The 144,179-nt window shown below is 36.2% G+C and overlaps 12 protein-coding genes across 15 annotated transcripts in view; 5 read left to right on the top strand and 7 right to left on the bottom strand.

The window, feature by feature from the left end:
- LOC128214860 (putative ferric-chelate reductase 1) overlaps nt 1-1,944 on the bottom strand; it is a 3,122-nt gene extending 1,178 nt beyond the window's left edge. The window contains exons 1-4 of one of the 2 annotated variants that reach the window (XM_052921546.1): nt 1,566-1,944; nt 1,154-1,225; nt 777-876; nt 306-446 (exon numbers count right to left, since the gene is read on the bottom strand). In XM_052921546.1, coding sequence (XP_052777506.1) covers nt 306-446; nt 777-876; nt 1,154-1,225; nt 1,566-1,769 — 517 coding nt within the window. In that variant the 5' untranslated portion in view covers nt 1,770-1,944. The remainder of the gene's footprint in view (nt 1-305; nt 447-776; nt 877-1,153; nt 1,226-1,565) is intronic. The other variant, XM_052921547.1, reaches the window with a different exon arrangement.
- A 6,053-nt stretch (nt 1,945-7,997) lies between these two features.
- LOC128215194 (rho GTPase-activating protein gacF-like) lies at nt 7,998-9,776 on the bottom strand. The gene is made up of 4 exons (XM_052921902.1): nt 9,678-9,776; nt 8,971-9,062; nt 8,403-8,705; nt 7,998-8,094 (listed from the first exon to the last, which is right to left on the bottom strand). Exons 1-4 carry the CDS (start codon nt 9,774-9,776, stop codon nt 7,998-8,000), a joined length of 591 nt encoding a protein of 196 aa, XP_052777862.1.
- A 7,350-nt stretch (nt 9,777-17,126) lies between these two features.
- LOC128215193 (perlucin-like) lies at nt 17,127-19,191 on the bottom strand. Its single transcript, XM_052921901.1, has 2 exons — nt 18,853-19,191; nt 17,127-17,519 (listed from the first exon to the last, which is right to left on the bottom strand). Exons 1-2 carry the CDS (start codon nt 19,183-19,185, stop codon nt 17,127-17,129), a joined length of 726 nt encoding a protein of 241 aa, XP_052777861.1. The 5' UTR covers nt 19,186-19,191.
- Nucleotides 19,192-19,926: 735 nt separating this feature from the next.
- Nucleotides 19,927-27,267, bottom strand: LOC128214078 (pancreatic triacylglycerol lipase-like). Its single transcript, XM_052920329.1, has 11 exons — nt 26,771-27,267; nt 25,446-25,596; nt 24,944-25,115; nt 24,581-24,809; nt 24,164-24,283; nt 23,909-24,034; nt 23,118-23,224; nt 22,559-22,691; nt 21,718-21,829; nt 20,924-21,121; nt 19,927-20,302 (listed from the first exon to the last, which is right to left on the bottom strand). The coding sequence occupies exons 1-11, from the start codon at nt 26,823-26,825 to the stop codon at nt 20,155-20,157; spliced, it is 1,551 nt and encodes a 516-aa protein (XP_052776289.1). The 5' UTR covers nt 26,826-27,267; the 3' UTR covers nt 19,927-20,154.
- Nucleotides 27,268-27,650: 383 nt separating this feature from the next.
- Nucleotides 27,651-33,712, bottom strand: LOC128214080 (uncharacterized). Its single transcript, XM_052920331.1, has 11 exons — nt 33,615-33,712; nt 32,629-32,711; nt 32,200-32,271; nt 31,786-31,924; nt 30,674-30,774; nt 30,429-30,503; nt 30,188-30,282; nt 29,137-29,200; nt 28,873-28,932; nt 28,488-28,679; nt 27,651-27,771 (listed from the first exon to the last, which is right to left on the bottom strand). The coding sequence occupies exons 1-10, from the start codon at nt 33,652-33,654 to the stop codon at nt 28,548-28,550; spliced, it is 861 nt and encodes a 286-aa protein (XP_052776291.1). The 5' UTR covers nt 33,655-33,712; the 3' UTR covers nt 27,651-27,771; nt 28,488-28,547.
- Nucleotides 33,713-34,233: 521 nt separating this feature from the next.
- Nucleotides 34,234-43,406, top strand: LOC128214079 (poly(U)-specific endoribonuclease-A-like). The gene is made up of 8 exons (XM_052920330.1): nt 34,234-34,358; nt 37,403-37,503; nt 38,140-38,247; nt 38,539-38,671; nt 39,214-39,315; nt 40,532-40,676; nt 40,957-41,112; nt 41,631-43,406. Exons 1-8 carry the CDS (start codon nt 34,312-34,314, stop codon nt 41,733-41,735), a joined length of 897 nt encoding a protein of 298 aa, XP_052776290.1. The 5' UTR covers nt 34,234-34,311; the 3' UTR covers nt 41,736-43,406.
- A 9,466-nt stretch (nt 43,407-52,872) lies between these two features.
- Nucleotides 52,873-58,353, bottom strand: LOC128212908 (uncharacterized). The gene is made up of 5 exons (XM_052918298.1): nt 58,157-58,353; nt 57,719-57,769; nt 56,967-57,055; nt 54,908-55,019; nt 52,873-53,544 (listed from the first exon to the last, which is right to left on the bottom strand). Exons 1-5 carry the CDS (start codon nt 58,323-58,325, stop codon nt 53,429-53,431), a joined length of 537 nt encoding a protein of 178 aa, XP_052774258.1. The 5' UTR covers nt 58,326-58,353; the 3' UTR covers nt 52,873-53,428.
- A 2,747-nt stretch (nt 58,354-61,100) lies between these two features.
- LOC128214082 (RB1-inducible coiled-coil protein 1-like) lies at nt 61,101-100,491 on the bottom strand. 2 transcript variants are annotated; one of them, XM_052920333.1, is made up of 27 exons: nt 100,316-100,491; nt 98,716-98,796; nt 97,628-97,754; nt 97,098-97,179; nt 94,085-94,170; nt 93,537-93,652; nt 93,099-93,185; nt 92,553-92,700; nt 90,363-90,419; nt 87,642-87,812; nt 86,360-86,544; nt 76,301-76,487; nt 75,300-75,381; nt 74,769-74,827; nt 74,314-74,414; nt 73,642-73,773; nt 72,794-73,041; nt 70,259-71,916; nt 69,855-69,980; nt 69,144-69,252; nt 68,069-68,297; nt 67,036-67,084; nt 66,285-66,332; nt 64,850-64,911; nt 64,037-64,164; nt 63,656-63,726; nt 61,101-63,424 (listed from the first exon to the last, which is right to left on the bottom strand). In XM_052920333.1, the coding sequence occupies exons 2-27, from the start codon at nt 98,781-98,783 to the stop codon at nt 63,299-63,301; spliced, it is 4,542 nt and encodes a 1,513-aa protein (XP_052776293.1). In that variant the 5' UTR covers nt 98,784-98,796; nt 100,316-100,491; the 3' UTR covers nt 61,101-63,298. The 2 variants fall into 2 exon arrangements, with proteins under 2 accessions (XP_052776293.1, XP_052776294.1); XM_052920334.1 differs by lacking the exons at nt 61,101-63,424; nt 63,656-63,726; nt 64,037-64,164; nt 64,850-64,911; nt 66,285-66,332 and adding an exon at nt 66,366-66,549.
- A 2,689-nt stretch (nt 100,492-103,180) lies between these two features.
- On the top strand, nt 103,181-109,450 carry LOC128215192 (uncharacterized). The gene is made up of 10 exons (XM_052921900.1): nt 103,181-103,275; nt 104,398-104,668; nt 104,889-105,181; nt 105,290-105,820; nt 106,042-106,197; nt 106,553-106,762; nt 106,985-107,094; nt 107,336-108,429; nt 108,820-108,919; nt 109,213-109,450. The coding sequence occupies exons 1-10, from the start codon at nt 103,207-103,209 to the stop codon at nt 109,448-109,450; spliced, it is 3,072 nt and encodes a 1,023-aa protein (XP_052777860.1). The 5' UTR covers nt 103,181-103,206.
- Nucleotides 109,282-111,876, top strand: LOC128214542 (uncharacterized). The gene is made up of 4 exons (XM_052921056.1): nt 109,282-109,458; nt 109,724-109,750; nt 110,170-110,232; nt 110,529-111,876. The coding sequence occupies exons 1-4, from the start codon at nt 109,450-109,452 to the stop codon at nt 110,769-110,771; spliced, it is 342 nt and encodes a 113-aa protein (XP_052777016.1). The 5' UTR covers nt 109,282-109,449; the 3' UTR covers nt 110,772-111,876.
- Nucleotides 111,877-113,059: 1,183 nt separating this feature from the next.
- Nucleotides 113,060-123,989, top strand: LOC128214198 (very-long-chain enoyl-CoA reductase-like). The gene is made up of 11 exons (XM_052920537.1): nt 113,060-113,149; nt 116,710-116,757; nt 117,989-118,040; nt 118,429-118,473; nt 119,459-119,562; nt 119,878-119,987; nt 120,589-120,694; nt 121,228-121,344; nt 121,754-121,811; nt 122,363-122,497; nt 123,206-123,989. The coding sequence occupies exons 1-11, from the start codon at nt 113,144-113,146 to the stop codon at nt 123,331-123,333; spliced, it is 909 nt and encodes a 302-aa protein (XP_052776497.1). The 5' UTR covers nt 113,060-113,143; the 3' UTR covers nt 123,334-123,989.
- Nucleotides 123,990-141,859: 17,870 nt separating this feature from the next.
- Nucleotides 141,860-144,179, top strand: part of LOC128212934 (Rieske domain-containing protein-like) — a 4,566-nt gene continuing 2,246 nt past the window's right edge. Inside the window, exons 1-4 of one of the 2 annotated variants that reach the window (XM_052918339.1) lie at nt 141,860-142,146; nt 142,677-142,809; nt 143,585-143,622; nt 143,759-143,839. In XM_052918339.1, coding sequence (XP_052774299.1) covers nt 142,132-142,146; nt 142,677-142,809; nt 143,585-143,622; nt 143,759-143,839 — 267 coding nt within the window. In that variant the 5' untranslated portion in view covers nt 141,860-142,131. The remainder of the gene's footprint in view (nt 142,147-142,676; nt 142,810-143,584; nt 143,623-143,758; nt 143,840-144,179) is intronic. The other variant, XM_052918340.1, reaches the window with a different exon arrangement.

Genomic DNA, 144,179 nt, shown 5'->3' with positions numbered 1-144,179 from the left:
GCTACGTCGTGCTTTTTTCACCGGAAGATAACGACGCACTGTTTTGTAATCACGTGGTTGCTTTGCAATCTTATTGTATGAGGCAATACGTCTGTTTTACAAGGATATATTAAGTATTATGCTTGCCATTTTTTTTGAAAGCCACTAAGATACTTCTTAAAAGTCTTAAGCTTAACAAGAAAATGTAACATTGACATATTCCGGTGGATATTAAAACATATAGTTCCATTTCGTTTCTGATACTGGGCGACGTTTACAATTCTTAGCTGCGATGCTGCAAGTTTACTGTAATTCATGTAGCTTACTTTTTTTGGCGTCGTAGCTCTTGAGCGCCTCCATGAAAAGCAGGACCAGGATCTGGTAGACGGTGAAGCCGATGAGGAGAAATGTGAAGAAAGATGGAATGAGGAAGCTTGCCAACCCGAAGCCCGCGTAGATAGTCACCACTGGGGAAGAATAGTGAGACAGATATATTATTGTCACCGTAAAATTCACAATAGCTATCAGAATATGATCGTTTAAAACCAATTTGCTGATAAACGCGAACGGATGCTAAACTCGATGCATTACAATTTCTTTGACCTATGGCATAACGTTTGAATATAATCGTGCACGACAAATATAAACCCGTAAAACAAAAAAGCGTATGCTATGATTTCAGTTTTCAGTGTGTAAATAAAGGTAAATATGTACTGTTTTAATCTTGTAAATATGATGGGCTAATGCCACCCATGTTAACTTGAACATATAACATTAACGGTGGTACATGCACTTACCAGCGAGGACATGCGCACCAATCTCCACGATCCAGTAGAGACAGTTGAAGAAGGCTCGGCCGGAGGAATCCTCGGACGGACGTAAACACAGCAGAAGAGGCTGTAGAAGATATGATGTTGAAGATAATTAGAAAGTAAGGAAAAGGACAGTAGTATCGTTTGATGTACTTGATAATAAAATTGATTGAGGAATTGTGACTTTGGGTATGGGCACCGTCTATGGAAGATGAGTTACCCGTTAACAGTTGAACAATATGGTCACAGAGGTAATGCATACCAATGAAGGAAAATGATTCAAGCATGCTGTACATTTGATTTCGTTTTAAATACCCGGCAATGTGTTTCAAAATGAATCGGTGAAACAAAAAAAAACTTACATTTAACAAAGCCAGAAGCGCAACAACTAGCCCCATTATAGGATGTGCTCCAGTGAAGCTGGCGACTGGATTCTGAAAACAATTTATCACCAACATTTTAATAAAAGGAAATACAATTGACATATTAGACAAAAGGCTCTGGTGCCTGGATTTTAAAAGCAATTTATCAACAAAGTTTGAATGAAAAGGCATTGAAATTGTAATAGGTTTCGACGAAAGGTTCTGGCTACTGAATTCTGAAAACAATTCATCACCAACATTTGAATAAATTAATTGACCGTGATATTTTTAGACGAAAGGTACCGAGTTGACTTCCTACATGTCCATGCTGTCATAGTCTTACATGCAGAAAAACGAATCAGTTAAAATAATTTAGTTTATGTAAACGAACACTTATTTTGTAGTGACTTACCTCATACAATTGACTGATCCCATCAACACCCACGAATATGACAGCAAAGGCCCCAATAACGGTGGCGGTCGTGAGGAGGACGAACAGCCAGTTGACTTTCACCCAGAGCTTGCTACCGAACATTTTCTCGCCCCACCAGTACGGCTGAAAGTAACGTCCTATCACAGAGGCGACGGAGGCACACAGGATCCATGCAAAGATCATAAGGCACGCTGAAATTTGAAAAGTGTTTAAGATGTTTATAGTGAATTATTCACTGACCATCATCTCACTGAAGTAACGCCCAAACAAGAGCCGAAAAGGCTAACATGATCCTTGTAAATTCCATAAGGCCCCTAAAGTATGCATAATTTGCTTAATGTAAATTCCTCACACACAGATTTCTTGCTGAAAGTAACGCCCTGACAAGAGGCACGCGGGATCCATGCACAAACCGTAAGATAAGGGCCAGTCGGAATATGAATATAGTTTGAGTAAGTCTTCAGCATGCCACCCCTATCGATATGCTTAGAAGTAACACTTTGAAAATTAAAAATATGTTAGTAATTTAGTAAAGTTCTTTACCCAATGTTTTATGCCATGCATTTCCCCGTCCCGCTGCTTTTCTCTTAACTGCATATTTTGCTCTAGAAGTCTTTATTGCAACCGATTTGTTTTTTCGTGTCAGCACTGATATTGATGTGTTCAGGCAAATAAAATGTTCAGATAAACTTGAATGTAAACTTGAGACTAACCGTGTACTTTGATAAAGAGTGTCGGGGCGGTGATGAGGGAGGGGACAGCGCGGGAAAAGTCCACTGCGTTGTCCGACACGTGGGGGCGTTCCTCAAGCGTATGTGGCAACATGATTCCTGTATAAAAGGAATGAATCAAGAGTTTTATCAAGCAAGTAATGATTTGGTTCTTACTAGGTTGAAAAATATCCAAAGCTCGCAGGTTAAGCGTCACTTGGTAAAATTATGTAATTACATTTTAACATTAAACATATACTTTCAACTTTTAAAACTAAGTTTTAACTGGCATGTAATATTTACAAAATATTTGGTGTTATTCAACGAAATGTTCGTTAGGACTTTGTTCTATAAAAATATGTTAATATGTTAACACTAGCTAGTAGTCCGTTACCTTTCTTGGACTTCCCATGAGCAAACAGTATGGTCCAGTCCTTGTCCAGGTCAAACACCTTGGCATCGTCCAGCACGAACCGCTGTCGACTGAAGGAACACTTGAACACACCGTCTATGAACCCAGCAGACGTGTTCGACAGGCCAACTTCAGGCTGCAACGAGCGAAATATAGATGAGTTGTTTTTTCAGATATAGAAATAACCTTATCCGAAATGTTGATGACATAACCTATTCATACATTTTGGGAATGACGTCGTTAAAACTGCTTCCCAACACTGTGCTCGCTGACGTTTGATTTGGAAATGAGAGCAGGCAAAAAATTTGTTTTATTTCACTAATAAAATTTTATTAACCCTAAAGCAAAACGATTTATTCACATATCGGTGTATAAAACTTAAAACATTTACAGAAACTAATGGAAAAACGTATTGTGTTGTTTTATATGGAGAAAAGAATATCGAAATTTTGTTTCAAATTATTCTGTATTATTTTGGCAAATTATTCAAAAGAAATGTTGCCGGTTATGCACGCACCTGTTTAACGCGGACGTTGTTCTTGCCGTCGTTGAACGAGTGCTCCACGCCTACCGTTCCGTCCTCCTTGGCGACGCACTGTATCACACTGTCGTCACCCTGTGAAATATAAACATTGTCACATAGTAAACTAGCTTTGATTTGCTTATGTTTATTCAAATTATTTTTGTACATCTTGACTCGTTCATTGACTTGACATAGCTCCTTGGCTCCTTTAAAAACAGTTGTGGCGAGTTACACATTTTTAAATTGTAAAATTGAAATACAATTGAAGTCTAATTTTCAATCAAACATGCGTTAATGTATACTTTCTTCCATTGAATGCTAGATCGAATATTACAGTATATACAGTTCTACCAGGTTGTTGTACAGCTGTTACTAGTTCAGTTGAATCAAGTACCATTTTGTTATCCTCGGAAAACGCAATGGCAATCCATTGGTTTGCCACACCATTGAGGACCGCCTTCATGTCGAATGTCACGTGATCCCGGGAGTTAAGCCACGAGACGATGAATCGGCACCCATCGGCAGTACAATCCTGGAAACACGACTTCCGGGAGCCGCACTCGCCGTCCATGGGAATCCGCTTCAACTATGAAAACATTTTTAGTGTAAAGTAAAGTTAAAATACTTCATATGGTTTTAAATGGATATGTTCCAATTAAGTAAGAAGGAAACCACGTAACCTTAACACGTTTACGTGTAGGCTCTCTGATACTCGTAGTATCGCCTAAACGTGTACAATGTACGCATATGTGGATGACGTAGTGCGCAGACGTAGCCCACACGTACACGTACCCCTACGTAGTGTTACGCGACCTCTGTTTTGTTAATGATATGTGAACAATTCCCAACCTCCCTTTCCGTTTGTGTGACTAGATTTAGCAAATAAGAAAAGATATATGAGGATAAAATTTGAACCTTACATATTAAACTCTATGTTCTGTAATACCTTTTCACCCAGTGTTGGCTGAGCGACTGCCTCGACGACCTTGGAACGCTCCCGCCAGGCGGCGCTGTGGTCATACGTCTCGTGCACGGGCGGGTAACGTTGCAGGTCCACGCGCCCCGCGGACACCGGGGGAACGCGGTCATAACGGTGAGGAATCTTTATACCTAGTTAACACAAATATGGGTTTGTTTGTTTTTATTTTAAAACAGGCAATGTATGGGGCTGTCGTATTAATGAACAGACGACAAATTAATGAGTATTCGATGGAAAATTAATACTTCCGGCCCCAATTTCTCGGACAATCTCGAGTCCATTTTATCAGAATCAAGCTACTCACACTACAGTCGAACCCCGTTGGCTTAAAGTCCCTGGGGCGAAGGTAAATACCTCGAGCCTCGGGGAGTTCGAGCCAAGCAGGAATGCTTATCTTCGGTCGTAAGAAATCGGCCCTTTAAATCCAGTTCGAGCCAATGGGTTCGACTGTATATTGTTTTTGGTTTTGTTTGTGATATATTCTCACTTCAAAGTGTTTTGAGATATTTAAAGAAGTTATATTTAAGATAATCACGATAAACTTATTTTTATGTTGACGAATTTACTTAATAAGTAAACAATTCGCGTCAATGAAATACTGTATTTGAGCTTGTTATGCTTAAAATTCTAAAAATTGAGGCCCAACTTATTAAATCTCAATAACGGTTCCTTCGTTTATGTCTCTGAAGACATTGAAAACGGATCGTATGAACAATGAGTATCATCTTAGTACGTTGATTTCTTAATAATAAGTACAATGCTACCAATGTAATGTCATCTTATAAAACGCGGAGTATAAACTAAGCATACGAAAAGCCCATTGTTTTGATGATGAGATCAGTGTTGATAGTTACCATTGACTGCACGTCCCTCTGCAAACATTATGTACCAGTCCTTGTTCAGGTCAAAGACATCCTTCTCGCCGGCAGCGAAGTTGGCCCGCGTGAACGAACACCGGAACAGGCCGTCAGTGGTGCCGCCTGACTCCTCTAGGATTCCAAGCTTTGGCTGTAATATTACGAAACAAAAGTTAATATAATAAATAAAAAGTCCGAACCGGAATGTAACGATACCAACCAGTAACAGACAGTATCATTCGCTCACATTAACTAACGTAAGCAAACTGTTTTGTTTGGTATCCCTGCTGCATAGCAGCGTTTACATTACGAGTGGGGAACCAAATCGAAAACATTAGCCGCTAACTCATTTTCTGAACGTATAGCTGTAGTAGTCAACATTGATGACTTCGAACCATTCAAAATATGTTTAAGACATGTCATCAACACATAGCATTAGTACAACAGACATCTGAACCAGAGAACACTATGTTACCGTAAGTAGTCGCATGTTCCTGTAATAATCTAGGTTGTATGACTGGAACACCTCAACCTTCTGTCCGTCCGTCAGACACTCTGTCACACTGTCCAGGCCCTGAAACGTTCAACGCTTTATTTATTTATTTATTTATTTATTTATTTATTTATTTATTTATTTATTTATTTATTTATTTATTTATTTGTTCATTTATTTATTCATTTATGTATTTATTTATTTATTTATTTATTTAATTATTTATTTATTTATTTATTTATTTATTTATTTATTTATTTATTTATTTATTTATTTATTTATTTATTTATTTATTTATTTATTTATTTTCATGAGCCATTAAAACTGCACTCTCACAGATATACATTTTACAAATAAAAAAAGTTGTCAAACAGTTCAATCTGTGAGAGTGCAGCTTTAAGGGTCATTAGGAAGACCGTTGAAATTTGAGGGACATTAAGAAGTCTTTGCAAAAGAATGAACCTTTATGAACAAGGTAAGGGTCATAAGGAAGCCATTGAAAATATGAAGGCCATTCAGAAACTATTTGTAAGACTAGAGCCATAAAGACAATTTCAGAAAGCTTAAGACCGTTAGGAACAGTTTATTAAGGTGATGGCCATGAGGAAGATATCGGAAAAGTGAGGGACGTTTAGAAGTTATTAGAAAAGTAAGGGCCATAAAGGAAACATTGAAAAGTAACGGAGATTTACGGTTATGTACGTGAAACCATATTTAGTATGTACTAACCATCATTTTGTCATCACTGAAGCCAATAGCCGCCCAGTGGGACCCATCTGCGAGGGGCTTGGTGCGGATTTCAAACTTGGTGTTGTCCCCCTCCGGTGTCCACGAAACAATGAACGTGCATCGCCCGCCGACGCAGTCGTCAAAGCATCCGTGCGTAACGCCACATTTAGGGTCAGGTGTCAGACGGAGCATGGGTCGCCGGGTTGTCGTTGTCGGCTTTCTTATGTTGGTGTGCTGTGGGTTCGTTGGTTGCATTGTTGGCGGGAATGTCGTCAGGTACATAAGGATGTCCTGAGTCACGTTTGGCTGTTTTGGAAGGTACAGTTCAGGTGGATACGTAACGAAGCGGCTGTCTGGTATCCGGTCAGATAGTATCAAGCGTTCATCTGGGTAAAGTGTTCTGTCAGACGTCGTGCGGGCTGCTGTATCAGAAAGCACCAGATTTTCCTCGGGGTAATGTGTTCGATCGACAGACTGGTGAGACACATGGCCAGATATCACGAGTTGACCTTCGGGATTAGGCGTTCTGTCAGCAGTACGGTGGACCGTTTGGTCAGATAGCACTGCCTTGTTTTCTGGGTAGCGTGTTATATCAGAGGTTTGGTGTATTGTCTGATCAGATATCACTAGTTTATTATCTGGGTAGTGCGTTCTATCAGCGGTTTGGTGTATTGTCTGGTCAGATATTGGTTTGTTTTCTGGGTAATTTGTTCTGTCAGAGCTTTGCTGAGCTACACCCTGGTTGGATATAACAAGTTGGCCATCGGGGTAGCGCGTTCTATCAGCGGTCTGGTGTACCTCCGGGAAGGTATGTGTTCTCTCGGTCTGTGTGAAGCTCGGATAAGGCTGTGTGGGTGGAAATGTTGGGTAAAAACGGGACGCCCTCTCCGTAGCCGGGTACTGAGCGCGGGTTTCCTGTCCCTGAATAGGGGTATCAGTTGGATAACGTTCGCGCTGAAGGTATGGGTACTCTGTCTGGCTTAATATTGCAGACCTTGTCGTCGGCACCTGCGGCCTTCGAGTTGTCGCCTCAATGTTGTAAAGGTATGCTTCCATTTCCTTTATACCCTGCATATCAGGTCTTATCACAGCTTGAGTTATATTTTCCACAAAGCGGCTAGTGGATTGCGGAATTGCTTCTACTCTCGTCGTTTGTTCCTGGGCAAATGCTACTGTGGGGACAAGGTATTGAGTAGTTGTCCTAAATTGCCGTGCTGTTGTGGTTGTACGTGGTACTGTTGTTCTTTTCTCGGTTGATGGCACCAGTCTGGTGGTTATCTCCGGGACGCTCGTGGTTGTTTCCCAAACGTATACGGTCGTTGGAACAAACATTGTAGTTGTTGTTGGTCGCTCTGTCTGGACTTGTGTAGTTTCGGGGAGTGTTGTTGTTGTGATTTGTTCGGTAGTGGTAGTTGTAGGTCTCGTTGTTGGTCGCACTGTTGTAGTTGATGTTGTTGGTACTGCGGTCGTTGTCGTTGTTGCTGCTTCAGTTGTGGTTGTTGGTGGTGGCAGCGTGGTGGTTGTTGTCGGGGGCAGCGTGGTGGTTGTGGTCGGGGGCAGCGTGGTGGAAGTTGTCGGGGGCAGCGTGGTGGTTGTTGTCGTTTCTGGTGGCAGTACTGTTGTTGTAGTAGGGATGTAAAAGTCCTCCGTTGTTGTGGTAGGAGGTAATGTTGTTGTCGTTGTTCTCATAGTGGTTGTTGTAGTAGGTCTAGTGGTTGGCGTTGTCATTATCGTCGTTGTTGTTGTCGGCTGCGGAGTAGTTGTCGTGGTCATTATTCTTGTCGTTGTAATGCGTGGTGTTGTTGCTGCTTTTGTCGTTGTTGATTGGGTGGAGGAAGTCTCAGAAACGCCTTCCCAGTAATAATCGTAGAAGCCTGTTGTTCGCGGTGGCGCCAATGTCGTGACTGTCGTCGTTATTGGATTTCGCGTAGTTGTCGGTGGGAGCGTTGTCGTCGTCGTTGTTGTTGTTGTTGTTGGCCTTCTCGTCGTTGTTGTTGTTGGCCTTCTCGTCGTAGGCCGCCTAGTTGTCGTAGTTCTTCTTGTTGTTATCGTTGTTGGCCGTCTGGTAGTTGTTGTCGTTGTTGTTCTTCGAGTGGTGGTCGTCGGGCTTAACGTTGTAGTTTCAAAGAATCCCTTGAAGCCTTGAGTGGCTGGGAAGGCAGTTGTGGTTTGCAATATCCGGCGGGGAGGTAGTATTGTCGCAGTTCTTCTTCTTGTTGTTGGTGCTGCTGTTGACGTTGTTGTTGGCGGTGCCGATGTAGTTGTTTCTGCCCTCCTAGTGGGTAGACAGGACTGATCGGTGGCGGATTGAAGGCTGAACGCTTGCATCATCGTCAGATCACGTGACGTACCGTCATAGACCACAGGCGAGTTGATGCCCACCCAGTAGTTTGTGTACGACTGGACGAAAGTTACTCTGAAATGAGAAAGAAAGTAAAGCAATGATCGGTATGAAAGTATTGTGTATACTTTTGTTAAATCGGAATGATCCATAGCTGTTTTAAATCCGTCTGTTACGTCGGCGTCCCTCCTAAATGAATCGTTTTAACATTTTATCCAGATAAAGATATTGGATACAGAATCAAGATTGATCCCACCTTGAAGTCGGTTAGTTTGAGGCTAGATAAATGATGAATATGCTCATGTGTTTCCAACCTTCTAAATATTTTATTTCAGCTCACCTAAACACGACGTGACCAGCAGGTCCAGGCGGGGCTATCCAGGTCAAGGTCACAGACTGCTTCTCGTCACTACTGCTGTGTGTTAACACCGCCTGGAATATGAGGAATGATCCAAAATAAACAAGATTGTTCTCATATAACCAATATGGTTTAATATTTATACATCAAAATATACATTAACAAGACGCGGATAGTATCCGCTACAAACACAGACAATTTCATGGAAATGGTATGTATGTTGAAAAAACATTTGTTCTAAATGACGGAAAAGAGGAGTATGTTATATACATTGGTGAGCGTGTTTTAAGGGACAAGATGACATATTACTTCTTTCGGTTCTTTGACCAACACTTCCTAAAATACACAGCAAAGATATTGGTATTACTGTCGATTAAGTTCAAGGTCATATAGGCCTAACTATATGTACCAACACCGCCTGGAAAAAGAACCTAAGAAAAATATGTTTCATCTGGAGTGAAAACAAAGACTTCTGAACCAAACCTATTAATTATTCCATGAGTATTACAGAAAAGTGAACGAATATTAAATTTGCTTTTGATAAATTGACATGCTGGCATTGACAGACAGTGGTGATACGACAAATTGACACTGCCATTATATGGTGTGAGCTGTTTGAGCATGTTCTTCGGCAGTGAGTTTTATTAAAAGGTAGCAAAGGTTTAATTTGTGTGTAATGAAATTCATACCCCAGTACGGACACACTCGTATCTGGTTCCACGGACTCTCAGGAAGGCTCCTAGAAATGCGGGTCTGTCTGGGTAGACAGCGGACCTAGGCTGAATCATAAACCCCTTAAACCGCGCCATTCCGCAACCTCGAATACGCACTGAAACACATAATATGGGCGGCATGAGTAACTGAGAGTGGCTTAGATGTTTAGTGGTATAGGTGTCCGCCCCTCAAGCAAGAGGCATGGCCTCTTTAAATGGACACCAGTTCAACCCAGGATACGTACTCGGTGGTAATTTCTTAAGCTATCAGCTTTCGAAACAATCAAGCAAAAACATTAAAGAATAAACAAAACTTGACGTCATTTAATAGGAATACAGTATTGACAAATATGGGAGATGTGCACTTTATTTCTTCAAGTTAAGACTAAAGAAATAAAACCATATCCAATCGTCAGAGATGTGGGACCACTCTAGATGTCATTCATCGTAGGGCCCGCGGCATTTGGGTTACCAAATTACTCGTTTGGTGAATATCCCACAAAACGGTGGGAGTAAAACTCCCCCTTTGGCCTCAAAAGTATGTGTCAGTCACACATGGGGATGTGAGGGGGTCAAACCATACTGTAATGCAGCCACTATAGGGCGCGGGCAGACCTTTAAAACCCCAACAACAATAGCTGTTCAGTCATTAGGGGCTCTCAATAGAGAGTTTCAAGAGGAGTTTAGAATCCAACGGGTCGGGAATTAACCCCCATTATTGAACGAGATATAAAGACAATATTAATTTAATTAATTAATAATTAATTTAGCCCCCCCCCCCCCACCCCTGCTTAAAAAAGAAAAAAAGGTAATATTAAGAATTAAACATGTAATAATAAAATAAATAAATAAAAAAGTAAATAAAACAAATGTGCACATAAACGACGTTGAATGACATCTAATGGGTTACATAATCGAGGTAATAGACGAAAGTGCCGGTTAAATTAATTGGGACCGACCGCTTCGATGGCATTGTGTCATCCCCCGACGGCATGGACGGAGGCTGTGATTAGCAATCAGCATCCGTTATCCGATGAAAATATTAGCTGGTGCATTCGGAGAATATATGGCTGTAGTCGATAAGAGGGGGGAGAAACTTATTCCGTAAATGTGGATTCCAGTACAATTTAGCAGGTATAAAACATTATCAACAGTTTAAAGCTATCTAAAACATTAAGTTTGGCGACGGTTTATTTAAGCATGCACGTTTAATGGGCAAATATATCTCGTTGTCAGAATTGTCAGAACATATGTTCAAATAGAAGCGTTTAATTTAGCTTGTCAAAGACCGTTTTAAACATAAAACATGCATTTGATATTTTTGAACAGTTTATATTAATATAGTAATATGTATCCACATAGTTTCAACAATATCCTAAATAATTAATGTTAAGTTTCTCAGCCCTTCAAATTTAAATAATAGTATTCCTCTCTCTATTTTTATACAAAATATGATGATTTGAGGAAGACGTTATTTTGAAAACAATCACATACATTCCTTTTGAATCATGTAAAAAATACGTATAATATTTTGTTCAACATCTTAGAATAAATCAGCATTTTCATTTTTATAGTACGTAAAAGTTCAATTCTTATTTGAAAATCATCTTTGATATAAAAAAAATCCCACCGCTCTCTCTCCATATTGTTTTAAAACATTAGCCTGAAAAACCATTTTTAAATAAAAGATTATTTTTTCTTTGCCTAAACTATTGTTGTTTCCGCTATTCCTTTTAACTGTTTATTAGTCATAATAGTGTTAGTAATATAGATATAATTTTCTTGACAAGCTTCATGAAACTGTCTGTTTATTGTGTTATTCACCAAAGGGACATGTTAAGTTTTACGAGGGGTCATTACTGACATGAGAAATCACAGGTTCGATGACGATCGAAACAATTAGTGTACTAGTGGTATACACGTATTCAATAAAACAATGACTAGTGAAATATACAGTAAAACAATGACTAGTGAAATATACAGTAACACAATGACTAGTGAAATATACAGTAAAACAATGACTAGTGAAATATACAGTAAAACAATGACTAGTGAAATATACAGTAAAACAATGACGCCGTCTGTTGTCTATTTCATTGTGTATGTCGAAAAAATGTCATTTTTGCATTATAAATAAAATATGTTCAGTCACAACTTAACGTCCATTTACCATATGCTATACAGACATTTCTGTCTGTCTGCTATGCAACCAAAACAATGGTTTGCTAGAAATAGTTTTCTTCAAACGTTGGCTGATATATGTACGCAATCTGATAAATCTTCCTACGGCAAAAATACGAATTCATTTATTATTTAAAACAATACATTAAGACAAAAAAAATGAATTTATTTGTTGTTTGAAATGAGAAAGACCCAAAGATTCAAATGATATTGCGTTATAATTATTATTATTACATTTATATTGAAAATTCCTGGTTACAGTCGACCCTGTAGGATCGAACTCCTAGGGACCAGAGGAAATACCTCGAGCCTAGGAAAATTCGAGCCAAGCGGGAATGCATACATTTAGTATAAATAAATTGGTCCTTTACATCCAGTTTGAGCCTTTAAGGAATTCGAGCCAAGCGAATTCGAGCCAACGGGGTTCGACTGTATTTATTTATTTTGCAAAAGTGTTTATATTGTAAAGAAATAAAATCCTCTAGTCAACGAACGCATATAAGTAAAAATATACTTACCATAAATCCGTTCATTAGGCGAGTACTGCGTTTTTGAAACTTCCACCAGAAAGGGAGCGGGGTCAGTGTTGATTGGGCTCCCGTGGCCCGGGGTCATATCCCCGCATGAGCGGGTTGGGGCTCCCGTCCGATAGCCGTATACCACGCCCACCGAAAGCCCAACACACACCCACACACATAGGAACATCGCAGTGGGCTCCTGGAACAAAGTTTGGGTTAAATATAATATGTATAAACAGCAACCAACTTAAGAAAATGACTACTACTACTGCTACTGCTACTGCTACTGCTACTGCTACTGCTACTACTACTACTACTACTACTACTTCTACTACTACTACTACTATTACTACTAACTACTACTGCTACTACTACTACTACTGCTACTACAACTGCTGCTGCTGCTGCTGCTGCTGCTGCTGCTGCTACTACTACTACTACTACTACTACTACTACTACTACTACTACTACTACTACTACTACTACTACTACTACTACTACTACTACTACTACTACTACTACTACTACTACTACTACTACTACGACTACTACTACTAATAATAATAATAATAATAATAATAATAATAATAATAATAATAATAATAATAATAATAATAATAAATAATGATAATATGAACTCTTTGAATGTCAATATTAACAAAAAATGGAAAACACCAGAATGGTTCATTTAAAAAAGAGTAAAATAACAGGTGGGTTAGGACCCCCAACTGATAACCTTACCACGTGCATACAATATATTCTAGGTTTTGGGGGAGGGGGGGGGGGGGCTCGTCCAAAGTTGCACACCCGAAAGTGTGATCCCTCTAATGTCAAATCATTGAATCGCCCCTTGGCTAAGCCAATTTACTCAAAAAATCATCTGCGTACTTGTTATTTTTGAAATGTTAGACTTATATGGACCTTAATGCGGCTAGCAAAGATGTACTAGTCATCTGTACATGACACTATGACATGCGATCTACCATTGTACCTATCCAAACATGACGTAAGATATATACGTGTTGTCACAAACTAATAAATTCACAATTACACCCGCGCTTTATTTATATTTTATCTACTTAGTTGTTTCTTTTATGAAGGGAAAATAAGTATGTAATAAATGTGTTGTGATAACTGTGAGTTCAGTATCATCCAAAGTATTTAGTTACGTACATTGTACTAAACGATTATTACGAAGAATTTGTCGCTAATTATTGAATGATATATTTTACTGTTTAATTAAAGCATGTATAAAACTTGAACCAATCAAAGTTTTATATACACTTGTTTACACAGCAATAAGGCCAAACCAAATTGGCTTTACGTTTAGCGTCAACTCTTAGTTCGAAAACTTTTCTACGTATTCTGAAATCTAAACAAACGAACCCCGATAAAATACGAATACTAAATGAGTGAAATCCAAAGTAGAATATAGACACCAGAGCCTCCTTTGTACATTCTAGACCAATTTAAATACTTAAATAGATTTCAAATGCAAAATGAGTTCAAATAGAAATTTAAGTGTGTTGTTCATTTGAACCACACAGAACATATCAATTCCTGATATAAATTGCCAAAAATACTTTTTCAAAGTATGAGCATGCACTTTTACACTTGTGTTCTGTAGTCGAACTTTATTTAAAAAAAAAGATTTGTCAAGATCGTTGATCATACAAAATTGTTTTGTCTTTTTTTTCGATCGGGAAGCCCAGAACCTATTTGGCATTTAGATATAAATATCTAAATGCTAGTTTTTCCTCCTCAACCATAATGTGATCATTTATAGAAATTTTAAAATATGTTGTTGTTGTTGTTGTTGTTATTGTTGTTGTTGTTGTTTTTCCTCCATTATTTTCAAATCGGTATCCGTACGAGTTTCAATTCAATCAACTTTATTGGTCAAGTATTTTCGGTAGAGATGATAAAAAGGGGCACAGCTATAAAATATGCCAATGAATGTTTGTTGGCCAAAGTGGTGTTCTTTTAGTGAAGTGAAGTAGGACTATTATATAAACGACAACATTTCTTCCTTGATTTACCAGAATAGCTGTACTCAAGAAACAAGTATATGTATTATAGAAGACGACGCCTTAATAAGAAAACAGTCACGAATGCATTCCAGCCTATTCGATCCATCACAAACGCCATATCATATGACATTTATGGAATAATTTCGGCAAACCCATTTGTAATACAGGCTATTGTGTGAAAAGTGACCAATCGCTGATGCGAAATCAGTGGGCACGCCTGTAATATACGACTTACATTTAAGCGTATTTGATTTGTATATTGTTATGGTAGTGTATAAAGTATAATTTATTATTCGGATATGTAGATATTTTTTATGTTTCTTGGAAAATCAACTTTCTTAAATAGGGTTTTAGCCAAAGAGTTATGGAAGGTTGCTGCACCCTGCCCTTTTTGGTAGCATCCTTCTGTCCCCATTGAGACCAGCATGGACACCCTTCTGCTTGCTTCAGCTCATCAAACATTTTTTTCTTTGATTGAAACTTCATATATGATTTTGAATTCATACAACATTGACATATTTTGCAAATACAAGCTAATATTCCTTCAATAAAGCACTTTTCCAGACATTTTCTGTGAAATTCATAATGCTCTTTTTTTTAAAGCCTGACACAATATGCCCTATTCTCCCTTAGTACCCTGTCCCTTCTTTGCAGCACCCACAGTTGAATCCCGTTGGCTCGAAGTCCAAGGGAGCGGCGGAAATACCTCGAGCCTTGGAGAGTTCAAGCCAAGCGGGAATGATTATCCTAAGAAATCGGTCCTTATCAACCTGTTTTAGCCAACGAGGTAAATGAGCGAAGCGAGTTTGAGTCAATGGGGTTCGACTGTATACCAAAGCATCACGTTATACACAATTTTGAGGGAAAACATCAGCTACGTTTTTGTGCGAATTCCGGCTGAATATTGTTCAATGTCATTCCGCTTTTCTTAAATTACAGTACCTAAAAATTAATACAAACACAAGCTTTGAAAGAAAACAAAAAGAACGTCCCAGGGCGATGATCTTAATGATTCCCTCGGAATAAAAATATCTCATAATTCCGAAAAAAATACTTATATAGAATTTTTTAACAATCAAAAAAATAATTAACGCATATTACTTACTTTTTTTAGGTCCCCTGCTAATTAAAATAAACGCTTGAGAATCTAGTTGAAATTAAGTCCAAAAAACAACGCAAAGCCGTAAACGCAGTCCGCACTAAAAAAACTAAACTCACAGTCCCCTATTCCAGCTCGTGGTCTACACTGTCAAAGCAAACAATGCTATTAATCATCAATTAGTAGTAATAATCACCGAACACCTTGTAATGGCGAGCGAGATTTTCAGTGACATGCACAAGCCCGAGGGCATCCGAATTTTAGTACCGTTCGAACAACTGTACCGATATAAAACAATTGCATTGCGCGTAAATGGAACGTATATAAAAATATGGGTTGAATACTCCCTTTTGTCATTATTTACGTAAGGCTTTATCACCATCGTCGTCGTCATTGCCATCCCCATTACATTCTGTAGAAAGTTTTATCTCCCCCCCCCTCCCACCGATGCCCCCCCCCCCCCCAATCTTACCGATGCCGATGCCCCCCCCCCCCAAATCATCATCATCATCATCGTCATCATCATCATCATCATCATCATCATCATCATCATCATCATCATCATCATCATCATCTTATTCGTCGTATTCATCGTCGTCGTATTCGTCGTCGTCTTATTCGCCGTCGTCGTCGTCATCGTATAAGAATGTTAACCAGCATGTGAATGTTTTGTTTGTGGCTGTGCCCTACAGTGTGATGACCCCATAACGAAAAATAGGCATAAAGAGTTTGGAATGTATTGTAACACTCATAACTCTTCACATAATTGTTAGTCTGCGTGTGAACTTGTCCATCAATCGTCAAGGGCGAGGTCACTGTTACTAAAAGTAGAAGAGTTTTACTTCATAAATTCAGATCGAAATTAATAATAGTGATAAAATATAGTAAGTAGTTGTATTTTGTAGTGGAGTGTTAGGTATTGTCTTTCTATGCCCCCACCAAAACTTTCGTTGATCAACTGGTAATTTTGATACACATTCATCGACTCTATGCGATATAATGGCCTGTGCTTTTGGACCAAAGGCGAAAGTGGGGGCATCTGTGTCCTATGGAGACATTTATAGTTTTACAATGCTTTTCTTTAATTTCATGAGAAAACCAAACTCTTATCAAATGCATGCTGTTTTAGGCCTATCAATACATTAGTATCCATTGTTTGGCCCTGTAATATATATGATTTATATCTAGACATAATGCTCCCAGGATTTATCCTTGAAATTGCTTTATTCGTGTACACCTTGTCAAATGCTTACAATAAGAAGTTTGAATGGATTCATTTAAGAAGCCTTTGTGTTCGAACTTATATTTTATCAAATGGTATGGCAGTAGATTTCTGCAGTAAATTCATTTTTGTAAATAAGCAGTCAAATTCAAACAGAGGCTTAGTCAGTAAAAACAAAATATAATTTCGAACACTAAACTGCATTCACCAAAACAAAATGTAAAAGCGACTGCGTCTTCTATTCAACCCTTTAACAATTACTTAAGACGGTAAGTTGAATGAAACAATATACATGTACTGTTTCCTGTCATGATTAAAATAACATCGACCTTAATAATCATCATACGCACACAATAATATTATAAAACCAGAAAACTAATTCAACTCCTTTTCGCAGACGTAGTTCAACGCTGCCTCGCACTTGACGTCGTTCCAGACGATTAAGGGAGAAATAAAAGTCAGACAGTTGGCGTCACCGCCGGCATTCGGCTGGTTGACGCCAAAGTTTCGGTAGGTGGCAACCTCTCCCGTGACCCATTCCCAGCGCGCCTCCTCTTCCGCGTCTGAGCCGCCAATCCAGTAGTGGACGCTTGGATGTTTGCCAACACTCATCATCTTTTCTAGGAACTTAGTTTCGGAACTTCCGGTGATGGTTGCCAGGTGTGCGCCCAACGCCTCGCACGAGGATTTGGCGTCACTCCAGTTGAGTGGAGTAGTATACACCTGGTAACAGGAGCCACAGTTGAATGTCCAACCCGGATCACAAGTCTGATAAAGAAATAAAGAAATTTACGTATTTATGTATAATTATAAATGACATGACCTATTTTTGCGTTCATCTGTTTGTTATTGTTAAGACTAACTCAATGTGTTTGCGTCTAACGTTTACGAGTTAATATAATTATATAGTAAAACGATTCCTTAAACAAAACAAACGAACTACCACAAATACTTCATCTTGGAATTTTGCATATTTTTTTTCACTCGGCTACGCCTCTCCTTTCGAGTCAATTACAACCTTCCGGATCAAAACGCAGTGCTAATACTCCTATCATATGCACTGTGATAAGATGCTTATTATTGTTAAAGTTGCACTCTCACAGATTAACCGTTTTGAATTTTTTTTTTTGTTTTGTCTTGGAACGAGCAAATTTTTGCGTAAATATCTGCAAACCAGTGATATAAGACTGCTGACAAAAGATCATATCGAAGATTTTCATATTTCCGTTCGAAAATGTATGTTTTATGGCTAAAAGCGTTACTAACGGTTTAAGAAAAATGCATAAAACATCAATTTTTGAACTTAAATATGAAAATCTTCGATCTGATTTTTTGTCAGCAGCCTTATATCATTGGTTTCCATGCATGTTATCATAAATTAGCTCGTTCCAAGACAAAAAAGTAAAAAAGTATTGTCAAAACGTTCAATCTGTGAGAGTGCAGCTTTAAAGAAACATTGCAAGCTCTCACTTTCAGGGAATTGTTACAACGTTGGTTATTAAGTTCAAGGGTGAATGATTCGGCCAGCCATGATGATTTTGCTAGTGTTATATGCGCATGCATATACTTGAAAAAAGCATGAACTTTTATACCATTTCATTCCATGAAAACAAAAATAACAATAAGAATATCAATGTAATATTTAACGCAAAAACATTCGAAAAAACATGCAACGGGATTGGCCCACGAGTTTTACCAACTTCAGACGAAAGTCCCATTTTGAACCACAAACATTTGATAGCTTTGGTATCATATGACATGAAATACATTTATTGACATATAACCTAAAAATATTTATTTATTTCTTAAGATTTATCTAAGGGGTCACTCCTACCAACTATCTAGCATAAAAGAACCATGCATTACTGCAGTTTAAAGATGTCAGGGAATCTCGAAACAGCTTCCCAGTCATTTGAATATGCCTATTCGTTGATAGGAGTGACCCCTTTGCTAAATCTGAAGAAAAAAAATCAATAATTTAAGGTTAAATGTCACTAAATGCATTTTAGGTTATATGGCACCAAAGAAGGAGTTCATTCCTATGAAATGACAGTGCTTTGAGCTGATGATACAGTTATTTTGTAATAATATTTCCATTTACCTGCACAAATGGTTTAATTTTCCAGAACGTTCCTGACGTCACGCTCACGCTTGCGTCACATGACGTCATCATTAGATCACATGTGTCACTGAAATGTGCTGTGTTGCAAGCATACACCCCTAACGTTGCACACAAATAGACGCACGATTTGGCCGAGGCAGCGTTCCGTTGAATCAGACTTCCGTCGATGACGTCAGTAGGAACTGTTTGGAGTTCATACTGCTTAAATCGTGTTGCGCAATAAGAGCCGATCATAGAAAATAAACATATACTAGCAAAGAATACTTTCAAGTCCATTTTGATAATCGAACAGAAATTTTCATATAAACGCATGTTGAAATGAACGGAGTTTTCGCATTCGAGATACTGAAAACCGTCCCGGCCCGTATGAAGATTTTCGTGAAAGCCGGTTGAAAATTCAAGGATTGAAAAAGTCTAAATATAAAGATAAAAGAATTATTTTTGATTAAAAATAATTGTTAAATCTGGAAAATCCAAACAATGAAATGCATTAGGAATTGCATTATGCAATGGGCGCCTTTGTTCCAATATTTTATTTTGTCTTTACAATACGAAGCTAGGGGACTTTTGGACAAAAAAGACCGGACATGAATGCATTTCATGAGTAAACGACGAAGTTTGCATTTTAAATGGGTCCTTTCAGAAACACACAAGTAGTGTTAAAAACTATAGTTGTCCAATAAAAGTTCCATTCAGTGTCATTTTCCCATAATTTATTTTATCTGGCAGAAGATAAATGGTCTTGCATATATTTCATCGAACACACAATTCCACTAACCGATGTTTTAAAAAATGAAATTGATCCCTAAGGATTCTATTTTTCCTGAAAAAAACCCACTCTACTTTCACAGTTTTGTTCACAAATGTCAGTCTTAAACGACATTCAAGAGGTACTGCGTCATTTCTTTGACTAAATGCATTTCCGTACAGATCCGAATCAGTTTAAAACTTTACAGTGTTCATTATTACATTCCGAGGTATTTGATATAAATGCATTTTCCTTTGACAGTTTGACATTAAAAAACATGCCTAGAAAATGGTTGGAAGCGTATGTCTTCAAAAACATTTTATTAAACTCATATATAAGTACATTTGTATATTTATTTTCACTTTTTGGGGGCTAAGCGCAAAACAGACTAGCTCCTGATAGTTCAAATCATTTGGAGTTCAGACTGTTTTGTACGTAGTCTTCTATTTAGAAGTTGACGTAGTGACTGGGTGTAATATGATGTTGTATTGTTATTTTAGACATATATGTAACAGCCGCAGGTTTGTATTCGTCTAGACGATTTGGTGCCTGGCGACAAGTGGATCTGCGCGGTGAACGTTCGACTGGGGCACGAGACAGGCGTTAGGGTCCGTGGTCCCGCGGCTCAACGTAATCGTGTTACCATTGGTGACCGTCCGGTAGTCGCCACAGAAATGGACGCTGAAAAAAGAGGAGCTTTAATTGTAGTAGGCTATGTTTTATGATGTTTATATAAAAGCTGCACTCTCACAGATTGTCCGTTTTGACAACTTTTTAGTTGTTTATCTTGGAATGAGCCATTATTTGCGTAAATGTGTAGAAATCAGTGAGATAAGACTAGATCAGATCGCAATTTATCATATTTACGTTCGAAAGATGATGTTTTATGGCGAAAAGCGTTAATAACGCTTTAAAAAATGAATTTGTCATCAGTTTCCAAACAAATGAGATCTGTTCTATTGTGGGTTATCTATCGTGACTGGATTAAAGGCAATACAGCCAAAATAAGATGATTCCGAGTTATAAATAAATAAATAAATAAATGTCAAAACTGTCAATCGGTGAGCGTGCAGCTTTAAAGGAACATGTGAATAACGTAACCAGTGCTTTAATCAATTAATGAGGCTTTGTTGAATTTGTTGGCACAAGAACAGTTAATAAAGTTGTAGATCAAGTTGCACAAAAACGCCGTTTATAGAATGCAGCTTATGAAATGCATGCAAATGTGTATGACATTTCTCCATTTTCGAAAAAAACACTGTAATTACACGAAAGAAGTAAATGCTCTAAATAGTTCCTAACCTGAGTCCGTCTTCCGCGTTGGTGACCGTTACCGAGAAAATAGAGACGGAGTAGGTGGTGACGCTGCCGTGCCACCACCACCACGACTGGCTAGAGGGACGTGCATACGTCACGCGCACCTGTGTGACGTCACTCACACGCTCTCGGTCCACGACAAGGACGTGACGACGATCGCCGGATTTGAATGGATCATTGTTGCTGTATAAAATAAAAAATGTTCTGTAATACCGAGATAGACTCTATTTCTGCGCATTTAATGATATATCTGTAATAACATTTTGTCTCAGTATATATCGTAAATTCATGCATAAGTACATCTTGTGTGATATAAAAACTGTTTTGATTTATCTATCTTTCCATAAAAAAACAACCCTGAAACTTAAATGAACTAGCCAAAATAACTATACATAGTTAACACCCGCCACGTCGAATTCGTTGGGACCCCCGTAAATACTTCGAGATAATGTCAACTCGGTATAACCGAAATACTTAACCCACTGCATTCGAAAAAATGTTAAACACAACCAGAACATCGAAATAACAGATTTCGACGTATCGAATTTCGACTGTATTGTGAGTTTTGTTAGTTTTGTTTGCGTTCAAATGAATATTTCAGAACTATACTTATATTATGGATATAAACACCAATTTACATTTTCTCCTGTCGTTTTCTTTTAAATTTATCTGATTAAAATCATAGTTTAAATACGCTTTGCAGGATCCGAAGTCGAGACATAGATATGACACTCTAAAAATAAATACAAGCGTCGACAATTTTCTTTCTAAAGTCCTACCTGTTGATGTGTACGGCGTCAGAGGAAAGGTCCTCGCCCACGAGCTCCACGCGCACCTGGCCGGAAGTTGTATCCATGCTCCCGAACTCCACCGTCACGTGCTGACTCTCGCCTGGAAACCATACAAAATAGGTAAAGGTCGTAGCTAAAAACGTATTATTTTCAATTTATTCTGTCAGAATAACATCGTATTAAAAACCTTTTGTTTGACCCAAAACAACCATGGTAATAAATAAAATGCATCATTGTCGATAGATCGGTCTACATTGTCAATGATTGTCAATAATTTTATTTACATATAAGACCTTTCCGTCGATCATTTAGGAGATATTTTTTTTCATATTTAACATCATTCTACTCGATATTTATAAGGCAATGAGCATGAACCTTACACACATGCCGTTTAAAGGGACTAGACACCAGATGATACAAATGCAAGAAAAAAATGCCAAAACTAACATAAAATTGACATCGTTGCGTACAACGCATTCAATCTTACTTTCTGAAGTATCACATCGTATACGACACATGTATCTTTAGCAGATTTTGCGGTTTTTCCAATGGGTTTTTCTACCACGTAAAATCCAGTAATTTCAAAAATAGCTCCGGTATATGTATTTGTGACTTATACACACTACACACTGGTAAACCATATGCGCTATATTTAAACTGGTCATCTCTACAAAGACAGCGACAATTTTTTTTAATAAAGTAAAAGGATGAATTATCAGCCACATACTAGCTCGTATTGACAACTCTAATCTTGTTTTGAGGGAATACTGTATTTGCCGATTTTGGAACCATATTGTGTCTAGTCCCTCTAAAGGCATAATATGCTTACCGCAAAACGGGGCGCTCCCTCGGGTCCGCAGGTAGAACTTTCCACTGAGTCCTGTCTTATCAGCATCGTATCCCATTTGTGGACAGTTTCCCCGGGGGCACCGTAGGCAGCTCTCCGCGTTCTTGTCCAGGGCCTGTAGATTCATAAAGAATTTGGATTATAATAATTTAAAGTTAGTCGGGATTTTCTTTCCCGTTCTTGCTTTGTCTGCATCGTAAGCGATGTGAACACAGAAGTCCCTTTCCACACCAGACGCGTCTCTCGGCGATTTTGTCCTGCGCGAAAGTCAAGTGGAGTAACATTTAAATGTGAAGCTGTTGCCTGGTAATGTCTTAATGCTGCCGGATACCCGCTTTGTTCAATCTGATCACCGAGTGGGTCTAATTTGAAAGCGACTGTTCACCCTGTACAAATTAACTTTGCTTGACATTTACCTTAAACACTTGCCATGGTTGCCGACAAGTCCGTTCGTAAAATAAAGTACAAACAGAAGGTTATCTTATACTGGATCATGATTCTTTTACCAAAAAACTGTTACAAAAACCTTGAATGTTAATACCTCTAGACTTGAGCAAGGGTGGCCGAAGAAGGGGCAGGTTGAGAGGATGGACTCAGTGAACAGGTAGATGGAGCGGCTGTGGCTGCAGGACAGGGTGTCCTCCGCGTCTGAAAGTACATAATTTTATATAGTCGTGCGAGTATCAGTGTGTGTATACCACGTGATAAATTACGCCATAAGTGCTTCTTCGGAAGGCAACATTTTGCTTCGAATAATGTCTTAAAACAAAGATAACTTCTTTTTTTCTTCACCATTTCAAATGAAACAAACTAACAAAGGGCAGTCTATGCCTCTCATAGAGCCCCGCCTTCATTTGGTAACCGAAGTTTGATTAGGTGATTAGTTTCCTCAAACACTTCGACAAACCTGTTTCCAAACTAATGGTTTAACAATGCTCCATCAGGCGGCGGTTTTGTGAGAAGGTCTGTGGAATTGTTTTAAGAAACTAAACTCTCAATCAAACTCTAATAAAAGACCAAAGGCGGAGCTCTGTCAGAGGCGAAACTGCGTTTTGTTTCATGAAATGATGGAATAATGGTTAAGTTATATTTTTTTAAATTGTTAAAATAACTGCTCCTCCCAGGAACAGAAACTATTTCCCGTTATACAGAGGCGACCAACTCGAGGCGGGGTACCAACACTATATTCTACTGTTCAAAATCAACGTTGTGTAGGTGTTTATAACTACGTTCGCAAATACAAAGTGGGGATGCGTTCAATGGAAAATCAAGTATTAGCCCTTTAGACGAGGAATCACTCATGTAAATTACAAGAATACGCAAGATCACTACCTTCGATGCCGTGGTTATAGGCGGCGGACATGATGTTGGAAACGCTCTCTTGCGGACAGCCCGGCTGGTTCATGCCACCGTTCGGGTAGAAGTCGATATGGCCGACAGCTGCGATCCACCCAAAACCTGCAAATAAATACACCCGGATAAATGATGGCTTAAGACAAATTGACAAAAGATGAGTTAATTACTCGTACAGTGTGGCGTCGTATTGCAAATGTCTATTTTATGAGTTTATTCCTAAACATATTATACCTGTGACGTAGTCGAACTCTGCGCCGTCGGAGTGGATGATATCAACAAACAGCGCGTCCGTCTTATCGAGGTGGACGGCCAGGTCTGTGTCCGAAAAGTCGGGCTCCGCGGGGTCAAGTCCTGTGGTATAAGCGGGGAGATTGATAACTTGTTAATCGTATATAAAACAATTGAAAGTAGAAACAATCCATGATGCCAATGTCAGCTGTTATTCGGTGTGCATTATACGTGCTCCTGTGCTATTTTAAAGACACGAAGATTGCACTCATATCGGAGATCGAGCCCAGAGCCATCTTTAAAAGTATTATTACGGCATTACACTCTCAAACTTAAAATTAACTGCTACTTTACTAAACATATTAAGAAAATGCCGTTTTTATAAAGGTACAGAACAGGGACACACAGTCGTCGACTGACCCGTGATTCTGGCGATGCCCGGGCTTACGTTCCCAGCGTAGCCAGCGATGTGCGCGCCCAGACTGTGACCTATAATATGGATCTTGTCGGCACGTACCCCCCGCTCGGACCGCAAGGTGGAGATGAGGGTTCCCAGTTCTGTCCCGACCACGCGCGTGTTGGCGGCCGCCTGCGAGTAAGGGAAACCAGAACCTGAGCCCCAGTCCACCGTCACAACGGACATCGGTTCCTGAAGAATACAGGGTTACTGTGAGTTCTTGTATGGTCTTAACTTGTAGACATTTTATAACATATCAAAAGCAATTCGTAAAGAAACAAACATCATCTGCGCCATCTAAACTAGTATAACGCTGTAGTAAAGACCTTTCGAAGGAGTGCATTCGTCATGTCGCGGACCCAGGCCACCTGTCCGTGCTGCAGGAACCCGTGCACGATAAACTTCACCGGAAGTGTAGGGTCGAACCCGCAGTCCGTGTACGGGGAGGCGTCACCTTGCGTCAGGACCCGGGGGCGCTTGCATGTAGTTGTGAACAACCTAAATTTGATCAAATGGAAGAAGTCAGAAACGCACTCCTTTGGTATAGACTAACTGAAACATATACCGACGTTAGCGGAATGCGTACTCATGACATTAGGGCAAACTGCGTTTAAATTTCTTGAGTTCTATGGATAATTACAGACGTATCACAGCTGGCGCCAATATCGAGGGCATATTTGTATGCATATGTACTTAGGTCTTCTATTTTCAGTTAGGCAGTTAGACGTATATCATCATATCTTACGTAGATTGATAAATTGAATTAAGTTAATATAGCGTGATTGTACACGATGGCCTGGTTCATATCTCTAATTCTATCAGTCTTACCTGAACGTGGTCTGTATGGTGTCCGGGCTCTGAGGCAACAGACCGTCTGTGTTGTTGAATGGCGGCAGGTTGGCAAAGCAGCCCAGCTCTCCGAAGCACGTTCGGGACCGCTTCTGTCGCTCAGCGCCTGGAGCCGCCCACACGCTAGTGGCTACCGGACAGAGAAGAACCGGATTTATTGTATATTATTATTATCTGATGTTTTCTCAGCACCACTGTGATTGGTTGCGGGTTCGAACTTAAAGTTATCCCGTGCCGCTGCAAAACCGAAAGTAGGGTGTTTTTATGAATTTACCACATATTTTAGACTGTTAATTGCCATTTGTATGAACATGATATATAAATGAATACATGTAATATGTATGGGGTGTACATAATCAAACCAGTGGTTCATTTGAGCCCGCAGAACATGCAGAGGCGGTGGGCGAGGCAAGACATATCAATATTGTGTAGCTTATTGTGGAGTTGCAGTAATTGAAAAATGGGCACATTAATAAAACAGACATAGCTATAACATTCTAATGTTCCGTGGTATACTTATTTTGCACATGACATACCTCCTTTCATAAGTTGAATGCGCATTTACTGGCTTGTTGTCCATCGCCAATTTGTTTTCAGCAGAGAATGACCGGGGCATGTGCAAAGAGGGTACCTTTTCAGTAGATTTCGCAAAGAGGTTACCGATATGGATATGCACCGTGTAATTCCTTAATTTGGAACGGAAATATGAAAATCTGCGATCTGATCTTTTGTCACCAGTCTCTTATCATTGGTTTGCAGATATTTACGCAAAAATTTGTTCATTCCAAGACAAAAAATAAAAAAGTTGTAAAAACGGTAAACAAAAAAAGGGCCGTGAGAGTGCAGCTTTAAACAAAGTTCTGAAAAGTCGGACCAATGTGTTATAAGTGATTGAACCAGTAATGTCTATAATAAAAGGGCTATTACTAATAACCCTATCATACCCATTGTTTCAAACTACTTTTAACATATTTCTTTAATTACAGAACAACAATAAATCAAGTTAACACCATTTACGACTTTGACGTTCAATTTGGATGGAATAAGACTGTACCAGGACTAGACATAAATTAAATTTTCGATGAATATGATTTTGTGTATATAATATGAAATATACTCATCATCTCATATCAATTTATCAGTAAAATATTTTCCGATATATGCCATTTAAGATCATGCGTATTTCATGCAATAACAGTTTGAACATATTCCACAAATATAGAAATAAACTATATATTGTGCAGGTTAATGATCTAATTGAAATAAAAACAAAACGTTAGCATATATAAGATAAATCATCCTACCTAGAAAAACACAGAACCAAAGTCTTATTCCGATTTGTTCCAACATGGTTCTCATGAATTGCGGTCGAAAATAAACTAAATCAAAGAAGTTCTAGCAGTTAATTGAATGTAAACTTGGCTTCCCTCTATAACCTAGCGGGCATCTGGTTTGTTCTCTATTTCTCAGAACATGTTTGTTTATATAATTCCTAGCATGTCGGTGAGTTCAGTACATTTGAGCTAATTCAGCTGTGGATACGCCCGGAACTCGGCGCTTTGTTAGAATGTTTACCGGGTTTATACAATTCTGGAAATAAATGCGAGAAAAAAATGGTATATTTTGGCAATAATGAAATTCCTCCCGTTGATCGAAGTTGGTTAACCATCTTGATTTCACATCGCAAATAAGTCCGTTTGATTAATTGCATGTATACAGATGCACTTGTTCCGTTCCTGGTTGTTTTTGTTTCATTTATCCAATATTATAAAGACGTTTAGTTTAGTTTAAACATATTTATTTTACAACGATTGTGAAACAAGTTATTACAACATTATATTAATCACTCTCGTTGGCACGATTTTACGCGAGAGTGTGGTCTTGTGTTGTGGAGGAAACCGGAGAAACCGGAGAAAACCCACTTGTCCGGCTTGGTGACCACAAACCAAACTCACAAGACATATAGTACGATGTAATACAAAACAAATCACGTAAATATAAATGACAATATCTAAATGTTATAAGTTATATAACTGTATTCGCTATATCACATTTTTCTCACAAATGAAATACGAATGGATTGTACAGTTCAGGTCATTCAATTTCACGAAACCGTCAATGCGATTAAAGTTGGCGGCGGCACAGTTCTCGTGGAGGCCGTCCGGGTACCCGGCATCGTTCGGCTCCCCGGGCCACCAAACGTCTGTACCCGACGCCACAGGTGTTCCGTCCACCCAGGACCATTGGCCCTCATGCCCGCGGTCCGTGGCTCCCACCCAGTACCGGATGTCGACCGGGCTCTGCGCTGTTAGACGGAAATAAGGTTTCGAATGCTAGGACACGAATATGGCTTCCTTAAGTTGAGCTGGTATTTTTCGAAGACTGGCATTCGGTAGACATTAATGTTGAACACCGAGACAGTCGAATTACTATCTTATAAAGTTGTAACTTGTATGATAAGGTAAAAGGTCAAATAAAATGAAATAAAATCATAGACTAAAGTCAGTCTTTACTTGCTTCTTTTAGGAGATATGCATACATATGAACAAAGATATACTATAACATAATTTTGAAGAATTTCAAGAAAATATATCAAACAGTTGTAACTTTACAGGTCAGCCTGTTGAGATCTTTGAAATTGCTGAAACTTAATTACATAGGGATGTGATCTGTATGCGAATTCGCGAATCCTATGCCCCCACCCCCATCCACCCACAATAAATATAAATAAAAATATAAAAAATATTTTATTGTTTTTAGCTCATAAAAAATGTTATTTGGTTGCTTTGGTTGTGATTGTTGATATTCCAATTTGCTTCAAATTTGAAGTCAGGAAAGCCCTCAAAAGAGCATCTTAAAGGCCAGTTTTTCATCTACGGCAGTGTGCTTTTGACCCGAAGAGCGCCCCAAGAACCAATGGCCGAAATGGTTTCAGCCCTCCAGCTGCCAGATCAATCACATCCCTGTTACAGGAGTGCTAATAATTCCATCAATGTGATAAAGTTAATCTCGCTAACGTACCATGAATATCTTTAAGCCAAGTATCAAACAGCGCTTCTTCGTTTTTGTTATGGAATACTATCAGGTCGCCCGCCGCCTGCCTGCAGCTTGCTCGGGCTGCGTCCCAATTGAGTTTTTCGTCCGTATGTATGCGCACACAGTAGCCCCATTCACTAAGGTATTTATACCCTCCGCTCGATTCACACGCACTTTCTGAAATTATGAGATCCTCAAAATTGTATTAATTATTTGTGCGCCGGTCACCATCCAATCTATCTGTACAGGTACATAAAAGTATGTTCTTAAGTTTTACGTAAAGCTCATTTTCTAGATATTGGCTTCTAAATACTCTAAATTTTACCGAAAACGGCAAATATATTCTAAAAATGAAAGAAATACCCCGTACCTGCGGTTTGTGGTGCTGGTGTGGTCGAAGGAGGTGTTGTTTCCTGGGGGAAATAATAGTCTGAACAGAAATATATAAAATGCAAAATGAAGGATTATCAGCTGTCAACATGCTAAAACCCATGAATATATTAAAAACTGATGTTTAATGAATACGTGTATATTGAGCTTTCTAATCTTGTCCGAAAATTTGCGAGTAATGATGAAGATTTGAATACAAAAGCCGCGCCCTAAAACGCACTGACTGAAATGAATGCAAACTTACAGTGGTGGGTTTACGTGAAGTATGTGAATCGCCAGTGCCGACCATCAGTACATTCGAACAGTTGCTAAAAAGTTGCATATCGTGTAGAAAATAGAATAATTATTATCCCTGTCAACGAAAATCAAAGCATTCGGAACTCCTCGGCCATTTTTATCGAAACAACCTCACATCAGTTGAAGTAGTTCGTACATTTTTTAATTATATCATTTATTAAATGTAGTGTTTTAGAGTTGTATTTATTGATCTAAGTTCAAATTGATTGTCAGTAAAGTGTATTATTGCAAACATAATTGATATTGCCAAGACTTAAGTAATAAAGTTTAACTGCAAAATAAAATTACTACGCGATCTACATGCAGCGGACTTAAACGTTCCACGTTTTGAGTATGTAAACCGTCCAAATACATCCGAGGTGTTTTCGATAAAATGGCCGAGGAGCTCCGAATGGAATCTAAGCTCACCGACTGAAGACAAGTTTAGGTTGAGTACTCAAAGCCTGGTTAAATACAACGCCCAACCCCCTCCCGCAGTGAACTCCTGTTTTCACTGACCGTTCCAGGGCGGTAACTCCTACTATATTATATATATGGGCGTTGTATAAAATATGTTGTATAAATTATATGTATATTATATTTTGGTGCTCCTTAAGTTTTGTTAAGTGTCTGTTAAGCCTTTATCTTGTGCCTGGTTAAGGTTTTGGCTACTGGTCTTGTCCTCGTATATTGTTTTATTGTTATCGCAAATGATCCAGTTTTTACCACGTAATACAACACGACAGTAGATAAAATCATCCAACCGGGAACATTTTGTCAGTTTGTTATCCGATCGGGTAACAAAGCGCCAATTTTTCATATAATTTAGTAAAATAGGATTCTTTTCTCAAAGGGGTCAAGCATATGTCAGTTTTGACAAAATATTTATTGTAGGTGAATCCCCTTGTTTGCCGACCACTGATAAAGCAGAAATAACTTTTTTATTGTAACCAAGGGCGATCAAGATTATCCGACGATGACATTAAGATTAAAGCTTGAGGTGGAACATGAACACTTACTTGTTACAATAGTCGTCATCGCAGCAACCCAAACAGTCGGGCGCAGCCCTCCGCCCTATCACATCCGCGTAATTACGCCGTAACGCTTCGCATGTCTGTAAAGAGTAAACAAGAATCGCTTAATGATAGATTGCTTCCAGGCCTGTATACCATTCAATATTTTAGTTATAATTTCGATTGCATTTAATTACATGTAAATGATTTTATGTACATTCATTTTATACCCGATTCAGTGCCTTACCTGTTTGGATCCACATTTTGATGTGTATCTTTTATCTCCCGTCAATGGATTGTAATCAGACGACAAAAAGCATTCCTGAAAAGTGAAAACATATGTGCAAAACTCATAAATGACAGTTTAAAATTGCAAACTACTCCACACATAGTTCGTTGACAATATGGTGCTTTTTATAACTTATGTTTGATCGTTTGTTTACAGACAAGATGTAAAGAAAAAGTCAAATGGGATTTAAAGGTTAGCCGTACCTCGTCCTGGGTACAGACGGAGACGAATTCACATGCGTCTGGTGACACAGATACGTCACAGGTAACGCAGATTGGTCCGCGGGAGGGGCGGTCAAGAAGGGCTGAAACGAAGAGATCATGTTAATACCATTTCATGACGGGACACCGTTTTGTTGAGCTATAATTGTATACTTCAAAAGTTGTAAAATCTGATGTCGATGACACCATTTAGCATTATCATAGTATACACCAATCAATGTGTTGCCCCCACACCCAGCCCCTAGTGGTTGGCACGCCAAAGGTATTTAGATTTCTTTCTAAATCCTTCGCCGGGAGCCGGGAAATTTGTAATAAACATCCCTGGGTTCAACTGTGTTGCATGCATCAAAAATCCTTTTTTGGGGGGGGGGAATGGGGACAAATCTATTTTCCGGGTGACGGTCTCCCTGGTTTCGAATTATTGTCTGTTGGTAATCACCGGTTGTCTAATAAAGAAATATTACACAACACTGAGGGTCATATGACATTATAAGGACCGGCTAGTCCAAATAATTGTACGTTGACGGATTTTTTTAGGTTTTTGATATGGCAAGTTAGGGATTGGAAGAATACCGTATAACACGTCTATTATTTTAGACTAAAGGACCGGCCAGTCAGCCAACGAAGGTGGTGTGTAAATATTTCTTCTATTGTACCGAACACTTTGTTTTGCCATTCAATAGTTTAAAGCACTTCACATGTGTTTTATTGAACATAGCGTTTACTTGCGACAATTTTTGCCGTTGTGAAAAAAGCAAGCCACACTTACAAGTTGTATGACGTCAGCGGTCCATATTACATTTTGGCGAGGTCCAGACCAGCCAAAATATGATATGGACCGCTGACGTCATAAAACTGGATTTTTATCAAAATACATTGATATACGGACCGATTAACTTTAAATATACAAAGAAGGGACACATTTATGTAAGGTATAATATAAGCCCTTATATGTCTGCATTGGGAGGTGCACTAGGTGTAGAATAATGAAATGACTTTTGCATTTTACCACAATCCTTAGCATAGGGTTAGAGTTTCTAAGCCATCGTGACTTTTTATAATCAAAATGATATGAAGAAAAACGCTTTCATTACGTTTTGCGCCACAGCCCTGGTTATTGCAGAATTCTCCACGACAGCACTCAATGCACGTGACAATATCGCCGGGAATGCGAGGGGAGATGATGACGTCATGTAAGGGACTCATCTTAACGCTTCCTGCACCTGGGCACCTCTGGAACATATGCATTTTCTCGAAACTTATGAAATGATTCGAAATACAATCGAAATATATAAGGATACATGAACATAATCATTAGTTGACAATGTTTTTGAGATGCCCTTGTTTTGAAGTCGGCTAAATTCAAAGCAACATCATTATCTTTGTGGAATAGGCCAGTATAAAGGCAAAGTTGAAGGAAAATCATTATTGAAAGCATACACTGTTTCCTTGGGAAAATAACATGTAAATGCATGTACTTCATCATACTAGATTTGTCGTAGATTTACCGGGTTGGACATGCATCCAGAGTCGTAGACGATGTGGCCATTGTCCGTCACAATCTGGGTGGTGTGACAAGTCTGCGAACAAAAAGAAATCAGCACATTGGCGAAGATTCGCATGATGAAAGTAAAATAACACTGGTACACGATTACCTGAGCAGTATGTGTAGTTTCACAGAGGAGCCGGAATGATTGCCTAAAATTGTATAAATGTCAAAAAGAAATGATTATTATATTTTTAGATTAGCATACATGCGTGTAGGATCATCCCTGAAGGCATTATACCATCAAACAAAGAAGGTAGCGACTACAACAACAATGATTATTATGTCACTGTAGTAATTGTACGTCGAGGGATGTTTTCACTTTTGTTGGCAAAATCTAATAATCTCGACTTTTTAGCGACTTGTTTACTGCTACTTTTTTAAGCCATACCTCGTGTTCGTTGCAAAGGATAGTGTGGCTACAGTCGCTGGGTGAGGGCATTCGGCTGCAGTCATAACACATCTGCCCAGCTCCTGCAGGCAGAGGAATACACGGAATCCGCGATATACATGCATTTTTTTTATTTAGCGCTGGCGTCAAGTAACCGTAAACTGTTGAGCATCAAAGTATGTTTTAGGATTACAAACATCAGACATTACTTTGCCAAGATAAAGCTACAGTAAGCTCAAAGACAAGCGATCGAATGTTCCAAAGTGTGTCTACACTTACACTTCGTGTATTTTAGAGTTTCATGATGGCGTTTTAAATAAAATATGAAGCGAAACAATCCATATAAATTGCACAGCGATCTAAAGAAATTCAACGCACAGTTTTGCGTTCTACAATACTATTTTAAGAATATTTCATTTTGGTTTCATTCTGTAATTTGCCCTGAAATAAGTGAGAACACACGATGTATTTATTTGATTGAATGTACATGTATTCTATCTATGTCATTTGATCCTAGAGGCCTTTCACTACCAATTCAACAATTGACTTGACTTGGACTAAAAAGGACTTAACAATCACTCCAATGCGTTATTTACATTGTTGTATCGATTTTTTAGTATGTATTATGACTGATTTATGTAATTTCGGTACTAATAGTCAGTTCGCACTTATTTGTGAGAACGATTGTCAGTTTTTAAAGCTAGCAGGTATATCGCCAATCAGATTAAAATAATATCCTCACAATCAGCAAGCAATGGCGGCCATGCATTTTATGTTAGATAAGTATTTCATGAAAGAAGATTTCAGTTTTAAGTGTTTTCTGTGGTAAATATATAAAATAAGAACAGTGCTTCATTGACTAAAGTTGAATAAACTTGATCTTGATTTTTACGCCAAATTGACTTTGGCTCTACCGCGGCTCACATGAGCATTTATAAAAAAATAATGGATACTATAAAACAAGAATCATGTGTTAGATGGCTTACGTGCATAAGCGAGTTGAAGTGCAAACAAAATAATCTTCATGTTACTTCCTTGGTTTCGTCTATAATAGATTATAAAATGTCAATACTAGTAGGTCAGCATTCTGTACAAGTATTGTTATCTTATCGTGACAGTAATACCAAAATTACAGCGGGAACACAGCGCATCGACATTAAAGCAGTATGGCCATTTGGACCATTACATGGCCAGCTACATATTGGAAGGATAAAACCTTGAATATCGCGTTGTGCTTTTATAGAGAAATCAGTCGACGCGCAGTATCAATTTCAAGTTCAGAGCAAGAGCCTCAATTTGATATTTATGCATTCGCCTTACTTCATTTTTCTTTCTTAAATTTGGAAATCAGTAGGCACTATTATAATGATCCAGTTTTAAATAATTTGATCAGTCTTTTAAAACATTTCATTTTGGACTTGGACAAAGCGACCACAAAGTGCGCGATGACGATAAGCACCAAATTACAAAACGTAATATTGTTGGTTGCAACCAACACTATGCACAGTAGGATATGAGCTTTTGCATATACATTATTTTCTCAACCACATTGTGATTGGCTCGTGTTTATCCATTTTAACCAATCGGACGTAATCTCTCTTCAGAAGAAACGTCAACTGTCGAAGCAGAATCGGTGCAGAATCACAACGTGACAGTTTTCTGCATTTTTCGCAGATATTAACAATGGCACAATATAAACAGCGTCAAAATAGGTTTAGAAATGAAAGAGGGTATGTTCTACATCCAGGTTGTTTGTTCATTCACAATTCGTTGATTTGGTATTTTACAGATAGCAACCGGCCAACGCCTATATTATAACGGGATACTGGACTAGTCTAAAATAATAGACGTGTTATACGGGATTCTTCCAGTCCCTAACGTCTAAACGGGAATGTGCAAAAAACGGGGGTGTTTTAAACATATTGAAATTGTTTTAAGTGAAGTATTTTATTGTTGAAATTGATCATAAAGAGTAATATTCATATTTTACCATGTCAGTGAAATGTTATTTTGCACTAAACAAGCATTTAATGCATAAAAACAAGTTGTTTACCTTTCCAATAAAACGAAAGTTGACTGACACAAACAACAATTATGCGAAGGGGAACAACTCGATACAATCGTAATAACTCAGCCTCCTCCGACAAAGCTTCGAGATAGACCTCTTTATACAATCATAACAACTCGGCCATGGCCGAAATGTTCCGAGCAATTTAAAACTGTGCCCTGAAGCCTTGCAGGTGCCCTTCATGTATATATCGTTATGTTTTGACAGAATGAAATGAAGAAAAGCCATCAAACTCATAATTAGAAGTTGGATATTTATTTTTTGTGTACGGAACTAAATATAAAATAACATTATCTGGTAATATTTCTTGTTTTTATGATATTTTATAGACGCTATATGCTTTAACCCGGAATCCTGATCGGAACAACTACCCACTTTTGATACTAAACAATTTGTACCTGAAGGATTTGCCATATCAAAAATCTAAAAAAAATCCGTCAACATACAATTATTTGGACTAGATACTGGACTTAACCGAAATACGATTATTTACCGAAAGACGGATAAAATTATCGAAAGACGCATGAAAGTTACCGAAAGACGCATTCTAATGTATTTATTTTTTAATAATCCTGTATATATAATGATTATATGCATTGTAGCCAAAAATTATAAAAAAATATTTAGAAATAATGACTTTATTGACAAAAGAATTTCCATGTTTTAGTCAAATAGAGTTATCTGCCATCGTCAACCGAAATATGATTGATGGATATGGTTAAACTGGAGTAAAAATGCAAGAAAGTTACCGAAAGACGCCTTTTAATATGATTTTATGCATTGTAGCCAAAAATTATAAAAAAATATCTTGAAATAATGGGTATATTGACAAAAGAATTATCTTTATTTAGTCGATAAGAGTATTCTCCCGTTGTCAATTGAAATACGATTTTTGGATATGTTTAAGGTGAAGTAAAAACATGACAAATACATACAGTTAACAGGGCTGCAGTTAACTTAATACTAAATTTTGATTTTATTTTTCATCATTTCTTTACATACATGACATATAAGCTATAGAAAATGCACATTGCAAACAGCAATGCTAATGAAATGAAAATACACCTTGTGTTACAAACAAATGTGTCACACAATACAAAACAATAAAATTGACATTGAGTTATAAGAATATATTAGGAATAACCTTTGAATGCACCATGCGTAAATATGATCATGAAGAAAAGATAGTTGTTTCTACCTAAGTTCATATTGGCAAAAATGTTGACAATGCCCTGAATCGAGTTTAATTATTATGTGCAATAATTATCATTGGTAACTATGTAGATATCTTCATTGTTGAAATAGCACAAGGAAACTCATCCATCTTTAGGGATTCCAGAGTGTAAAGTTCTATTAATTTGGACCCCTTTAATACCATCAGCAATAACTTACCTTTTTACTCGCGATTGTTATTTATGAATCTTCAAATGAAGCCGTCTATTTGTGTGAAATTCACCCGCAATTATAAATGTACACAAACTGCGGTCCTTTAATGCGTAATTATTATGGTATTTACTCAACACGTGTCACAGAGCCGAAAAAGGTTTAGCCAAATTAACACACTTCCAATTATACCAAACTGTCCCCGAAGAACGTGCCGCTACTTTGTGTGGTGTCATATACCGGGTGATAATTATGTTGTTTTAAACATCGCCTGATTTTGTGTATTTGATGTGGTCTGGTTAATATTGTCCATAAGTAAGCAAATTTATTTGAAGATGAGAACTTCGCTGTTTAAAAACTTCTTTTTCCAACTCTCATAAATTACCATACTATATTATACTTTGAAAGCCCTAAACTATACATCTAAGCTTGTTTATAAGAAACGATTTTAACGACACATTCGACCTTTTTCAACAGCAATGTTTCAAATATATTCCTAAATATTTTCAAATGCTGTTTATTGATCTAACATTTCCATAAGAATATAAATGCTATTTTTTGAATCATAATTCATAATCATTTTTATAATAAAAAAAAACTAATAAGTTAATTTTAACTGACGTGTTAAATCGTCTTTCGGTTGGCGAAGGGAGACAAATATTTCACTGACATATTGTCTTTATTCAAATTGACCAATGAGTAAATATTTTCATTAACTTTTTCATTTTTATGTGTGTGTTTTAGTTATATGAATATTACGAGGTCATCATTAATTGGAATTATTGTGTATTTTGGAAGATTTTATTTGACTTTCGGTTGGCGAGTTGGCACGCGGAATTCGATCCCGAAAACTGAAATTCCAACTGCCTATAACATCATTATATTTTGATATTTTTCTCTAAAATTTGGTTTGGTAATGTATTTTTATAATATTAATATAAAAACAATAAAAAAAATGCATTCGAAGGTGTCTTTCGGTAATTTCATGCGTCTTTCGGTAATTTTACCCGTCTTTCGGTAAATAATCATATTTCGGTAAGTCCAGTAAATTGCATTCAAATACTGAACCAGTCTCGGGCTCTCCAGGTTTAAACACATTCTGTTTAAATTTTTGGAGTCCAGCTGGATTAGTCCACTTCAATGTACATCATGAGTTTTTAAAGATTTTTGCATTAGGTGAGATAAAATCAAGGTGTCCAGGAGTTACAGATAAATTCATAATGATACAATAAGGAGAAATATTTCTTACTATAGTTTTACAGTGAAAGTGTGTGCACATCTTTACAACTTGTGTATCATTTGACTATTTTCAATTTCTTTTAGGTTTGAGCCAGATGAGGAGCTGTCTGCTATCCTGACAAAACTCTGGGAGCTGGATGAGAACAAGTGCTACCCAGGGGACGACTTTAATATTGACCTCCAAAGTATGCTCTTTTATCCAAGTTATAAATGTAACAGACTAAACAAATTGCTATGTGTGCCTGTCTGGTCCCTATGTGTACCTATCTGGTCCAAAAACACGACCTCTCGGTCTGAAAGCGAACACCTTACTGCATCGCTATAAAAACAAGCTCTATAGCGAGACAGTTTAAGTGCAGCTATATACATATGGAATACCAAGTTACATAAACGTTTTCACAGCCTAAAATGTCAATGTTTATATTGAATTAGTGATTCATTTTAAAACTTGCTTGAATGTGTCTCTTGAAATTGAATATATGAGAACCATTTGAGTATAGCAGGTTAATGCATGCATTAGTAATCATAAATGCATGCATTAACCTACTGTAATTTTATGCAACAGGATACAAGTAATTTACAGATAGTTTAGGAAAAACAATTGACAATAGAACTGGGAGTACACAGAAAAAAATGAATCATTGCTATAGTATTACACAAACAATGCAACTATTAGTGACTAGTATTTACATTTAAATTGTGGTCACTATGGGAGTGATAGATATATAAAATTGATTATGATTTTTTGAGAAAATGTCCAATAGTAATTGACAGAATTATTTGTTTTTATTGAAATTGAAGAACACTACAATTTTGTTCAGGGTATGTGACAAATGCGAGGGAATGTGTTGATGACTCCAGGGATTCCAGATACCCTCTCTTCGAGTTCCTAGATGAAGATAGAGTCTTTGCCAGAGAGACCTACCAAAGTAGGAAAACATTTTTTTCCACTTTATAAAGCAAACAAATTATAGCTGCAACTTGTATAGCAATTGACTCAAGTATGTCATGCCATTATACTTTCTTATTGTACCGGTAAACATTTATTTTCACTTCATTTTTCATCAGTCTTCTAATATGAAATGAATAATTTTCTATTACCGGTACATTCAAATGGTTCAAGGTTTTTTAGCCCATGTAAAGTGAATCAGTAACTTTCTCAGAAAAAAGAACACAGAAAAACCCTAAACCATTTTAGATATCATCATTTTATGTCTCAGCGTTCCGAGCCTTGTTGGATAACTACGAGATGCAGTGTGGTGTCCAGGAGGAAGTCACATTTGAAGAGAAGACAGAAAACCGAGCCTTCATCAATGCCATCATGGAGACAGAGGTCATGAAGGAATGTCACAGGTTGATTATTAATTTTTAACTTACATGCATTTTGTTACACTAGATATAAGGAATAAGCGTTTAGACATTTATTTTTTTCTAACAAGTTATGCAACAAAGCCTCTTGTCTAACAAATACAAAAATATAAAAATCATCAACGCCATAGTAGTGACTCATAGATGTGAATTTTAAAGAAATGTTGATTTGACATAGAATTCATCTTAACTTTTTTGTCTGAATGTACTAAATGTTTATGAATTTATGTCTGAACAGTATCTGAAATGCATTTGTTCAGATTTTGATTAAATTTATATCAAGTTTAATGTGAACACGAGCATCTAAGAATAGAATCGCTAACCTCAGTTTTTAATAAAACTATTTATTATCAGTGTTTCATACAACATTAAGACATTATAAAGATTGAAATAATATAAAGCTGAAAATAAAAAATAAGAATTTGCCTTGAACAGTTTAACAGTTATATTGTTTCTGCACTCACGGCTACAACAATCAGTTGAGATTCATTTGTGAATTTGATACAAATGTACATGTGCTAATTCAGGTACTTGGTAGAGAAAGGAAAGGCCCCAGCGGAGGTGGACAAGTTCAAGTGTCAGCTGTACAATCTCTGGTTCATGCTCATTCGGAGAACCAAGGGAGACAGGTAAGGTCAAGGTTACAGTCGTTTTTATTATATAAGTACCTATCATGTGTTTCCGGTACGGATAGAAAAATCTGACCCGAGGGCACGGGCGTTAGCCGGTAACGAGGCTTGCCGAGTTACCGGTCACGCAGCGTGCCGGAGGGTCGGATTTTTCGATCCGGACCGGAAAAACATGATTGATATTTTTTCTTGCATACCTAAAATTATGAATTTATGGAAAATGAACTTTCGTACATTTACACCAAAAAGCGCGTGCGACGTTGTTTACTGACGTCATAGAGCGCAGTAATTTTAAATAACTAAAAATAGCGTTTTTTACGATGAGTTATTTTCAATTTTAATTAAAAGTCTTGCAAACATATATATTTGATTGCGGTTTATTAAAATGGCATTCTATATCTTTCATAAACCATACAATAAATGAAATAAGAAGTGGCGCGTTATTGCGCGTGACTCATCTTACATGGGGTATGTAAGATGGGTTTTTCCAGCACTGGTCACACGACCGGAAACACACGTCCGGTATACAAGAATGCAGATATCTGTTACACCTGTTTGTATAATTCTAGAAAAATGATTGAACGTGTAGTAATTCACACATCATGTTCAAGTGTTAGCCGTACAATCTCTGGTTTATTCTCATATTGAGAACCAGGGAGAAAGGTATGGTCAAGGTCACTGTACACTTTCATTTTTGCAAATATACATGTACTAGTATCTGATTTTTTTCTTTTAGAATTACCCATGATGATTGAATGTACCGTATTGTAGTTGGAAGGAAAATTTCAAGTGTCATCTGGTTTATGCTTGACATAACTATGTGTGTTTAAGTGAGTTTAGCAATGGGTTTAATGATCAAGTGAATTGACATAAGATTTATGTAGAATCAAGAAACTGGACAAGTTCAAATACTAGTTTAATAATGTCTTTTTTATTACGTGTTCAGAAAACCAAGGCCACAGTTACTATAAGAATGGACATAAATGTGTATATGTATAACATCCACATGTTTGTCAAATCAAGTGGGCAAGTTTTATGTACATGTAGTATTGTGACCTTTTAAGTTCAACATCTGTACAACCTCTTGTTGGTAACATACAACTTCATATTGCTAGTCAATGGGTGAATGTGAAAAGGTAGTAAGTGACATTGAATAAAGAAGTAGATAGAATCTCGTAAATGTTGCCCCACAAAATGTGTCATATTTTGTTTAAAGGGACTTTGACTCAAGCAGCTTTGAGCACGTGTTTGTGGGTGAATGTCGTAATGATGAATTTATTGGGTTGCACAACTGGATCCAGATCTACCTACAGGAGAAGGCTGGGAAAATTGACTACCATGGATACTTTCGCCGGGAAACCGTGAGTGTATTTATAATACCCTGCACATATGAAGGGAATTTATATTACTGGGTAGTATTCATAAAGCTTCTTAAGTCATTTCCTAACTTAAGACACTTTCCTTATTTCAGTATGTCTTTAATCCTATGAAATCAGAACTTAAGAATTTCCAAAATACATTCTTTTCATTGACCTTGTTGAAAAAAACAACATACTAGTTAAAAATAATTATATATATCTTTTAATTTGACGATGAAATTTAAAATGTCAACATGTGATTTCTCAATACTTATTTTCACAGATCAAAGATGATGAGTTCCCCCGTCTGATGGCAATCCAGTTCACAGTGACGGGATGTGACGGCGGAGAGAAGGAGAAGCCCATGTGTTCCACTTTCCTGGGAACAAGTCCTGAGTTCGAGATTGCAGCATACACCCTGTGTTTCTTCACAAAACAGGTAGGAACCAGTTGAAATCAGATGGTTGGTGTGTCGGCTCCAAACAATGGTTGACAAATAGTGATTACTTTATCCTGTGTCATCCTCATCTTTACTCTATCATTTCTGATTGGATTACTTATTGTAGTCTTTAAACAAAGTAAGCCTTTTTACTGACTTCTTGTAGAGTCTTTAAACTTGGTATGCAAGTTTGTCATGGTCAGAGGGTGATGAGGTTAGTAGGTCAAGGTCATGGTGACCTTTGTGCACCCAACAGGAAAAACATTTGATTTGCAGAATTTTGAGGACAAATTTAGGTGGAAAGGGATCAACGGATCTACATAAGCTGCTCTAGATCTTGTTTCCTGATCTACAAGACCATTTATGCCAATTTATTTTTCATGCATTGTATTTACCATGTTATGATACTGAATAAATACTGCTCAAACTAACATAAGATAAGTTTTATTTTGAATTGGCAAGACATTTTTCATACAAAGATGTGATCAATACATGACGCTTTGTGTTCCATGTTACAGGGTGTTACTGACGTTCAACTGGGCGAGTATGAAGTGGAGGTGGCCACCATGCCCCTCGGGCCCAAAAACATCGGCACAGCCTATATATCAGCGGCTAGGATGTAGGGAACCAAGTTATAATGGTCCAGCTTGGAATCTCACTTTTGCTCATATTGTTATACAATATATCAAATCTGTTGTTGGAATTTAGAGTATTAGATACACTTTACCAGTATGTTTCAATGTAGAAACTTTATTTACACTTTTACTTATATTCAAAACAAGTCAGATAATTTGTTTAAGTTGATGCTTTTGAAGTGATATAAGATTTATTTATGGCAATGAGCTTTGTGATAATAAATATGTTGTATAATTTTTATTCAATTTTTAAACCAGTAGTTATAAATAATAATGTTAACAAGCTTTTCTCTTCTTGCCAGTATAGTCCACCATCTTGCTAAAATTTGATATGTTCCGTAATATGGCTCAGGTTTTTGAAATTTCGGGTATTAGATACACCTTGCCAGTATGTTTTGATGTAGGAACTTTGATTATACTTTTACTAATATTAGAAACATGTCAAATATTTGGTAATAATGGTAGATGCTTCTGAAGTAATATTTGATTGATTATCGTCAGCTTTGTGATAATAAATATGCTGTATAATTGTATTCGCTTTTTTATAATCACTAGAAAAAAAAGATTATGTTGACAAGCTCTTCCCTCCTTGCCAGAATAGTCCCCATCTTGCTAATATTTGATTTGTTATATTAATTTATCTCAGGTATTTTACTCTGTATTATCATGTACTCTTTGGTAATTTTCCATTTGGTTCAAGGCTTTGTAATATTCGTGCACTTTGTATAAACTAGTTGTAGCTATATGTTTTTCTCTTCTCATCTGCCAATTATTGCACTCACAACCTGATGAATTGGTGTTATTCTCTATTGCAATTTTTATTTTACATGTACATATTTTGGCACATACTTATGTACTTAAAATTAAAGTTTAATTTTTTCTGTATTTTTTAAGTGACACTCTTATTCAAAATCAATACATACACATGTATAACAAACATAAATTTTGAGTGATACACCTTTAACTTCTTGCTAAATAATGCCTTTATGGAAAATATTAAATACTGATAATTAATCTCGGTATTCTTCATAAAAACCATTGTTTTTGACATTTATTCATCCTTTGTTGGTATATTAACACAATTATATTAATTGTGGTAAATCTTATATGGGAGTAAGGGTGCCTTTTTAAGTGTGTTCATTTTTCAGTAAAATGTTTCCTGTGCATATTTTGGATAATTTCTGAGTTTTTCAATATCAACTCTCTGCATGTATTTTTTCATGTGCTTTATATTTCTATTTACAGAAGGCAATGTTTATGATTATTTAATAATTTTTTATACATTTAAAGGAATCAGATATCTGTGCAATTTAACCCAAGTAAGCACTTAATGTTTTTGACAATTTTTTTTGTTATTTTACTGATATATATGTAGTTGTTTGTTCCAAATTGAAATTTACTCGGCATACATGGTTGTGTATGCCTACCAGGTTGAAATTTTCTTGTGCAATGTCTTCTTATAATGTTGTTAATTTTATATTTTTATACTGCCCTTCCGTACATGACCTGTTACAATATCTTTATGTTAATGAATGATTTATCGCCTTTATTATTAAATGGTGCTCTGATCCGGTTGTGGTTTCATTTTTAGTTTGTACAATTTGTATGCATCTATCTTTGATATTATATATATTACTAAGCAAGAATAATAAATATTCACTAGTCCTTCCATGTTGTTCATTCTTTGGTCATTTGATGACATAATGGAATAAACAGTAAAAACGACATTCTGACCTTTTACCCCAAAGAGGCTTAACACCAGATGATGCATTGCAAAAGAAAAGAAGTTTGTCAAAAACTTACCTAAAATTGACGTCGTTGTGTAAAACTCGCTGAATCTTTCTAACTGATGTATCACATCGATTACGATGGTCATGCATCTTTGGTATTTTTTGCACTTTTTTCCAATTCTAAATTTACTAGGATTGTATATTATGTAAAACCCAGTAAGTTTAAAAATAGCATCTGTTAATTTATCTGTACTCATAAACTAATATGATTTAAACTTGGAAACCATTATGTGCTATTTTAAACAGGGAATCACAGATGAGACAGTAACATATGATTGTTGGGTTTATTATTTTAACCATGTAAAGTGATGTATTATCGGCCTCCTACTAGCTTGCATTAACAATTCTATGCAAACACTGTATTTGCCGATATTTGGACCATCTGGTGTCTAGCCCCTTTAAAGATATGTTGCTGGAACACATCCCCTGCAGAAAGACACGCTATGGTGATTATTGAAGCTAAGCTATTTGAAAGTCCAACAGTTTAGGATTGAATACACATTGAATTTTGTATGTAGATACTTGTAGAATGGATAAGAAAACCTGATTTTTTACTCCACTCCAAAATGAGGCCATGGCCTTGAAGTGATATCATTCATGATAAAGTTTAGCAATTTATGAACCAGTTTTATGAGTGTCACGTACCTATCAAGAAATAGACTGAGTTTCTGTGGTTTAGCTTATCACTTTATAAATAACTAATCACTACGAAGAGCATCATCTTTTTTCAATGGTTAAGTTATATAAGATTTAAACCCTTTACTCAGAGGAGTTTAGCACTAACTAGTGTAAAACCTGCAATAATAGCTTACTGAACCAACTGCTGTACACGCAGTTCAGAAAAAAACATTTGTTTTAAGTGAAACATAATCATACAAAATTCTTGTAAAAAAAATGTACTTCTGCATTGTCTATTAAGTTAATAATGCTGACATAAGGACTTAATTGCTGTTAGATTTCACAGGTTAAGAACATTTATTTTGTTCATAGTTATTTGTGGTTACTGGAAGTTTAAATTCTAAATGAAATTTGCCTTGTATGTGCCTGGGAGGGCTCTTCATGTCACCTACATGTGGTGAAAAATTATTCTAAATACTTGGGAGTTCTAGACCAGAAAGCAAAACTGGTTATCTGAATTCTGACCTGAATGATTCCTATGCCTTAACAGTGAAGGTATATCTGTTGAACATGGTACCATCTTCACTTTTTAGCCAAATGCGGTGAACATAATTATTACATTTGTGCCGCATTATTTCAAAATCCATGAGGGTGGAAAGTTATGGAATGGACAAGTAAGAGAGCTGCAAAGTGAATGCCAAAAAAAGTCTGTTGATGATTTTCCCCAGTCAAACCAGAGGCATAACTTCACAATTCTTGAAGTCAAGAATAATGGGCCTTACTCTTCATTTCACTGGCAAGTGGCAACAAATGTGTCAACTTCCATTGGAATAGCTTTGCACATATAATAAGTTATGGCTTAGATTCAAGTTTTGCAGGACCAGTGACAACAATGTATGCCAATACCTAGACTTTCTCCTCTGAAAAATAGCAAAGCTAAACATGTTGACATTTGACTCCCGAGTATGGGCATGACCATACAGCTATGTGGGCTTGACATGTGCTATGACCATACAGCTATGTGGGCTTGACATGTGCTATGACCATACAGCTATGTGGGCTTGACATGTGCTATGACCATACAGCTATGTGGGCTTGACATGTGCTATGACCATACAGCTATGTGGGCTTGAGATGTGCTATGACCATACAGCTATGTGGGCTTGACATGTGCTATGACCATTCAGCTATGTGGGCTTGACATGTGCTATGACCATACAGCTATGTGGGCTTGACATGTGCTATGACCATACAGCTATGTGGGCTTGACATGTGCTATGAGCATACAGCTATGTGATTTGAACATGTGCTATGACCATACATCTATGTGGGGTTGAACATGTGCTATGAACATACAGCTATGTAACCTGAACATGTGCTATGTGCATACAGCTATGTGACTTGAACATGTGCTATGACCATACTATGTGACTTGAACATGTGCTATGAGCATACAGCTATGTGGGCTTGAACATGTGCTGTGACCTAATTGCTATGTGGGCTTGAACATGGGGTATGACCATAGTTACAGCTATGTGGGGTTAAATATGAGCGATGACCATACTGCTATGTGGGCTTGAACATGTGCTATGAGCATACAGCAATGTGGGCTTGAACATGTGCTATGAGCATAGAGCTATGTGGGCTTGAACATGTGGTATGACCATACAGCTATGTGGGCTTGAACATGTGCTATGAGCATAGAGCTATGTGACTTGAACATGTGCTATGAGCATACAGCTATGTGGCTTGAACATGTGCTGTGATCATACAGCTATGTGGGCTTAAACATGTGGTATGACCATACAGCTATGTGACTTGAACATGTGCTGTGACCATACTGCTATGTGGGCTTGAACATGTGCTATGAGCATTCAGCTATGTGACTTGAACATGTGCTATGAGCATACAGCTATGTGACCTGAACATGTGCTATGAGCAAACAGCTATGTGACTTGAACATATGCTATGACCATACAGCTATGTTGGCTTGAACATGTGCTATGAGCATACAGCTATGTGACTTGAACATGTGCTATGACCATACAGCTGTGTGACTTGAACATGTGCTATGACCATACAGCTATGTGACTTGAACATGTGCTATGAGCATACAGCTATGTGACTTGAACATGTGCTGTGACCATACTGCTATGTGGGCTTGAACATGTGCTATGACCATACAGCTATGTGGGCTTGAACATGTGCTGTGACCATACAGCTATGTGACTTGAACATGTGCTGTGACCATACTGCTATGTGGGCTTGAACATGTGCTATGACCATACAGCTATGTGACTTGAACATGTGCTATGACCATACTGCTTTGTGGGGTTGAATATGTGCGGTGACCATACTGCTATGTGGTCTTGAACATGTGGTATGACCATACAGGTATGTGGGCTTGAACATGTGCTATGATTATACTGCAATTTCAGCTTGAACATGTACTATGAGCATCATCACATGTGAAGAATATTGTGTGCAGTTACTTCAGACATCAACAAGACGGCAATGCGGCCATGCCGCATTAAAGCCGGATTTTTTATTTAACAATGCAATTTTGCAAACCTAGGATTTGAGCTAGTGACCTAGTATTTTTAACCAAAAAGACCCATATTTATACTTATCGGAGATATCGTACATACAAATAACCTGATCAACAGAAACTGTTCCATTTGTTTGAGGAAAAATGAACTTTTTATAAATACATCAGCTTTTCCAATAAGATCTGTCCCAGAGACCTAGTTTTTTTTACCCTAGATGAAACACTGTATTATCGAAAAATTGATGTACACAAATAATTTTAAAGTTAATTTAAATTAAAAAAATTGAAAAATATGGGTAGATATGAAATTCATGATTGGGATGTGTGTTTATAAAATAGCAATTGAATTTAGTTGTTGACTGATATTGATAGGTTTGGTAAGCATAGAATTTTTTTTATGACATCGGGAAAATATTTCCTAAAATTTGACCTAGTGACCTAGTTTTTGATCTCAGGTGACCCATATTCACAAATGTTTAAGACAACATGTAGACAAATATTATGACCAAGTTTCATAAAGATTTGACAAAAATTAATGAATTTCATGACCGTGGAATTCTTTCTCCGAAGATTTAACCTTGTGACCTATATTTTGACCAGGGATGACCCATATTAAACAAAATTCAAGATAAAATGCAGACAAATACTCTTACCAAGTTTCATAAAGATTTGACAAAAATTGTTGAATTTATGATGTGGAAAGATTTTCCTAAGATTTGACCTAGTGACCTAGAATTTGACCCGGGATGACCGATATAAAAAATAAGCAAGATATTATGCAGACAAATATTCTGAACAAGTTTCATCAAGATATGAAAAAAATGTGGAATTTATGTGGAAATATTTTTACCTAAGATTTGACCTGGTGACCAAGATTTTGACCCGGGTTGACCCATATAAAAAAATATACAAGAAAAATGCAGACAAGCATTCTGACCATGTTTCATCAAGATTTGATAAAAATTGTTGAACTAATTACCGTGAAATATTTCTTCTAAAGATTTGACCTAGTGACCTAGTTTTTGACCCGAGATGACCCATATTAATATATATTCAAGATAACATGCCGACAAATAGTCTGACCAAGTTTGATAACCTTTGGATAAAAACTCATATTTTATTACATAAAATGAAAACTTAAACGCAGAATTGTTAATATCCGCCCGCCCTCCCACCGTTTTCGCCATTCTATAACCCGTAATTTTTTCGATGAAAAATCCGGCTTTAAATGCAGAACCAAATGCGACGCAGTGTGAGTTCATTCTTTGTTCGAAATATGTTCAGTTTTCCTGTAGTCAGTAGTTTATTTGAACTGTTAAGTCTGAGAAAATCCATTTTTATAAAAAATAAATAAAATCAAGTACATATAATATTTCAATAACTAACCAATCTCATTTTAACACTTACAGCCGAACAACTTTAGCCCAACAAATGATATGTCTATATCAACATGCTTTGGATTTTATTAAGCACATCCATTTAGGCTTAATTTGTTTGAGACTATATTTGCTTACGAATACAATTATTACTAATCAATGATTAGTAATCATGGTTTCCGCGAGGCCTTTGTGGCATGTGACCTCAGAAAAAGAAAAAATCTTTCTAGAGTAGGCAGCTTTTAATAGGTAGGGCCGGGTTACCTGAAACTCTTTTTTGCTTCGACTGAGAAATAAAAATATGTTAAAATGAGTTACAGTAAAACTGCGGTCGTTCGAACAGGCGGTCATTCAAGAACCGGCGGTCCCTCGAGGTTGGAGCTTGGTCCCGAACATTTTTCCTTCTATATCCATATAAAATATACCAACACTGCATCAAAACCGAAATAAGTCGAGGAGTCGAGCACAATAGCCGGTCCCAAATCATGCGCAAAACCTTATGGCTCCCTCGAGGTCACAATTTCATACTTTTTCCGAACACGTGTTCAAAGACAGTTGAAATGAAATTTGATAAGGTGTGAAAAACCGTTTATCAATGTTTTCGCATGACCGCTTTTAGTTGATAACGGCATTTGAGAAGATAATTATGAGTTTGAACAGGTTTACGAGACAGACAAGATGCGCCAATCATCAATCCTTGATTTTGCGAAACTTAAATCTGACTAATGGCAAAATATGTGCTGTCATATTTAAATGTTGCTTGTTTAGAAAATGTGCTAATTGTAAAAATAAAAGTAACTATTCATTTATATTTTTTCTTTTACATTTAGTATACGACAGCCTTTGAACATATGAGCGATTTCCAAAACGCAACACATAATCGGTGTCGTAGTAAACAACCCGTTTGATGACTTCAAACTTAAAATACACAAAGATATTTCATAACTGACTGGAAAATTGAAACTCAGGTCATTCGAAACATCGGTTCCCTCGAGGTTTAAGCTCGGAACCCAGCATCCTCGAGCGATCACAGTTTTACTGTATTTTCTTCCCATTTACAATATACATAGGCAAGGATGTGCTTGAGCTGGCAGTAAGAGCTGAAACCATTCTGGCCATAGGTTTTGTGGGCACTTTAAGAACCTCTATGGGGGTCAAAGGGGGTGAAGCAATCTGCAGCAGACTGGCTTTTTAATAGCCCTTTTGAGGGCTCTTCTGACTTCAAATTTGAACCAAACTGGGTTGTCAATACACACAAAAAAAAGCAAAATTTTTACTTTTCTTTTTATGTCCCTGGAGCCATTAGATCCGCGGAAATCAATAAACATATCACAGTGTTCGACACTAACGGGGTCCCGGGATCTCGAGGACACCAATTTTTCGGGAGGAACACCTGAACTTCAAAGTCCGGTATTCCGTCGGGACACTTAAATTTTGACCGCTAAAAGCTAAATATCAATAAATAGCGTTTCATGAATTAATTACCTAAATTTGGGTCCCCCTAACTTTCTTGACAGTGTAAAAAAGATATTAATATTAATACGTCGCACACACTAAAGCGAAAGTATGGCTGACCTTTTCACTATAATTACGTCATGAATCTATAAATAAACAGGTCATTTCACAGTGCGCATGCGGGTAAACGCTTCCGCTTTGTTGTTTACATTATCAACAAGGTCAGAGGTGACGGACTTTAATAATCGGTACAATAATTATGGTGTCAGAGGTGACGGACTTTTATAATCGGTACAATAATTATGGTGAACTAGTTTGCTCATGTGTCAGAACCACCCAAAAAGATGCCAAAACTGCTGACTTTGATGCCTTAATGATGCGACCATCGAGTTGTTACAGTAACATTTACGGCACAAAAGACTGGCATCCTACGGAACTAGTTTACTGGGAAGCCATCCTACTATTCAGCATTCTTTGTTTTATGCCTTGATCAAAAAATTATAGAAATAAAATTCCCAAAGTTTTATTATTTATCAAAGGATAAAAAAATTATGACATTTTGGCGCGAAAATAAACACACACTATTTTCCAGTTGTCTGCTCTTCCAGTATGCACTACACTTGTTGGGCAGTCTGATTGATTCACAAGCCAGATGTAATATTCCTACTGTTTTTCAATCAAAAGCAATGACATCTGACAAGACCCTGAACCATGGCATTTTTAATGCGTATTTTCCGAAAATCTAAAAATAGTAACAACATCAAGTTTTTGTTTACATTGAACCCATTGTGTGACTTAGACATTCTACCACTTTTGAACCCAATCTACCGACTAAAGACCCAAATCTTCCTCTCTGCCATTGTCAGAGGTTCACATGGGTGACATTGTGCTATAACTAACTTGTCATTGCATGCTGTTGAAAACATGTATAATATGGTGTATACTTGAATTACAAATTGAAAAGTAAAAGGCACTGGATTTGTATGTTCAATTTAATATTGAAACAGACTCATTAATGAAAAAAAAAATGTAAAAAAAGGAAGGGACTCTTAATTTCAGGAAGGGACACCTGATTTCAGATGTTGGTGTCCCTTCGGGATCCCTTGGGAAAATGGTAAGTGTTGACCCCTGCATGATATCACATCTTTGATTAAATTGTGAACTGTTGAGTAACAAGAGGCACATCAGTGCCTGTGCTCCACTGGCCAAAAGGTTCAAGCAAAGACCACCTAACGAACATTTTCGTCAAGTTTCATAGAAATACAATCATCAATTTTTGAGGAGAAGTTATTTAAATATTTTTTTTTACTTTAATAGCTCTGGCTGCCATGTTGTGCAGTGGACCGAAATGATTTGGGCAATTTGAGTAAAGGAGCACCAAACAAACATTTCTGTCAAGTTTTATCGAAAAAAGGTCATCGGTTTCGACGACAAGTCGTATAAAGTTTTTTTTATTTTTTAGCTCTGGCAGCCATGGTGTGCAGTGGACTGGAACCATTTAACAAATTTTGGTTAATGACCACACAAGGAACATTTCTGTCAAGTTTCATCAAAATCTGATCATCGGTTAACATTTAATCTGAATAGATTATGAAGCAAATATCTAACCTGAACAAGAACTGACGAGATAGAATCGACTTGGTGTTTCACTTACACTTTTCGGCCATTTAAGTTACTAAAAATAGCTGTTTCATAAACTTTCAGAATGTCACTTAAACGAAAATTAATGTTCAGTCTATATATACTTTCCTATGTATAAATGTAAGGTTTTTAAATTGATCTTTTTGTGAGAACTTTATGCTTATATGTTTACTCATAAATTATTATTGTTTAAAAATTATTTAAAGATGCTATACGTGAAAAATTAAGACATTATTTTTTTTTCTATTAAAGGGAGGTAATTCAGTAGTAAAATGTAATCAAAGCTATTAAAGCATGGCATTTCTTTTCTAACCATGTTGATATTATTACAGTCTATTCAAGCAAGATGCCTTTTGTTTTTACATAGTACCCATAGGTTCTGAAAAACAAGGAGCACTATTCCCAACAGAAGGATGTCACTCCCTATCACTGCATGAGCATCATAATAAAGAAATGTTTACTCAAACTGCAAGCTGCTCAATTGAAATAGGTATTTACCTCAAGCATACAGTTTTATAATGTGGCAAAATAGTCGGACTACTAGATTGTCATTCGGACTAGTAAAATATGCCATTATGCTAGTCCAACTGGCTAGTAGGTTAAAATGTTTTTCGTGAAGACTGCGGAGAGAAGTCCTTAAAGGTTTTTCTATTTTTAACTCTCGCAGCCATGTTGTGCAGCGGACCGGAACCATTTGGGCAATTTTGGTTAAAGGGCATCCCGATGAACATTTATGTAAAGTTTCATCAAAATCTGATAATCGGTTTCTGAGAAGATGTAGTTTAACGTTTTTTTCTATTCTTAGCTCTGGTGCCCATGTTGTGCAGCAGACCAGAACTGTTTGGGCTATTTTGGTTAAGGACTACCCAATTAACATTTCTGTCAAGTTTCATTGCAATACGATCATCGGTTTCTGAGGAGAAGTCGTTTAAAGGTTTTTCTATTTTTACCTCTGGGGGCCATCTTGTGCAGTGGACCGAAACCATTGAAGCAAATTTGATAAAGGACCATCCAAGGAACATTTCTGTTAAGTTTCATCAAAATCTGATCATCGGTTTCTGAGAAGATGTTCTTTAAAGGTTTTTCTATTTTTTTGCCCTGGCAGCCATGTTGTGCAGCGGACCGGAACCATTTGAGCAATTTTGGTTAAGGACCACCCAAGGAACAATTCTGTCAAGTTTCATCAAAATCTGCCTATCCGTTTCAGAGGAGATGTCGTTTAAAGATTTTGCTATTTTTAGCTGTGGCGGCCATATTGTGCAATGGACCAGAACCATTTGAGCAATTTTAATAAAGGACCACCCAAGGAACATTACTGTCAAGTTTCATCAAAATCTGCCGAAACGTTTCAGAGGGGATGTCGTTTAAAGATTTTGCTATTTTTAGCTCTGGCGGCCATATTGTGCAATGGACCGGAACCATTTGAGCAATTTTGGTAAAGGACCACCAAAGGAACATTCCTGTGAAGTTTTGTCAAAATCCGCTTATCAGTTTCAGAGGAGATGTCGTTTAAAGTAAAAGTTTACGCACGCACGCACGCACTCACGACGGACAATCTGTGACGACATAAGCTCCATGGCCTTTGGCCAGTGGAGCTAAAAACTTAAATTAATATTAATGCTTGTTTTCGTTCATTGGTTCGCCTGAATTTGCATACCAAGTTCTTTCACTTCAAAAATCAAAAGAAAACAAAATAATTAACTTCATATTTAATTCACATAGCACATAAATCAACATTCAAAGAAAAACACAATTATCTTTCAGAAATCAAACCCTTAAACTATACCTATAAGTATTGACTATTTGTTGCAGACAAAGGTAAAATTAGCAAAATGCTGAGGCTCAAATTCTAATTGATCTATCATTTTCAGTATCTTCCATTCAATGATAATTCACTCACTTAAGCAACCTGAAGCCAATTGTATAAAACATTAGTATGTTGTCCACAGATTATATTTTGGTCAGTTTGAAAATGTGCTTTGAGTGGAATTTAGTAATTTTTGGATAAATATTGACCAATCAATAAACGTGTTGGTTAACTTCGACCAGTCAAAAAATTAACCAGTTTTATACAATTGAATGCTGGACCTTTAATTCAACAATTATATTCCGATAAATTAAACGATAAATTATACTTATAACGACTATCACATTTTTCTTCAAATTTCCTGACATAGTTCTAAAATAACTCAAACATTGGTTCCTAAGACAACAGCCTGCAGAGGTGTAATATGATTATTACTAGAGGGGTGGTTAGTGGTCATGTGCGCCCTCAATCATATGTATTTGGAACCAATGGCCACATTCACACTTTTTCTTCTCGCCATTGTAAATCATCATCCAGCTAACCTCATCCGCATCCTCCTCACCTGAAATGAAATAGTGGATAACCATATGAATTTTAATAAGAGCTGACATAGAACCATACATATGGCCAGACGGGGCCTTGTCAGACAGATAGCCACTACTTTTTATACAGTAGAACACCGCTATTTCGAACACCGATAAACCGAATTAATCGGTATTTCGAACTTTTTTTTTCGGTCCCAATTTTTTTCCTTCTTTATTCAATGTAAAAATTAATGTTTAAACCCAACTTCACTATTTTGATTTTTCTAACTAAATATTCGGTCCCAAATACGTTTTCACGTGTATTTATCAATCTTTATTTCGAATTCGAAACTGTGCACAAAAAATAGTCGATGTAAAAATATAATGAAGATTTGATCTTTATCAATTATCAAACACCACTTTAAAGTTAAAATAATTTATTATGTTTAACAGAAAATCACGTTTTTATCAATGATATGTTGTTTTTGGGTAGTGTAGATGTCGGAATGCGTACCGCACTAAGTCAAACAACATACAGCATTTGCCTCCCTTTGCAATACATTACCAAATAATGTTTACTACTGTGTATATATCGCGCGATGTTTTGAAACACTAAAATGATAAACTTTTGTCATGAACATTGGAATGTTTTAAATAGTTCCAAATGTTCCAAACAATAATCTTATCCTTCGAAACATATTATTCTTATGAAACCGGTACCCATATGGTCCGAAAAATACAAATTGCCAACAAATCGACCCATCAGAATTTCATTACGATTAAGTGGGAGTGTCAAAAAATGGCTACCTTAAAATTTTATTCCGGGGCAAAACCTGGCAAAAGTTTTGTCAAATATGTTCTGTGAACTGTTATTTGTGTTTAAATGGTTAATATCTTAATTAGTTTTTTTCTTGTAAATGTAAAATTATCAACAAAGGCTATGAAAAAGCAAGTTTTCAAACAAAAATTGTTGGACTGGCAAATATTCTTTCGGACCGACAAAATATCAGAGGCTGTCTGTCCGAATGACCGAGAGTTATTCTATAACTTCGCGATGTCTGGCTTTAAATCTCATTTTTCTTAGCAAATACCTTTAAGAGGAGCTATACAAATCTGTGAAGATTTATTGAATTCCCATTGTCAGGTAAAACAGCATGGCTGAGTCTCAGTGAGACACTTAGTTTTGTTCAACATTAACCACAAAATGTGTCCTCTACCTTTGAGATGAGAACACAAATGTCACATGTTTTTTGAAACTACTTTTCAGCTCATGGTCCTTTGAACTACTGACCTTATATCAATTGGTTTCACCTGCTGGTTAATACCAATTATGCGAAAAAACAACAGTAAAATGCCAAACTACAGGGGTATAGGTTATTTTCTCAAACCCTGGATACTTACAGACACATCCAATCAGCCTGGACCCTGATGTTGATGGAACTAAGATGGGTAGAGCCCGGGTGCCAAGGTCTCCAAATACCTCCTGCTTCTTTACCATGGCATCAAATGGATCCTGTAAAATAATTTGTAATTTGTACTTACATTTACCATTGAAAGTTATTTTCCTAATTTAAATATATCACTGGTCATAAACATTGTTTTAAATAAGAACCGACTGTTGTCTAAAATTGGCGGTTCAAATGGCAATAAGTGAATTTAAAATAAAATAAAAAAAGCCTTTATAAATTATTTCGTTTTTAATTAATAGCTATATGGCGACAAATTGTTAAAAAGCTCCAAAATATGGCAAATATTTTTTCATCTGTACCAAAATCATATCTGTTTTTTGTTTTGATCAATAAAGTCAAATGAGTTAAACATGATAACGCATTAAAATAATAATTTTGGCAACAAACCTATTTTGTGCGTGGTTTTTCTACCCTGGTCAAAGGGAGGCCTTTCAGATCGGGAAAAAATGTGTTTTTTTACTAAATTTTGGAATTCCTAGAGCAAGAAAAAGTAGACAGAATTCGAAAACAGAGAAAAATGGTATGATTAGTTGTTGTTTTTTTTTTCACAAAAAATCAAAAACTATTGTATTTTACTCCTGAAATCATGTATAAACTTGCAAAAATGTTTAGCAAAATTGAAAAGGAATCAGGCCAAATTTCGAACCCCAAAAGGTCAGTTGGACTAAATTCAATTAACATAGTGAACATCTGTGACAAGTTTTAAACATCTGTCCCCAGTTATTTTAAAACCCCCAAATGCATGTTTAATAGAGTTCGGCCTAGACAGGCCAAAATACAAGGCAAGACCTTGATCTTTGACAATGGTGTTTAACATTACACTCCAGTTTTCTTAGAGATATGTTTGTACAAAAGTATTTTAAAATACCCAAATGCATGGCCATGGAATTTTTACCAATGACACTTTAATAACTGTGACCTGGACATAGGACTAACAAAAATTGGGTAGAACATCGGCTTTTCATGCTGAACATTTGTGTAAATTTGTTTTAAGATTCCCAATGCATGTCCAAGTTAGTAACTGCCAAGAAGTACCAAAAAATTATAGATTTTTAACCAATTACCCTTAAAAGTGACCTTGACCTACTTAAATGGATCTTGTTTGCAACATGTCAGGGCTTGAATTTACCTGTTTTTTTATGCAATTTTTTGTGAGTGCTTAAATTTTCAACTCGCAAAACCAGACACTCACTCGCATTTATCATATATATATATATATATATATATGTAACACTGACAGTACGTACTGAGGAAGTCGGACCAAGCCAGTATTGGTCTGTGCAAAATATTTTGAAAATGTTCCTTTTGTCATCTGTGTTGATCGTCAATTTAATGTACAACTCCCTCTTCCACTTCAAAACAGTTTTAACGGACAGATTATTTCATTTTGGCTTTTTTGGGGGAACTGATTGATCATCGCCATCAGCAATTTTAATCAACACGGGTAAAAAAACTGATCTTTTGATACCGTCGCCAAAAATGGAAATGAAAGACCAGTCTACAAAACTGCATAGTAACGAGTACCTGCCACATAGTAACAAGTACCTGCCTGTGCGCATAACGTTAATCTACGTCATCAATTTCTGTATGTTTATCGGAAAACAAAAGTAGGCATCTCTAAAATTATTGTTTTACCTATTGTGCAGGAATTTTGAACTCGCAAATATTTGCAAGTGTCTTTAAATTCAACTCGCATTTTCTATTTTTGGCTCGCATTTTGCGAGTGTGCGAGTGCTAAATTCGAGCCCTGCATGTGCATTTTTTATGGGGAACATTTGTGCCATTTATTTTGAAATGTCCTAATGCACGACCAAGTAACAGCCTGGACAAACCAAAGTGTGCCGCCAGACAAGCTTATCTTTATATGTCGGTCTTGCCCTGACATTGAATTACTGCTGTATTAATTTAAAATGCTTAAAAAGATGCATCAAGTGTCATTTTATTTACAAGTTTCAAGTAGCTATGTAAGAAAATACAGTATTAAGACTTACCAAGCTTCCTCTCATCTCCTCCAGCATTTCATGACGTGTATCTCCTGGCATTGCACCAAGCTCAAGTGGGTACTCCTTCGGTAGTGGTTCTAAAATAGTTTATAATGGGTTTAATAAATTTAACTACAGGCCAAAGAACCAAATGGTTTTCAAATATTTTATTGTGAAAATGTGTCAATAGTCCTTGTTAGGCCATCCATTTGTGGCTACCCGACAGTCTCAATGGAAAAGTTCCAAAAATACACATTTTTTTAAGGATAGTCCTAAGAACTTATTGACTGTCTTTGATTTTGAGGAGTCAGGAACATCGACATCATGTACATGACTCCTTTACCAAACACTGAGACAAGCTTTAAATAAGGTAAAATCAGCTTAACGTCATCTTGTCATCATCGTACCTTGACTTCATAAAGGAAAAGTACAACTTGAAGAACGAAATTCTAAAATCATTATACAGATAATAATCATATTTCTGTATATTTGTTTCATTGTACTGTTGCACAAAATTGCTTATCAATATTGTATATCTGTTTATTGTAATGGGCCGCTGGCCTAACCGCAAATAAATTTGTCATTGTCATAATTAGATTTTGCATGGTGGCAAATGTGTTGTCTCAAAATTAGAATTAATTTACTGATGTCTCTGATATGAAGTTATTTCAGTTTTTTGTAACTTTTTCATTGTGTATTTGTTAAACTATATAAATATGAGGGTAACAAATTCTAAAAAAAGTCTTACATATTTCACCCACCTGGATCTATATAATGTGCGTCTATACTTGTTCTGACTTCATTGTCCCATTCTGAAAAACAATACAGGACTCATTAAAAATAAAAAAAACATACCTATTTTAAGTTTAAAATAATAAATATTGGACTCAGAAAAAATGTATGGAGTGAGTACAAAAACATGTCCTTAAAAATACAATTCACATCCTTAAGCATTTTGCAATCATTTCGATCTTGGGATGAAACGTTTGGGTACAAATCGACAGATAATTCTTGGTATTAAAAACAGCTTGTCAGTGAAATCGAAATTGATGTCATTGCACGATATGAAAAAGCGATAAATACACGCCCGGACAATTTTTATTATTATTTAATTTAAACCCAGTACATTAAACCCAGTAAGCCTTCGGACAAAATTTGAACGATTCGTACTCTATTTGACCGGCTGACATAGAACTCACCTTTGTATTGTATTTCGCCCTTTTTCGAGTTGTCCTCTTTCAAAGCGGGATCAACTACTGGAGGGGGGCCTGATGACCCATTCCTGGCTAAACTGACGGCTGCGTATCGTGAAACAAATGTTTGGAGCGGCCGAGCAGTAAAACGCAGCTTGTTGATGAGGGAAGCCATCTTTGCTGAAGGTCGTCTCTAACTTTCTCGCGAGATTACGATAGTCACGTTTTACTCTTTGAGATTGCAACTACTAATATTGCAACACAATGATTCTGTCGCCTGCATTCTTAAATCGTTATTGACAAAGGTTGAAAAATAGCTCGACAATTGACACAGGACACTGCCCAAAGGTCATTGATATCCTTCAAGTTGTGCAAGAACAGCTCGAACCTCAACATATAAAAAATCTTCAACAAAATTACATCTGAGCAGGGTAAGAACTAACTATAATTACAAATGGCTGTACGGTACATCGCCAGAATATACTTCAAAACATTGTAGCATTTAAAACACGAAATTTTAATCACAGATATGAAAAAAATGTTAAGATGTGCTTTAAGTTAGAACAACTAAATATGGAGAGAACACTCTTATCGCTCTGAGGCTAGTAAGGTATGGAACAGTCCCACGGTTCAAGGAAATAAGATGCCTAAAAACTACCTAGAATTTAGAAGGCTAATCCGCACTCGGACATGTCCCGCTTGGAAGTGCTCAATGTTCAATTAATCTTCTATAACTTTTGAACTAGAATATATTGAGGATTATTCATGAGCCTGTTTCACTGAATATCTTTCAAGTCATAATGGTAATTAAGTGAGTTTTGTTTTATTGCGCGCTTCATGGCTTGAATTTGCTAGCGTGCCCTACTGCGTTCACGCGAACAGCATATTAACCGCAGGCAAAACATGCGACCAATCCGTAATTGTTTCAAATTCATATATCATCGACATCTATCGAAGACACATACACATACTTGTGTTTTTGTCGGCAAGTTTCTATTAAAGTGTTACGGTCGGGTATTTATTCAATTAATATTCTTACACAGTGGTAGGTGATGCCAACCTGAAGGTATATATTTGATAATACCGCTGTCAAGATTAAAACCTTTATAGATTTTCCACCAGAAGTTGAAACTAAAAAGGTTGATGAAATCGTTGCCGAAATTGATCAATTTTCCGATAAACAGCATATGCTACGCCAGAATATGTTTTTCTGAAGATGCGAAAGAGCTTACAAAGAATATTTTGTATCCAAATCAGTAACAATCAAAACCTAGGAATCAAATGAAATTTCGAAGATAATATGTACATGTATTTCAAACCATGAAGCCAAGGGAATAGATTCTGCTTCATGTAAACCAAAAAGAGCAAGTTCAAAATCATACCGGTTTATTTTCCATGAACCTGGTATATTACATGTTTCGTTCCTCTTTGGGGATTTTGTTTTCAAAAATCTATCGTGGGGACATCTGAACATTGTTGATGTTGAGTTTATAAAGGTCTGCTCGCGCATTAAAGTGGCTGCATTATGGCTTGACCCCGTCACATCCCCAAGTGAGACTGAAACATATTTTTGAGACCAAAAGAGTTTTATTCCCACCGTTTTGTGGGATATTCGCCAAACTAGTAATTTTAAACCCAAATTGCCACAGGCCTTACGATGAATGACATAAATAGTGGTCACACAGCTCTGACTTTTGGATATGGTTTTTCTTTAGTCTTCACTTGTTGTAATTCAGAAATTTGATAGTACGCGTGTCTTAAAATCTTGAACTAATGTAAGTATGGTATATTTTAAAGAATGAGCAGGACTCGCGGAGAGTTCATTGACAAGAAAGTTTTCTTAGAAAAGGACGTTTCGTCCATTTTGTATACATACATATAATTATATGAACTGACCTTTTTGTTGTCGAACCCGGGTTGCCCCACCAATTAAATTCTAAAACTTCTTCAAGATCAAAGAATGCATTGACATTTTTTAATTGATTTAATTTATGATTGTTGTCTTAAACGTTCATGTACATATAGAGGGTGAAAGCGAAACGGTTCTATCTGCTTCTTTATTTAATGTCATTTAGAACCATTCACCCCTCGAATTATATATATATATAATTTTTCCACCAGCCTGTGCCCGATCTTTCCCATTATAATATGCATGAGCGGAATACATCTGACCATTAAGTTACTTTGTTGATTTTATGGTCCACCACCTGGTGAGATACACGAAGGGTCGAAATGGATTTGGGGTGTTTTATATCATGATCGTTTAGTCAACTTGGTTTTCTGTCAGTCGATTCAGTTATTGATCGGAAACGGTTTTCAGCTGTGAATCACCACGGCCTTGACCTTTGACAAGGTTTTGTTAATTTATCAATGTGCCTATGAACTTGGGCTCTGAGCAAGACAAGTCGGGCAATAACATGTCGGCAGAAGATTTTCGCACTACCACCAGAGCAACAAACCACAGATTTGTATTTGTTTGAATTAAAAAAATATATAATTTTAAAATACATGAAAAATTACAACACAAAATGTCCAAACTTATCCCTCATTCAGAGTAAGCCCCTGATACAGTCTATAGGTTTGAAATGATATTGAAATAAACAAAAATATTTGCAGCTTTTTACTCTAGTTCTAGTGTGGAAAAGTGGCTCAACATACTTCTGTACAGAATTGGATTTGATTTCATAATGTTAAGTATTATTGCACACATAAATCTCTTCATGTATCTTTCTCTTCATTTATCTTTCTAAAGCTACTTGAGATGATTTGTTTACTTGAAAAAACAAACCAAATGCGCTAGAAAAAGAAAACCCACAATACATTTACTGAATAATTATGCACTTGAGCCAAAAAGCCAACTGCTAAGACTTTTGGATTTTCCTACCTCTTTTAAAAACACTGTATTTTCTATAGAGGAGATAGAGCTAATGATCTAACAATCAAATAAGATGTTTTTTTATTAATTTTTAATCCATAATGGAATATATGTAAAATGGATGTATATTTAAACATGAAAGGTGTACAGTATATAAGATACATTTTTGGAACATCAATCAAGTTGCCAAGTATCAAAACTAAACGAATGAAGAACAAACATATATCAACTATTAAGAACTGTACCAATTATCACAATAAATAAACATATCAACCATTATCACAAACCAAAAGATATGAATTAATAAAAACAGACATGTAGTGATGTCCATTGAAACAATGTAGAATTAAGAAAGCAACAAGAACGGAATAAATTATAAACAGATATATTCATGTATAGAGTAACAATACTCATAGGATTAGTCACTTGTTAATTAACACCATACAAGCAATAAACAACACAGATTAGTAGACATGTTATACATGAATGACATGCCAATTCAACATTAATATTAGAAGCGGTGCAATGCCACAAAACCAGGTTTCAAATATTGGCATTCAGAAATTATAGCCAATTAATTTCTTATATGAGTATGGAAAAAGTAGCAGCCTTTATCTTTAATTTTATCATAAAGAGACATTACTGAAAATTACTCGAGTTAAGTACTGGGTATCTTAGGTGTTAAGTTCCACTGCAACATTCATACTAAGTCTCACGTGAATGTATTTTACCTACACTCCAACTCTCATCACTATCCATCAATTCTTATGTATGTTATTGGGCAAAAAACAAATGTTTGACATCTGCCCGTCCGCCCGCCTGACCAACGACATCCCCATTCTAATTACCTGGTTTTCGTTTTCAGCCTCAAGTACAATTAATTATTGCATAATTAGGCCATACCAAGTTGATTCATTGTTCAGTGTCTTTTCTAATTGAAATCCTACCTGCCTGGCAGGTGAAAAAAAGCGTGCATTGTTCACTTAAGTATATACAATATCGCCCATGATAGCAGATTTTATCTCTCAATAAAAATCGAAAAAAAACGCATATACTTTGACAGATCCATTCATCTAGAAATTAAACATCTGTCGGTCACTGTAACAGTCTGTGTATTGTATAGTTCTTTACTCAAATAATTATAACTTGAACTTCTTAGCTTTAAAAATATAATTATTTGGGCCCCATTTTGATTTTTGTGTAATTGTTTTTCTTTCATTCGGAAAACTAAAACCCTACCTGCCCACTAACACTTAAAATACAATAACTTTGGAATGGCCTTAGCTAAAATCATTGAAAACAATAAAAAATTGTTCAAAGCAATGTAAAACTACAAGTAGGATGACTTTGGAATTTCTAAGTATTGACATAACTTTACAATACTTGCATAAAATAATTTCTGTCATGAAATTATGCCAAAACTAACATTTTGAAAGTGTTATTCTTGGCAAGAACAATCCATATATGGCATAAAAAATGCAAATAAAAACATATTTGATTATGATAAGTAAATTATATTGTGGACCTCTATGTGTGTTTTTACAACATTTTCTACCGAGTATGTCATCGAGAGCATAAACCATATCCTATCTTAAATTACCGATAAATGCACTGAAATACTAACAACACATATTTAAAACAAATTTCGTGCCCATCAGAATTTATGTTCACATGTTCAATAAAAAGAAATTGGTCAAATTTGAAAGAAACATTATATTATCAGATATACATGTTCATGTAAATAAACAGATTAAATGATAATTTCACTTTTATGGACATTGCTAGACCATTATTATATAATGCATCAGGCAGACAATTCATCAATAATCCTAGAAACAAATTCCTACCAAAAGTGATTTTCAACAGAATTAGGGGCCTTAACATCGCGATTTTCCAACATGTAAGGATTTAAAGACAGTTCAGTACTACTGAAATTACTCCTAGATAAGAAACTACTGCTAGGATTCTTCATGGAATGCCTCCTATGCAGGGCCCATATTCGCTAACATCCGAAAGAGCTAAATTTTAAATTTGTTGTAAAAATGCTATCGTAGGAGTAAAAATGGTAAAAAATGATGCATTTGTTACAAATAATGTGAACTACCATCAGGCACACATCTTTGGTCAAAATTATTTCTATTATACATTTTCTGAAACATTTAAGAATTCAGTTTTCTGAGCCAGAGTCGGAAAGTCAGACTTACAGATGTTTTCATGGTAACCAATTATTACATTTAATAACACACATCAAACTTTACAAAAGTCATCTATATTCAAGGTGATGAGGCAGAAGGTGTGTCTGGTTTCCGTGGTGATGGATGACCAGTCTCTCTTGTCCACTTCTTAGCCTTGACCCGGTAAAACTTTGTACCCACAGGGACTTTGAATCTGTTGTTAGCCTGAAAAAGGTAACGTAATATGTTTTTACTTTAACAGTTTGTCCACTGCACTGCTCTCTGGACAAAGCTGAATAGATAGTATTGATTTTGTTGAGTTTTGTTGTTCTATAATATGTGCTTCCATTTAATAACCTTTTAACGTGTTTTAGCACTACATGACTCCATAGAAGAAGACGATATAATTAAAATAAAATGTAGTCATGAATATCTGAACATGTACAGTAAATGTACCTTTTTTGCCTGACAGTATTCTTTGTCAACCACTTCAGCAATTAGCCACTGTTTTTTCTGATCACCAGTTTCTAAAAAAAATGATAAGTTAGCATATATTAATCAATCAATCATGTGTAATTAAATTGCTCTGAACCATTGCTGTAACATTTTGCTTTAAGTACTTTCTTAATGAAGTTGATATACTGTTGGAAGACTTTGAACTGAACCTAAAGCCATGGGATTGTAAGAATAAGGACATAAATTCACAAGCATGGCCCAAATCAACATTACCCAAGCCTACCTTCAACCCAAAATTGACCAGATATGGATACCAACAGTTACCTTTATAACATAACCACATAACCAGTGCAACTTCTCAATTACAAAATGTCTTTTTACCAGACTTGAGCCCCAGTTGAGGTAGGCAGTCTGTGTGAAGGAAATGCAGTGTGGACCCCACTGTGAACACCACATACTGGTCCAGTCTCTCGTCTAGACACAGCAGGACCAGGTCCCCTACATGGCAGCTGTAAGAATATACACAGAGCATAAATACCATATTGAAAAGTCCCCTACATGGCAGCTGTAATGATATACATAGACTCAGTCATAGACAATATCTTCCATATTGAATGAACAAGTCACCATCAATCATTTAATGTCATCATCAATCATGAAATATAATCTTAATATCAAACAGATCATTAGTAAGTATACGAGTCGCATTACGCTATTTAAGGTCTTCAGACACGATTATTATTTACAAATGAAAAATGCCAACAATATTTTTTCAATGTGTGTAAATTTCTTCCAAACTTCTTTCTTAAAAATGATTGTCATTGTTGTATTGATGATTTATTGCAATTGCTTTACTCCTGTTTCCATAGCAACCAAGGCTTTCTTCTTCCTAATTTGACTAATTTTGACAATATTCATAGTGTCTGTTTTCAAGTCTGTTTATATATGTTTATTTCTTAATTTTAGAGATATCATTCTGGAATTTTCAGTATTGCTTATGGAAATGTCATTTAACTTAACAGCTACTAATAAAGAAATATGCCCAAAGTCCCCAAATCATGCGATGGGGCGCATGATGGGGCTCAATTTAACTCCATAAGAGATGGTTACTTTGAGAAATTATAAAAAAGAAAGTGCAAAAGATTATTGTTCAAATATTGTACTCATAAAATGCACGGTGACGACGAACAGTACCTTGTAATTGAAACTTTGTCCTGAATCAGAGACCTTGTACTGGCTGTCATGGACAACTCCATCTGAAGAAAAAAATCAGCACATAATTTTTCGACAGAAAACAAACATTGGAAATGAAAATATATAACATGAACACAATGGAAAAAGGAACAAATATGCCAGTATGTTGTGTTGAATCAACAATATTTCACAGTTTCTTGAACCCTCAGCTATGTAATAATTACTGATAAACAAGTTAGCCAAGATGGCCCTATATCGCTCACCTGAGTAAAACTTTATTGGTGCTCTAGACATTTCCCCCAATTAAAGCAATAACTCTCGGGTGAAAACAGTGATTTGGGTAGTTTTTGAACTTGTTGGAGGTATTATGCCCATTCACATTCTGACCATATTACGTGATGATTGGACAAGACATATTTAAGGTAATTTCTAAATCATAGGGTGATAACTCAGGAATGACTGCAGCGATAAGCTGGTTCTCAAACTTGTCTCAGATACAAACATACACATTCTAACCAAATTCGGTAAGGATTGGTCAAAGGGTTTCAAAGTTATTGAGTTGGATACAATACTGGACCACCCATTCCAACGCCCACACTTTGCAGATGAAACTTTAATACATCAAATTTTTTGAAAGGGCGTATAAAATCATAAAAAATATGTATTTGTTTAAAAGTTACAAAGGGCCAAAACTTTAAAATATTTAAGATTGAGTTGTCACAAAAAAGCACAATGTTAAGTACTGTGAATAAGTTAACTAAGTTTGAAATTGACATTTTCAATGATTGTAATAACCAAACCTTTGGTATATTTATGGGAGAAGATTTTGAAATCTGGCCAATATTTTCTGAAGATTTTCAAAGTTTTCCATATAAAGATATAGTGGTATCTAGCCTCACACCTGGCAACCTGTTTTTTTATGAATCTACATGGGGATGAAGGAATTTTACAGAGGGTCACTTTAGGAATATTTCTGTGAAATTATTTTGAAATCGGGCCAACAGTTTCTGAAGGGAAGATTTTCAAAGTTTTCCATATTGAAATATAGTAGCTCTAGGCAGCCATGACCAATCCACATGTAGTGAGGGAAATTGATAGAGGGTTACCTAAGGGACATTTCTGTGAAATTATTTTTAAATCTGGCCAGCAGATTCTGAGGAGAAGATTTTCCTTTTGGTTGCTCTGCATGGAACTACATTTATTGAAGGAATCTGGAAGAGGAAAACCCAGATTCTTGTGAAGTTTGGTCGAAATCATCCCATTGGTTTAGAAAAAATTGTTTGAATGAAAATGTTGACTATGAAAGGATGGACGACAGGCAATTAACACTATCACAACAGCTTACACTGTGCAGATAGTGCACAGGTAAGCTAAAAAATGAAATATTTAATTTGAAGATTTTTTCTAACTGAAAATAACTAACTGGTATACTTACAACTTTCTGTTGTAATTTATTTATTTCTTCTTCTTTTGCTCTGACCTCCTAAAATGTTTAAGAAAATAAAACAAAATGTTTTCCTGTGGTTTCTTTTTCATTTATTTACAAGTTCACAAAACATCTTCTACAAGAAAGCCCACACATAATCTGGTACAAGCAAGCCCACGAAACATCTGGTACAAGCAAGCCCACAAAACATCTGGTAAATGCGAGCCCACATTCAGTCTTCACCACTCTCACAGGTTTGATACATATCACACTCCTTGAAAATATGATCCAGTTATTAAAAAACATGTATGTAATAGTTATGGCACACACTACCTGAGTCCCTGATATTCCACGCAAGCACTTCAGCGGGAGTGTAAAATTTCACAAGGGTTGTGGGTGGAATAACTGGTTTGTACCATGTTGTCAAGGACAACGTTCAATAACTATCATGTGTATAAGTGAAAAGCATTGTAAATTATCCGCTTGATAGTTACCGGTATAGCACGGTTAAGCTCTGCCCTCGTGTTATCGTTCTGATTATGGGAGTTAATGTATTTTCAGCAGATGAAAACAAAGAAACCACTCTCCAACATGGTACAAGTATTAATGTTTGACACACATAAAACGTTATATGCCTGCATAAGCCAAAACCTTGCCTAGTAGGGCAGACACAGTCATAAATTATAATTATACTTTGTATTGTAGTTACATTTACAAGTTTAATTAATTGATAAATAGCACAATTTTTTCTGTACGTTACCTCTTCCAGAGTCTTTATCCTTTCATACAGGTCTGGCTGCTCCGGATCACTGAAATCAAGGTAAACACAATAACAAAAGTTTGTAGACAATAAGTAAGTGCACAAATTGAGGGTAACATAAAATTATTATGATCTTGCATATTCTCTATATTGTAAATTATTAACAGACTTCATGGCATCTTAGTCATTTTCCATTTTTTTGCAAAATGAACAAAAGGTCAAATGAATAGCACTGACACTAAATGCCTTTAAATGGTGTAAATGTGAAAGTACATGAAACTAATTAATACATGTACCAAACAAGAGCCCTAAGAGGACTTAGTTTGTCAGACCTTGCCAGACCATAAATGATGGCTGCTGACCGGGGGCATGGTTAATATCAGTCTCAAGTCTGAGTTCAGACTAAAGTGCCAAATCTCAAATGTTTATTTCATTGAAACATTCTTACCAGTCCCATACATCATCATCTGATCTGAACAACAGAGTCACTGCCATCAATCCTTGGGGGTTACCACTTGTTTACAGGTGAGGCCCAGCTCACTTTCTAAGACCTGATGTGAGGTCAATACCTTCCTAGTGGTATTGCCTGTCCCATACATCACTCACCAAATTTGAACAACAGAGCCTCTTGTTCAAAAGTGAGACACAGTTCACTCTAGTCTATAATACCTGATGTGAGGCCCCAACCTCCTTATTGATTGTACCTGTCCCATACATCCCCCACCTGATCTGAACATGTCAGCCACTGCCCCCTCAGACTCAGACCCCATCCCTGCCAGCTGATCCTTCGCGATTGCCTCTTGTTCAAGTGTAAGGTACGGTCACTCTCTTAAGCTCACTGTGAGGCCCACCTGTGAGACTCACTTGTTAGAGTAACTGTCCAATGCACAACTCACCTTATTAGAACAACAAAGGGAACACAATCACAGCCTTCTCCCAGTCGGACCCCAACCCGGTCTGCTGTGTCTTGAACATGCTACCTATTTACACTCCAGGGCCTGCTGTAAGAACTCAAATTTTCAACACCACTCACCTGATCTGTTCGACAGAAGGGGACACAGCTGCCGCACCCTCAGAATCAGACCCAACCCCTGCCAGCTGATCCTTGAGGGCTGCCACCTGTTGACGAGTTAGGCCCAGCTCACTCTCCAAGGCCCGATGTGAGGCCCCAAACTCCCTCTCTTTCGTCTCCAAAAGGGATAGGGCTCGCTCCTTGATGCCCTCGGCCTTGGATTTTTCCTCAGCCAACTTCAAGCTTTCCTCTGTATGAGTGAAGTGAGAGCATTGAATTCATGCATGTAGGGAAAGATAAGAAAGATCTGAAGACAAAATGGTATCTGTCTTCTTTAACTGTGTAAAGACATTGACTCTTAATCCCTGACTTACCGGTTTACCATTGTTCAAAATCTATTACGGTAAGTCAACGTCCACAAATAATTTTTCAGGTACATGTACGTTATAGTTTTACACTGTCTTCAATTTTTAAAGGTCTGAACATTAAAATCAGGATCCTTGAACATCATTTCAATTTTGCAAAAGCAATTAATGAATGCTTGATTTATATATGGAAATATGGCATGATAATTCATAATTTTATTTAGAAAGCCTTCTCTAATTAAACAGGTTCTAGATTAAAGGTGTATGCCTCTCAACTAAGTGGTTTTTGGTTTGATCACCTGGCCCCAATTTCTCAAAACTTCTTATTATAAAGTCTCTTTTTACAAATTACAGGTTTGTGCTAAGCTCTCTATTTTTGTTTTTCTACAGTTCGTTTTATACTTACTTAATAACTTACTTACTTTATTTATTTAAGATGTTTTATACTGAAGATAGGAATTATTTTTATGGTAAGCACAATTAACCATTTTTCATTCATGAAAATCAAATTCAAGAATGTATTTTGGCTTAATGAAATAAGCAATTTAAGCCCGTTCACCTTAGAAGTTTCAAGAAATTGGGGCCATGGGTACTTTCTCAAGGCCTTTCAAAGTAGTCACCTGTACTGGTTTCTTTCCTGGAAACAGACTGGATGGTGATTCTATAAGGTTTTTTTTCACAAAAAAACAATGAGACATTAGTATTAACTGAACTTAATTAAATATGCCTACGTTTGTGAGCTTGGATTGTGTCAAGAAGCTTCTGTTCTTGGGCCTTTAGTTCCTCGATCATCCGATCCTTCTCCTTACAGACTCGGTTGACTACTTCATTAAAACGCGTCTGAAATGGGTTTACACTTTAAAGTTACCTGATTGAAAAATGGCAGATGCTACAGCTCGTTATATTGATATAGCATAGCAATAGATATATTATCATATTTTCTCTATCTTATATGTTTTGCCTGCGTATTATATCTGTTTATATGTTTTGCCTGCGTATTATATGTATTATATCTGTTAGTTAGTAAGAATCAGGTATCAACCTGCATGTTTATAAAAGAGTTACACTGAATTTACCAACCACATACAAATAATTGCTTATCTAGTTGAATATTAAACATGATCAAGAAATACAATTATGATACGAATATTACTTCATGTAGTAAATGTACAATATCAAATTAATAGCTATCATACAGCCTAAATAAACAACTTAAAATATTGCTTTATTAAGACAAAGAATTTTACCGAAATTTATGGCGGCCATCTTGGACGCCATATTGTATTCCTCAGCTGGCACCACACATTGGCAAATTATGCCGTCAGTTTCAGACACTACAAACATTGCCGAAAGTTTTGGTTTATGAAATCCTTTGTTCTACCCTTGGTACCACCTACTCCTTTTAAATCAATATGGAATTTTCACCCCACTATTAAACCTACCTGTTTATCACCGGTCATGGAAGTGAGTGAAGACTTGAGCTGCTGTGCATCTTCCTTTTCTTTCTCCAGCTTGGAAATCAGCTCTGAAATCTCTGCGTTATGACAAGCCTCTAGGTCACATATGCGCTGGATAAAATGTAAAGTGATTAGTCAAAGAGTAAACATTCACATGTGCTTTCACATTTTATCACAATTAGAGAAAGATTGATCAACATTTCAGAAATGGGAATATATAGAATTTTGAAAAAGTACACATTCAGACCAAATTTAATTAAGTTGCTTCCGTCACTTGTTTCCTTTCTAAATGGCATACATTTTTCACAGCTATTAATTGTCATTTTTTTAATGATGATTCTTAAGGGGTCAATTTAAGGATAGTTAAAGCTGTAAATTATCCTTTTTACCTGGTCAAACTCAGCTTGCACAGTTTTCTTAATGGCACTTTCAACATCTGAGCTACTTTCATCACTAGTTTCACGGAGTTCAGCAGTCTGAAAACCACATTTTGAACATTGTTTTTCACCCTTAGTTGCTTCACTATCTTGAGAAATGTCTTCAGTCTGAACTGACGATGTCATCTGTGCAGAACTTGTCTGCATTACGCAGTCTTTCTGATCCTTTGCTTCTGTTTGCATTGAAGATGCCATGGTACTTTGTGAATCAGTCTGTACATGGGTCTCAAACACTGAAACATCATCAGTCTGCGTTTCGTCTTGTTTCAACCTGAACACTGACCAATCCGTCTGAATTGTGGACTCTGACATTGATTTGTCTTCATATTTCTTCAATTCCTTTTCTAATTTATCTTTTTCACTCTTCAACTTCCCAATCATCTCATCATATTGTGCTTCCAACTGTTTTTTGAGCTGAGCAATTTCTTCATCTTTCTCTTTTATTAGTACCTGTTTGATTTCATCAGTTTCCTTTGCATGCTCAATACAAAGTGTACTTTGGGTCATCTCAACAACTTCTTCTTTTTCTGTACTGAATTTCTGTTTAAGTTCATCTAACTGTTTCTGCACCTCTTTTTCATGTTTTTCTGTCAATTCTGTAATCACAGAATCCTTCATTGTCTGCATTTGTTCCTCTTTCTCTTGGACAGCTTTTTCTAGCTTTTCATCATATTCTGCACCAAGAATTCCACAAATAGTTTCTTTCTCTTTTTGAAATTTATCCATGAGCAATTCTTCAGACTTAACCTTTTCAGTTTCTATAGCTTTTATTGCACTTTCCTTTTCTTTGATTACATTATCCTTAGCTTCAATATCTTTTTCCAATGAAGCCAACTTAACAAGCAGTTCTGATTTCGCCTTGTCAATTTCCACCTCTAATTCCAGTTCATGTTGTAATGTTAAATCTTTAACATCACTCGCCAACTTAACACCAATATCAATCTTTTCTTTCTGCAGTTGTTTAACTTGACTTTGCAGTTCTTCCTCTACCTTTTTCTTATCTTGTTCGATTTCTTGTAACGTTTTTTCTAATTCACTAACTTTGGCACATTCACAGTCAAACTTATCACATAACTCCTTTAACTCCTTTGAATGATCCTCGTTCAGTTTTCCCATCATAGATTCTTCACTTGCAGTCTTATTTGCATCCAGTTTCTCCAACTGATCCAGCATACTTTTCCTTACACTCTGCACCTCTGAAAGCACATTTTGAACGTATTCTGAATGATTCTGTTTTAAATCACAAGCGCTCTGCCTCAAAGAAGGCAGACTATCACAGATGATGCTCCTAAGCGTTTTTAAGTTTTGTTCATTTTCACTTAGTTTAGTATTGCACTCCTTGAGCTCTTGCAGCAGTTTTATGTTGGATTGTTTCTCTGCAGCTAGGCAGTCTTCTGTACTAGACTTAGTCTCACTACAGGGTTTTGGAGGGGACTCTATCGATGAAGGCATGGACTCATCTATGTAGAAGTCGGCTGTAGCAAATTCCTGCGAGGTTTCCATGTCCGGCGACATTTCTGGCAAGGATTTTCTTGTTTTGACTGGTGGGTGGGGCAAGGGGCTAGGTTTTGCTGTTGGGGAGCCAGGCATTCCGACCCTCAGTTGCAAATCTGAATATAAAAAGATAAGATTCTATTCCAGATTCAATGACACATTTTGCTTTTCTTTATATAGCTCTACAGATTGTGAAAAGTGGATTTATAAAATTGCAAGTACATAAAGATTCTATTCTAATAAAATAGGCCTTAATCACAAATTATATACTGTAACAAAATAAAACAAATATTCAACAGCTGTGTTTTGAATGCTTGAAAACCATTGAATGCCAATTTTTTATTGACTTAAGCCATATGCTTGCTTTAAATAATTAAGCATTTCTTCAAATCAATTGTAGACCTCCAAAATCATTTAGAGACCTCTCCATTTATATAATTAAAGATACTTACTGGTACACATCAGCTCAATTGAAGAGGTCTTTAAAAGTTAAGATAGAGCATAAAATAAATTGAATCTCCCTTCAAACTTCCCTGATTTAATGATTTCAACAATTGAATTAAAGAGCTCATTTATAGAATTGGAGCCAACTTCCATTCAAAATCAGGTAAATAACACAAATTTGTTACCCTCGTAATTCAAATCTTAGGTTTCTTCAGTTTTTTTAATAGCTCTTTAATTCAATTAATGAGGAACATTTGGTATTGTTAGCAATTATATAATGATAGTAACAACCGATTTGGCAATCTCTCCTATTCAACTAAAGACCTCTTTTGTTAATTTTAAGAGCTCTTAACTTGATCTTAAGAGTTCTCTAATTATTTAAAAGGTCTCTTATTATTCCAGTGTATGTAGATTTTACATTACATAGAAAACAGGACTTATAACACTCAAACAGGCTCATAAGCTTACTGGTTAACAAAAACTTCATTGAATAACAGTCGAATAGATAAAAAGCTTCATTAAATAACAGTATAGCACTTGTACACCTACCTTCAATAACATCCACTGTTCCCACCGCCTTCTTTATCCGGCTATTGGTTTCTCTCATGTCCTGAGTAAGCTCCTCAGACAGACTCTTGGCCAATAGGAACTCATCGTTAGGTGGAGAGAAGGAGATGAATTCTGGTTTCTTTGTGATGTCTTCATCCTGCATACATTCTTCAAATTGGTCCCCGAGGGATTTACTCCCATTGTCAATTGAGTATGGCTGTAGGGATGACCCCTCAGAGTAAGATAACCTAAGAAAATTGGTATAGGAAAAGATCTTGTTTATTATATATGAGCTATACAATGTACATGTTAATGCAATCCCTCTAAATGGGACATGGTATATCTTTAATAATCATAGAATTATTTCAAGACCATCTGGTGTTTGATGAGTGGACAAGAAAACTCTCAATCAGACCACTGACCCCCAAAATGACCAAGGTCTTGGACCAACAAGTCTGACAAAATTAATGCACTCTGTACATTTTTTGTAGATGCAGAAATAAAATAATTTTGAAATCCATCCAGCATTTAAGGGGTCTCAGTGGTCGAAATTGGGACAAGCGGGTAGTAGTAAAATGTTTTGCAGAGCATATTCAAATTTTGAATTTCATAAAGCAGAGCTTATTTAGTCTTTCATCTACAAAGTAGTGTAATTATTCGGGCTTGTTCATCCAGAAGTTGGATTTAAATCACTTGAGTCATAAAGAATGCCATTAGTAGCAATGGTGATGGCTGGTAAAATGGATGGATGGACGGAAGGCCAAATGGCAACAACATGTATATGCTGCTACATTTTGGGGGCATACAAATGTAAATCACAAATAGTTTTTATTGAGCATCCACTGTACCTCTCCCCAGAGACTGTTTTCATGCTGGTGGCTTGTGTGAGGGTATGTAGACTGGGAGTTGTCTCTGCCTCCCACAGAGCACTAGCATCCTTCACAGCTGTGAACAGAAGCCAGTCATCTTCCACTGGCTCACTGGAAAAAGACAAACAATTTATAACAATTGTTAGCTCATCTAGTGTTTAAAAATCAGAAATCTTTATAAGATACACACCATGCGTAAAAACCACAATTTGGGTGCATTGTTTAAGTTATTCCCTTTTGGACACTCTAAAACATTCCAATGCAACTGAACATTAGCAAAGACCACTTTCAAGCTCCCAGCTTGCTGCCTCACAAAAAGCCCTATACTGTCAGAGCCCTATATTGTAGAGCAAATCTGCATCTCAAGAAAACTGGAAAAGCCACGATGAGGCAGAGCTTAAATTAGAACAAATGAGGGTGCAAAAACTGAGAAGAGCACCGAAGAAGGAAAGCAAATACTAGTATGTTGTTTTTCATTTGGAAAAGGGGCATAACTCAACAATTAAGAAGGCATGTGCGGCTTGTCTCCAGCAATACATGTACCAAGTTTCATTTGAATATCTTGAACAATCTTTTAGTTATGTCCAAGAGAGTATGACAGTACCTTGCCTGTTTAAAACAGATGAGCTAAAAACCATCCCTTTTCAGTACCTGAGGACACCTGAGAGTTCTGGCACTGCCTCTTTAAGGAGTTTAAGGTCTTCCCCCGTGATCTCTGGTAACAGCATGTCAAACCCCTCTGGAGCCACTGTCTGTAATGTGAAGGATGTGAGGTTATAGCACAAAACATTACACAAATGTATTCCTTCTATATACCAGTTGAATGTTACACAGGAGTGCCTGTCACAATATTTCAACTGTTTTTCTGAGTAATAAAATGTCGAACATTTCATCTCTATTCATTCTACCGAGAAGTTTATTCCTGAACTACACTATTTCACATTCTCTATATCACTATCAGAAATAATTTCGTTTCAAGAATTTGCTTTTTGTAACTTGTAACACAATCAACTGAGTTTAAACACATTGTGTTTTGTTTCATTTTACATTGTGTTTTTTTCATAAGTTTTCATGAAAACAAGGTAATACAAATAAAAGATATTTACTGCAAAGGCTGGAGGGTAATCATCAAAGCCAGTGAACATGGACTGCAGAAAATGGTGCCCTAAAAGTAAACAGATTGCATTTGAATGAATTTAAAGCATGATGATGGAATTTGCATTTTTTAACAGCATACATAACACAATACATGTACACAATATACATGAATACTAAAACATGTTTGTAACTGTATCAATCAAATCAGCATAATAGTATAATTTCTTCAGTTGACTGGAACTCAACATCTTAGTCCACAAAATGTGGCTAAAATCAACACTTTTCAATACAATCCATACCATTTGATTCATTTAACTTTAAATGGCTTATGAACAATTTATTATTACGATTTCAGCACATAAACATACAGACTTGTTATACTACATATTCATATTATTATTTAAAGCTACAATATTGAGAAGAGCAAGCCCAGGCAATAATTACTTTTACAAAGCATGGCTCAATAACTTAAAGACATAAATTTGCAAACAGCAAGCCCGAGGAATAATAACTTTTACACAACATGGCCCAATATCTACCTATGATCCGAAGGAATGCCTCTCTCCTTTTCATCTCCTCCGTATGAAGGCGGCCGGAGTCTTCCGCCAAACTGCCTGCCCACTGTAATGCACATTGTTATATAATTGCGATGTAAAATGGTTCATGACAATTATTAAAGTATTAGGATAAACTGAAGAGACCAGGGGGCCGTTAAATAGAGATGTTAGTTGATTTTAGTTGTAAATTAAAATTATCTTAGTTTCATAGTTTAATTATTTTGCTACATGTTTGAGTGAATTGATTTTAAGCCAGTATTTAAGATGAACACAAAAGTTGTGGAAATAAATAAATCAATGAATTGCCATATGAGACATTTATACAAATTTAAGATTATTGAAGTTAGGACTAAATATTTTATTGATTGGCCAATGGTTTTGATATATCCTAATAATTCTTGTTTCCCTAGAAATATTTTTTTCTTTTTGTTGTAATAGATTTATTGATACGCATGCAATCTAGACAATATATCTACTGTTCTTAAAAAACAAATCAAAATTTGGACTAAACTCAACAAGAGCTGTCACAGAGACAGCGCGCTCGACTATTCCGCCGCTTTTCGGTGTATGGATTGAAAACTTTTGGCGAAACATGCATGGATCACTGTTGGATCAGATTTCAATGCATTACATGATGTGCTGAGATATTTACATAAATTGAATTGGAAAATATTTGAGGTGGTACGCAAACTCTAACGTAAATTTGAGTCGAAAAAGGGGCATAATTTGGTCAAAATACTTGATAGAGTTACCTCCTCCTGTGTACAGGTTGGGGGCATGATGGTGAACAAGTGTGTAAAGTTTCAAAGCCATATGTCAATGGACTTTGAAAATATTTGAGTCGGTATGCAAACTTTAACATAAGTGGTTACGCCGACGCTCGAATGACTAGGATAGCTCTCCTTATTCTTCGAATAGTCGAGCTAATAAATTAAGTAACTTCCAAACAATTTATTTTCTAATGCTACGAAGGCTTTAATTACATTGAGAAACTTGAGGGAGAACTGTCTTCGCCTGACCACCTCCGTGATGAGTTGACCGTACACTCTCGGAGCATCCTGAACTTGCTGTAGAATGTCCAGACGTTTACGGAGACGACGTAGGTTGCCCAGGTAGATGGTCAACTTCCCGTCAACATCACAGATCTTCTTCTCAATGTACATCACCCACCTGTGGTATAATAGTGGGAGAAATATGTTTTTATATATATAAATTCTATGCAGCAGTTGAAGTACAATGTTCTTTAAGGTAAAATAAACTTATTTCTTAAGTTGGAAATTGATGCTAATGTTACAATCATCTGTTTAGAAAGATTGCTCTTTATTTTGAATGTTAATGTTGGAAAGTTAAACGCTATGCACGGCAGTGATGTTGAAGCTAATTTGCTTTTTGTTTTTTAAATATTTGATCTGATTGTGACCTTGGCCTTTGACCTGCAGACATGGATCTTGCACATGACACGCTGTCTTCTCATTGTAAACATTTGTGCCAAGTCATTTTAAAATTCCAAAATGCATGGCCAAGTAACAGCATGAATGAGCCAAAAGACATAGAATATTGACCAATGACCCTTTAGTTTGACCTTGACCTTTAAATTATAGACATTGGTTTTGCATGTGACATGCCATCTTCACATGGTGAACATTTGTGCCAAGTTATTTTCAATTACCCCAAAGTATGGCCAGGTTACAGGCTGGACAAGCCAAATACCAGTGACTTTGACTAATGACTATTGAGTGTGGCATTGACTTTTGAAATAAAGACATGGCATCTAATCAAGGTGAATATTTATGCCAATTTATTTTGAAAACCCCCATTGCATGACCAATTAACAGCCCGAATAAGCTAAGGGATTTTTACTATTTTACTTTTACAGAATAGCCAAAACTGGATGGTTGGATGCACACACGAACGGATTGACACACAAACAGCGAAATGCCATTGTTGATACTATATTGATGCCATTGTTGATACTATATTGATGCCATTGTTGATACTATACTGATGCCATTGTTGATACTATACTGATGCCATTGTTGATACTATACTGATGCCATTGTTGATACTATATTGATGCCATTGTTGATACTATACTGATGCCATTGTTGATACTATATTGATGCCATTGTTGATACTATATTGATGCCATTGTTGATACTATATTGATGCCATTGTTGATACTATATTGATGCCATTGTTGATACTATATTGATGCCATTGTTGATACTATATTGATGCCATTGTTGATACTATATTGATGCCATTGTTGGTACTATATTGATGCCATTGTTGATACTATATTGATGCCATTGTTGATACTATACTGATGCCATTGTTGATACTATATTGATGCCATTGTTGATACTATACTGATGCCATTGTTGATACTATACTGATGCCATTGTTGATACTATATTGATGCCATTGTTGATACTATATTGATGCCATTGTTGATACTATATTGATGCCATTGTTGATACTATACTGATGCCATTGTTGATACTATATTGATGCCATTGTTGATACTATATTGATGCCATTGTTGATACTATATTGATGCCATTGTTGATACTATATTGATGCCATTGTTGATACTATATTGATGCCATTGTTGATACTATATTGATGCCATTGTTGATACTATATTGATGCCATTGTTGATACTATATTGATGCCATTGTTGATACTATACTGATGCCATTGTTGATACTATATTGATGCCATTGTTGATACTATACTGATGCCATTGTTGATACTATATTGATGCCATTGTTGATACTATATTGATGCCATTGTTGATACTATATTGATGCCATTGTTGATACTATACTGATGCCATTGTTGATACTATATTGATGCCATTGTTGATACTATATTGATGCCATTGTTGATACTATATTGATGCCATTGTTGATACTATATTGATGCCATTGCTGATACTATATTGATGCCATTGTTGATACTATACTGATGCCATTGTTGATACTATATTGATGCCATTGTTGATACTATATTGATGCCATTGTTGATACTATACTGATGCCATTGTTGATACTATATTGATGCCATTGTTGATACTATACTGATGCCATTGTTGATACTATACTGATGCCATTGTTGATACTATATTGATGCCATTGTTGGTACTATATTGATGCCATTGTTGATACTATATTGATGCCATTGTTGATACTATACTGATGCCATTGTTGATACTATATTGATGCCATTGTTGATACTATACTGATGCCATTGTTGATACTATATTGATGCCATTGTTGATACTATATTGATGCCATTGTTGATACTATATTGATGCCATTGTTGATACTATATTGATGCCATTGTTGATACTATACTGATGCCATTGTTGATACTATATTGATGCCATTGTTGATACTATATTGATGCCATTGTTGATACTATATTGATGCCATTGTTGATACTATACTGATGCCATTGTTGATACTATATTGATGCCATTGTTGATACTATACTGATGCCATTGTTGATACTATATTGATGCCATTGTTGATACTATATTGATGCCATTGTTGATACTATATTGATGCCATTGTTGATACTATACTGATGCCATTGTTGATACTATATTGATGCCATTGTTGATACTATATTGATGCCATTGTTGGTACTATATTGATGCCATTGTTGATACTATATTGATGCCATTGTTGATACTATATTGATGCCATTGTTGATACTATATTGATGCCATTGTTGATACTATATTGATGCCATTGTTGATACTATACTGATGCCATTGTTGATACTATATTGATGCCATTGTTGATACTATATTGATGCCATTGTTGATACTATACTGATGCCATTGTTGATACTATATTGATGCCATTGTTGATACTATATTGATGCCATTGTTGATACTATATTGATGCCATTGTTGATACTATATTGATGCCATTGTTGATACTATATTGATGCCATTGTTGATACTATATTGATGCCATTGTTGATACTATATTGATGCCATTGTTGATACTATATTGATGCCATTGTTGATACTATATTGATGCCATTGTTGATACTATACTGATGCCATTGTTGATACTATACTGATGCCATTGTTGATACTATATTGATGCCATTGTTGATACTATACTGATGCCATTGTTGATACTATATTGATGCCATTGTTGATACTATACTGATGCCATTGTTGATACTATATTGATGCCATTGTTGATACTATATTGATGCCATTGTTGATACTATATTGATGCCATTGTTGATACTATACTGATGCCATTGTTGATACTATATTGATGCCATTGTTGATACTATATTGATGCCATTGTTGATACTATATTGATGCCATTGTTGATACTATATTGATGCCATTGTTGATACTATACTGATGCCATTGTTGATACTATATTGATGCCATTGTTGATACTATATTGATGCCATTGTTGATACTATACTGATGCCATTGTTGATACTATATTGATGCCATTGTTGATACTATATTGATGCCATTCTTGATACTATATTGATGCCATTGTTGATACTATACTGATGCCATTGTTGATACTATATTGATGCCATTGTTGATACTATATTGATGCCATTGTTGATACTATACTGATGCCATTGTTGATACTATATTGATGCCATTGTTGGTACTATATTGATGCCATTGTTGGTACTATATTGATGCCATTGTTGATACTATATTGATGCCATTGTTGATACTATATTGATGCCATTGTTGATACTATATTGATGCCATTGTTGATACTATATTGATGCCATTGTTGATACTATACTGATGCCATTGTTGATACTATATTGATGCCATTGTTGATACTATATTGATGCCATTGTTGATACTATACTGATGCCATTGTTGATACTATATTGATGCCATTGTTGATACTATACTGATGCCATTGTTGATACTATATTGATGCCATTGTTGATACTATATTGATGCCATTGTTGATACTATATTGATGCCATTGTTGATACTATATTGATGCCATTGTTGATACTATATTGATGCCATTGTTGATACTATACTGATGCCATTGTTGATACTATATTGATGCCATTGTTGATACTATACTGATGCCATTGTTGATACTATATTGATGCCATTGTTGATACTATATTGATGCCATTGTTGATACTATATTGATGCCATTGTTGATACTATACTGATGCCATTGTTGATACTATATTGATGCCATTGTTGATACTATATTGATGCCATTGTTGATACTATACTGATGCCATTGTTGATACTATATTGATGCCATTGTTGATACTATACTGATGCCATTGTTGATACTATATTGATGCCATTGTTGATACTATACTGATGCCATTGTTGATACTATACTGATGCCATTGTTGATACTATATTGATGCCATTGTTGGTACTATATTGATGCCATTGTTGGTACTATATTGATGCCATTGTTGATACTATATTGATGCCATTGTTGATACTATATTGATGCCATTGTTGATACTATACTGATGCCATTGTTGATACTATATTGATGCCATTGTTGATACTATATTGATGCCATTGTTGATACTATACTGATGCCATTGTTGATACTATATTGATGCCATTGTTGATACTATATTGATGCCATTGTTGATACTATACTGATGCCATTGTTGATACTATATTGATGCCATTGTTGATACTATACTGATGCCATTGTTGATACTATATTGATGCCATTGTTGATACTATATTGATGCCATTGTTGATACTATATTGATGCCATTGTTGATACTATATTGATGCCATTGTTGATACTATACTGATGCCATTGTTGATACTATATTGATGCCATTGTTGATACTATATTGATGCCATTGTTGATACTATATTGATGCCATTGTTGATACTATATTGATGCCATTGTTGATACTATACTGATGCCATTGTTGATACTATATTGATGCCATTGTTGATACTATATTGATGCCATTGTTGATACTATACTGATGCCATTGTTGATACTATATTGATGCCATTGTTGATACTATATTGATGCCATTCTTGATACTATATTGATGCCATTGTTGATACTATACTGATGCCATTGTTGATACTATATTGATGCCATTGTTGATACTATACTGATGCCATTGTTGATACTATATTGATGCCATTGTTGATACTATATTGATGCCATTGTTGATACTATATTGATGCCATTGTTGATACTATATTGATGCCATTGTTGATACTATACTGATGCCATTGTTGATACTATATTGATGCCATTGTTGATACTATATTGATGCCATTGTTGATACTATATTGATGCCATTGTTGATACTATATTGATGCCATTGTTGATACTATATTGATGCCATTGTTGATACTATATTGATGCCATTGTTGATACTATATTGATGCCATTGTTGATACTATATTGATGCCATTGTTGATACTATACTGATGCCATTGTTGATACTATACTGATGCCATTGTTGATACTATACTGATGCCATTGTTGATACTATATTGATGCCATTGTTGATACTATATTGATGCCATTGTTGATACTATACTGATGCCATTGTTGATACTATATTGATGCCATTGTTGATACTATATTGATGCCATTCTTGATACTATATTGATGCCATTGTTGATACTATACTGATGCCATTGTTGATACTATATTGATGCCATTGTTGATACTATATTGATGCCATTGTTGATACTATACTGATGCCATTGTTGATACTATATTGATGCCATTGCTGATACTATATTGATGCCATTGTTGATACTATATTGATGCCATTGTTGATACTATATTGATGCCATTGTTGATACTATATTGATGCCATTGTTGATACTATACTGATGCCATTGTTGATACTATATTGATGCCATTGTTGATACTATATTGATGCCATTGTTGATACTATACTGATGCCATTGTTGATACTATACTGATGCCATTGTTGATACTATATTGATGCCATTGTTGATACTATACTGATGCCATTGTTGATACTATATTGATGCCATTGTTGATACTATACTGATGCCATTGTTGATACTATATTGATGCCATTGTTGATACTATATTGATGCCATTGTTGATACTATATTGATGCCATTGTTGATACTATATTGATGCCATTGTTGATACTATACTGATGCCATTGTTGATACTATATTGATGCCATTGTTGATACTATATTGATGCCATTGTTGATACTATATTGATGCCATTGTTGATACTATATTGATGCCATTGTTGGTACTATACTGATGCCATTGTTGATACTATATTGATGCCATTGTTGATACTATACTGATGCCATTGTTGATACTATACTGATGCCATTGTTGATACTATATTGATGCCATTGTTGATACTATATTGATGCCATTGTTGATACTATATTGATGCCATTGCTGATACTATATTGATGCCATTGTTGATACTATATTGATGCCATTGTTGATACTATACTGATGCCATTGTTGATACTATATTGATGCCATTGTTGATACTATACTGATGCCATTGTTGATACTATATTGATGCCATTGTTGATACTATATTGATGCCATTGTTGATACTATACTGATGCCATTGTTGATACTATATTGATGCCATTGTTGATACTATATTGATGCCATTCTTGATACTATATTGATGCCATTGTTGATACTATACTGATGCCATTGTTGATACTATATTGATGCCATTGTTGATACTATATTGATGCCATTGTTGATACTATACTGATGCCATTGTTGATACTATATTGATGCCATTGCTGATACTATATTGATGCCATTGTTGATACTATATTGATGCCATTGTTGATACTATATTGATGCCATTGTTGATACTATATTGATGCCATTGTTGATACTATATTGATGCCATTGTTGATACTATACTGATGCCATTGTTGATACTATACTGATGCCATTGTTGATACTATATTGATGCCATTGTTGATACTATACTGATGCCATTGTTGATACTATACTGATGCCATTGTTGATACTATATTGATGCCATTGTTGATACTATATTGATGCCATTGTTGGTACTATATTGATGCCATTGTTGATACTATATTGATGCCATTGTTGATACTATATTGATGCCATTGTTGGTACTATATTGATGCCATTGTTGATACTATATTGATGCCATTGTTGATACTATACTGATGCCATTGTTGATACTATATTGATGCCATTGTTGATACTATACTGATGCCATTGTTGATACTATATTGATGCCATTGTTGATACTATATTGATGCCATTGTTGATACTATACTGATGCCATTGTTGATACTATATTGATGCCATTGTTGATACTATATTGATGCCATTGTTGATACTATATTGATGCCATTGTTGATACTATATTGATGCCATTGTTGATACTATATTGATGCCATTGTTGATACTATACTGATGCCATTGTTGATACTATACTGATGCCATTGTTGATACTATATTGATGCCATTGTTGATACTATACTGATGCCATTGTTGATACTATACTGATGCCATTGTTGATACTATATTGATGCCATTGTTGGTACTATATTGATGCCATTGTTGGTACTATATTGATGCCATTGTTGATACTATATTGATGCCATTGTTGATACTATACTGATGCCATTGTTGATACTATATTGATGCCATTGTTGATACTATATTGATGCCATTGTTGATACTATATTGATGCCATTGTTGATACTATATTGATGCCATTGTTGATACTATACTGATGCCATTGTTGATACTATACTGATGCCATTGTTGATACTATATTGATGCCATTGTTGATACTATACTGATGCCATTGTTGATACTATACTGATGCCATTGTTGATACTATATTGATGCCATTGTTGGTACTATATTGATGCCATTGTTGATACTATATTGATGCCATTGTTGATACTATACTGATGCCATTGTTGATACTATACTGATGCCATTGTTGATACTATATTGATGCCATTGTTGGTACTATATTGATGCCATTGTTGATACTATATTGATGCCATTGTTGATACTATATTGATGCCATTGTTGATACTATACTGATGCCATTGTTGATACTATATTGATGCCATTGTTGATACTATATTGATGCCATTGTTGATACTATACTGATGCCATTGTTGATACTATATTGATGCCATTGTTGATACTATATTGATGCCATTGTTGATACTATACTGATGCCATTGTTGATACTATATTGATGCCATTGTTGATACTATATTGATGCCATTGTTGATACTATATTGATGCCATTGTTGATACTATACTGATGCCATTGTTGATACTATATTGATGCCATTGTTGATACTATATTGATGCCATTGTTGATACTATATTGATGCCATTGTTGATACTATATTGATGCCATTGTTGATACTATACTGATGCCATTGTTGATACTATACTGATGCCATTGTTGATACTATATTGATGCCATTGTTGATACTATATTGATGCCATTGTTGATACTATACTGATGCCATTGTTGATACTATATTGATGCCATTGTTGATACTATATTGATGCCATTGTTGATACTATACTGATGCCATTGTTGATACTATATTGATGCCATTGTTGATACTATATTGATGCCATTGTTGATACTATATTGATGCCATTGTTGATACTATATTGATGCCATTGTTGATACTATATTGATGCCATTGTTGATACTATACTGATGCCATTGTTGATACTATATTGATGCCATTGTTGATACTATATTGATGCCATTGTTGATACTATATTGATGCCATTGTTGATACTATACTGATGCCATTGTTGATACTATACTGATGCCATTGTTGATACTATATTGATGCCATTGTTGATACTATATTGATGCCATTGTTGATACTATATTGATGCCATTGTTGATACTATATTGATGCCATTGTTGATACTATATTGATGCCATTGTTGATACTATATTGATGCCATTGTTGATACTATACTGATGCCATTGTTGATACTATATTGATGCCATTGTTGATACTATACTGATGCCATTGTTGATACTATATTGATGCCATTGTTGATACTATACTGATGCCATTGTTGATACTATACTGATGCCATTGTTGATACTATATTGATGCCATTGTTGATACTATATTGATGCCATTGTTGATACTATATTGATGCCATTGTTGATACTATATTGATGCCATTGTTGATACTATATTGATGCCATTGTTGATACTATACTGATGCCATTGTTGATACTATATTGATGCCATTGTTGATACTATACTGATGCCATTGTTGATACTATATTGATGCCATTGTTGATACTATACTGATGCCATTGTTGATACTATATTGATGCCATTGTTGATACTATATTGATGCCATTGTTGATACTATATTGATGCCATTGTTGATACTATATTGATGCCATTGTTGATACTATATTGATGCCATTGTTGATACTATATTGATGCCATTGTTGATACTATATTGATGCCATTGTTGATACTATATTGATGCCATTGTTGATACTATATTGATGCCATTGTTGATACTATATTGATGCCATTGTTGATACTATATTGATGCCATTGTTGATACTATATTGATGCCATTGTTGATACTATACTGATGCCATTGTTGATACTATATTGATGCCATTGTTGATACTATACTGATGCCATTGTTGATACTATATTGATGCCATTGTTGATACTATATTGATGCCATTGCTGATACTATATTGATGCCATTGTTGATACTATATTGATGCCATTGTTGATACTATATTGATGCCATTGTTGATACTATATTGATGCCATTGTTGATAATATATTGATGCCATTGTTGATAATTTGTTGAGCTCACTGCCAGTTGATTCGAAAAAAAATATTCACCAGGGGAATGGCATTTTTTGGCTAAGATGTCTAAATAAAAATATTTTCCCAATAAGTAAACAAAGTTTTATGTATCATCATTCTTAAATTCTAAAACGTACCGCAATCTAGTATGCAAGTTGATAGAGAGTTCTTCCTTCGCCATACGGCATTTCTTTTTTATTTCCCGCAGGCGTGTGTGGTTTTTCGACATTTCCATAAGCTGATTCCTATGGCTAGAGCACAGGTCAGGCAGGATTGACCGATCACGCAGGTTACTCACACGGTTCTGGTTCTGAACAAAGCCCTGAAACAGTACAAGAGTAAGATGGAATGTTGATACTGTTAAACCTATGTTGATAGCTGCTTTGGAGAATACCTTACATATCATCTTTGGAAATGCATGTTTGCATAGTATGAGCCAGCTGCCATGTAACACATAGCCTTGTTCTAAAGTATGTTCATAACATTCCAAAACAAAACAATAAACATTCAAATGTTGACAACTTTTCGTTAAATGTTGACAAATTCCTCCACACTTGTAACTTTTGTTTGTATATTATAACATATAAACTTTCAAGACTATCTCTCTACCGTGGTGCAACAGATATTGTCCCTGGCTGCTGACATAGGTGACCAGGATATGACCCCTGTTGCCAGTGAAATATTCATTTCTGATTTTTATTTTCTAATTTACATTATTATCATTATACTCATAAAATTGAATTTATATCTTAACTTACCTCTTTGATACATTTCACAATCTTTAAAGAACAGTTTTACAATTGATTACATCAAAACAACAGCTAATGGGCCTTCAACTTCTCATATACATTTGTACTTCTTGGCCCTTTTTAGTTGTCTTTTTAGGATTATATCTAAAGAGTCATATGAGGGTGCTGTACCCTGCCCTTATTTAGTAGCACCCCTCTGCCCGCATTGAGACCAGCATGGGCACCATTTTGCCTTCTCAGAATTAAATGCTTTAGATATTAAAATATTTCCTATGTTTTGTCTAAAGCTTATTATACCATTGTTAATACATACAAACTTTATGCATTTGGCATCCGAAAGCTAAAATAACTTCAATTAAACACTTGTAAACAATATAGTTATATTTAAGTTATTCACAGCAAGAAACAATGTGCTCTTTTAACATTTAGCACCTTGTTTAATTTCTGAAGCACCCTGCCCTTTGTTCAAATATTTCACTAATAAGACAAAAGTTAACTTGCATTTGTGTATACAAGCAGCTGTTTACATGTATCATGTATTGAAATACATCAGTTCAGTTTGAAAATTAATGTTAATCATTGGTTTAAGGCAATACTTCATTTTAAATTAAACATGCATCTAAATCCATGTGAGATGATACAGTGTCGCCTTGATGGCTTATCTCTTTACCTTCGCAAGGTCAGCCTGTTCCTGTAGGATCTTCCTAGCCCCAGAGATTATCTGGTCTAGACCATAAAGACGATCTTCCAAGCCCTTTACTGCCTTCATGCTCTCATTTTCCACCTCTGCCAACATATGCTCCACCTGTTCCTTCAGTGAGTCCGCCACCTTACCATCAAGCTGAAGAGGAAACATGGATATAGAGTTTAAGGGTTTAAATTGACATTGTCCTAGTCTTTTCTATATGGAAAAACTGACATTCATTTTGCATGAACCACTCAGCATTATGCTGTCAATGTTTATTTCTTTGCTTCACTCTGATTGGAAAAGCGCGACATCATGGTAAACAATGTTTGAATATCCCCTTCACAGATGTTAATGCAGATTGCAAAATTATCTCCTTAATTTTACCTGAAATACTATTAAAAACAATTAAAACAATAAGAGAAAGATATCAATTTAAGGTTATGCGCTTCATTGAAAATTTGCGTCCACACTGCATGAACAATTTTTTTTTTGAAATACTGGTATTTAAGAATTGAATCATTTTTTTTTTTTTTGTTCATGCAGTATGGACGCAAATTTTCCAACATTGTATAACAAACTAGAAGCGCCGCAATGCGACGAAACCAGGTTTTTGTTATGGGCAATCAGAAATTATAGCCAATTAATTTGTTGTATGAGCAGGTTCAATCTGCAGCTTCATATAAGCTATATTCACACTAAGATTCATCACTATCCATCAATTCTAACTAAGTTGTTGGGCAGAAAAACATTTTTCTATTTTTAGGAACAGTGACCGTGACCCCACCTCCCAAACTAGCTCTTCACATAAGCTACCTTCGCTCTAAGTTTCATCAATATCTATCAATGCTAACTAAAGTTATTGGGCAGAAACCATATTTCTATTTTTAGTAACAGTGACCTTGACCCCACCCCCCTCAAAAGAAATTCCAAGCTTGCTCTTCACATAAGCTACTAGTACCTACACACAAAATTTCGTCAATATCTATCAATCCTAACTAAAGTTATTGGGCAGAAACCATTTTTCTATTTTTAGTAACAGTGACCTTGACCTTAGCTCCACCCCCCTCAAAAGCTATCACAAGCTAGCTCTGTACATAAGCTACCTACACACCAAATTTTATCAATATCTATCAATGCTAACTAAAGTTATTGGGCGGACACCATTTTTATATTTTTAGTAACAGTGACCTTGACCTTAGCTCCACCCCCCTCAAAAGCAATCTCAAGCTAGCTCTTTACATAAGCTACCCACACACCAAGTTTAATCAATATCTATCAATGCTATCAAAATTAATTTGGCAAAAAACATTTTTCTATTTCAAGTAACAGTGACATTGACCGTAGCCCCTCCCCACTCAAAAGCAATCCCAAGCTAGCTCTTCACATGCTACATACACACCAAGTTTCATCAATATCTGTCAATCCTAACTAAATTTATTGGGCGGAAACCATTTTTCTATTTTTAGTAATAGTGACCTTGACCTTAGCCCCTCCCCACTCAAAAGCAATCCCAAGCTAGCTCTTCACATAAGCAACTTATACACCAAGTTTCAATGCTAACTAAAGTTATTGGGCAGAAACCATTTTTTCTATTTTTAGTAACAGGCGACCTTGACCGTAGCCCCACCCCCCTCAAAAGCAATCCCAAGCTGGCTCTTCACATAAGCTACCTACACACCAAGTTTCATCAATATCGGTCAATGCTAACTAAAGTTATTGGGCAGAAACCATTTTTCTATTTTAAGTAACAGTGACCTTGACCATTTTTCTATTTTAAGTAATAGTGACCTTGACCTTAGCCCCTCCCCACTCAAAAGCAATCCCAAGCTAGCTCTTCACATAAGCTACCTACACACCAACTTTCGTCAATATCTATCAATCCTAACTAAAGTTATTGGGCAGAAACCATTTTTCTATTTTTAGTAACAGGCGACCTTGACTTTAGCCCCACCCCCCTCAAAAGCAATCCCAAGCTAGCTCTTCACATAAGCTACCTACACACCAAGTTTCATCAATATCTGTCAATGCTAACTAAAGTTATTGAACAGAAACCAATCTTTGACGCCCGCCAGCCCGCCAGCCCACCCAATGACAACCTCATTCTAATAACCCGGTTTTCGTTGAAAACCTGGTTAAAAATCCAATTTTCCACTCTATGAACTTATTCATAATTGTATTCTCATATCTATGAAATCTGCCAATTGAATGACAAAGCATGTGAATGCATTTTATCAGTTGATCTATAACTTTGCAAATATGGGCCTTGTAGAATTTGTAAATTGTTGACTCTTAGATCATAAACATTTTCTTAGGGATATTTCAATTTGTACAGTCAGGATTATGTAAAAAGTTTTTAGTCTATGTATACTTACCATACATGAAGATAAATCGGGGGGATTTAATTATCAATGAATATGTATGAAAAAGTTTTAGCATTGTGTTGGAGATCACATAGCCATTTTGGCCAAGCAGAAGTATCAAACATTAATTCCGTGTTTTTTTTTCGACAAAAACTAAAAAACATTTTTTTTTTATTTTGTTCTTCTGAGAAAGCAATTTTTTGTTACTAAGGAGAAAAAAATCCAACTTACAAAATATTGCATATTGTTGATTTTTTTTTTAATTTGCCTCCTACTGTGTGCAAAAAAAATCTGTGTTACAAAAAAAATAAAATAAAGGTTTAGCCTGAAGCCTCCTTCCTACCTGTTCAGTGGCTTTTCCGCACTGTTCCACCATGTCATGGAGGGTGTGATTTACATCCTGAAATTTTAGAATGTGACAATGACAATGTATCATCCAAATATGTTCTGTAGTAAAGAATCTTTGCTACCAGTATATAGAACCTTAAATTTGAATCAAAATATAAAATAAATACAGGCAACCGTGTGATCAGGAATTGTAGGAGCATTTTTGTAAATAGGCCAAAAAAGTAAAATGGTTTTATTAGAGTTCCATCCTTTTCAAAAACAGCAAGAGAAGGTAGACTTTATCTTTTTATAAGGCTTGATATAAGAACATTATTGTCATCATAAGGAAAAGGTGTTTAAGTAATCTTCTGTATAAAATTAACGCTTGAAAGATTTTAAACTACATATTAAAACATACACTTTATTTTTGTATTTTATTTTCATTAATATTTAAAAAATTACCAACAGACTATAACAAGAGCTGTCACAGTAATGATTGAAATGTTTTGGTGAAACATGCATGGATCACTGTTAGATTAGATTTCAATGCAATACATGGTATGCTGAGATATTAACATAAATGTGGTTCCATGCAAAATTTTAACGAGAATTTCTAAGTCTAATAATAAAGGGCCATTATTTGCAAAATACAGTTATCTAACTTGGCTTTTCAAGTAGGTTGGGTGGTTGAATACCATTGTATAAAGTCTCAATGCAATACATCAAGTAGTTGCTGAGATATTATCCTATGTGTGCTTAACATGCAAAACCTTAACCAGAATTTCGCATAATAAAGGGGCAAATATTATATATTATAAAAGATAGAGTTATCTTACATTGATTAAATAAGAAGGTTAAATAGATGGGAGCCTGTGTGTAAAGTTTCAATGCAATACATGATGTATTCGCTGAGGTATAATGGCTTAAAAGTGGTTACAAGCAAAACCTTAACCAGAATTTCTATGTCGAATAAAAAAGGGACCATTATTTTAATCTTATGAAACTGGAGTTATCTTACTTGGTTATTTAAGTAGATTTGATGGTTGAGTACCATTGTATTAAGTCTCAATGCAATCCATCAAGTAATTGCTGAGATATTAACCTATGTGTGCTTACATGCAAAACCTTAACCAGAATGTCTAAGTCAAATAATAAAGGCCCATAATTTGTATTATATTCAAAAAAGTGTTATCTGGGAATACATATCTAATGTTTCAATGCAATACATGATATATTTGCTGAGATATTGACTTAAATGTGGTTACATGCAAAACCTTAACCAGAATTTCTAAGTCGAATAATAATGGGGCAATTATTTTGCATTAAATGCAAACTAGAGTTACCTAACTTGGTTAATTAAGTAGGTTGGATGGTGACTACCATTGTATGAAGTCTCAATGCAATACCTCAAGTAGTTGCTGAGATATTAACCTATGTGTGCTTACACACAAAACCTTAACCAGAATTTCTAAGTCAAATAATAAAGGGCAATTATTTGCATTAAATTCAAACTAGAGTTATCTAACTTGGTTAATTTAGTAGGTTGGATGGTTGAGTACCATTGTATCAAGTATCAATGCAATACCTCAAGTAGTTGCTGAGATATTAACATATGTGTGCTTGCACGCAAAACCTTAACCAGAATTTCTAAGTCAAATAATAAAGGCCTATTATTTGCATTATTTCAAATAATTGTTATCTAACTTCATTAATTTAGTATGTAAGATAGTTGGGAATACATATCCAAAGTTTCAATGCAATAACTGATGTATTTACTGAGATAATGACTTAAAGGTGCTTACATGCAAAACCTTAACCAAGGAGTGACGCCAACGCCGACACTAGTGTGAGTAGTATAGCTCTCCTTATTCTTCGAATAGTCGAGCTAAAAATGGAAGGGTCGGTGCCTATTTCGTTTGCCAGGTCAGGTAACCTGAATCAAAAGCTAGTTCTTTTAGACCTAGGAGAGATTTTCAGCAGTGCAATACTTGTGTTGAAACTTTCTCCTTGGAACAAAATCACCTGTACATGTACAGAGTTAATTGCCCTTTCTTGATACGTGATATGATATACAAGTACAACAAATGGGATTTCAATACAACTATACACTACAGAATCCATATCCGCATTCATATTACCATGAAGGATTACCAAAAAAAATTCAGCAGTTTTCTTTTGACCCAAAATCCACACTCATTACACTGACCTGGGAGCTGATCCAGTCAAACAGTGTGGATCTGGACAGAGATGTTGTTACTCCCCCTGATCCGCTAGAGTTATCTGTTCCATCCTGTGAGTTTGTCAGAGCCGATAGTACTGGGATCTTCGACAGCAGATTCAGTGACTTGGACACACTGTGAAGGATTGGTAGAATTGAGAGACCAAAACATGCCACGAGTGTCAGGTTCTCCTAAGATTTTTCAGCTGGAGGTCCTGAGACACTTTTGCTTGACAATTATGTTTTCTGCGTTTTGTGTCAGAGAAATCCCCGGATATACAAAACTACAATGGCCAAACATAAAGGCAATAGCCATACCCCTGTTCACAGAGATTATGGAGTCTAAAATGGTGTTAAAAATAAGAGAAAGGAATCACCTATCTTTGATAATATAAGGAAAGAAATACAGCACAAATTAAGTTTCAACAACATAATTAGTCCATTTTAGAAAAACTTGATGTAATTGTTATAAAAGAATTGCATTCATCCATGAAAATCACATCAAAGCATATTTAGTGTGAATCAGATAATTACCTAGCAATAAGATCTCTGTATGACTCCCGACATTCTAGGTACTGCTGGAAAGACTCATTGAATGTTTCCCATCGCTGACGAAGCTCACTGCAAGTATACAAGACCATTTAAGTTTGCATGCATTTTTTTCATGGATTTTCACATTGGCAACAGTCACGTTTTGAGGAGATAACAGTTGGCTACTTAATGCACATAATTATCATAGTACAAACATGCGGGGGAATTTGGAGTGGCCTGAAAGGGCAGGTGGCTATTTAAAACAGGTTGCCCTTCAACCAGGTTTGACTGTAGTGAAAACCTGGCTATGCCTTGCTGTTGTATTTACTAGGGGATAAAGAACAAATTTGTGGGGTTTTCTGGTAAGAGAAAAGAGTATAAGAAGGGTCTTAAATTGAGTTGGTTCATGCAGAAAGAGCTTGTTAAAGAGTGAATTTTTACCCTGTCACATCTTCTAGGTTAGCAACAACTGCTGCCCAGCCTTGCTGTTGTAGATGCTGGTCATGGATGAGTTTCTCACAGGCTCCTAGCTCCTCCCCATCCACTTCTTGAAATTGCTGTAATACACAAAAAAAGCTTTTTATTTGGGCTTTGATTTTGGTGTATCAAGTATTCGCACCATCTTGAAACTTCACTATGTGGTCACATCTCAGAAAACCCAACATATATTTTCCTTTCTAAAAATGAAAAGGTTTGGAATTCAAGTTGGTTATATTTTTTGCATGTGAAAGTTTGAAATAGATACCTCTGGCTATGTGAATAATTGTAATTCGACACTACTAGACGAAGAACAACTGAAATACTATATTACTATTTAATTTTGACAAAAAATGCAACTACAGCCAAGTACATGTATGATATTATTTGACACTATTTAACTAAAATCCAATGCATATCTTAGACTGATGATTGACCCTGATTTTCTAAACAAATATAATCATGCCATTCATGTTATAAATGCATTATCAAAAGTTATAAAACAGTATTACCAGTGCCAGCTGTGTCCGGGACACCACTGTCTCATAGGCTGGTGGCATCAGGAGAGACCCTTCCACCTGGGCTTGTAGGTCAATGTCTGAAATGAAATCATACATGTAGCTATGAGCTTCAAGATGTTTGGAATTGTATACACCAGTAGATTCATAATTTGTTTTGCATCCTGAATCCTATACTCATTGTGTTCCCTGAGGATCTGTTATTTTTAAACATGTGCATCAGCAAGCTTCATTAGCAGGGGTTCTCAAGTTCAGGATTGATCCAGAAAACAGGATTGAGGGCGTTTAGCTTCAGACTTTTGCACTATTGTAAAGAGTATTTTCATCCTAGGACATTTGCATACAAAATAGTAGAAAGAACCTTGAAATGAATACAAATGACATTGGAAACAATTATAAAAGTGGTCTAAGCCTCTATACCGATTTGGGGCATAAATCCCTCATACTCAAACAGACTTTTTGGCAATTTTTTTAGGATTTATGACATTCTCTATGGTGCTCTTAATGCCAGCTTACCTGAGCCAACTACCACCTTACCTAAGGCATAGCCAAATCTGGTGGAAAGCAGGATGACACTCTCTATGGTGCTCTTAATGCCAGCTTACCTGAGCCAACTACCACCTTATCTAAGGCATGACCAACTCTGGTGGAAAGCAGGATGACACTCTCTATGGTGCTCTTAATGCCAGCTTACCTGAGCCAACTACCACCTTATCTAAGGCATAGCCAACTTTGGGGGAAAGCAGGATGACACTCTCTATGGTGCTCTTAATGCCAGCTTACCTGAGCCAACAACCACCTTACCTAAGGCATAGCCAACTCTGGTGGAAAGCAGAATGACACTCTCTATGGTGCTTACCTGAGCCATAGATGACATAAGAGGGAAAGCAGGATGGCACTCTCTATGGTGCTTACCTGAGCCATAGATGACATAAGGGGGAAAGCAGGATGGCACCTCTATGGTGCTTACCTGAGCCATAGATGACATAAGGGGGAAAGCAGGATGGCACTCTCTATGGTGCTTACCTGAGCCATAGATGACATAAGGGGGAAAGCAGAATGACACTCTCTATGGTGCTTACCTGAGCCATAGATGACATAAGGGGGAAAGCAGGATGGCACTCTCTATGGTGCTTACCTTAGCCATAGATGACATAAAGAGGAAAGCAGGATGGCACTCTCTATGGTGCTTACCTGAGCCATAGATGACATAAGGGGGAAAGCAGGATGGCACTCTCTATGGTGCTTACCTGAGCCATAGATGACATAAGGGGGAAAGCAGGACGGCACTCTCTATGGTGCTTACCTGAGCCATAGATGACATTAGGGGGAAAGCAGGACGGCACTCTCTATGGTGCTTACCTGAGCCATAGCTGACACTGGGGAGGAACAGGATGGCACTCCCTATAATGCTTACCTGAGCCATAGTTGACACTGTGGAAAGGCGGGATGGCACTGTATGGTGCTTACCTGAGCCATAGTTGACACTTTGGGAAGGCGTGATGGCACTATATGGTGCTTACCTGAGCCATAGTTGACACTGTGGGAAGGTGTGATGGCACTATATGGTGCTTACCGGAGCCACAGTTGACACTGTGGGAAGGCGGGATGGCACTCTATGGTGCTTACCGGAGCCATAGCTGACACTGTGGGAAGGCAGGATGGCACTCCCTATGGTGCTTACCTGAGCCATAGCTGACACTGTGGGAAGGCGGGATGGCACTCCCTATAATGCTTACCTGAGCCATAGTTGACACTGTGGGAAGGCGGGATGGCACTCTATGGTGCTTACCTGAGCCATAGTTGACACTCTGGGAAGGCGGGGTGGCACTCTATGGTGCTTACCTGAGCCATAGCTGACACTGTGGGAAGGCAGGATGGCACTCCCTATGATGCTTACCTGAGCCATAGCTGACACTGTGGGAAGGCAGGATGGCACTCCCTATGGTGCTTACCTGAGCCATAGTTGACACTCTGGGAAGGCGGGATGGCACTCTATGGTGCTTACCTGAGCCATAGCTGACACTGTGGGAAGGTGGGAAGGCACTCTATGGTGCTTACCTGAGCCATAGCTAACACTGTGGGAAGATGGGATGGCACTCCCTATAATGCTTACCTGAGCCATAGCTGACACTGTGGGAAGGCAGGATAGCACTCCCTATGGTGCTTACCTGAGCCATAGCTGACACTGTGGGAAGGCAGGATGGCACTCCCTATGGTGCTTACCTGAGCCATAGCTGACACTGTGGGAAGGCAGGATAGCACTCCCTATGGTGCTTACCTGAGCCATAGCTGACACTGTGGGAAGGCAGAATGGCACTCCCTATGGTGCTTACCTGAGCCATAGCTGACACTGTGGGAAGGCGGGATGGCACTCCCTATAATGCTTACCTGAGCATAGCTGACACTGTGGGAAGGTGGGATGGCACTCCTTATGATGCTTACCTGAGCCATAGCTGACACTGTGGGAAGGCGGGATGGCACTCCTTATGATGCTTACCTGAGCCATAGCTGACACTGTGGGAAGGCGGGATGGCACTCCCTATGATGCTTACCTGAGCCATATCTGACACTGTGGGAAGGCGGGATGGCACTCCCTATGATGCTTACCTGAGCCAAAGCTGACACTGTGGGAAGGCGGGATGGCACTCCCTATGATGCTTACCTGAGCCATAGCTGACACTGTGGGAAGGCGGGATGGCACTCCCTATGATGCTTACCTGAGCCATAGCTGACACTGTGGGAAGGCGGGATGGCACTCCCTATGATGCTTACCTGAGCCATAGCTGACACTGTGGGAAGGCGGGATGGCACTCCCTATGATGCTTACCTGAGCCATAGCTGACACTGTGGGAAGGCAGGATGGCACTCCCTATGATGCTTACCTGAGCCATAGCTGACACTGTGGGAAGGCGGGATGGCACTCTATGGTGCTTACCTGAGCCATAGTTGACACTGGGGAAAAGCCGCATTGTGCTCTTTATTATGCTTACTTTATGATGCTTACCTGAGCCATAGTTGACACTGGGGGAAGGTGGGATGGCACTCTCTATGGTACTTTTACTGAACAGGAAGATAGGGTTGGTGTCCTGAAATTCAGCATATTAGTTTTGCTACAATCAGATATTTGATATGATGTTACATGCAAAAGACAACAAGATGATAGCAGTGGTCTCCAGTCTATTTGTTCACAGATTGTGTGTATAAATTGCTTCTTTGACAAAAAACAATAAGGGCTTTTAAAACAGCAAAGTGCATGAAAATGCATTAAAGGTGAGGCAATATTTCTCATGTAAACATGTCTTATAATAAATGCACGAAATGATACATGCAAGTAGTTTTATTAATTTAATAAAATCGAGCTTATTGTATTATTAAGCAGATATTCATCACAGTGTTTGTGCTTAGTCCCAAAGGCAAATTTTGTAAAAATTGTAAGTCTCTCCTTTGTTTAATATGAAAGAGTCTAGAAGGAAAAGTGTGAGTTCAGGGAATGCTAAATGTTAGTAAGTGAGAATTCTGTTTATATATATATACCGTGCCAGCATGGTACTTCCCGACCACAGCGCTTGGGTCGAGACTTTCTCCTCCACTGATCAACAACACCTGTTTATCTTCGGCAATACGACACCCACGGGCGATGACATTTTGAAGACTTATGACCCTGTGAAACATTAAGACAAAGCATTTGTTTTATGATTAATTCAATCATTAAATTTATACCTGTTTTTCAGACCTTACAAAATAACTTGGCAAAAGACAACACAACAAGCCCGGAAATATAAAATTCAAATTAAGAACAAACCTGTCTAACATTTTACCAGTGCAGAGCTTGAAGGCTTGTGTTTATTTCAAACCACTTTACTATGTACCTGAACAGCAATAGATCATGATGTTTTACAGCAGATTATTAGGAATTAAAATGGGAAATGTCTTGTTTTAATTTATGGGTATAATGTTCTGATGATTTTGACTTTACAAAATTCTCTGATGTTACAGGCTTACACTTTAAATGACCAGCTGGATAGTAGCAGTAGTTTTATTCAAGCAATGGCAATATTTCATATTACAACAGTACATGTTACATCAATACAACCAATATCACAGATTGCATCTGCATTATAATAAGAATCATATTGATTATATCACAGAAAGTTAGCATAAATCAAATCATACTACTAAAATATATATTGCTTCATATATTAATGATAATGATTTATAATTGAGTAAAAAAATGCTGACAATTGCACAGGATAACCCGTTAAGTTTTGCACAAGTGCAAGAGCCTATTTCCAAAGTGGTCCAGATTTATTGTATTTAAGGTGTCACTACATTTTATTTAGTGCACTGATTTAATCAAAGTTCATATTAACTGAACTCAGATATGTTAACTTTTAATATTACATTCACAAATGTGTACTATTATCAGTATTACACAATCATAAAATATCTACAACATGTCAGTTACCTGGTATGATAAAAAAATAATATAAAAAGATAGCGAATGAAATTGGTAGATTAAGATTAAATGTATCAAATTGACATTCAGGTAGACTGACTTTCAGTTTAACAATCAGGACTATTTGTCAAAATGAAGTAGTTTTAATAAGATCATTATAGTTTACCGCTCCATGGCAAGGTTCATGTCAAATGTCATCATCGTCCCCGTGTCAACATGGAATACATACAGCATCTTTGCACTTCAGCTGAAAAAATGAATATGTTTGCAAATTTCAATACATTGTCAACTAAAATTTGAAGATCCTACGAGTCAAGCCAAGACTGATTAATTGTTGGGTACTATATACAACCTTTGACCAATTACAATCCTACTCCCAGATACAAGTTACAACAGTATAATGGTTAGCGACCCCTTTTCGGTCCGAAATGGAGGTTTTTCCTATGTTACTTTTGACACAAGATAGCTTTTACGATAAAACTTTACACTCAGACAGGTTGGCTCTTCTGACAAAAACTGTGTAATATGTTTTTAAATATATCTAAGGATTCCTAATATCCCCATGTGTAAAGTACCCCTATAATTTCGCTAAAATAAGCACCCTACTGTACCAGTTATTCACCCACCCCATAAATTCGCTGTTCTTATGATGTTTTTCATAAAATTTCTCTCTAAACTATATCTTCAAACATTTTTATTTTATTTGACAAGTCTAGCGACTGTTTAAAACTACAATTGATCAATAAATATAATATGTTAACTATTACATACTGTTTATGTATGTTTAAAATGATACAACACCTACTCTGTAAGCCACCTCTTTGCAGAAAATTAAAAAAGCTACCGGGATTCCTTCTTAAAACATGACCTACATTATGTATGCTTTATATTTATAGACTTCCGAAAAGGGAGAACGCATGTCCCTACAAAAATGTAATGATTAATTCAAATTTGAGTTGCTTCCTTTAGACGAATTTTTTTCACCATTTTCAGGTTTTACCATTTGCTTTTTCGAAAATTGAACGTAAAATACAGCAATTTATGGTATTTGTATAATTTAACACCGGTTTTATACTTTAAAATGACAAATCAATAATGTCTGCTGATAGTGCAAGGTATAATGAAAATTAAAAAATCCTTACAGGGCGCGCGTGATGACGTCATCCCCGCGTGCAACTTACAAGGTCAGAAGTGTACACAATGTTTATTTGGGTCGAATTCCACATACTACTTACATTTGAACGCAAAAAACCCCAGCTGATATCTGTCAAAATGCTGCTGCAATGAAACGCCAGACTGATTTGTGTAAAATATATCGTTTTGACTGGTTTTAATTGGGTGGGCGAAAGTGGTACGGGCAAATAATAGGTCGCTAACCAGTATGTATTTACAACAGTTAACATTGGCTATGACCAACATTCTATAAGCAGAAGTACTTAAGTAAATCTTTTATTCAATAGTTATTACAGGATATATACATGTTGAGGAATTATTAGTTATAATTTAATTAAAAGTTAGTAAAGAAAACAATAAATCCTGAAATCTCTCAAATATGGTTATGCCTTATTTTAATCTTACTGTATAATCTTATCAGATAAGCAATATAGGCTCCACCTTTCCAAATACAATAAAAAAAACTGTCTATCGAGACTAATCACATCACCAAATTATGAGTGATTTATTTTTTTCAAAGCCATACTGGTATAACATAATATAAACACAGAACACTGATCTGGTCACTGTGACTAGGTCAGTGTGATACTGACCTATTTTCAGTTAGGAGGGTGTCAATTTATTCCAAAATATGCTGCTTTCTTTAGTCGAAAATCGAGCTAAATCGAGACTTAAACATATTTTAATGATGAAAATGATTCTTTCCAAAAGAAAAACGTAAAAATGTTAATATCTGCTCATGATTTCACCACTTCTAGTTTGTTTATTATCTTCGTCATTTAATCGACTTCGTCAAAACGTCTCCTTACAAAACGGTCACTGGAAAATCGGTTATGTTACGAGGCATTTTCCGTGTAATTTTTAGAAAAAATTCAAGTCGCAATATTTACAATACAACATAGATCTTAAGTTAATTTTCTAAAAAAAACAACGGTGAATGCGTGTTTTTCATCTACTAATAAAATAAAAACGCGTAATATTTATAAATGCGACAAATCAATGACTCTCGAAAACTACAGCTGTAGCTATACATTTACAGCTGTAATTCTTTTTCTCATTGTTGTTGATAGAAGTACTTTTGAGCCATATGCATGTCTGCATGTACTATCGAAGCAGTATTGTGCTTACGGCTTTTCACAGATGATGTATGCGGCATTTTCTTCACATAGATACAATGTAATCCTCCCACAAATATCCACTGGGCCACCATAGGAAAGCGTATTTTTGACTGCTTCCTGTCTGTTACTGGCCTAGTGCCCAGTTTTGGTACATCTAGCCACTGGACACCAACATCAGACACCTTGTACCTCATCATCCGTTGCACCGAATTAGAAGAAAGTGTTGCGATCTAAATGACAAGAAGGGCGGCACTTACTTATCTTGCAATCTCGAATCACTGTTTGGTGTAACGCCCTGCTCACTGCATGCCCGTGTTAGCTCCTGATATTTCGGACCCATATTATGAACTATATTAGCCTTGTTAATTAAGTTTAATTACAAAATAAATCGTTTAAGGAACTTCCTTCTTTAGAATAGTTTTTGCATACACACATTGCAGTTTTTGCGTATTACATAAATATTTCATACCAAAAGCTGCTGCTGACAGTTGATTTCGTGAGTATTGACATCAATGATTAGAAAACGTTTTTTTTCTTTTTTAAAAACAGAAAAAAAAACACAAAACCTTCCACAAGTCAAAGGATTACTAATAAACGTGTTAAAACAAATGTTTGTACATCGCTGAAGAGCTTTCTTAAAGATGCACTCCTACTCCAAAAAATATTTACCAGAATTAATACAACTGTTTTGATATATATAAATTGATGGATACATGTCGAAAACAATCAAATACCGAGTTCAATTTGAAATAAAGGTGCAGAAAACATGGTATTTCTACCTTATGAGACTGTAGTAGATCACAGTAAATATTTTTTTTTCTCATTTATTTTTTACACAGAATACAAAACAATTCACATACATTAAAGCATTAATAGCATTATAACTATTCTATGTTTTTTATTTATTTATAAGCCCTAATCCCCCCTCCTACACACACGCACGCCTGCACACAAACGCACACAAACACACATGCATCCATTCACACGTACACATTCTTTCAGTCTCTCAAGCTTTTTCCCCTAATGGATTTTACAAGCTACGTATTGTAGTTAGTTATACATATTTAAAGGTGGAAAGGTAATAATAATCAATTTCATCAAGAACTAGGTCTTAAACCTAGTTTTATGTTGAGCCATTCTGACAGCATGCCATTAACCTTGACGTAGCAAGTCACATTCTTATAAACTGCCTGTATTACGTGATACATTTTCCCATTAATAGGGTTTTCAGTTTACTAAATAATAAAGATCGATTAACATAGTCGTAAGCCTTACTTAAGTCTATAAATGCTGCAAAAGTTGATTGTTCTTTTCTACTCCTGGACTCTACTACAGAACTAAGTGATGATGAATGATCAACTGTGCTTCGCTTCTTACGGAAGCCATTTTGTTCATCTACAATTTTACTACTACTATCTTACCATTGAGAAAGTCTCTCATTGAGAACAGAACAATACAACTTATACACGGTAGGAGCAAGATCCTGTTAGGGTTGATCTGTATGTGCTGATCAAACCCGACAACTTTTCCGAGAGGCTTGACCATGTAAAGGCTATACCAAATTCTTGACGTTTATGACGGGGAAAGATTTCCATTGCTAGGTTATACTTAGCAAGTCACCCAAAGCAAAAACGGTGTGCCCTGACCCGTTCGTCCGCCTTTTTTGGAGAAAGGATAACCAAATGGCACTTGCAGATCCAGGTGGGGGTGCACCCGGCGGACGCCTCCCCCAATATCGTCCAAGATTACTTTTCTTTCAATATAGAAGAAAAAGGAAATATATTACGCCCAAAATGTACCATTTTCGACAAGAAATTTGAAAATTTTGCCACCACTTTTAACCATATATATTTTAGTTCTGATGGAGGGGCGCATGTCAAAATGATACGCCCCCTCTAACATCCAAGCCCGGGTCCGCCCCTGAGTGGTGTTTTTCTCGAAATACTTCAACTCAGTAATGATAATCAGAAAATAATAACCGTAAGCCTTTATCCTTATGCTACTGCACATATAGATCTTCATTAATTTATGTTTATTGTATTGGTCATCAGTTTTAAATAATAGATGTAATGTTAACATTTTCTTCCAGTTATCATTACTTTATCATTTAAAAATAGCATTCAAAGAAAAACAATCCGTATCAGTTCAGCGTTGTTGTAATATAAAATATATTATCAGTAAAATATAGATATCTAATAAAATATACATTGTAAAGTAATGAAAAAGATTCCGGGTTGATTACGTTTAATCTTAGTTGTACAGTCTCTGCCCTGTTATCGAGTTCGACTATATGTACAGATATTTAAATGTATCCTGTGCAAGGGTGAGGACGTAATTTCATTTCATGCAAACATTAAGTAAGAAAAATGTTTCATGGCAAACAAGATGGTGGATTTGGAATGAAAAGTACAGATTCTGGTACCAACTTTTGCCTGGTAAGTGGACTTTTTCTTTAAATTTTGAAAAATGTATGCGTCCAGTATGTGGCGAAAAAACATATTCTTTGACTTTTAAGTTTGGTGTCTTTACTTTAAAGAAAAAAGTTATTGAGCAGATTGTGGCTTAGGAGGCAATGTTTACAAATAAACGTGTTGATTTTATCCACAAATTTTCGTATTTTCTCGACAAATATGGCATATCTGTGCATGTTGTAACTGTGCTTGCATGTATATTTTCCTATTTTCCAAACTTCATGGTTATTACTCGACTGTACATGTTTCCACGCCGATTTTTTGTACCTAAGCCCCCTATTATGTTTATTGCAAGCACATTACACACATTTTGGAGAAATGAAAACAAACTTCTGCACAATTGTTTAGCCTAGAGAGGATACGTTTTTTTAGTTCTGAGAATCGCTAATGATCACGAGTCTTTCAGTTTGGTATGTGATGTGTATCATAATTTGAAGTCAACGACTTTTTCACTTCAGAAACGGACTTGAACTTTCTCCGTCAAGAATTTGGTATACCCTTTATATGGTCAAGCCTGTCAGAAAAATTATCGGGTTTAATCAGCACATACAGATCAACCATAACATAAGAAAACAGACTGGGGCGTGAATTTATCTTAAGCTATCAGTATGCGAGTTGAAATAGAATTATTATATATTTATTTAATCATTTAACTACAAGTTAGAATCAGTTTTATAACATCTAAGTTCTTTGATGTAGTAAAAATCTCTAATAACATGGATCAATAAAAAAAATTATGATGTAGTAAAGAAATATTTTCGGTGCAAATTTATAACATCATAAGTTGTCACATCAACCATTGTTAAACAAATTTGTGAACAATGTGTGTCTTCTTTCCAAATATAAGCTATTGACACATCATTTATTCATTATTATCATGTCATGTGACACATAACAATAACTGTAGATAGCAATTTTGTATATATATCAACTTGATATAAATAAATGTATAATTGCGCTTTCAAATATCATGGCTAAAAATGACCAGGTAAGAAGCAATGTTAAATTGTTCATTTAAAAAGACATTCATCGAATATTTAACAACATAAATATTTCCAAACGTAAATTTTATTTTTTAAATTTTAGGCAAATGAGACGAATTCTTTATCGTGGCAAAATGTGTACGATTTGTCGATATTTTGTGAGGAGAAACTCACCGAAATCATTAAGGACGTAAATGAAGGTCGGTTTTTACCACCGGTAGGACTAGCATTACTACAGCAACACTTGGGACGGGTCTTGGAGAAACGCCATCCAGGAATCAATAAACACCACAATGCATCGCTTTCTATACCGGCCTTGTTGGATTTAAGGTTGAAAGAAATTTCTAAAAGAGACATCACAGTTTTAACTTTAGGTAAGTATTTGTACGGTTAGTATGTAGAATTAATTGTGGAAGGACAGGAGATGGCCTTCATTACTATTAACATTCCAAAAAATGACGTTGTCTCATATACGTGTGCTTACTTAGTTTTGTTGTTTTTCAAATTCCTTAATTATAAGTGCAATACTATGAACGATTTATATAACACGATTATTTTATTACTCAAACGCTTATTCACCAAACTCGTTTTTAGGGGAACTTAATGCTGGAAAATCAACCTTCCTTAACATTTTGTTGGGTGGGATGTACATTCCGACGGCGCGACAAAAGACGACAAATATAGTCTGCCACCTTCAGCATAGTCATGATCGGAATGTGGAAATCTTTTTTACAAGCACAGAGCGAAAACACTCTCTAGTTGTGGACTTGACTGAAGACAAAGACTGCGAGGGATGGGCTAAATTAAGACAATGCATTCAATATAGAAGATTTGACGACCAAGAAGTGAAAAGAGTAATTATCAAATGGCCAATGTTGTTAGTTGAGGTAAGTTTGATTTGTAACAATTTGCGTCAAGTAGCAAAGCAGTAGGAATAAATTACATAACTGTACCATGTATATTTTTCTATCATTATTTGATTTATTATAATTTAGGGAATGTTTGGAGATCTTCAACAGCGTCCTGTGCAAACAAACTTAGAGGTGGATGCAAAATGTAATGGAAAGTCTTTTCCACAGACTATACCAAAAAGTCAGAGGCATCAAAGGGAAATTTACAACCGAATGATCACAGAGCCGACAAATTCAAGTCAATCAGAGCGTAAACAGGTTTTTGAGTCGACACATACTGATTCCGGTGTTGGGAACGAAATAATGTCCGTGACATCTAATGCATCGGTTAGAACTGAAGATCTTTTTGGAAGTCCTAAAGATCAAACTACACAAAACATCACACATTCACATGAAATTGCAAGTGATGAAGCAAGCAGTCCATCTTCAGTAGAAAGACAGGCCGGAGATTTTGCAGTTTCAGCTGAAAGTCTTAACTCACAAAGTTCTGAAACTACCCCAAAGGCCATTGCTGGTGATCAGAGGGGTTCACTTTCATTTGATTGGGCGTCAGCGTCTTCACCGTCTTCTGTCAGTGAAGAAAGTATTGGAAGCGGGGATGATTCGGATACTGGGGTAAATATTTATTTCACATTGTTAAATAGAACAACACAACTACAGTAACCAACATGTTGAATAATACAGTGCTTAAATCCCTGAGTATCATCACAATTCAACACACACAAAAACTTAACAATGAAAAACATCACTACCAATGCATGTCAAGCTACAAATTAAGGATTTTAAGAAAGTTTACTTATTATTTATTAACCATATGTGTGTTTGTAATATTTCAGGATGTACCTTTTAGAGTCCGATTTCTGGATTGCCCGGGTATTCATGAGCACGATGAAGAGAAACACGTTGTCCAGCTGGCACTGGATGAAACACAAAACAGCAAGTGCTTTGTGTTCATTCTAGACACATCGAATGGCCCAGGAATAACGAAAAATGTAACTCACATTTGATAGGATAAATAACACATTGATTTTATTGTGACGTTGTAATGAAGCAGTGGAATAGACTGTTCAGTGACAACTCCAGTAAATAAAAACTTCAATATAAACTCCAGTAAATAAAAAAACGCTATAAAACTCTAATATAAACTCCAGTAGAAAAAAAACGCACACGAACACGCACACACACAACATACACACACGCACACACACACACACATACTAGAACTTACTTATGTTCCAGTGAAGAGAAAATTAATGCATTTTGGGGTTATTCATATAAACGGATAAATATACCCAAAAAAGATCTACGACCTGATAGACATACTTTTCTATTTTCATTTCTCTCTAGGTTGAAACCCTTATAGAAGATATTAAGGAGAAACTCTCCGTTTTCGGGAAAGAATTATCATCTGACAATCTGCTTTTCGTCGCGAATAAGACAGATCGTTATGACGGGAAAAAGGAAGACATAAAACGTGAAGTCTACAATGAGGCTAAGAAGACGTGGCCACAGCTTAACATCAGACCAGATCATGTGATTCCATTATCAAGCACACATGTAAATGTTGTAGTGTTTTCTTTGTTCATTTAATGTATCAACAATCATATGCCACTGTTTCTATCATAGCTTGTCTACTTAAACAAAGCTTAAGAGGAAAAAGCAAAGGTTGACAACATACAACCATATGTATGCAAATCTGTTTTGTAAACAGCACACATGATACTCATAAATATGCGTAAATTGTTAAAATATATGATTTATCCTGTTTATATTCCCCAGATCCTTAAAGCTGTTGCTAAAGGACAGTCAACTCCAATCGATGCACTCAACAAAGAATTGAGAACGTTTCTGAAACAAGCGACACAAGTTTACATGGAAGATACCCTTCTGTAAGCGTTTCAAAGCATTCACATGGGCACTCGTACATAATTGATAATGATTGTACGTCAGTGTGTTTATAATAGATTGCGTTTACACATGGTGTCGAAAATATTAATGTGAACAATACAAAACGTTCTACAAATGGTTATGGTATGATGTCGTATTTTACTGACATATTAGTTTCGTTGAAACACTACGAAATATGGTACATATTATTTAATAATACCACAACATCTTTTTCATATCCAGCTGGCTTATGATAATTTTGGAAACAGCCAAGGACATTGCTGAGGTCGCTTGCAACAATCACTCTAGGAGTACAACAAAGGCAATGAAATCGCATTTAAAACAGATAAAAGATGAAGCGTTAGGACTACAGGATATAGATAGCAAAAAGATTCAAGAGGAAAAAACAATCATACAGGATGCAATTAAATCTTTGACGCAGGTATTGGACAAGCAACATGAACACATAGGCGAACATGCACGATCAGCGCTGACCAATGTAAGTTTGGATACTAATGTTATTGAAACAAGTCGCGACTGGAAAGAGACACTAAGAAAGCTGGACATGCTTATTTTTGAAAAGATGGAAATTCATGTTAGAGGTGAAATTGACGTTATACGGGAAACCTTTCAAGAAAAGATGCAATATCTATATCAAGAAGAGCATGAAACCCTTGCAAAACTTAAAAAAAGTCTACAAGGACTTAACACAACAGATCAAACTGATACGACACTTATTGAGAGAGTTCTTGCAATTTTGACACCAACAACTTTGTCTCTAGGCGTGCGAGTTGCTCCAGTATTCTTCCCTTTCTTTTACCTTGCACTTCCAACCCTCCCTCTGTGGCTTATAGGGATGTCCGTGTATGACGAAATACAAGATAATCGACAAGAGCACGAAAGACAGATCTTTGAAAGAGACAGACGTGAATACGTTAAAAGGCGTTTCGACAATCTCCTTGAGAACATGAAAGAAAACTATGTGAGAATATCAAAACAAGTAGGCTCTGGTTCTCTGCCTTCTATCGCAATAAAAGGAAATGTTTCATTTAAGTTGATGGAAGTCGCTATGGGCTCTGTCCAAATTAAACAAACAGCAAATGAGTTGACAGATCTCATAGACTTTCTCCAAAAAGGAGATTTGTCGGTTAATGAATCATCTACAAAATCTATTCGCAAGCTGCATCTTGAAATAACAAAGCATTATGCTTGTGTGTCGTTAGCAAAAGATTTTGAAAACCTGCATAGGTTTGAAAGTAAAGCCGTAAACACAGTTACGGAATCTCCTGTTGAAAGAGAATTTCCTGTCTGCAGACAAACAAAAACTTGTAGAAACGGTAATCTAAATTTATTATACAGTATCCTTGACTTTTATTTATAGGGATTTATCAGTGAAATACAAATGAAAGTTCACTGTTTCAAATAGTGAACTAATAATTTGATATTTTTTACTGTTTTGCCCGCCTTTAATATTTCTGTCGTGACTTACTCAACTTAACCTATATGTAGCTTTTGGTGCTTATCGATCAAAAGTGGCTTAGCATTGAGTTAAATATTTACTTTTGGTGTTCACAATGTGAAACGTATTACGATCTGACACTGAAACAAACAGTTAATGTAAATTCAATCGTATTGTATTATATGTTACCAATCGTATTTCCTTCAATTGTTGTTAATATGTGTACATTGGAAGTTTAAAACACTATTTTATCATTACTGACACTCAGGAAAAGACTACATGGATGTAGAACTGAAGTGGATGACTGATGCATTGGACGTCGACAAACCTAGAATAAAATTTGGCTACCGGGAATGTGTCATGTTGCGGTATGTTTTAAGTATGATTAGTGAAAATAAGCTACCTATAGGTTTAAACTTATCCATATGCATTATTTTTAATACAAAATGCTATTAGTATTACGAATTGCAATGTAGTGCTTGGTTTTAACAGTTGAAAGACAAATAAAGACAATGCTTTGAAATATATACCTATAAACATAACCACATTTAAAATATAAGAGAATGTCTAATGAAAAAAGTGAATTCGTCTTAAATTACCATATTATTATAATGTACCTACAATGATTCGACCACCAAACGCCCTTTTTTTCATATTCTAGTGAGATGGCAAAAGGAACCAGTGAAAAGATAGCACAACTTTTCGAAACCACTGTTCAACATGAAACTTCTCATGTGAGTATGGGAATCATAATTTTACGTGGCTTTTGTGCCGGTTGCCAGATGACAAACAAAGAAAGGAAGAGTTTGGCCATTTTAGGAGTGAATGCTTGCGATGCCTCCAAGCCATTCAAGAGAAGAATATTATACATGGGAAACTGCAGCCATTGCACTTTATAATGACTTTGGTAAAACATTTATGATAGATCTTAAATGCTTAAAAACATGCTTTACCAAATTTCAATTTTCGTATTTTCATCAAGTAATGAGACTATGATTTTTGACTTTGATTCATAAAACCGGAAATTGGTTCGATGATTTACATAGTTACAGCATTCAGAGTCATACAGCAAATAACAGTATATAACTGAAATAAAACATTTGACATGCATTTCTGTCTTTCAACAATATACCGATACTAGTACATGTAATTACTTTTCGTTTATATTGCAGGACAACGCTAGGTATCCGGGACAGAACGTAAGTAGTACCAGCTTCTGCACTATATAAACATAGATTACGTGTATTTAAGCCATTCTCCCAAAGAGATGATAGTATACATTTATCGAATATCAAGCTAGTTAAGCATTATTCAAGTCCACGTATCATGATTGTCAAGTCGGAAGGATATGTTTACAAATTATTGGCTTTCTCCTCAATCCTTAACTTGATATTTGTAAAAAGCAACTAAATGTATATATTTATACGCGTATTATATAATAAATTATGTTTAAATCAAATAATAAACAGAACAAACCATGTAGTAGGTAAAAGTCCTAATACGCCTCAAGATCATTTGGTTAAAACCTACCGTTACTTTGGCAGTTAGTTAAACAAACTGGAATCATGCATGAAAGGTTCGAAGTATTTGAACTAATTGTGTTTTTGTTTAATTTCAGATTCATGCCACAAATTATCGTCTAAAGTTATCTTGCTTTGGAATCAACGAATATCAGGACGGGGTAAGAAATCCATACATATTGTTTAATTGCGTTCTTTTTTGATATCGTTAACTCAGTCTGGGTTCATGTATTAATGAAAACATGCATGATAAATTGTTCTTTAAGGTCTTCTTAAATACGACGACTTGTAAATTCATGGAAAGTTGTGTGATGTGTTAAGTGATTAATGTTTGCTGTATTGTAAGGTGATAGTGGTGATATGATGTGATGCCCTGCTTTTATCAACTTTTACATTTATTTGGGCTATGGTCTCATAACTTTGTTTTTAAGTTAACGTACGTTTTCTTTGCTTACAGAGAGAATTAGACCCCTCTATCTACTTGGCACCCGAAGTTAAAAGGCACCCAATCAATGTCAGTAAAGCTTCAGATGTCTACAGTATTGGTGTAATCTTGTTGCAACTCTGGTTCAGAAGTACGGATTGTCTATTTAAAGAGCAATATGGCAGGCTACATTTCAAACTACCTACCGATACAAAGGTAGCCGAGAAAATTGAGCAGTGTTTGAAACTGAACCCACGTGATCGACTAGTTGTTTAGACCACATTAGTTCACGAGTCATTTAGGAGAAAAATCCTTTAATGTCTGAAACTATTTAATGAACTCTAAGCTGCGTGCCCAGGAAATGATAACGTTTGAACTTTGAACTCAAATATTCACTATGTAACTCGTTTTACGGGCATACTACTTGCATTTGTAAGCTCGTGACAATATGTCGACAATTAATCAAAGTTTGAATCAGAATGCAGCAGTTGAAACGAAAACCACTAGAATCAAGTTTTGCTGTAAAATTACATATTGACATATACGACTACACTGACAACTCAATAGTAAGACTTGAAATATGTGTATATATGTTTAAGAGTACAAAACAGAGAAAATGTAGTTAGGATAACCAGAACGCCATCGTGGAAGGAATCTATAACAAAACAATAAGCATTGGCATTGTGTACATTTATACTTGTATCTTATTTGGATTTGCAATAAATCGTCACTACTGAAGATATGCCAGTCAACTTATTCGGGGACAGTGCCTGCTACTTCCGTCAGTTTTGGATTCGATTTGCTAATTCAGTTTGTGACGTTACATGTGATCCCCATACAATTGACTCCATAATTATGCTTATTGGTATTAATTGTACAATTGTAGTCAATAATATTCCATTATTTGTGTAAGAATAGATATTTAAATCCATGCTATGTCACTAGAAAAGTATATGATCAAGATTTTTGTCTAAGGTAGAAGATGTGATAGTATGTCTCATATTGAGGCCTAGCGCTTTTCAAATTTAACGTATATATTCTTAATACGACTTTTTAAATAAATTTATTGCTGTTTTACAACGTGTGTTTAAAGAATGATAAGATGTTTAACCTATGTTTCGAAAAGAGGAGAAATGTTCATATGAGATATGTTTTTTTCTAAGAACAATTGTCTCTTTACGTCATGCCACAAACACCAAGGACCTCAACAGAAAAAGGGAGCTGGCTCTTTATTGTGTTATCCTTGGTATTTTGGAGCATTTCATGGGTTTTATGAGCGCATGATATAGTATTATACATTAAAATTTTCATTCTTTTCTATGTAATGTTGTGAGCAATGTGATATGTTTTTCCTTTGTCGAAATAAACATATCAATCGAAAGTGTGTACTTGAACAAGATATGCTTGAGCACTTAGTTACGCTCCAAACAGAGGGTTGACAACAGCAGGGTTATAATGTTGTTTTTACCTAGAAACATAAGAAAAAAGAACATGATATGCCTAAATATATTTCGATAATTTTTAATTTTAGTATGATATATCATGATACAATAAGGTGGCAATATCGGTCATGGATTTCAATTTGTTTCATTTGATTATTTATACATGTACATATCGCTTAAGAAGGTCCCCAAGACTGTTTTCACCGCTTGTCCAATAAACCTGAAGTTGTTAAGCAACAAACGATAATAATCCAGCTCAAATCTGTACTTGCCTTGAAGAAACACTTTCGCGAAAAGCTTGCTTATTTTTAAACGCGTTTCGAGAAAAAAAAACAGCTGTTAATACCATTTCATCGTGCTAAATAACGTTCACAAGCAGTTCACATCGAATCCAATACATTCTTAAAAAGCAGCTAGAAACTGACGCGATCCGACAGTCACGATGACTCTGGCCGTCCAGACATCCATTTGAACTCCTCGGCCATTTTCCAAAACAATCAGTTTCGATGGCAAAAAAGCCGAGGAGTTTCCTATTCCCCGGCATCAATATACCGGGTACAGAATTCAGTTATGTCGCGAGGTTTTTGATGCCTGGGCTGGTATTCAATATTGGTCTTAACTGGATCTAAGAACGATGTAGCTAATCGGATTATATGTATGATACCTGACCAATAGCCGTGGTGGGTCAAGAAGTTGACGTTTAATTTGACAAAAATGCTTTTTGGGCGTATTTTAAAGCCTTTTTTTTTCTTCAGTATTGAAATAAAAAGTAAATTGGGACGAATTAAGGGGATGTGCACTCGAATGCGCCCCCCCCCCCTCCCACCGGACCCGCTAGTGAATAGAGTGAATTATTGGAAGTCAATGGTCTATGACCATTGGATTAACTTAAGTTGGATATTGAATAACAACCCCTGTAAGCCCTTTTTAAAAACGAATATTCTACAGTAGATCGGTACTGTAGGAATTTCAACAAGATGATTAACAGTCGGTCTAAATTCCCTGGATGTATCCACCGCCAGAGAGGATACATATTTCTATACACTGATCTATATTAAAACCGATTGTAATGAATAGTTTAGTGCATCCTCATTCGGCAGAAGTTATAGTTGTCTCCCCTATCTTTAATTTTGTCATTGACGCCCCTCTGGCTTGCAGGTACATGACTTGGTTTGTTTATCATTGAACAGACAGTCTTTCGAAAGAATGGAGGTATGTTAACAAATGGTCGTTAAGACATGATTTTTTTTATTGAATTCGTGTGTATGTAATAATTATTTAACGAATCCAATCCACAATTAGTTCTCTGTTAGCATTTACCATAATCGGATCAATAGTGATGCCATGTGACCCCATTTAATTCTAGTATTATTTGAAATCATTTGCTTTCTGATATGTAAATAACTGACAAACGTACATTATACATTGAGTTTTAAACGTTAAATGTATATTTTCTTCTTAGTTCATTTCAAGTTTGGACGTAATGCACCAGTCAATTGTAACCATGGACCCCCAGGTCCGGGTATACCGAGGATAGTGTGGGAAATGGGTCGTGTTTTTACCTTCCATGTGGCCCCGTGAATGCGATGGTTTTGTTTTCGAGCCGAAATTAGCAGGGAAAGGGTCTTACCTAGGATGTCCATGGGGCACAGGGACATTTGGCGGGGATTTAACCAGCAGTTTATCTCTGCAGGATGGTGATTTTACCTTGGATTGGCTAATCCCCGAACCTGAGGGGGCTGTGGTTACAATTGACTGGTGCATAAAATGATCTAAGTAGCAATCATTGATAGCCTAAAATCTTATTTGATTATGATACAATGTATGTCATGTTTAGTAAAATTATTTCTTTTCCTGCTCAAAAAATGATATGGGATCACCAGGCTTCCAAAATTTACATATATATTTGTCTTAATGATACCTTAAAGGCAATGGATTATTTCAGTGAAATGCTGGTTGAGAGGCAATTATGTGTGTTTGGTAGAGATGGAATTGTTGATTTTCCTGCCTGAGTGTAGTGGTCATTGTAATCTATCTGATATAACTTGTAGTATTTTATGACTCACACAGCTCTCTAGCTTCATAAGCGCTCAGCCATTAGAGTGTCTGTCAAACTACCTGCGCTAAATTTAAAAAACAACATTAGCCAAAATGAAACACTTTCTCTGACTAAATCATTTCTGGATTCATGAATAAGGCATAATTTTCACAAATATAGTTTAGTATTACCAGTTTAGTATTACCAACTAACCAGTTAGATGATTTCAGGAACTTTTTTTTTAATGTAACTCCCCTTACTTAAATCCCATGGTGTCCGATTCTGAAAGTGTGATTTTAATTTGACAGAGGTACCTCCACAGCCAGTCAAATAAGGCCATATAAACAGGGACGATAAAAAAAAATGTTTTAATGGTCTATCAACTGGGTGCTTTTGATAAAGAGTCCATTCATTTTTCTTGTTAACTCTCAATTTGCTCACAAATAAAATTGTAAGCTCCGAATGAAAGAAATCATAAGTATACCAGCACCAGTTGTAGTTGTAGGTAGAAGCTGCAACTTTTAACTACTAAGGTAGGGTCAGTTATCCGAAACCTTTTTGCTACGCCTAAGAAATAATTTGCTGTCACATGTATTTTATGGAACAAATGAAACATAATTGAATTGTTCAGTCAGTGTTGATGAATATTTGTGATAATCAGCATTGATTTTGAATCTAAGATTTTAACATTAAATACATGTGTATATGGAAACTGGAGAAGAACCAGGTTTTTTTGTTCTGCATCACACAGTACAGGTCTTTTTTTGCATTGCACAGGTCAGAATATCATACTCATTCCCTATGCCAAAAATGCATATTTTTCCCAATTTCAAGAAATAAATCCCAAATAAGATGAAATCACTGTCACGAAAAGCCTGGCTTCTCGACTTGCATCTTGCTCCGTAGCTGGGGTTTAAGCGTGGGAACATATTCATTCTAAACAATTGTTCATTTATAATTAAAAGTGCTTTGATAATCACTTTAGGTGGACATATAAATACACTAATTCCACTAAGAAATGTTGCCCTACATGTAGTCCACCTACATGGCCGTCAACCAGTCTTTTGACGATTTTTAGACTATGGCAGACTGGTGACAGTTACAGGGATACACATGAAATGTCAAAATAATAAAAAAAAGTATCCCTGATCGCTCATTATTGTAGCTACCCTACATGATGATTTTGTTGATTTTTATTCTCTGATATTACCAATTAAAACACCGGCAAAAGGCCTGAATTATCTTCCCTAATCTGTAAATTCTACGTGCCAAAATTTCCTAATTAGTCTTTTTCCCATAATGGACAGAAAAAGCTCTGCAGTAGCATAGAGCTGACATGCAAATATACAAATCTACAATTTTACATGAAAGAAATTGGATGTTTTTGTCATTTTTTTATGTTTTTGCAAAGAAAACAATTATTATTTTTATTGGAAATATTCTTTAAAGGTGAAACTATACAAAAGCAAAAATAGTGAGCATTGATCCAGTTATAAGGGGCTTGTCCAGTATAATTGTAGCAACTACAATAGAAACAATAAGAAGGTGAGTGTTTCCAAATCAGGGTGAATGTTAAGAAACTGAAATATTGTGTAAGTTATGTCTCCCCCATTTACTTCGTTTCCGCTCAATAACTATAGAACACTTAGACCAAGGAACTTCATACTTGGTAGGCTAGTTGGTCATGACTAGTAGATGACCCCTATTGATTTTGAGATCACTGGGTCAAAGGTCAAGGTCGCCTTGAGGTGAAGAAACGGTCGCTCAATAACTAAAGATCCTTTGGGTCGAGGAACTTCATACTTGGTATGCTAATTGTTCATGACTAGTAGATGACCCCTAATTATTTTGAGATCAAAATGTCAAAGGTCAAGGTTACCTTCAGGTAAAAAACGATATGTTGGCAGTGACCTTAAGCTTAAAAATGGTTTCTTCTCAATAACTAAAGAATGCTTGCACCCAGGAACTTCATACTTGGTATGCTAGTTGGTCATGACTAGTAGATGACTCCTATTGATTTTGAGATCAGTAGGTCAAAGGTCATGGTCACCCTGTCCTTGAGGCGAAGAAACGGTTTCCGCTCAATAACTAAAGAACCCTTGCACCCAGGAACTTCATACTTGGTATGCTAGCTGGTCATGACTAGTAGATGAACCCTGTTGATTTGAGATCAGTAGGTCAAAGGTCAAGGTCGCTGTCACCTTCATGTAAAATGTTGGCGGTGACCTTAAGCTTAAAGATGGTTTCTGCTCAATTACTAAAGAGTGCTTGTACCCAGGATTTTCATGCTTGGTATGCTAGTTGGTCATGACTAGTAGATGAACCCTATTGATTTTGAGATCAGTAGGCCAAAGGTCAAGGTCAGTATGACCTTGAGGTGAAGAAACGGTTTCCGCTCAATAACTAAAGAAAGCTTGCACCCAGGAATTTCATACTTGGTATGCTAGTTGGTCATGACTAGTAGATGAACCCTATTGATTTTGAGATCAGTAGGTCAAAGGTCAAGGTCGCCGTGACCTTGAGGTGAAGAAACAATTACTGCTCAGTAACTAAAGAACACTTGCACCCAGGAATATCATACTTGGTATGCAAGTTGGTCATGACTAGTAGATGACCCTGATTGATTTTGTGATCAGTCCGTCAGTCAGTCAGTGCGTCAGTCTTGTTTTTCGTTATGATGACTAAATAATTTTGTTTGCTGTTACTGATAGTTTATACATATTTACTTTTTCAGATCCAAATCTTGCATGCCCGGTCAGGAAAAACCCTCACCAATCTACCAGTAAGTTTTTATTTATGATTGACATTACCGTATCACAGTTTCTGGGGTTCTTAAGTACAGGAATGAGATTTCTAGACTATTGTACAATTTAAAAGATTGCTTTTTGGTCAACAGTTGTATAAAAACAGTAGGTAGTACCTTGAAGTTAATATACATATGTATATTAACTGTTAAAACCCCTGACTTTTAAGTGATAGTAGCAAACAGCAGTTTTGAGTGGGGCAAATATCTCACTATCAATGCAATGTACAATGTTCATTTAATCGTTTGTTTGTTTCTTAAACAACAAATAAACATGACATCTCTTTGTAGAGTTGTGTTCATCTTTAAATAAAATCTGTGGTTCACCGTTGATAAATTATTGATGTTAGTCACAGTGCTTTTCCTGACCTTTTTGGGGCTCATATTCAGCCCTGCATTCCAGATGCTTAAACCTGATATATACACTGTACACTGTATTTGGGGATGTGTGAATGTCAACAATGTTTGTGTATTACACTTTCTACATTTTTTTGTTTTGGACAAATTCATAATGAAATAAACAAATGACTGATTTTATAGCAATTTTTTGTTAATAAAATTGGTATGGCGGGGTCAAAATTGGTTCAGACTGGCAAATTGTCAGTTTTAAGAAGTCCTGCTGTACAGTATATGTTTTGGCATTGGGAATTGGGCTCTACTATGGACCCCCAAAAAGGTCAGACTACAGTTTACCAAGATGTAAGAAGAATCTTTGCCGTCATTAACCAGAGGAATTATAAGTATATTTATCTATCCCAATTTGGAAAAAAATATGAGCCAAGATATTATTTTAGCAAGAAATTTGACCGCCAAAAAGTTTTCTTCTCTGGATAAATAGTGTTTTCTTGCAGGAAAAAAACATTCTCATTCTACATGTATTTCTTATAAAAAAAATTGTGAATTTATCTGGAAAAATGGGATTTCCCAATTAAGTCAAATCAACGCCATTTTCCCAATCAGGGAGGCCCTGACTTTCTTTTCAAAATGGTGGAAAAAAAACTGACATGCGTAAATGAATTCAAACTAGAGAATCTTTTTGCCTGAAACACGAGAAGCCCAACAAATGTAGAGCAAGATATTTTGTTTGAAGCTTTGGCCTAAAATGGCTATATACATGTACATGTATTGTAACAAGTTCTCAAGACTTGGTGTTAAGTACCAGTATCATAAATGTAGCACCATCTTCAATTTTTCTTTATTTCTGACACAGGTATCAAAGTCATCCACTATTTTGGACATCAAAAAGCAGTATTACAAATCAAGTAAGTACAGACAATTGATAATAAACTGTTTTTAATTTATATTTATGTTTTAATAAATACAAGTTCTATTACTTTTAGTGGTACATACTGTTAAGTTTTAACATAAAAAATCCAACCAATTTTATTGGAATCAGAACAGAGTACATTGTTTACTGTTTTAAAAGAGCAGACGATTTCATTACTTATACATGAAATACAGGTAGTTACTTTAAGAATTCAGATTCAACAATTGTGAAGTTAAAATCATGATATATGCGAATGCAAAAAACTGCAAATTTGTGAAATTGTGAAGTTGAAATCATGAATTTGAGTTGAAAGCATAAATCATGAAAATATTGAATTTGAAATGTCACCATCGGTCTGTTGTATTCATGTTTTCAATTTTCAGATGCTAAATACTACCCTGATAGACAAGCATACCGTACAGATCCAAGTAAGATGTTTTTATAGGGTGTTGCTAGTATACACATTTGAAAATATAACATTGTCCATGTATGAACAAGGCTCTCCCTCAGCTCAAGGGGAATGGAGAAAAGGGCCCTTGGAAAGGTGGATGTTGTCAAAAAAGGGGAATTTGGAATTCAGATTATATTTCATATTCTTAATAAAATTAAGTGTTACCATACAACTGAAATTCTGTGTCATATAATTATATCAATGATTTCAAGTGATTGCAAATTGTAGTCGTTTTTTTTTATCTTGACCGATCATTTTCTATAGGACAATCCAGAGGGGAATTTTAACACAGAATTAGGGAAAAATATATACCGTGGTACTTTTTAGGTGGAAAATGGGGCCATATTTTGGCCCAAAAAGCCATGAGGAAATATTAAGAAGACATTGACTGACACTTGATTTTACAAAACAAGCCTAGAATTGTCAATACGAGTTAGTATGAGGCCGATGATTCATCATTTTACATGATTAAAAGAATATTTTGTCACTGTTTCAGCTGAGTTTACCCATTTAGAAATAACTCATAATGGTTTTCCAGTTCATAGTGCAGATACATATACGTTTTTTTAAATTAACTGGGATTTTGTGGTAGACAGACCCAGTAAATTTCGAAGCGGAAAAGTATACAAATACTGCGAAAGATACATGTGTAATAAGCGATGTAAGCATCAGTAAGAAAGAGTCAATGCGTTGTACCCAACAATTTCAATTTTATGTAAGGCCTTGACAATTTTTTTGTTGTTTTTGTAATTGTATTATCTGGTGTCTAGTCCCTTTAAGGCTTGGCTAAAGACCATTAGGGGCAAGGGTAGCTTTGTATTATCTGGTGTGTTGTCCCTTTAAGGCTTGGCTAAAGACCATTAGGGGCAAGGGTAGCTTTGTATTATCAGGTGTGTTGTCCCTTTAAGGCTTGGCTAAAGACCATTAGGGGCAAGGGTAAATAACCAATCTTTTTTTATCAGAGGGGAAAAGCTTGAAGGATGAAGAAACAATCGGGAACTTGAACCTGAAGAATGGAGATGCCCTTTACTTCAAGGACCTCGGACCACAAGTTGGATGGGCCACTGTAAGGTTTAGATATAATAAATTAATACAAAAATTGTTATCCTCTTGTGCTCTTTTTTGCGCTTTTTTTAAGACTTCCATGGATAGTTTTTAAAGGCTAAATAAAAGTACACAGTATGAGAGTTGTAAATCATCAAATTTTTATTTACCGGTACTAAATAAACTTGAACAGTTATATTTTCAATTTTACATAAAAAAATTATGTTAGCAATCGATGTAGAAATTTTACTTTAATATGAAATATCACTGTGTACCTGATATTTTATTTCTCTGGTTGATAGGCAATACTGCATTGAGATACTTGTCATTACTTCAGGTATTCCTCACAGAGTATGCAGGCCCTCTAGTGATATATCTGATGTTTTATGCACGACCTGCCTTAATCTATGGGGAGTTGGCCGGATCACCCAGAGCTAACGTTGTCAAGTAAGTAACTACTAGTCTTGCCTCTTATGCTTCACAGGTTCATAAATTTGGCCTTGGGGTAGGTACTTGATAGGGGTATTTCCAAACTAGATATGGTAAAAAGGAATATTAATTGCAATATATGCAATTGAAGGCAAATAACAAACAAGTAAACACGTGTAACATAATAATCTTAGCCTACATGTATATTGCTAAATTTCGGCGAGATTTGCAAAATGTTCTGTTAAGATGAATTTAATACATAACATCCAAATTTACCCTCTTTTTCAGCCTACTGTTTTGATAATTTCTCTAATTCAAAAAAGTGACATTGTCCAAAGAAATAATCTAAAACTGACCTATCTTTGAGTAACTTCAGTCTGTAAATCACTTTACAAAAGAGCTGTTCAGAGCTCTCTATGCCTGCAACTCAACCAGGAGGCAATAGGATCAAGACTGTTCACAGTTTCTTTGTATCTAGAAAAGGGACACCAGTATTGATTTGCCGAGGAAACAAATTTGAGAGTGGTTCATCTTAGCTAAAACAGTCTTCAAAATCCAGATTCAATCACTTCAGTATTAACTGAATGTTAAAAAATCATTTTCCCTTGAATGTTTTCAGTATAGCAGCCGGGTGTTGGTCATTCCACTATGGGAAGAGACTCCTGGAGACAGTGTTCGTTCACAGGTTTTCCCATGCCACCATGCCTATCATGAATATCTTTAGGGTAGGAATTTACTATTGATTATTCGCATTATTGCTGGGACCCTATTTTGTTAATGCATTACAGTTTTAAACAGGTTTTTTTCAATACTAATTCAAACACAAGCGCATGGCTTCTGTTTCTACATTAGCAAAAAATATTTTGAATATAAGTTTTGTAAAGTATATAAGCTATTACATTGGAAATATTTCTTCTTGTAAGAATGCTGCTAGAAAAAAATATTTTTAGTTAAAGACAAACTTCATGGACTCTCCAACATCTTTTCAAAGCACATGTATTAAACAGATCTTATCATTAATGATAATTGTTCCACAATTTCACCAGGGAGTAAGATTCTTACAATTCATATCACAAGGTTAACTATACATTCCAAGGGATGCCAGTTAGTAGCATAGGCCAAAGTGAGTTTGTGCCACTATTGTAAAATTGTTGACTTTAGCATAGGAAACAATAAGATATATTGATAAAACTTAATCTAAAGTTATTTTTATGAATGAATTGTGTGTATCTTGAGGGTATTTGAAATCATGTTTCAGAACTCGGCATACTATTGGGGATTTGCAGCACTAGTTGCCTACTTTGTGAACCACCCCCTCTACACCACCCCCTCCTATGGTGACTTGCAGGTGTATGGTGGGCTGGCTCTCTTTGTGGTTAGTAGTTATTGATATGAGTCCTAGTTAATACCAATACTCTTTTGTGAACCAACCCCTGTACACAACCGCTGCCTATAGTAATTTATGGTTTTATGGTGGACCAGCTCACTTTGTGATAAGGAAACTTTGAAAATCTGACAAGGTATTGTTGTGCCATGGCCTAAATTGAACAAACGTTTTATAAGATAATCAAAGGAAACTTGGAACAAATGTTGCCAGCAATAATATGCAAATGTATAGAAAGGCCCGAAAGGGCCGCAACGTTCTTTAATGCCAGCACTTTGATATCATTTGGAATGTATAAAAGCCAGACTATGGGATATAGCCAGACTATTGGATATAGCTAGACTACAGTATGGGATATAGCCACACAATGGTATATTGAATGTCATTCTCTCCCTTGCAGCTAGCAGAGCTGGGTAATTTCTCCATCCATCTGCATTTCAGCAGGATGAGACCTAAAGGTAAGATGGTGGAAATTGAAACATTTGAGTAGTTGTATTTCCCTTTTAATAATAGATTTTAAATGAAACTTCGAATAATTTTGATATTCAATATCTCAAAGAAATGGTTATTCAAGTTAATCATAGATTTTGTTTTCATGTTTTCTATGACGTACAGATACACTTTTAAAATTGTGACATATATATATAATTATACATATGTAAAAAATTTGATGAACTATTTTTAATCATTTTATTACAATAGCTTAATTCTACAATTACTCGGACAACACTCGTTGATGGTATTTTAAACACATCAAATGTCTGTAAAGTTTAAATGCCTCAATATTTCTTTACATAATTTATTTGTTTGAAGTCATAGCAATACAGTATTTGTGAAATGAACATTGATGATATGTCCTAGTACGTTTGAATACAACCTTACCCAAGGCATAAACGTTATGAAAGGTAATTGGATGAAATGATTTCAAACTCAAGGACATGGTTTATGGCATGTATGGATCCCATCACCTTAATAATAATTAATAATACCTGTGTTTGTTTTCCTGCAGGCAGCAAGGTGAGGAAGATCCCCTACCCCTGTGGAAACCCATTCACCGCCCTGTTCAACTTTGTATCCTGTCCAAACTACACATACGAGGCCCTGGCTTGGATTGGATTCTCTGTCATGACTCAATGCTTACCAGGTTTGTGTACTTGTAATATAGTCATACATTATGTTACAACGGATGTGGTACACAGTGGGTTTTACTTATCTTATTGCCTTTGCTACTGTGGTAACATCGTGTTGCCATTATTTAACATTGATGTCAAGACATGATGTCACACATTAACAAAATGACGTCATACTTGTAGTGCTAGCATGCATTGCTGTCTCTTAAAAATTTGCAGGCTATAGTTACAGGGTGTGTATACCACCCTCAAAGAGCCCCACATTTGACTTATTCCTGGAGTTTGATTAGGTGATTTGTTTCCTGACAAACCTGTTAACCTGTTTCTAAACTTATATTTTGACAGTGCTCAATCAGGCCTTGGTCTTGTTGAAAGTGTTTTCAGAAACTAAACTCTCAATCTAACTCTGGTAAAAGACTGAGAGCTTGGCTCTGTTAGCAGCGTAGACTGCACTATCTTTCATTGAAAATGATGAAGAAAAAAATAAGTTATCTTTGTTTAAAATCCTCATTCAAAGCAAAATATTGCCTTCCGACGTAGCATTTATTACGAAATTATCACATGGTATACACACACACTGATCTTCTTGATGACTTTATTTCTTTGTAATCCATGTAAGAATAAATCTGTTTGCATTTGCGCCTTGATTATTCAACTAACACGTGTGTCAGTGGACATTTTCAAAAGAAATCATTTTAAATTAAATATGTGTATTATTTCAGCTGCGATGTTCACCATATGTGGATTCTATCAGATGACTGTTTGGGCTATTGGCAAACACAAGAACTACAAAAAGGAGTTCCCAAACTACCCAAGGGGCAGGAAGAGCATTATTCCATTTCTTATTTAAAATGTCTTTGGAAGACAGATGTTGTTTCAAATCCAAATTGAGGGTACATGTTCTTTAAATTTTGTTATTGTTTTACTTCTGATTATAGCGAGTGCACACCTGTTTTCATGTTTGAAGTGTCAATACAATCAAGTTGAAATCCTTCTGCATGTACTTAATTTTAAGATTCTGGCCCCAATTTCTCAAAAAGTCCATAATAACAGGATTAACCTAATCCCACTATTTTTGTTTCCCTATAATTTGTGTAAAAATTAGAGATTTTAGACTATAAACAGGAATTATGTTTATTTTGTATGTTTTTTTTTTGTTAAGTGAAATAAGCTACTTAAACATGTAAAGCTTAAGAAGTTTCGAGAAATTGGAGCCTGTGTTGTTAACTTTTATACAAATAATAATACCCATATAAATCTATGGTTTAAGAAAGGAACTTCAGCGAACACAAAAGGTTATTTTTTAACCATGACTTATTCTGTTTTAGCATAACTGTATTCTAGAATTCATTATTAAATTCTTTTAAAGTCAAGTGTAATTGCAGTCTTTGTGTGTAATTCTGTCTTTGAAATATGAATATGTTTTCATACTTTTTTACCATTTAAGTATTGATTGTTAGATCACTTTTAATATATTGTCTCTGAAAATAAATTGCTCAAATGAGATCTGTAATAATTACATCAATGCGTGACTGTCGCACACAGATCTTGTTGTAGAATTAAAATGCGAGTGAGTTCACAATTGCAATTAATAATATATACATCTGTGTAAACCTCACAAGGAAAAAACAAGAAAGATTTATATGTCATTGATACTTAAGAGTCAATTTTATACAACTAAAGTAAAGCATGTAGTTTTTCAGTGACATATATTTAAGGCTTATATCTTTAAGGTTTATTAACTCGTACAAGTACCAATTTCAAAAACCTTCATGGTAAAAATATTAAATATACGAGTACATTCACCTAAATAGTCTATGACTTTAGTAGACAAAATTGGAGGATGTGAAAACTGAAACAGTATAATGAGGTAACAGTTTGCCTTAAAATATTTCGGTTAAGAGCGATGTGGCCGACTTGGTTGCTTTTCCAAGAATGCGCGATGCGTCACCCCCTTGTCTAGGGCGCAGCCTTGTCACGATATCGATACGGCCTGAGCGATCATTATCTGTCAGTTTTTTCAGCTTCCTTGTACGTTTTCCTATCGTGTCGAATTTCAAATGTTCACGCGAACGGAAAGTTTGTGGACAGGGATTTATATTGTAATGACTGCGTGATACACCGGTGTTTCCGTTGCCGTGCATACAGGGACTGCGTGATACACCGGTGTCTCCGTTGCCGTCCATTGAGGGACTGCGTGATACAATGGTGTCTCCGTTGCCGTCCATTGAGGGACTGCGTGATACACTGGTGTCTCCGTTGCCGTCCATTGAGGGAGTGCGTGATACACTGGTGTCTCCGTTGCCGTCCTTTGAGGGACTGCGTGATACACTGGTGTCTCTGTTGCCGTCCATGGAGGGAGTGCGTGATACACTGGTGTCTCCGTTGCCGTCCATTGAGGGACTGCGTGATACACTGGTGTCTCCGTTGCCGTCCATGGAGGGAGTGCGTGATACACTGGTGTCTCCGTTGCCGTCCATGGAGGGAGTGCGTGATACACTGGTGTCTCCGTTGCCGTCCATTGAGGGACGGTCTCTGTTGCCGTCCATGGAGGGAGTGCGTGATACACTAGTGTCTCCGTTGCCGTCCATTGAGGGAGTGCGTGATACACTGGTGTCTCCGTTGCCGTCCATTGAGGGACTGCGTGATACACTAGTGTCTCCGTTGCCGTCCATGGAGGGACTGCGTGATACACTAGTGTCTCCGTTGCCGTCCATGGAGGGACTGCGTGATACACTGGTGTCTCCGCTGCCGTCCATTGAGGGACTGCGTGATACACTGGTGTCTCCGTTGCCGTCCATTGAGGGATTGCGTGATACACTGGTGTCTCCGTTGCCGTTCATTGAGGGACTACGTGATACACTGGTGTCTCCGTTGGCGTCAGTTGAGGGACTGAGTAATACACTGTTGTCTCCATTGCCGTCCATTGAGGGACTGTCTCAGTTGCCATCCAATGAGGGACTGCGTGAAACACTGGTGTCTCCGTTGCCGTCCATTGAGGGACTGTCTCAGTTGCCATCCATTGAGGGTCTGCGTGAAACACTGGTGTCACCGTTGCCGTCCATTGAGGGACAGTCTCAGTTGCCATCCATTGAGGGACTGTTTCCGTTGCTGTCCATTGAGGGACGGTCTCCGTTGCCGTCCATTGAGGGACTGCGTGATACACCGTTGCCGTCCATTAAGGGACGGTCTCCGTTGCCATCCATTGAGGGACTGCGTGGAACACTGGTGTCACCGTTGGCGTCAATTTAGGGACTGTCTCAGTTGCCATCCATTGAGGGACTGTTTCCGTTGCTGTCCATTAAGGGACGGTCTCCGTTGCCGTCCATTGAGGGACTGCGTGATACACCGGTGTCTCCTTTGCCGTCCATTGAGGGACTTCTCACTTGCCATCCATTGAGGGACTGCGTGAAACACTGGTGTCACCGTTGCGGTCAATTTAGGGACTGTCTCAGTTGCCATCCATTGAGGGACTGTTTCCGTTCCTGTCCATTAAGGGACGGTCTCCGTTGCCGTCCATTGAGGGACTGCGTGATACACTGGTGTCTCCGTTGCCGTCCATTGAGGGACTGCGTGATACACTGGTGTCTCCGTTGCCGTCCATTGAGGGACTGCGTGATACACTGGTGTCTCCGTTGCCGTCCATTGAGGGACTGCGTGATACACTGGTGTCTCCGTTGCCGTCCATTGAGGGACTGCGTGATACACTGGTGTCTCCGTTGCCGTCCATTGAGGGACTGCGTGATACACTGGTGTCTCCGTTGCCGTCCATTGAGGGACTGCGTGATACACCGGTGTCTCTGTTGCCGTCCATTGAGGGACTGCGTGAAACACCGGTGTCTCCGTTGCCGTCCATTGAGGGACTGCGTAAAACACTGGTGTCTCCGTTGCCGTCCATTGAGGGACTGCGTGATACACTGGTGTCTCTGTTGCCCTCCATTGAGGGACTGCGTGAAACACTGGTGTTTCCGTTGCCGTCCATTGAGGGACTGTCTCAGTTGCCATCCATTGAGGGTCTGCGTAAAACACTGGTGTCACCGTTGCCGTCCATTGAGACACAATCTCCATTGCCGTCATTGAGGGACTGTCTCAGTTGCCATCCATTGAGGGACTGCGTGAAACACCGGTGTCTCCGTTGCCGTCCATTTAGGGACTGTCTCAGTTGCCACCCGTTGAGGGTCTGCGTGAAACACTGGTGTCACCGTTGCCGTCCATTGAGGGACTGTCTCAGTTGCCACCCGTTGAGGGTCTGCGTGAAACACTGGTGTCACCGTTGCCGTCCATTGAGGGACAGTCTCAGTTGCCATCCATTGAGGGATTGTTTCCGTTGCTGTCCATTGAGGGACGGTCTCTGTTGCCGTCCATGGAGGGAGTGCGTGATACACTAGTGTCTCCGTTGCCGTCCATTTAGGGACTGCGTGATACACTGATGTCTCCGTTGCCGTCCATTGAGGGAGTGCGTGATACACTGGTGTCTCCGTTGCCGTCCATTGAGGGAGTGCGTGATACACTGGTGTCTCCGTTGCCGTCCATTGAGGGACTGCGTGATACACCGGTGTCTCCGTTGCCGTCCATTGAGGGACTGCGTGATACACCGGTGTCTCCGCTGCCGTCCATTGAGGGACTGCGTGATACACTGGTGTCTCCGTTGCCGTCCATGGAGGGACTGCGTGATACACTAGTGTCTCTGTTGCCCTCCATGGAGGGAGTGCGTGATACACTAGTATCTCCGTTGCCGTCCATTGAGGGAGTGCGTGATACACCGGTGTCTCCGTTGCCGTCCATTGAGGGACTGCGTGATACACTGGTATCTCCGCTGCCGTCCATTGAGGGACTGCGTGATACACTGGTGTCTCCGTTGCCGTCCATGGAGGGACTGCGTGATACACTGGTGTCTCCGTTGTCGTCCATTGAGGGACTGCGTGATACACTGGTGCCTCCGTTGCCGTCCATTGTGGGACTGCGTGATACACTGGTGTCTCCGTTGCCGTCCATGGAGGGAGTGCGTGATACACTAGTGTCTCCGTTGCCGTCTGTAGAGAGACTGGTTCTGCTGCTGTACATTGAGGGATTGTGTGTGTGTTAGCGAAGTTTGCGCATACATTTGTTGAAGTTATAAATATAAGAAAAAATAATAATGGCTTAAAATATTCTAATTCCCTTTCAGAAATAAAACCGAAAACTGATTTCGACCTGTAAAATATCCGTCAATGATGACATAACTGAACAATAACAAGTCGAGTAAAACAAAAAGTCATATAAATACACTTGGGCAGACAATTCATTAAACAGGAAAGATTGCATGTACATAATGCAGATTGTTCCGAAACATATCCTGATATTTTTAATGCAAACCAATCTCGATATATTATTTCTAAACAAAGTTGACCATGTCGCAACCAGCAAAGAACTTGAGAAAGCAGTCAAGGTACTAAGTCCACAACGGCATTGCAGTTTCTACAGAAGCGGGTTTTTACCAGCGAAGTAAGCATCTCATGTCATTATGGTAGAGAAATTAATGCGCGAATAACACCATAATCCACCATTTTAGACAAAAATTAGCCAAGGACGATCTTCAAACCTTCCTTGACATGTTTTCATCCGATTGGCGGGGTTCTTAAAGGGTGACTCCCCTTTATGGTCAAATCCTTGAGTCGCCCCTGCATTGACATGCAATGTAACACGGATTCGATGAACCTATTAGTCGCAGTATACTGGTCGTCCGTCGTCAGCATTCTCGATCAAAATACACTCATAAACCTTCAATGTTGGACTTTTTTAAATTAATAGGCCTTAATATGGTCTCGTTATTCATTGATAACGATTATTCATTTTAAACGATATATTTTGTGTATGTAATTTGTGTTCTTCTACGCTGTGTACATGTATCTCTCAATGCGTGTCTGTTTGACTTTGATTTTTTTTCATTAGTACAAGTACAATTTCGACTGCTTGGCTCTTTGTCAATGAGGTATTTATTGTATTAATTCGGTATCTGCCTTTGTTCAATTAATTTTAATTTGAGTTGAGGATATGCAACATTCTCATTTGTGAAGTGTATATAGGAATCCGAGATTGACAACATAAACAAACTGGTATTGTTTCTATCCAGAGACCGCGGAATAATTTAACTATTTTTTAGATTGGCTTATTTTTCATAGACAAGAAATGAAAATCATGCATCTAAGTCGTCAACAATTTATTATTCGGAATAATTATTTCGAGCATATCCATTTTTGCGGTTATTCTTGCGGTATTCAATTTTGGTATTCCGCAATGTATGTTCGGGTTAGGCTGCTTTGTCACCTTTTTAAATAAAACAATTAACAAAATGTATCACTTGTAAAACTGCTTTAAAATGTCACTTAGTATATTTCGATTTAAATAATCTGCCAATTCCCGGATTACTGATATAACATATCTGACAACATTTTCATCTCGTTCAAGTTCACGTCATGATCGCACGTTATGCCGAACATCGAATGCGTTCGTCTAAACATGAACAATAAAAATGTCTTGGTACATATAGCTCAGCCAATGTGGTAGCCAAATAGTTTATTCTTACCAGGCACGGCGTGTGTAAGGCTGGTTTTCCTATAGAAACACTGCACGTCGAGGCATTTTTGGTAGCCAAGAGATGTAAATTGTCATCTGTTCATGCCTTTCAGTTAAAATATAATCCTACTGCTTTCTAATGGCCATGGTTAGGGTAGTTTTTTTTTATTATCTGAAGACTTGGCTTTTTTTTTTATTTAGAATGGTGATCATTTTCGATACACACAGAACGTTCAAACGTATTTCGTGATCACGCACATTTTGCCTACATTAACCTCTTTTTTAACTGGTGCTGTTTGCGTTATGATTGTGTTTCATATTTCGCTGTAAGACAGCATGTACAACAAACACGGAAATTGTTTTCTGGTCGTCTTCGTGATCCGCATCTTCAAGCTGACTCTTCCGCATTGTTTTAAAAACACGATTTGCGGTGCAAGGGCTTATTACCTGGAATACAAAAATAAAATAGAATTAAAGATCACGATCGATTTGCAGCTCTAAATCCTCGGCGTAAAATTATGACTGGCTCCTTTCAATACATTCCAATTTTTTTTTTTAAAGGACATAAAGCAGAATTAGTTTTCAACATGCAACTTAAGTTAATCTTAAGATCATACATCATTGGTTCCATTTACTGTATAGGTCCGTTATTTATATTGAGCAATCCGATAAGCTACATCGCTCTAAGCTCATATTTAGATCAGAATTGATACCACCCCAGGACATGATCTTGTTACACGTGTCATTTCGAACTTGTATGAATGAATAAGACATCAATAGGTCATTGATCACTGGGGAAACGTATGACCAGCATAAATTCCATATGGATATAGATCGGCCGTTTACTTCGTCTATGTAGTTGGATGGGTAAAACTACTTTAAAGAATCTAACGAGTTAATGATCTGGAATGTGAGGGTAGAGCGCCCCGCGCCCTGACGTTCATCTTCATGTTTTTATCCGAATAATGCGTAGCATATACTAATTTTCTATTTTGGAGCTTGCGTTCAAAATTGTGCAAAATTTTTAGTTTCTGTAATCCGCGTACCACCGACATAAGTTCCGAGTAAACAGTCGAAACGCGTTAGCTCGCTTGGCTCGAATTCTTCGTTGGCTCGAACAAGATGTGTCTAATTTATTTATATTGAAGGTAAGCATCCCCGCTTGGCTCGAATTTTCCGAGGCTCGAGGTATTTTTGCCGGTCCCTGGGAGTTCGAGCCAACGGGGTTCGACTGTAATTGGTAACAATTACGTCATTGCATGTACTGGATGTCTCATACAAAGCTGTTGGTAAACTTTAAAGGGTCACAATATAGAATTTGGTAAAAAACAATTAATTAATCTTTATGCATCATTATGTTTAACTCTTTTTTGCGGATCAAAAAAGGAAAGCATGAGATATGTGTAGATTGATAATGCATTAAAAAGTATAAAAAAATAACATCAACTTATACTGTGCGCCTTTAAATGTCAGTTTGCAATTTGTAATTGATCATTTTACGTAAACCTTACTAGAAAAACTCAAGAGATGATGAAAACGCCTTACTAGAAAAACTCAAGAGATGATGAAATTATCATTTATTTAATAATCACGAATCAATATTATACGATTATAATGTGAAAAACAACGTTTACTATAACTTATAATTTTGGCTTTTATCTTTAAGGTAGATAAACTCCAACATGAACATAGAGTAATTCTATGTATGTGGTAAGCCATGGTTAATATTATCATGGTCAAAGGGAACAAAACAAACCTTAAACAGTATCATCATGGTCACATTTTGTCTAAGATTTTAAGACAGTTTGGTCAAGAACTTTGTGACTAATAAAATACAGTGGGTCCATACCACGTGATTAATTACGTCATATATGCTACATCGAAAGGCCACATTTTGCTTAAAATGAAGACTTAACTCAAAGATAACTTTTCCTTCACTATACCATTTAAAATAAAACAAAGGGCAGTCTATGACGCTTAAATAACCCCGCCTTTCTTGCATTATCGAAATTTGATAAGATGATTAGTTTCATCAAACACTTCGACAAACCTGTTTCCAAAACAGTGTTTTGACATTGCTCCGTCAGACGGCCGTATTGTGGAAAGGTTTTTCGAAGTGTTTTAAGAAACTAAACACTCAATCAAACTCTGGTAAAAGACCGAAGGTGGAGCTCCGTAAGCGGCGTAGACTGCGCTATGTTTCATTTAAAAAGTTATCTGTGTTTAGAGTCTTCATTAGAAGCAAACTATTGCCTTTCGACGTAGCATTTATGACGCAATATATCACGTGGTATACACACACTGAAATAGGCCTGTTTCCTTGCAGGCGCGATGCGTCACCCGCTTCCTTAATGCGCGTCCGTGTCACGTTATCGATATGTCCTGAATATTATGCTGGGTCATTTCCTGTCAGTCTGGTCCGTTTCCGTGAACGTTTTTTCTTCCGTGTCATTTTTTACACGAAAAATATGTGGACAACATACCAATTTGCTATCGGCAAAGACGGTTTGAACGTAAATAATTTGATTTACCGCAGCCAAATAGGCCCCTCAGTTTGTACTGGAGCGATTTGTTTTGGCCACAGACAAAGAATTCAACTACGAAAATGGATTGTGTTCTACGCGATCGTGTGAAAACGACCTATTTTTGAAATTTATCTTTAAATGCTTTGCAATATTAAACTTCCGTGGTGTTGCTCGGAGAAATAGTACGAGTGCCTTAACACGAAAGCTCCTTTATTAGGATGCTTGGTTCGGAACCGTGTAAAAAAACCTTTTAAACACGTATGAACAAATAATACTTTGTCGGTGTTGGGTTGAATTAGCGAAAATGTATAACATTTTTATAACATAACACTGACTTGCTATGAATGACAAATAACACCAATTCGGAAGTGCCTACTCATTGTAACATGCCTTTTTTTCTTTTTTTGCCACATGCCAGTGATTAAACGCATGGTTATACCATCTCAGACCATTGGCTACTTTCCATCTTTATAATTTTTGAAGCTGAATGGTTTGTGATTTCAAAAACAGGCTGAACATGCTAGTTCTACTTTTTTTGTTTACATTTTCACCGCATTTTTTGTACTCCTACACCGGATTTCAGGGTCACTTTATCGAATACACAGTGGTAATGTTCAGCCCATTTCTTTATAAGAAATGTAACCTTTCTCACGTTGTTTAATGTTTAGTAAACATGTAGATCATTCTCCCCATATATGGTGTTAGGGGTCGTGAGAACACTAGAAATCAGTTGAATTTCGCGTGTAAATTGGCCATTTGTCTATGGAATATTTTGGAAAATTGATTAGTAGTCTCTAACCTAAACATGGATTACTCGAAGGCTCGGTTCGCCGTAGAAACAGGTGCAAATCTCGCCTCATGCATTCTCAACTCTTACATATTAGCCACTGTGTGCTCGTCGTGCGTCGTCAACAATGTGTACCAAACGTAACACCAGCACACTATCAGTTCGAGTTTTGCTTTTCTTATCAACATGTTATTTATTGATAACAAAGTTTTATGTTACCTCTGTCAGAAAGTCAGTCCATATATCACATACAAAAACAACACCGACAGACAACATACAAAACAACATAGACATATCACATACAAAACAATACAGACATACCACATGCAAAACAATACAGACATACCACATGCAAAACAATACAGAAATACCACATACGAATCCGAAAAAGACATACCACATACAAAACAACACAAATATACCACATATAAAACGATATTGACAGACCACATACAAAAAACACCTACATACCATATACAAATCAACATAGACATATCACATATAAAACAATCCAGAAATACCACATACAAATCGACATAGACATATCACATACAAAACAATACAGAAATACCACATACAAATCGACATAGACATATCACATACAAAACAATACAGAAATACCACATACAAATCGACATAGACATATCACATACACAACAATACAGAAATACCACATACAAATCGACATAGACATATCACATACAAAACAATCCAGAAATACCACATACAAATCGACATAGACATATCACATATAAAACAATCCAGAAATACCACATACAAATCAACATAGACATATCACATATAAAACAATCCAGAAATACCACATACAAATCGACATAGACATATCACATACAAAACAATACAGAAATACCACATACAAATCGACATAGACATATCACATACAAAACAATCCAGAAATACCACATACAAATCGACATAGACATATCACATACAAAACAATACAGAAATACCACATACAAATCGACATAGACATATCACATACAAAACAATACAGAAATACCACATACAAATCGACATAGACATATCACATACAAAACAATACAGAAATACCACATACAAATCGACATAGACATATCACATACAAAACAATACAGAAATACCACATACAAATCGACATAGACATATCACATATAAAACAATCCAGAAATACCACATACAAATCGACATAGACATATCACATACAAAACAATCCAGAAATACCACATACAAATCGACATAGACATATCACATACAAAACAATACAGAAATACCACATACAAATCGACATAGACGTATCACATACAAAACAATACAGAAATACCACATACAAATCGACATAGACATATCACATACAAAACCGCAATACAGAAATACCACATACGACAGACAGACAGACAGACAGACAGACAGACAAGACATTTTTATTAAGACTTGTACAATATACATCATCTACATGAACATATATATTTTCATATAACATGCCAACGTGTATATACAACATGTAATGGTAAATACGTTGTTTTTATATATATATGTAACACAGCATACTATGTGTAACAAAAGCAGCATACTATGTGTAACAAAAAAATTGGAGGCTGAACTTAATATTTATCTTTCAACATTTAACAAATTATTTCGAATAGCAAGAGCTTCTTTAATATACAAAGCTAGTGTATAGACACAGTATATGTTTTTACGTCTCCATTTTGGATGCTCAATGCATGATTCAGCAAATCAATTTTGAAATGATGCGAGCCGAGTCGCTCGAGTTGTTTGTTATACGAGCGGCTTCTATAGTTGAATACGTTCGTATAAATATAGGAATAGGAATGGACCTTGGGGAACTCTCGCCAAGATGGAAAATCAGTAAATGTGCCTTAAAGGACAAAACATTGTTTTCGCTCAGATAAATAGTTCTCAAACCATGAGATTAGACGCCCTGCTATACCACTTCTTTGTAACCTTAAATAAAAGACCACGATGCCAGACTCTATCGAAAGCTTTGGATATATCACTGATTTCTTTTCCTTCGTCGAAGGCTTGACAGAAAGAATGATACACTGACACTCAGTTTTGAATCATATAATGTTCTAATGTGGAAAACTATATTAAAGTATTGAAATTGAGATTTGATATTTGTGATGTTAGGGCCTGAACGTAATTTAGAAAATTTGTGTTAACACCTTGGGCAAATCACTTGTGTAAAAAGTAACTTTGAAGTAACCTTGGGCTGCTTTATGAGGTTGTTTAATATTTCGCTGTAAAAAATCATGTAAAACACACATGGATATTGTGTTCTGGTTGTCGTATACGTCATTCGCTCCGTCAAACATTTTCGTATTGGTTTAAAATCACGTTGTTGTGGTGCATGGACATAACTTATTACTCGGCGGGATCTAACTGTCAGTTTCGGCACTTTAAAGAGTTTCGATATTAACTTTGATTTTAATTAATATGAAGTTGGTCGGTCGAAGTGGAACCAATGCAAGCGGTATGGAGGCTGTATTGGGGTATTATCCCCCTATACAGTACTTAAAATTCCTGGTTATTCGTCAAAGTTAATGTCAAAACGCTGATGTCTGCGCTCGGTTTATTTGTTGTAAAGTAGATCGACAGGCTAGATATATTGCACTTGAATTGAATTCCATTTGTTAGATGAGAGCGAACTTAAAGACACGATCTTCATTTTCTCAATAACTTGCAATGTTACCTTAATTTGCAAACAGTAGTATATTCCATAGAAGTTCAGCATAAAGTTTAGTTCCGTCAGTATAATTTTATGTCGCTTATTTAGTTTAATTAACATCACGGTAATAAATTCAAATGACTGGTAAATATACATTCCTATACACACGCGATTATGAAATAAGTACCTATGCTTGATGAATCGTGTCCAAGACGCAATTTATTCGTGCGATGACATTTCGCAAAATGATAATAAATATTCATTTACTTGTCAATAATCAGTTTCCTCCTCTGTAGATCTATATACTGAGCGAAACATTGAAATGTTAACATATAAATCAAATGGATATTAATCATTGTTTAAATACTTTTGTTCATGGACGGACACAGTTTATGATAAGTGAATATTTTCTTTATAACTTCAAAGGCATCTTTATAGTCATTGACATTTACAAATGCGTCGACGTAAGCATATATATTTACATGTCATAATTTCAATTACCCTTTAACAGTCATAAACTCAGTTCCATTCCATTTCATCTTGAGATGCATAATTGACATTAACGTTGGAAATTATAAAAGATATGTCAAATGATATCTTTTTTCAAAGTGTTAATTCAAGTGATCACTTCCTGCTAGGTCAGCATCTCTTATCGAAGCAAATACCAAACCGCATTAATGAAAACAACTGATATGTAATGAGTTCTGCTATATGTTTTAATCGCAGTATGATTAAAAAACGCGAGACCTCCGTTCCTGCGCAAAACAGACAAAATGCAATACGCAGCAAACTCAATCATGATTATATGTTACGTTTTCCTTTCTATAATTATGACTGTGGTTTTAAGTTTTTGACACATAACAATATTTCGTCATGACCTAAATAACGGATACAACAACAGATTGTTTGTGATACATTTGACACAACGTGAGTCAATGGGTGTGTAAATGGCGTGTCTCTGCAGTGTGTCTGCCGTGTTCGTGCACTTGCGCTGTCTCCGTGCCGTGTCCATGTTCGTGCTTCATGATTTGCGTCATATACAGTTCGTCACCCCAAAACGTTGAGTCGCGCGAAACTGCAACTGCTTTTGTAAAACTCTAATAGCGCATTGTTTAGTGATACATCTTGAAATGAACTGCAGTGCTGTGGCGAGCACACATCTGGTCATATATGCCAATTGCAAAACCATACAATTTTATTAAGTGTGTATTGCTCAACATTGAAATATATTAATTTGTTTCTTGTCATAACAGTTGACTTAGTAAGACCAGACATATGCCACTTGAAAGCATATTGCACAGTGTTGGGTATCGGTGAACTTGGTTGGTCCGTTATTATCAACTTTTTAATGAACATTTACGCTTTATACCACGTGGTTTCTTGCAAACGGCACTAATAAGCTTTCGTAGATTTTCCCTATGTCTTAATAACATATAAACACGTTTTTGTTGTACTCGTTTATAAGGTGGTCTCTTTATCACTTTATTATCAACGTTGCTCGCCTATGCATATTTTCTTACTAATTACCCAATTTACATACTCCCAATTAATTATCGAAAATAAATCATCATATTCATTTATGTCTAAAATCTGACACCAGATAAAAAAAGAGCAACGTGTAATAAGTGTAAATGCGTAAACAGTTTATTTAGTATCCACAAAAGAATGAACGATGCACGAAGAGATATCGTTAAAAGGAAACACAATTTGTTTCGTTATACATGTACGTTAAATATACGACATACAATAAAAGAAGTTTTTTCCCCCTTTTTGTGCCAAATACGTTTTAATTTAATGATAATCGTTGAAATTACGGCAATCATACGTCCACTTTATGGGACTCGCGACTTTTAAATAGTGAAAAAAACAAAACAACTCTTGTCATTCAAGATGGTGACGTAGGTAAGAACATGATCATTAAATGATTCAGGCAATTGAGTACATTTTGTAAACAAACAAACATGATCTAATATTTACATGCGTATTATGATTTATATGTTGAATTGTTTTAGATGTGACAAATATAGAGCAAAGATTGTGAACCGACTGCCTGACATTTAAATTTAAATGCGAGCTTTTATGACGACAATGACTTATGCTCCACGGTCTTTTTAATGAATTACCAGCTCATGTCTGATAAAAATAATTTCATTAACAATCCGCCTAATTATCAACATGGGTTAATTTGATTGGTCCGTTTATATATATCAACTTGTGAGGCATGTTTAAGCCGGTTTTCATGTTCGCTTTGAAAATAAAAGGGCTTGCGATTATATGTGTTCTGTCACTTATAACAACCACTTAGGAGAATACTTTTACAGGTCTCTTTTTAAACTTCTTTTAACTTTAATGATTGATAAGATCATGCAATTAACTTACCTCACTCTGGTTGCGTTGACGATTTTTCGAGCAACATTCGCGAAGTTGACTTTGTTCAACGATGGATCGCCTGGACTTTTGAAAAGCTTACAGAGGTTTGGAATTGCGCTTGATTTATGCAAAGGGGTCGAGTGCAAATATGGGATATGTGACGACAAACTGAAACACTGTATTTGCAACCATGGGTGGACTGGAATTAAATGCGAGGAACTTTCGAAGGTTAAAGAAGACAATAAAAAGCCGCTTGATGCTGTTGAAATGATAAAAGATATTCCAAAACGATCGAGAGTTCAAAAAATGTTTTTGCCTGCGATGTATGATCAACTTATGAGAATACAGAGAAGCCGAGCACACTTTCATACGAATAGAGGAGCTTCGCATAAATCACTCATTGATTTGTCTAACATCCATATAAGTAAACATCCGGAACGTCAAAGAGATGGAAAACTAACGCTCTCGGTACAACAGAGCAACGCAAACAGCGAAGAAATTGTAGAAAGCAATGTGCCTCAAGACACGGATGTATGTTCCGCAAATGTTGAACTTAGACCTTTATCGGAGCGGACTTGTAGGCATGGGATGTCTTGCGTCCATGGCACGTGCTCTAGCGTTCACCACGAAACGTACATAGCCTTCGAGTGTAAATGTGACAAGGGAGCAAGAGGCTTATTTTGTGAACAGAAATGTTGTTTAGACTGCGGAGCCAATGGTCGGTGTGATATTTATCCAAACGGAGTTCCATTTTGTTTTTGTAAAAAAGGTTTTGAAGGAGCACATTGTGAAAATGCAGTGTATGCAATCACATACGTATAATTAAAGTTATGAGCCTATAAATTGAAATATACTCATTTAAATAATATAATTAGTCATACGAAAATCATACATTATCATGTTCCGTCTCAGGGATGTTTTGTTTTAATCATATGCATTATATGCAAAGTATTTGTACAACAGAGAGAATTACTTTGTATCACTTGTAGAATGCACTGTTGATCTGCTTTGAAATAAATTAGTTGATAAATGTTACACTGTGTTATTGATGCGCATTTATGTGATCACTCATGCAAAAAAGTGTTTATCGTATGTACTATCTGAAATGTCTCCTTAAATTGACAACGCACGATCAGCATCGAAATTCTGCAAAGCTATGCCTGAAATATTCAAAATAAATTTGTGATAACGTTTTATTCCATTGGAATGCAGTATTACCATTGTATTACGATCGTATACTATTATGATTCGGGGAACGAACCAGTCGTTTCCGTCCAACATTTGGATAGAAACAATATTAATCAAACAATATCTTAGAGACCAATGTCGTGCAAAAAATATAGCGAATTTCAAAGGTGCACAAAATTAGTTGATGCCATTTTTCTTTCATCATTTTAATGCATTCTAATGCTTAACTTATTTGACAAACAAAACATGTGATTTAGGTACAGTTAAAAACAATATTATGGATATTTTAGAGCTGTTTTAGTTAGGTAATCTGTGAACACGTAGCTATAAGTTAAAAAACCTCATTTATAAAGTTTAAAGTTTTTGTTGTTTTTGTTGATGTTGTTGTTATTAATAAAGTCAAGCGAGTTTAACGTGAAAATGCATTAGAATTGAAAAAAAATGCGTCAACCTATACACTGTGCTTCTTGTGAATCTAGATTGATCAGTTTGAACTCAAACCTAAATCGTAAGAAATACAGGACTGGTAGCCAAAACAGACTAGATTTCTACATGCAGTTGGTAAGAGAGACCATTTGTATACTGTGATTTAGCAACCCAGATACAAAGATGCCTTGTATAGGATACGCATACCTCTGACACACTAGAGAAGCAATGACCCCATGACGAAAAACATGTTCCCGTGAATTACATTAAGAATAAAAAATGATCAATTGGTAGATGAAAACACGTAGGCTACTTTTCTAGTACGTTAGTGTAAGATAGTAGATCAACCACCAACGCAACAGGATTTAGCGAAACAATTACGCCCACAATCAACAGACACCTAAATTAAAGTATATTGACATCAATCAAAAACAGCAATGAAGGAACTGAACCTTGAACTATCATTGTTAAGTTATTCAATACAATCCCTTCAGTTACTCTATTAACTGTCCTAATAAATTAACTCGGTGATAGATCAATTCAGCGTACGTACTGGAAGTAAAGGGATAAGTTCAGTACAAGTAACACACAATAAATTTAAACTACCATGAAACTGTTTTTGGATGCTGAGTTTGGCCCTGTAGTTTCAATTGTAGAATTAAATTCGTGTATATGTCATTAGTGGGCATCGATTAAAGTGGCCACACAAAAGACTAAACAAGTTGGCGTTACCTTCTAGTTTAATAAGAATGATATTTTTTACCTTGTCATACATCTCTAAAATATTAGACTTCCACGAAAGTCTACTAAATACGAACTTTAGGCATTATGGGTATTGCATAGATTTTGTAAAATCGGATTAAAGATTTTTTTCTTGACCGTTGGTCGTTCTAACTTCTAATGCAGAATGAAAACTAGTTTGCATGGGTTTCTTATCCATAGAACGCTCTTTGGATAATAGCATTGGTTTTCGCCTCATGTCATTCGGGCCTTCGAAATGCTCCAATGATATCGACTAGCTTCATGCCAATACGCTTAGCATTCGCGCAACAATTAAAAAATATCTATAAGGGCATGCAACACGTGTGTCGGTATAACATGAGGCACCAGAAAAAAATTCTCAGAATGTCAAGAAGATATACATGGTCAAAAAGAAATCAAAAATATATTGACAATATATTTAAAATATAGGAGGAAGTATAAATTTATACAAAGATAACAGAAAAATGCGCAATTGGTGTTAGTGTATTTATCTAGTGGTGTGTTAAAAGGAGGGCGATATGTGTGACCCCTCCGATCAGACGAGTCAATTAACACTGTTTAGGTCCTTTGGTAAGCTTTTTAATACAGTCTTAAATACCAGATTGCTAAAATGCATTGTAAAGTATGATATGCTAAGTGAATTCCAAACTGATTTTAGACAAGCATTTCAACCGTCGATAAGTTTGTTTTTTATATGCTTATACATTACCTTTACACATCTCGCAAAAAAGTCTGTGCTTTATAACATGCTGAAAGGTGCCTTTGAATCTATTACTGGAATATTCTATGGTTTAAACTACAAGGACACGAGATAAAAGGAAACTTTTTCAAATGAAACATGTACGAACAAGCAAAAAGCTGTGTAAACGTAAATGGTACAAAGACGGAATCTTTTCTTTGCTGTGTTGTCGTCCGACAAGGAGAAAGTTTCATCTCCTTTGCTATGTTCATTCTTTGTAAATGATATCATCAATATTTCTCAATAACTCGATTGTGAATGGTATTGTAACTGATAAACATGAAAGTTATAAAATAAAATGAATATATTTGATACGCCTACCAAAAATATGGCGAATGTAGGTCGTAGTTTTGTGTATAGTAGGGTTTTGTCTGCATATCATTTTAACGCTGTAAACGCTCGCCATTTTGATCGAGCCAACGTTCACTAGAACGCTCAATAAAATGATCTCGTTTTTTTTCTAGTGCATGAAACTAACGAAAATAAATCCATAAAAGAAGAAAAATGTATTTTTTTAACAGCTGTCAAATTAAAAAAAATAGTATTACAATGGTCGACAATGTTTGAGGATCTAATGTGTGTTTATAGTATTGCTAGTCGTTTTTTAGCACCGTACGTGCCGTTAAGGCGGGTTTAAACCTTCTCTCTACTGCGTACCTTAAACTCCATTGTTTTTATCCGATTCCCGCTTGACATGGTGGTGGTGTGTAAGCTTATTTATACTCGCTTTCGGGCCTTGCGCATAAGGATTTTAAGCATAGTGAACAGACAGAATGTAACCCTGGTTAGAGCCACCCTGGTTAATTAAAGCGCACTGCCACACGGGACTCCCATTTAATGTCCCTCCCGAAAGACGGTTAGTAATTTTAGTGTGGTGACGGGGAATCGAACCTACCCTGTATTGACAGTCAACTGTGTTATCACTAGATCAAGGATCCGTCACAAACACTTTTATTTTTTCAAGCCGGTATCCGAATCGAATAATACAAATATTGAATTTCTGCGTACCGCGTACATCCCAATAATGAGTCAGAAATACTCTTTAAAAACAAAAGAATATTGCGTACCAACGGAGGAGTGGGGATCAGCTTTGCTTCTGAAGGTCTAATAAACGGATGCGTCGGTTATTTAGGTGTCAGTATAGTAACTTATACTTTAACAATATAAGATTGTGCATACAAATGAAGTTTACACATTGTTATTTAAAGGATTGTCTCTTTAATTTCATTAGAACAATTGTGTTTGGTGTATTGTGATGAAACATGATACTGCAAATATAATTAGATCGATGACTTTATTAATATAATTTCATTGCTCCAAATGTAAGCTTATGTACGTTTTTCCTTTACAGTATATAAATATTTGAAATAAGTTGTCAGTATCTGAATATATCATTTAAATGATAACATTTAAAGGTTTGAGACATATACGCTGCTTGCCTTAAATCTAATCTACGCTCTGAAACAATTTTGAATGAAGGGGAATTAGTGTTTTCTAACCGAGCCCTTTAAAAATTAAGGATAACCTCCCTTAGTTTGAAATGTAGACAAAGAAGTTTTACAACTTTATGAAGACTCAAGTAATGTTTCTCGGTAGGAATTGTATTTGTAATGGCTGCAATACAGGTATATATAGTTGAAAGCATATATGTTGTTACTATTTTTACTTATTCTAAGATGTCATTGCCTCATTGCTCTTCAAAGGAACTTTCAACGTTGCTCGATCCGGATGCCATGATTTGGTAATGTCATTGCATGATAAAAAACACTATCTTTCTCTTTTTATTTTCCATTTAACAATAAAGTTGTTCTGCATATTTTATACATTACACTGGAACGGTTGGCGTGCAGCCTGTGTGTCAGTGCTTCGCGTAAATGTAAAATTGTTCTTCACAGAGTGATATAGCGGCACTTAATTTGTCAATCTTGCCTATTTCTATTCAAAAATAGCAACAAGAAAATGGTAGTGTTTCGTTTTGTTTATAGCCATCCTAGGTACTATTTGAACATATAAATTAGAGCGTGAAACATCATATTTGCAAGATGCAGATTTACAATTTTCCCTAAATAAGATATAATAAGAGCAATATGTACTTAATCTGCTTATTTTTTAAATTTTGCATGCATGCGAATACTTCTTTCCTATCATTTTCCAGGAAGAAGTGTTTGCGTGTTCCGTGTCTGAATTTGTCCGAGGGACAGAAAAGAAAAGAATAACAGTCAACGACAACGATATATTCATCGTGAAAATTGGAGACAAATATTTCGCCCTAGATTCGTTTTGTTACCGTAAGTTATCTTTCTTCCATTTATGTCGAACACATCACGAGGACTCAGACATTGCGCATTATAACCGCAAAATGTTAGTAAAATGAAAATAAATAAATAAATAAATAAACGTTTGTATGTAGGGTTAAAATAAAAAAGGTTACTGTGATATAATATGATTTAGTGTATAACAATAGTTAAGTCTTTGGTTTGGTTAAAGTTAGCCATAATGTTAATTGGTTGGTCAATATTTATCAAATAATTACTGTTGACAACAAAATTGCTTTCAATTAGCCGAAGTATGCAGATATATTCTCCTGGTATAAAAGGGTATGTTAAGTAGTCGATGACTGTGTTTTTATTAGCATGTACAAGCGAAAAGTCTGACGTTACGCAGTAAGTGACTGGGGCGTTGAATCAAGATACCTCCGCTATTAATGGCAACACCATTGGAGAGGTAAACTGCTGTCAATGCGCCTATGGCCACGATGACGAAGATAGAAAACATGGGACATTTTAAAAGTTACACTTGAAGTACGTTCGTACGTTCAATTTTATCCGTCGAACTCTTAGTTCATCAGTTAAGGTTTTTGGGTGAGGAAACCAGACCTCAGAGCCATTTTCTTATTTGGACTGGGGTCAGGGTGCGAAATAGGGTCTGATAGCGACTCAGACCTGACATTGACATTTCTGCGGAGGAACCCTAGAGTTTGATTTGCTCTTTAGCTTTCATATTGAACTTGGTTTTACTATCAAAAATCATAAATGTGTATTTATCTACCTTTTATTTTTCAAGATGCTGGCGGTCCTTTATACAATGGCGATATAGAGGTAGTTAGTACTAGTTACCATGTTTTAGAGAAGATTGTAAACATTGTATTACTGATGTTTAATAGGATGTATTTTATTGTTTTAAGTACTATTGGCATATGGATTGCATTATTAAATATGATATGTATTTTTATATCAGGAGCTTGGTGGTCGTGCGTGTATGGTATGTCCCTGGCATAAATATAAAGTGTGCATCGACACGGGACAAAACTTCTACCAGGTAAGCAGTTCGTAGCTTCAGTGTTTGTTTGTTTAGAAGTCTATTTTTATGTTTTTTTTGTCATTTTGTTGTTGTTTTTGCATTTGCACTTGCTGATATTTTTTATTATGGTAAGAGCCCGAGAGAATGAGAAAGCGATTAGCTATTAGTCCTTGTACCTGAATAGCAAACCTTTCATTTGGCACGTTATTAAAATGACGATATTTATACCAAACAAGCTGTTGTTTGATACTTTTATCGACAACCCTATACTTTCTTTAAACTTTTATTCTAATTCAAAGTAAGCGCATAGCCTTACAAATGGCATCAGTTCTATTCTCATGTTTTGTTATCAGACAAA

This window comes from Mya arenaria, chromosome 13 (genome assembly GCF_026914265.1).
Source record: "Mya arenaria isolate MELC-2E11 chromosome 13, ASM2691426v1".
Lineage (NCBI taxonomy): Eukaryota > Metazoa > Mollusca > Bivalvia > Myida > Myidae > Mya > Mya arenaria.
Note: the sequence above shows the minus strand (reverse complement) of the source record. Positions and strands in the feature narration are given on the sequence as shown.

Coding starts and splice junctions, on each gene's coding strand:
- LOC128215194 (XM_052921902.1), bottom strand. CDS start 9,776: ATGATTCAGCCTAGGTCCGCTGTCTACCCAGACAGACCCGCATTTCTA. Junction 8,706..8,970: donor GCTGGTCACGTCGTGTTTAG/GTGAGCTGAAAT, acceptor TTCTCATTTCAG/AGTAACTTTCGTCCAGTCGT. Junction 8,095..8,402: donor GGATTCTTTGAAACTACAAC/GTTAAGCCCGAC, acceptor CGACAAAAGCAG/CAACAACACCACGCATTACA.
- LOC128215193 (XM_052921901.1), bottom strand. CDS start 19,185: ATGCGTTTATATGAAAATTTCTGTTCGATTATCAAAATGGACTTGAAA. Junction 17,520..18,852: donor AAATTAAACCATTTGTGCAG/GTAAATGGAAAT, acceptor TTTCTTTATCAG/ACTTGTGATCCGGGTTGGAC.
- LOC128214078 (XM_052920329.1), bottom strand. CDS start 26,825: ATGAGAACCATGTTGGAACAAATCGGAATAAGACTTTGGTTCTGTGTT. Junction 24,810..24,943: donor CGAATGCACTCCTTCGAAAG/GTCTTTACTACA, acceptor TGTATTCTTCAG/GAACCGATGTCCGTTGTGAC. Junction 22,692..23,117: donor ACCCTTGCTCAAGTCTAGAG/GTATTAACATTC, acceptor ATGAATCTACAG/GCCCTGGACAAGAACGCGGA.
- LOC128214080 (XM_052920331.1), bottom strand. CDS start 33,654: ATGAAGATTATTTTGTTTGCACTTCAACTCGCTTATGCAC. Junction 31,925..32,199: donor CTGGATGCATGTCCAACCCG/GTAAATCTACGA, acceptor CATATGTTCCAG/AGGTGCCCAGGTGCAGGAAG. Junction 28,680..28,872: donor ACCAGCACCACAAACCGCAG/GTACGGGGTATT, acceptor TCATAATTTCAG/AAAGTGCGTGTGAATCGAGC.
- LOC128214079 (XM_052920330.1), top strand. CDS start 34,312: ATGGCACAATATAAACAGCGTCAAAATAGGTTTAGAAATGAAAGAGG. Junction 34,359..37,402: donor AGGTTTAGAAATGAAAGAGG/GTATGTTCTACA, acceptor AATTTCTTTTAG/GTTTGAGCCAGATGAGGAGC. Junction 37,504..38,139: donor CTTTAATATTGACCTCCAAA/GTATGCTCTTTT, acceptor AATTTTGTTCAG/GGTATGTGACAAATGCGAGG.
- LOC128212908 (XM_052918298.1), bottom strand. CDS start 58,325: ATGGCTTCCCTCATCAACAAGCTGCGTTTTACTGCTCGGCCGCTCCAA. Junction 57,056..57,718: donor CGCACATTATATAGATCCAG/GTGGGTGAAATA, acceptor AAACTATTTTAG/AACCACTACCGAAGGAGTAC. Junction 53,545..54,907: donor CAGGCTGATTGGATGTGTCT/GTAAGTATCCAG, acceptor ATTTCATTTCAG/GTGAGGAGGATGCGGATGAG.
- LOC128214082 (XM_052920333.1), bottom strand. CDS start 98,783: ATGCTGTATGTATTCCATGTTGACACGGGGACGATGATGACATTTGAC. Junction 75,382..76,300: donor TCTCCCTCAAGTTTCTCAAT/GTAATTAAAGCC, acceptor TGTGCATTACAG/TGGGCAGGCAGTTTGGCGGA. Junction 69,981..70,258: donor TGCAAGCTGAGTTTGACCAG/GTAAAAAGGATA, acceptor CATTTTATCCAG/CGCATATGTGACCTAGAGGC.
- LOC128215192 (XM_052921900.1), top strand. CDS start 103,207: ATGTTTCATGGCAAACAAGATGGTGGATTTGGAATGAAAAGTACAGAT. Junction 106,763..106,984: donor TTCCATTATCAAGCACACAT/GTAAATGTTGTA, acceptor TATATTCCCCAG/ATCCTTAAAGCTGTTGCTAA. Junction 107,095..107,335: donor TACATGGAAGATACCCTTCT/GTAAGCGTTTCA, acceptor TTTCATATCCAG/CTGGCTTATGATAATTTTGG.
- LOC128214542 (XM_052921056.1), top strand. Junction 109,751..110,169: donor CTAGGTATCCGGGACAGAAC/GTAAGTAGTACC, acceptor GTTTAATTTCAG/ATTCATGCCACAAATTATCG. Junction 110,233..110,528: donor TCAACGAATATCAGGACGGG/GTAAGAAATCCA, acceptor CTTTGCTTACAG/AGAGAATTAGACCCCTCTAT.
- LOC128214198 (XM_052920537.1), top strand. Junction 119,988..120,588: donor CCCAGAGCTAACGTTGTCAA/GTAAGTAACTAC, acceptor GAATGTTTTCAG/TATAGCAGCCGGGTGTTGGT. Junction 120,695..121,227: donor CTATCATGAATATCTTTAGG/GTAGGAATTTAC, acceptor ATCATGTTTCAG/AACTCGGCATACTATTGGGG.